We start from the raw sequence: 108,414 nt of genomic DNA, 5'->3' as shown, positions 1-108,414 counted from the left end.
TGTTCAAGTAGGCCACCAGAGAAAGGTTCTTACTGAAGGATAGAATGAGGTTTGGCTGCTGTTTCCTTTTTTGTTTTTTTGCGGTCAGGGGCTGTAAGCTAAACAAGACGAGGAGGCTATTCCTGTGTCCGGCAATCACAATCACCTCACTGCGGCCGTATGAGCACACTGACAGTAAAGCTCAGCAGCTGGTCACATGTTGTTTTTATTCCTCTGAGAAACGAGGATGTCTGAGGGTGTTTGAGGGAATTTCAATTTGCCCACACACCCGCTCCTCTGAGGACATAAGGGAAGGCCCGTAACGAGGAGGCTGCCGGTCTTTATGAGCGGTAATAATGTCCCTCCGCTTGGGTTACCCTGAGCTTTGATTGCCCCATAATGAGGGATGTGGATGATGTATGTAGATTTTATTGTGTGTGAAGATATTGGATTTGGTTTAATGGTCATTACGGATGACTGCATTTATGAAGGGAATCCAAATCAGAATTTTGCCTCACAGGAGGGGAATAGATGTAGCGCTATTTAGTCAGAAGGGCCCAAGATGGAGTGATGAAACTTGGTGCAAGCCACCTGCACTGGTTAGATTACAGAGATTATGGCTGCTTCCTCATTCTATCTATAGGTAAAGCACTGTTTTAAACAGAAATATCCACTGAACCTACATTGGCACTGAACTATGGTCACAATGGGCCTGCTAATCTACATCAAATCTACAAAAGTTATCTTGCTCCTGACCATATGTGCAGAGTGGGTAAATCTCATTTGTTCGGAGTTGTAGGACCAACAGGGAGCAGTCTGTGTTTGTCTGGTCTGCTCCGAGGCGTGCCGAGCGGCCCCTGCTCAGGAGGGCTGCTTTAATAATGTGGATAACAGATGCTGATGACAGCAGCCCTGACAGAACATTCCGCTGTCTCCCTGGAGACGCCCAGGAGTGTATCGACATGCTGTTGACACAGAGACGCATTTGAGCCAGGATCAGAGCTCGCGAGTGATCCATAACATTGTGCAGTCTACATCACTAGAGGCTGCTGGGAAGGGGTGGGGTGCGGGTGGGGGACTACGGGTAACAAGAGCGCTGAGATGAAATGAACGAGACAGATCAACCTTTCATGAAATGCATTAATGTGGAGGAATTGCAAACAGCTGTAATGAGAGAACGTCGATTTGGCAGTTACTCTGAAACTTAAAAATCAATCTCTATGCCCTTTGGAGGTTTAAGGCTGATTTGCCCTTAATTCAGTCAATTTATTCTCGGATAATTTATTCATATGAGGGTTGTGGGCTGGGTAGTGGCTATAGTCCAAATGAGTTATCCTCTCTCCAGCCTGTGTGCATTTATATCAACATTATTGAGATGAATTTATGGGCTACCTAACTAGTAAAAGCAATTTTTCACACCAGCTACCAAAAAGCCCATCTTACCATTTACATCATCACATTTCTCAAGGGGCACCAAAGAAGAACTGCTGCCTGAATGGCACAAGGGCAAATAGAAAAGTCTGCTGAGGGGGAGGCACAGAAACACAAGTAAAGTGCAAGGGAAATAAACTCAACAAATTTTCAAAGTTAGGAAATTAAAGGCTTGGTGACACGGGAGGATACAGTTTTATGATACACTGCAGTATTTCCTGACATGTTATCTCAGCCTGTGACACAGCCAAGGTTTTAGTGTCAGTGTGGGCCCTGTGCCACAGCCATCAGAAAAACTTCCAAATAATCATTATTCAGCGACTCAAAAACTAGTTATACCCGTATTTACAGTAATGAGAGACTTAGAGCAGCACACATTTAATCATTCAGATCGCATAATAAGCATGCCAGTGAGTATTGGAGGGCATGTGGACATCCATATTTTTCTCCAGATGAGACTTAATTAGCCGGTTTGATTGATAGGTTTCATATGGCGCAATCACTCATGCATACACTATAGCTGAAACCTGATATCAACAACACAGCCTTCTGGATATTATTAGGCTACGAAACCACTGAAAAACATCAGCTATATACAGCCTATACTTTTCTAAATTGAGCGCAAATTAAATGTACATGGAGGGAGACTGAATAAATGTAATTAAAGACAACGAGGTGACCTAATTAATAGAGAGGACTACACCAGTTCTAGCACTTGAGCTTGGTCAAAATAACTGTGCTAATTTGGGCCTTTGCCGCATTAAGGGCTCCAGTGTATTTTGGTTGGTTTTGGTCAGGTAATTTTTCACCGCGCTCTAGTTGTGATCTGGTCGACCTCAGCTCACTCTGCCTTGCCCGAGGAGATGGATCAGTCATGGAGAGAGAAACAGGCCAGAGTGTGTTGACCAACTCCCAATTTCTCATCCGAACTGCATAGTCTCATCTACAGCAATGCACCTGTGTGGTGTCATGTTGACGAAGCTGAAACGCATCTCTTCTGAATGCACAGACCTGTATGCTTACCAAGGTTCCCACAGTTGAGCGGTGTAAACCCTGCGATTTAGCTTTGGGAAAGCAAACAGACACATTTAGGTTGACTATGTGCCACCAGTTAATAACACTGGGTTTACACGATCCAGGTGTTTACACGATCCAGGTTGATGGTATGCAAGCACAGTAGTGCTGATGGAAGTTGCAGTGTATCTAAGTTTGTTGTGTGAAAATCCCATGGTGTTTAGGCCTACCTGCTTTCTCTGCTACCTACAATACATTGTGGCTGTGGACTTCATATAGAGAAAGGCTACTACAAAATACACAGATACTAAGGCTATACTGTCATACTGTACTTCCTTGCTATAAACTGACAAGGACGTTCCTTCAATTTCACGTCTCATTTTTTTCTTCTACTCTCTTTGGCAGATTATTATTGTTCTACCAAACAGGATGATGCAAAGGTCACAACCACTACTCAGAGAATTAGCGAACTCCAGCTTTTCTTAACAGATATTCTGTTCCAAACACAGGCTTGACTGTAAAAATCCTTACAGAAGGCCTACTACAGCATGTTTTTAATCGTCTCTCTAGCTATCGGACAAACTTATACATGTCGCCTCGTTTTCAGGATTTGTAGTGATATAACATAATAACATTATTAAAATTCTAAGTATTAACCTGAGTAGTAACATTACTTTGCTATTAAGATTGGGGAATGGGAAATTATTATTAATTAGGTTATACAATCTCCACAAAATGGCAGTATGCATTGTTTTTCAGGTTCAATTGAAGTTGTAATGCACAAAACATTGAAGCAAACAGTTGAGAGGTTTCCATTATTTTTGTGTACTCTCAGTAAACTCTGAAATCTACACAGTGTGTACATATATACATATCTACAGCTTTAACACTGTTTGAAAACGTCTTGCTTTTAAATGTGAAGCTTAAGCTTATATCCACAGCTAAAATCTTCATTTCCTGATTCCAGACACCATCATCTGTCTAAAAGATGTAGGCTTTTGGTCGGAATCTGACACAGAGTGACTAGACACCGGGGATAAATCTCCCTTCCAGCGAGAAGGCGGTCTTGAACCCAGTCTTAAATATTTCATTGGCCACGTGGCATAGGGCACCAATATTATGACTTATGGCTTTTCAGCTCTAAGTATCCTGCCCTGAGTATCATGAGCTGTCCTGATACTACTATCTGGAAGACTCACCAGTCCCATTAGTCACAGTGTTGTGTAATAACTCTGTGATAATATCTTACTTTTCATTAGAAAGCTTCAGGCTGTTCCATGGGAAGAGTTTTGTTATTCTTCATGACACTTTTATACTTTTAATATTTATCTATGAGTCACAAACCAAATGAAGAATAGTCTATGATAGGACCTTGTAACAGCTTTATTACATTTGTCAGAAAAGTGACTGATCTAGTCTTTATTTCAGTTTTTTTATGATTTTTTTTAAGATGTTTTCAAAACATAGCCCTCTAATTTAGACCTGCTACTCTCAGAGCTTACCAACAGGGGGTGATAGCAGTCTTGTTGCTTCACTGACTTTTGAAATTATGCTGTTTGATTTTCCCATTCTGTGAACCAGCATAATCTCCCACAACCCTCACCAGTGGCAAGCCCACACCATGCAACATCAAGGCTCTCTCTCTCTTTTATGGAGAGTCTAGTTACATTTCGCCTTTTCTAATCGGGTCTCGCCGTGAAGCCAACACGCTAGCTGAAGTGGGTTTTAATAGTTGATTCAAGCAGAATATGGCATTAAGTCGCTAAGTCTGTGCTTTTGTTCCAACATTATAATGAACGGTGGACTTATTCTCATTTCGACAATCAGGCTGACAAGGAGGAAGAGGACACAGCTGGCCCAGTCACTGCTAAGTGGAGGTAATGACTGAGAGAGTGTTAATGGGACTGACATCTCCTCTGCAGGACTCTTAAAGGCCTTGGCACTTGAAAATGTGATGTACACACACACACACACACATCCAGACACACACACACACACACACACACACACACACACACACAGACACAGACACACACACAAACACAGACACCCACCCACACACACACACACACACACAAAAGAGAGAGAGGGAAAAAAGAAAGAATGAACAAATTCACAGACCATGTATGTACAACTCAACCTTAAAAGTCCACAAGAAAACAAATTTGCACACAGACACACACACATATATTATACAAATCTCCATATACATGCATACAATAAGGGTAATAAGTGTGTCACATATTTCAGAATCGTTCAAATCCATTTATTGTATGTATATGCAGACGGCATAGTGCTTGCAGAACTGAGACTAAAGCAGTATCTGCAAGGCTCAGCTGCAGTTCTCCAAAAAGCTTTTATGCCTTTTCAAGACATGAAGGTTTGTTGTCCATTTCAAACATGTTGTTTAGTTCTCTCTTCATTTTCTTTTCTTCTCTTGCTGATTTAGTCATACGCAGCAGAGTGATTGAAAAGAAGTTCATTTTAATTGTTTCACCCCAAGTACTCAAAAAATCCAAGTGAGCTGTGTGAAAAGACTCTTCAAAATAATGGACGTGAAAAGCAGTGCTTTTATGCCATTTTACTCTGTGGTGACAGATGTACTTTTTTGGAGTATTGGCCTGTCAGCAAGCATTTCGAGTTGTTAGAGCCAGACAATAGGGACTCCTGCTGCTTGTGTTTCGTGCACACTGTCAAATCCTGCTTTCTCACCCATGGATTAAGAGATAAACACAAACTTGAAAAAGTTCCATTTCCACCCGAAAATGTAATCAGGATTATATTTCAGTGTTTGGAGCCAGTAGAATGTAAATCAACTTTTTAAATAAATAATCATTCAGGTGGTGTCCATAACCCTTTCAGAAGAAAAGCCCCTTTATGCTAACAGTGAGACTACATTGATTTAGGATAGTGCTTTATAGCAACGCTTCGATTTCAGTGCCCTCCAGCCTCAACTGAAGTTTATAGGCTTTGGTGAGGAATTAAGCTTATGAAGTTTCAAAAGGTTAGTTTTGGATTGGATTATGATTGGACTGAAAGAGACAGGGGGGACAGATTAATATGACCTCAATTTGAAACGTGACTAGAATGTAGGAGTGAGCTTCTGAGTGTAGAAGTAGAGGTAGCAGGCCATTAGGGAGCCTTGTTGCTTGCTCTGTGAATTACACCATACACCACCTAAAAAAAGAAGACGATTCGTGTCATGTCTGCAGTTCCTGGTATTGTAATGAAGCAGTGCTACACTGCAAACTATGTGTCAGGGCAGTGTCACACACAGCTGCAGAACTGCAATATTTCCCAAGCAGTTGGAAAAGCATGGATAGGGCTGGTAATTGTCAGGTCTATAGGGAGTGGTGTCTCTGTAAGCTTCAGTTGGAATATGGTAATGAGTGTCACTTTTGCAAATGTCATGCATTACAATGTGGTATTGGCACATAAGCTATTCAGATTGTAGGAAGGGTATGGTTTCTCCACATACCGCCATACTGTATATCCATGAAAATCCATCCATAGGCCCAGGGTGCGCTTATGTATTCATGAGAGCCACACATTTAACATCCGGTTTTCCTGAACAACCAAGTTATCTCTTCCTTTTATTGTGTCAGCGAGCGATAGTGTGTCGTGTGTGGTAATGCACATTCTTTGCATGAGCACATGTCATTTTGTGTAGAGTAAATAACCAAACTGTGGATGAAAAAAAAGATACACTTGCTCGCCCACCGCCTTATCACCACAATTAAGCAGATGTAGATAAACCCACTCAAGAAGCCACGAGCCTTTGATCTCCCCCAATCGTTCCCCGACATGCGCGCCATATGGTTCCTGTTACTGGCAATCGACATCCAGAGGAACAATAACAAAGTCTCTTGGGTGGCTTGTTATGATGATAAGCAAGTGCCGTTGGTCTGTGGGTATTTCATAACCTTTGACCTTCACATACTAGCGCGTCTTAGGCAAAGTTGAGACCAATTTCTCATCAGGCCATGGCACTTGAAGTTCTCCTCTTTTACTGGCAAACAGTCAGCATTCCTCTGTTTGAAAGGGCTGCTGGGAAGCCGAGGGGTATTGTGTTGGGAGAGAGGGACGACAGCCAGGTTTTATTGAAACCATAAACCTGTTGACGTCACTTCTGGTAAGCCAACCATTCAGGGGAAGTCTTTTTTTTATGAATCAAAGAGGGGCTGTAACTCTTCTTGGGGTCAGGCTTCACAGTTGAGCTAATGTGCATTTTATTATTCTATAAACCTGTTTCGGCTTGCCCATTACCTGCTGGTCCCCTGTTAATAGGATCCCTGAAGCATCCAGCCTTTCATATTTTTTCACACTAGTAATGGCTTAAAATGGACATCAATGACTCTTGTAGAAATTCGAACCACATGCTTAGATAGAGGTTGTTTGTCCATACCATGCTTGCGCAAGCTGTTTATGAAACAGACGGAGTGTCCTCTAAACATTTACCAGCAGGAGAGGAATGGCATTCACAAAGGGGCAAAAACGTGTCACTTCATAAGTGCCTCGACTATGAAGCCTCTTGAGCAGAACAGAGCTTAGCTCCGTTGTCCAGAACATATGTTACTCATTTTTTTTTTTTTACAAAGCCTTGTTATGAACATTTAACCACAGTGGTTGAAATCACAAAGGACTTGGTGAGTGTCATGTGACTTGGCAGCCAGGCCTGCACCATAACCATCTCTTTGTACTATTCATTCATTTTTATATAAAGCGGACAAGATCAGCTCACAGTGATAACTGCTTTCAGCATTAGTAAATGTATGCTGCACAATAAACATATATAGTCAAACCTAATTTTAAACATCAGTCATAGCAGTAAGTTTACAGACATTTCAATCAATGTGTTTATAACTGTTGGTCCTATTTCTCAACTGTGCAGTTGTTGTACTGTGTTTTGTGTGTGTTTGTGTATGTGTGTGTGTGTGTGTGTAATGGACTTTCCTATGAGAGGAAAAACAAGGCAGCCGCTGGTGAGAAATTCAAGGCTGAGGTCCTTGTGCACAATGCCCTTAACTACTGGTGCTACCCGAGTCATATTTCCCTGAGCCTGCTTTACAGGATTCGTTCTGTGAGTGAGAAAGAGCTTTAAGCAGCAATTTCACAAGGCTGAAATCCTCCCTGAGTGATGTGGAGGTTAGGCTCCAATATCCAACCTGCATTTAATGTCACCATAAAGAAGCCTCAAGGATGTCTGGGATTCCTGTAAAAATAACATGTGGTGTTGCACAGCTCAAACAATCACAAATCTGGAAAATGGCTTACAAGGACACTATTGCAGTTTTTTTTTTTCACGGTGAAAACAGAAACTGATTTAATCTGTAAGAAAATGTCTGACAGAGGTTCTTCTATATTTCTATGTCTGTCTCTCTCTCTCCTCTCTCTCTTCTCTCTCTCTCTCACTCTTTAACTTTCTGTGTCCAGTCCTTTGAAAAGGCAAGCAGGACAGGCTAGGGCAGTGTGACCCAGATTTCAGGCAGCTGTTTTTCCGCTCAGGATACGGGACACACCCGATAAAGCTAAACTGTAAAATAGATGGCCACCTGGGAACAAGCACAAAAGAGCAAAGACTGAAATAAACTGTGATGGGATTTAACACAACAAAAAAGGGTGATTGTCCATGGTCAAGGGACAGTTGTAGCATGCGCTAATGTGCAGTGTGGGTAAACAGTCAGCGGAGGCACTGGGCAGTCAACGTGTGACCTCTAATGGGTTAGGCCTGTTGTTTGTCAGAATGACCCTGGGGGAATTTGCCCTGCTGGAGAGTAAAAAAACATCTGCCTCTCCCCACCAACAGAGCACTTCAGAGCTTGTGTCTCACACTCATCAAGGACAGTTGTTCTTCCCCATGAATAGCAACCAGAAATAGGCCAGAGAGGAGACACTGGCAAAAGGAGCCATGGGCAATTTAACAGTCTGTGTACAGGGAAAGTTAAGGAACAAATAATATGAATAAACAGCTGCAATAACTGCTCTTCTATTCAGGTTACAGTAATATACTTGCTACTACTATTACTACTACTACTACTACTGCTACTACTACTACTACTACTACTAATAATAATAATAATAACCATACATTGTTTACATGTATTTCTTTCAACAGAGGCTGCTTTACAAAACATGCACGGAGGTTGAGTAGAAGTAGAGAGCAATAACATTTGCACAAGAAGTATTTGGACATGACAAGTACGTTCTTTGTTTCTGTGGGGGGTTTTGTCATGTGTGTAACAGCAGGGCCCTACACAGAGAGCACACAGCCTGAGCCGAGGTGATGCACTACATTAGTTAAGACGTGGCGGCTGTACAGTCTTTTCTTTTCTGGCCAGCGAAGCCTGTCTGTGATTCTCGTGACTAATTATCACGCTTGCATTTTGATTTCGGGAATCAGGGGGAAAAAAATCAAGAGGTGTTTAGAACTTCCAGTTCAATCCAGATCTCAAGAATGGTAAAAAGAAGTCAGTGTTGAAACAGACCTAATGAGGTTTTTTTATTTTCTTTTCTTTTCCGAGGGAAACTGAGAGAGTAATTACATAGGAGCTGGCACAGGGGCGGCCGGGACCGAGAGGAGGATCTAAAAATACGCCGTCTAGCAGGCACTAGTGACAGGAGCTGAGCAGAGGAGCTCATCACCAGTGCGCCTGGGCCACATGCGGGTCGGAAGGCAGATGGGTAAACAGAGCCCTTTTTGTTTTCTCTCTGGCAAATGTGCGTCCCCTTGATGCCTGGACGCCTCTGAGGCAGGAGGAGGGTGGATGTCTGGCTGAAGCTGGACTCGTTCTTCCTGGGGGCTTTTGCACATTTGCCTCGCAGACTGACAATGGCAGCTGAATTTTGGGCTGGCCCTCACCATGTGGGAAATCTGATGCCCTGTGATGTGATGACTCAAAAAGTACACATGAGAGGGGAAAAAATGGTATGTAGTTGTATGGAAAGGGGGGGGGGGCATTATTTAGTCCCTGGTTGGCCATGACTTCCCGCGGAGAGCTGTGGTTTTTGTGCCCACAAATGACATGTGTGTGTCACGGATGAAAGCGGGAGACCAGCGTGAGAGCTTCCCCTGTGGGCCCCAGAGAGATATGGCTATGGGCATAACAAAACCACAGGCATGGAAGTTAGTGGTGAGCATTGCACAGAGAGAAAAAGAGAGAGAGAGAGAGGAGGAGAGAGAGATACAGAGAAAGAAAGAGAGAGAGAGAGAGAGAGAGGAGGGGGGGGGTTCACATCAAAATGGCCTGTCTTCACTTGACAGTGTCTCTTCTTTTGTCTTGCAAGATATCTCATGCAGATTTCTTTTTTGGGAGGAGGGAGGAAGGGGGCATTGTTTAAGTGACCATACATCAATCACGCAGTCATTAAAGGCTCATAATGTGATATGATGGTAATGTGATTCAGCCCATCATCGAATTAGGAAGAGCCACAACAAAAAGTAAATCATCTACAAAAATGAATGGGAAGGAATTCAGTTCTGCTGCTTGATCCATCTCATTTTAAATTATGCTTTAATTATAATCAATTCAATTATATTTCCTTTTCAATTATTATCCCATGGCTTACTAAATGCGTTGCATTATGCAGTGGCACAAGCTGTGCATAAAATTACAATGCCAATGGCGTAATATATTTTTATCGTTTTATATCTAACCTTTAAAAATGTTTAACAGAGGAATGATATCATACATATTTATCAGTATATTTTTGGGATGAATTATGTTGGTTGTTAACCATTTTATAAGCTGAAGAACAACCTCAACATTGTTGTGAACAAAAATAAAATATTGCTCCTGAATTATGATGTATTGCACATGGAGCTGGGATTTCCCCCCCAAAGCTTGAAGCATTTACCCTGCTCTGAGCATCTCTGTCCCTGCTTGAGAAAGATCAATAATGCAAAATGACACTTTTGATATTTGGACCTTAAACCTAAAGCCCTCCATTTTCTGTGTGATTTATTTTTGCAGCAAGCTGTCATCTTCCATCACTGTAGCCTTTATCACTAAATAAAAACCTGGCAAATAAATCTGTTGCATCGTGGGTCATGCTATCCCCGCACACTTGTATTTGTGCCGTGCGAAAGCAATCCTACTCTTCATCTGGCCAATTTATTCAAAGCACTGGACCATTATTTAACACACGTGAGGTCAGGTGACCTTTGTGGTGCAGGTGTCTAGGAGTTAATAGTCGGTAGTTGAGGCACCTCACATCATTTTCCCCAGAATTCAGGATCAGTCTCTTCATACCATCTTGCCAAGAAATTGTCCTGATGTTCCAGAACAATCTGTTCCTCTTGCCGTACAGTCACAGGACTTATTTTCCACTTGGCTTCTCTTGGGATTGATCTTTGATTGATATTCAATACTCAGCCTTCTTTTGTGAAAATTAGAATTCCCACATGAAGACTGAAGAGGAGTCGCGGGATGATGGGGGGATAACATGGAGGCCATTGCGCTGTGTGAGGTGGGCATGTTGTGACACCTCTCTGCAACCTCTCAGTGTTTACAGTGGCTTAAGGGAGAGATCCTCTGTCTAAAACCAGACAAAAGATTAGCAAGGGATTCATCAAGATGATTCGACTGTGTATTTGTCTGGAACTCATCCTGCAAAATCAATGCTAGTTGTGAGCCGCATCAGTCGTTGTTTTTTAAACCAAGTGGAGTAACTGTGTGCTGTTGTGAAGTAACAGTGCATAACATTTCTTATGTCTGCTTCTCAGAATCACACTTTTTTTTGTAGGAGACCAGTTTGCTCTCCATGAGAGGGAGAGAGGAAACAGATGTTAAGAGCTTACATTTTATTTTTTTCACTTCTCCATTTTTGCTGTCCAGCCAACCATGCAGTGGGCATTTTACTTAGCACAAGGAACATGAAAGTGACAACGAAGCAATTTGTTGTGAAAATGTGATGAGTTCAGCTATCCAGTGGCTTACATTCCACTGGTTTTTACACACGTGGCAAATATGCATCTCTACTAAATGACAGATCAAATTACACCAGAAAACACATGCATATCCATAAATGCTGATGAAGGTAAAATGCATACACTTGTTTTCTGAAATCAGCTGAATCGCTTACCAAGCTCCAGTGGTTCAACTAACAAACAGAACCTTCAGGGAATCCTTGATTTATTTCTATGTGTTGTGGTTCAGTGGGAGCACAGAACCGATGCATTAGTGCCCTGTGAAACTCCCAGGCATCCTGTTGAATAAAGAGTTAAAGAGTCATTCAAGAGAGATTATGCTCATGCAAGTTTGAGGATTTGTGGATCCAAACCATGCAACCGTGAACCCACATCAAGTAGCATAGTAGACCACAGTAGAACAAAACATAAAGTCAAAGAAAAAGAATAGATACAAACAGAATGGAATAGCATAGAATCAAATAGAATAAAGCAGGACAGAGAGGAACAGCTTTGGTCTGTGTAGAACTATTTATTATTATAAATACGTCAATGTCATCACAATGTTTGACTTTGACATTTAGAGAAAATAGACTTTACAACTTCACAAGACTCTTCACAGCTCTTGTGTACATTGAGGTTTCTAAGTGCCTTGACACACACAGATATCACAGATCTGCACCCCCACCATTACTGATAAGATACCCTCAGGTTTATGAAACCAAGGAGATAGATTGATAACAAGGCTGCCTGATCATGTTTGCCTCAGCGTGCCACTTGGAAAACCACATTATCCGGTCCTTGATTCATTCCACATTGCGAAATAGATAAAAACATTATCATTATGTATGAAATGACTCTTCACTTGACTAGAAATCATTATACAAAAAATGCAATCAATTTCAAAGAGAATCATATGTCTAGTGGTTCAACTCTAAGGTGCAATAAAGGCAATTGGTGGGTCGTCGATGTTCTGATAGTGAAGGGAACAAAATCAAATCATCTCCCTAACCCCTTCTGTCTGCTCACACCTTTGGTAAGGAAGGCTGTTTGATCTCAGTGGGAGATGCACTGGAGATGACAAATGAACAGCAAGCAATGAGCAGGCCTGTCAGATCTGTCATTTCTCAACAGTGAGAAATCTTTGCTTTGGCCCAAATAGCATTTCTATTTACTCACCGAACACATGTTATTATACAAAACAATCAACGCGCATAGGTGTGTTATGCCCATACATCATGCGCCCTGTGATTTTAACCACGACTCGAGCTTTACTCATGCATGTTGTGCACTTCTGTAACGTCTGCTGTAGGCTCAATGAATTTATAAATAATCTAAAATTGCCTGTCACTTTTTGTGCCTTCTAGCATTCTGAATCTCAGAGGTGTGAGGGGTTTATGCTCTCCCAAGAATCCCTTCTTGATGTGCATCTTCACCTCCCCACTGCATGCAGGGACCGCAGCTAATGTAACACAGTTACAACTCGGCTTCTTCCCCCTGGAAGGATCCCACTAATTGCCGCACCTGTGTGTTTCCTAGAGAACACTGTCAGGGAAATTTCTGACTTTTTGAACCAGACATGTGTGGCATACAGACGGGGGCTCTGCACCGATGCTCTCCATACATCGGTAGCATACCCTCCATACAAGGGTGCTTGGCACGGAAAAAGGCCCATCACCTCTGTGTTGCAGGTCACGTCTGCTGCTGATCAACAACGCAGTGGTTCATCTTTCTCCCCGCTAGCACTGCGGAGCTGGTAGAAACTTTACCTGGGCTCCATGGAGTCTCTGCCCACACTGCTCTTGCATGGATCTTGTGTCAAGAAATGACTACATCAAACAAAACCGCCCCTATTGTGCACGATGGACGACAAAAGGGACAGTGAGACAAGATTGATGGCGTCGAACAATAAAACCCCAATGACTGTCATTTGTCCTTTTCCAAAATGAAACACAATGGACCTTTGAGAACGAAATTATTTTGTCTAGAATGTCACAGAGCACTTTTGTACTTTGGGGAGGGAAGAAGAAGAAAGGTAAAGAAAGGGTTGGTGACCTTCAGCTTGATTTGAAAGAGAAAAGGTGTTGACATTATAAAATACGCTGTTATAAATCTGCTGAAAACAAAACAAGGTTCTCATATGTATGTGCAAATCTGACAGAGCACTGTAAACACTCTGCAAGCAGTGCTCAGGCTGAAATAATTGACAGACACATTACTGTTTTATGGGAATGACATTTCAAATGTTTTTATATCCATATCCATAAGAGAAAGGGATTCTTTTAAAAAAAAAATTGTATGTGTCTCCAGTATTAATGTCACCATGTCATCACCATATCAACCACAAACATGTTTGGTGTTGGATCACGGGGCAAAGTATAGATTGGAAGGCTGCAATTAGATTCCATCATTATCATACCTTAATCATATTTGCCGTCTAGAAAACCCCTTATTAGATTCCAGCGATAGCGTGCTGTGTAGATTTAATTTTGCTGGCAGCCATTCTGCACTATTCTCGAACACTTTACTTCATCACGCTGTCAAATCGATAGACTTAAACACCTCAACAACAGAATTAACTTGCATAATGTCATGTTTTCAGACATGATAATGAAGAAAATAATTCAGACATACCATATTCTATGCACATGTTTGTTCCCCAGAACAAGCATGCAAAAATATAAAATGAGAGAGATCCTACCCATGTCTTTGTCAGGGGGTGTTATGTGTCCTTATGTCCTTAGGTCAAGCTGTGGAGTTCTAATGTTTGTGTATGTTCCCTTACATTTCCACTGAAAGCAGTATATGTAGACTATAGGATCCCATTCAGACAGACCTTGAAAACTATTTACTGGATGTTTAATGCACTGTGTAGGTGTTCTATCTAAATGAGAGCCTGAACTTTAAGCTGAACAAGCTTAAAGTTTGCAGCCTGCCATAGTTGTGGCCGTGCCGTCAGAGCCGTGGTGGTGGTGGTGGTGGTGGTGGTGGTGGGCATGTAGAGCTGCAGTGATGCTGGGCTGTAGTCTGGAGGGGGCTGGATGACAGGACTGAGCTGATGAGCTTTGTGGCTCTGCCTCTCGCTGAGCCGCCATGGTGTTGGGAGACTGAATCTGCTCAGTCTCCTCCTGACCCCTTCCACTCGCACGCACGCACACCCCCAACCCCCCATCTCACCCCTCGAGGGGGCGACTGACTGGGCTAATCTGTGGATGTGGTGCTGTAAATCCCAGTCTTGCTGAAGTTGTTTTTGCCCACATTCGAACTCACTTTATGCCATTGACACGGTACAAGGAAATCTCGTGCATTAGGACTTCTGTTAAGGCTGCAGCTGACCAAACTTTCCGGCGCCTAGAATTCAGTTACAAACCATAAAAGCTCTCTTAAATAATTGGTGTGATGCCTTTTTTCTGGAGGGTGGGGGTGGGGGCAGGCAGAATGGGAGACCACACAGCAAATTAAACTGAATCTTTTTTCAGTTTCAGCAATTTGGAAATTCATGTGGCCCATTGAAAAAACTCTTTCATTTCTATTACAAATACATTAAAACACAGAAATCAGAAATGGGCCAAGAAATCCTTTTTCCCAGGGTAAAAAAAGGAGTGTATAATTAACTTTCCCCACTAGATAAATTGTTTAGTTCAGGAACCCAGTGGCATTTAGCATTTGAAATAATCCCCCCCCCCCCCACACACACTTTGCTGTTGCACTGTACAAATGCCATTTGAGGAACTGGATCTCAATTAACGTTTTTTCTCAAGCCCTGTCTGGCTTCCCAGGAGGGAGGGTGACCCTTTCCCTTAGCTACAGAAGCACTGTCACCATGCATTGAGAAAACCTCTCATTATTCCAGCCGAACACATCAAAACCCGCCAAATTGTACATTGAGATTTCTCTAGGTCATAGCGACGCCTAAAACTTCACATCTCTCAGCTCCATCAGTGGTGGCCTAATTATCAAATCCCTTTGTGCACAGTGCTCACAAAGTGATGCCTGTCCCGCTTTTCCAGCTCAACAGCTTGTGATTCCTTTGAAGACGTCGAAGATTTTTGGTGGGAAGGGGCCTAGTGCATTGGACTGTGCAGTCCTCCACATGTTGTGCTTTTGTCCCTGCAGAACATATCAAACACAGACAAAGCTAGCATGTTAAACCACTGACTCCTTAGGAAGTTTTTGAAAAACATTCTCAGCTTTTTGCAGTTGTCTTTGAAATGTCTGGTGTTAGCCAGATGATGTTAGACCACTTACTCTTTAAGAAGTAAAGAAAACTTAAAAGATCTCCTGGACCCTTTCTTTCTGTGATAATGCTCCATGTGTCCACACGTTTCAATATCTGTAACAGCAAGAGGCCCCTTAATGAAGCCAGCGGTCCATCTACCCAGAATAGGCGTAACCCTGTGAGGCCTGGTCTCTCACCCTGACCGGGCAGGGAGGGTGGGGGGTAGGCGGGTGGCTGTGGAGGTGGATATGGCTTCTTAACACCTTCTCATATGGCCCGGCTGGAAGCCGATGGAGCCTCAACACCCCCACCCTACCCCCAGCGGCTCTTCAATGACACAGGGATAGGATGTAGACTTGAATTCTGCTGCGCTTGTGCTCCCACTCTTTCTCTCTCTCTCCCCCCTTTCTCTCTCTGTCTCTCTCTCCCTGAAATATATTCCTGCCACCGAGCATCCACGGAGCACACAGGCACGCCGCTGGAGGTCAGCCAGGCGGACCTTCAACATGGGAGGGCAGCTTAAATGGCCGCGCTGTGGAGGATGAAGCCAAGCCCCGAGGCCTGTTTATGTGCTGCGGTGCTGTGGTGTGGCTACGACCAAAATACTAAATAAAAGGCAATGACTGAGGCAGCTCAACATCATGTCTTTCTCTTTGAAAGGGCTGACATGGTGGATTTAAGGGTTCAGGAAGGATGAAGAATCCTTATTAATGGATGCTTATGAAAAGTGTCTTTTTTCCCCCTTCGTAAGTATTTCAGTAAGAAATTTGGGAATGCGGAAAGTTAAATAAAAAAGGGTGCATCAAAAAGCCAGTTAGGCTTTCCATTACACGTCTTATGAGAGAATTCGTGTTCCTTACCTCTGAACCATAGAAACAGGGGAGATTGATCGAACAACTGTGGTTTTAATCATCGAGCCTTTGTACAGTGATGTACTGCTCTAAAACAAACTACCTCTTCAGTTCAGAGCACAGTGAATTTCATCGCTGTGCCATAAATTTCATGCACACAATCAATCACATTTTACTAAATAGTGCCATAGGTAGTAATCTGTGCCTGGGTAAATCTGTCCAACCTAAACAGCTCCCTGAGCATTCATGTGAAGGAGCCCAGACTGAGGCCCGCGAATACAGAAAGCAGAAGTGTTGTTCGCCAGCAAGATTTTTCTGCAGAAGAAGAGGAAGACGTGTAGCTATGGATTCAAACTCACATGCTGGCTGAAGCACTGCCCTTTAATAGTCAAGAGCTCTGGCTCCTCACCTCTGAGAGAAGGTTGCCACAAAGCCGGAGTTAATTAAAAAAATGTTAAACCTACCACCCCCCCCCCCCCCACACACACACACACACCAGCCACCTTACCAGCTCCACTCATTGGCAGCTCTTTCAATAGCCCTCTCAGTTTAGCGTATGTTTATTTTTTTTCATTGAAATCAGTTTCATTTCCTGTCAGCGCTCTCTTTCTCGTTGCTTTTTTTTTTTTTTTTTAGCATAGCTCGCTTTGTGTTCTCTCCCTGTGATTGAGTTCCACTGGAAAACGTTGAAGCCAAAACAACATTCTTATTCATTCGATTCCAGACCAGAGACGGCTTAGGGATTTTACTGACGGATTTAGCATTGTCCTTCTATTAAAAACTGGATTAACTGAAAGAAATGGGGAAAAGAAACTGGTTTTATTACATCCCAGAGTATATTGTGAATGTGCTTAATGAATATTTTATAGCATGCTGTCAGGAATTGTATCATAAATGCTTTTGACAGACCAGTCCTTGTAGAGTCGTGAATAATAAAAATCAGCGTGAGTAGTATATTCAGAAGCATGTTTTGAGCTATATTTAGATTTGGTTACTCATGTAGTGTCTGATGTAGTGTAGAGATCTATCCATCTATCCATATCTCCCCCTTGCATTAAAGCCTCAAATTATTAGCTGAGGGGCTTAGTTATGGAGGGGTGATGAAACAACCAGAGCACAACAAAAGGCAAACAAACTCATGAATGAGAAATCCATGAATATATGCGATGGCGTTGAAGTACGCAGCCCGGAACGTTTTGGCCACGATGCTGGATATGTCCCACAGCACATTTTATTAAAGGCCCGTGACGGACAGCCCATGATGAATTGTGCCCTGAGAGAAATAAAGTCTGTCATGAGACCTGGCCTCCTCCTATCCCCCCATCCTCCTCTCTCGGAGATTAAACCCTCAGCAGGCAACGTTTTCCTGGGTGGGGCCTTGGTGCCAGCAAGAGGCTCATGGCAACTCGTCCTGGCCCGTCTGTCAAGTGTGGGGAGGCTGTCAGCTGCTGCCACATAACTGAATTCATATGGTGGTGGTGGTGGTGGAGGAGGGGTTGGGGGTGGTGGGGGCACCAGATCACACTCCCAAGAGATCTCTACCAAGGACCCCTCCAAAAGGGACAAGGGGTGGGGGTGGAATGTGAATGTTGAAGGGGAGGGGGGGTGCAGAGTTCCATAAATTTTGCATCTCACTGCTGCTACTTCACTTAAGTGGCTCAAATAAAAAAAAAGGTGGACTGAATTTGGCATGAGGCAGGCCCTGGATGATTTGTATCACCATTTGGAAAACGGAGAAAAGGGACCTGCCTCTACAAAAGGGGCTCTCCAGGTATGTAATCTTGGCATAAATATACAAAGGGATTTTTTTTTACAGGTATTGCTGTCAGGGAGAGACATGGTTATCTTGATTCTATTCTACCTATGGGAATGGTGTAATGCACTGCTGTGATTACATTAGCAGGCATGGGATAGAATGAACGAGGTTCATGCTAAATGTTAGAAGGCTAAACCGGAAAAAAATGGTTTAATCACATCCTCTTGTTGAGTGATAACATTGATTCTGATCCAGGATGTGGCTAGGATGGTATCCAGGATGTTGCTGGGAAACGGTATCTAGGATGTTTCTAGGATGGTATCAGAATCTTAAGTTGATGACATCTCACCAGAGAGGGTTGAAACAGCAGTAATCAAGGATTTTTGATTTCACCATGTGATGGGTTTTCACAGATCCCATCACAAATCTTAAAGAGGCATCCAACCTGTGTGACCCATGTGACAGTCACTACATTTTATACTTTCCCATTATCTGCATACATCTACATTGAGAACCTTAAAGGACAACTGCGGTCTAAAAACCTAGGAGAAGTCCAAGTCGATTGCTGAATGGACGCAAAAGGAGAAGAGTTTGGTAATTGAGTTGTACTGTCTTTATACTCACAAGATGGCGACGACCGGAATAATGGGAAGATAATTCCCTGACTGGCCGAATAGTCTTTTTAATACCCTTTCTGTACACTGTGTCAATAGGGACCCTCTCCACAGTATCACAGAATTGCAATTATATTTTCAGCCTTGTCAGTGCCTTAAAGTGTCACTCTGGGGTTTAAACAACCTAGGGTCTATTTTAACAAGTTCAAACTTTTGATTGAGAGCGAAATTATGTGAATTGTTGGAGTTTTGAGCAAGACCGTTCTTTGCATTATCACTTAATGGGATCTGACTGCATCTTACAATACAAACATGCCTTACGTTCAGCCATATCTGCGCAGCGCTGCAAGATTGAACGCGCCCGCTGATTTGACACTAGGATCTGAAAGCCAGCCAAATTTTCTATGATACAGGTCTTGTTATAACCTCTCTGTACACTTTTTTTTAAAGTTTACAATACTTTGGTTTGTCTGTATAAACCCTCACAACACAGAAGTGTAACTATATTATATTCATTTATATTGTTAGTGGTTTGTTTATTGACGTGCTAGTTGCCCCCTTAGCTTTCACTATAAGTCCATTCAGTGATAATGCAAAAAATGGTCAAAAAATGGTCAAAATTCCACCAATTCACGTAATTTTGCTCTTAAACTAAAGTTTGAACTTGTTAACTAACCTTAAATAGATCCTAGGTTGTTTTTACTCCAGAGTTACGCTTTAAATTAGTGATTCACTTTGACATAGTGGTAGCGAGTTTGCCCCCAAGGCTTTTGTTATATGCTATTTCATTGTAAATGCATATTCTGGTAACTCAAAACTACTCTGGTTAATGTTTTGGTCCCCAATGAAAGTTTACACTTGTTATCATCCAAAAATGTTCTTAGCCTGGAGCTGTACTTTAAGGTCAGTCTTGTGTAGGCTAGTTAAAAATCTGTTTCTTGGATTGGATATCTAGCATTTGTACTTCTATTCTCATCTTTCATAGAACATAGAAAACAACCTTTTGTTCGTTCCTGATAAGGTTTTATTTTACAATTCATTTAGACTTTCAAACCTAGTAGGTGGGATGGCTTTGAATGTGGATATCTAACTTAGTATATATAGCCACAGGAAGGTAGCCTGGAATATCCAGACCCTGGTAATCTAGAAAGATTAAGGGTCTGGCCACGAACAATGTAATGGCCCAACTCGAGGGGCGGCACCAAGCATGCATTTGAAAATCTCACTGCACGCAATTGGATAACACTAGACCAATGTTTACTCGGAATGATTCTGGACTTCGACGCAATTGGATAACACTACGACTAATGTTTACTGACCTCCAACGTTGCAGCGCTGTCATCATCAGTTTAACTCGCCTCTGGCCCGCCTATATCAGATACGCCGATTTGATTGGTTCCCCGGGATGAAGGGGTAAAAGTAACGTGCATCATTGCTCATTGCCAGAGCGTCTCGCAGAGACAATTCCATTGTTCTCTCGCGAGAACTCTGGATTTCCAGGGTAACAGGAAGGTGGGCTAGAGATAAATATCACTGATCTTCCTGAGGCACGTTCAGCAGTAGGGACACATTCTCATAGTTACCATTCACACCTGCAGGTTGTCTGTAAAGTTATGTTAGATCAATTGTGGTTTTGCAATCCTCGTCTCTCTGTTTCCTTTTTTGCTAGTTTTCACAAGTCACCTTGCAGAACATGTGCACAAGTGAGGTATGAGAACTTAAACGGGCCTGAAAACCATTGGATTAAGGTACTTTAGAGAAATGTAACGAGACTTGGTGTAACAAAACCTAATGATTGGTCGTTTTTAATCCATGAAAATATTTGATCTGATGACATTATTTTTAAAAATCAAATATGGATTGAGCCACCCTCCAGCAGGGTATGCTGTTTTCTCAATATAGATCTCAATTCAATACAGGGATACGTGCTAACAACAATAATAATAATACATTTTTAAAAAGTATTTTCTCCATTGCTAACATTCTGCCCTTGTGAATCGTAGGTCTGCATCACTGAGGGAAAATGGAACAACAGTAGCGTTCACTGCCCCTTGTCGCCATCTAGCTTGTTGCCATATACCATTTTGTATGTCATGCAGTCATACAAGTACATTGCTGTAGACATGTAATGGGCAAGAATATGTAATGGGCAACAGCAGGTGTATTACATTTTAAACATGTTATGCCTTTTAGATACATTGCCAAAAGGTCTGCATTATGGAGATCCTAATTTTGACAAGCTTACTAGTACAGCTCACTAGCTCACTCCAGGGTCAGCTGCAAAGATAGACCCCAGCTGACTCTGATAGGGGTTTGACCCTCATCTGATCTGTTGTTGATCCGGCAGATCTGAGCCAAAAACTGCTTGAGAAATGCTATCGAATGCTATCTGATGCTGTCTAAACTTGACTGACAGACTGAATTGTGAAAGACCTAGTTCCCCCTACCTGCCTGTGTGTGGTTTGTCAGACCCGAGAGTATCACCCCCACCCCCGATTCTGACATCCTTTACGCTACGCCACAAGCAGTTCTAAATTTTCTCAGAAATCCATTACATCACAGCTCTTCCTTCCTGCCTTTTACATGTAAAACCGCAGCAAAGTGCCTCGATCCTGCAAAGCAGCAGCTTGGTACAGATACATCTCTAATCAAACGTTACGTCCTTGCAGGGGTGATGGTTTTGAGGGCTGATTGTTTAATTCTGCAATGTTTGAACTTGTGGACTTTCATTATTATCACATATTACGATGTAATAACCTCTCAAATAATCATGCCATCATTGTTGTTGGCTTTACTACTCAGTTAAAGTTTGTTGTTTGTTGCAGTCCAAACAGTGTGGTAATTCACTTGTTATCGGTTTGAGACACTGTCCTACTACCACACAGGCCTATCAAATTTCACTTCCTTGGGACATCTGACAGTGGATAAATAAAACACGGCTCCAATGCACAATGCCTCTCATGTATGATCCTACACACTCTGCTATTTCAACTGGAACGTCTCCAACCATTTTTCTTTACCCATATTAGGGGTCTAAAGCCAGACCCTTAGATCAGTTAAATGTTCTCCTGCCAAAGAGATCTGTACAGGAATGCCGTAGTAGGTTGCCATTTCACGGACTGATCGCTGGTGTAATGAGAACCGAGAGCCAAGTGTCCCCTGTCTTATTTCGACATGGTGGGCTTATCTGTGCGTCAGCTGTGGCTTGCTCTTTTGAACACCAACTCCTCTCTGACTCACTCTAAACTGTGAGTGGTCTGTTAGGTTTGGTGGAGGAGAACAAGCCATTTCCTCTCATTAAGGGTTATGTATGCTTGTGCCATTCATCATTGTAATTGAAGGGGATTACAACAAATAAGTTTACAGTCTGAATTTTCTTGGACGGTAAACTGCATCATGTGGTACGAGTTTGACTTTTCCTTCCCGCGTTATGTACATGTTTCATATCTGGTCAAAGAGTAGGACTAGATAGTGCAGACAAGATCCACACCCTTGTCCTCTGCACTGACTGTACCTGATTCGAAATGCATGTGAATATACAAGAGACTATGGTGAGTCCTGGTGATTGTGGTCTGCGCTCCAGAGGACTCGTGATTCACCCTTTCTGTTGAATTTTGTGTCTGCTATGGCTCAAACTGGAGAGCGTCCCCAGGATCTGAAGCCCTGCTTGGCTCTCCACATGTTGGCCTATGCCCTTGCTGGGCATTCAGGAGTGAAATGGAGAGATCAAGGTTTTACCTGCATCGTCTGATGGATGATGAGGTCTGTGGAGTTTTTACAGCTGTACTGTCCTTGCAAATAAGTCTCTTTCTGCGAACCTGACTGGTAAGCAGCACACTGAGGCATGTTAGAATTTGGTTGCTGAAGCGTAGGCCCACAGTGCATTCAACTATTCAGCTGTATGTGGGAGGCAGGCACCTTGATCTCTCTATGCACTTCCTTGCCACAAGGGAGAAGAACGGGAAATGTTGTTGGCATGACAACAACTTTCAGTTTAACACATCCTGAATCACACAATGCTTATGTGTAAAACTTCAAACCAGGTTTTTGATTTAACTTCATGTATATCTAGATGTGAAAGGGGTGCCATATATCTTATATTGTATTGCTTATGCATTAAATACATTAGACTGAAACAATAAAAGGATCAAACTCGGAGGATGGGGGCAGAGAGGGGGCGACTGGTAGTGCCCTCATGGTTCAAAATGCATTGCTAAAGTGCCCTCAAAACTAAGTGTCCTACTGGCTGGCCTTCACATGAGAAAAATGCTTCAGTGTCCTGTCCTCTGGAGTGCCCCATACGTTGTGAGGATGTGCCTCTGAAGTCAGAAAGTTCAACAATGTGTCTTAATCATGTGTGCCCCTTAAAATGGTCTACACTTGGCATTCTCTATGTGCACCCTTCCATTGGAAATGGGTGCCATTATGTTTTGCCCTCTATGCTCCCGTGTTACGATACAGAATGCAGTGTTGTATAGTGTACTACAGGTTAGAAAGCATACAGAAGTGCCAAAGCAGGTGCTCCTCTAGTGGATAAAATGTGATGCCGTGAAGTAAAGTGTCCCTACTTGCATCAATTTAGGGAAGTTTCATACTGGATTCCCCTGTGGTAGAAAAAATGTGATTGGTGCCCTTACAAGGGGATAAACTGGTTCCCTATACGGTGCTTTTCTGATGAAAAAAAAATCATGAAGTGTCATGATTTAGTCAACACTGGAACATGCCATTGCAATGGGAAAAAAAAGTGAAAATAAGATGTAGTGCCTTTATGTTAATATGTTTTCCTTACCACATGCCCTCTAGTGAAGGTTTTCCCAAAGTCAGTGCCATGATCATGGTCTAGCGTGCTACCAAATACTTTTTTAGTACGTTAATGGAAGGGTCAGATAAGTTAGGCTAATATCTAGCTGCCATATCCAAATGTTAATGTCTGAGATTGAGATATGGTGGCCCTGTACCTTGTCTGAAAGTCTGAAGTGAACCGAACCAGTAGTGTATGTTATGTAAGCGGACACACACACACACACAGAGAGAGAGAGAGAGAGAGAGAGAGAGAGAGAGAGAGGACAGAACATATTACAATACCCTTCCCTTCATGTTATGGGCAAGAGTGCAAATAATGGAGTTATCCTGTTCCTAACCATTTGGCAAGATCAAGGTAAAAGGGAATAAAAACGATTAGACCCATTTAGCCTTCATTTCAGTTTCTCTTGCAAGTCATGGGCTGTCTTTAGCCTTGCAGTTTGTTTCAAACTACGCAAAAATGATTAATTTAGCTGCCAGAATCTCAAACATTTTCATGGGGAGGTCCCCTGAATGCCCCTGCACTTCCAACAGCCTGGGTCCACCACTGTCTCAACGGTGTCTAGGAAGCTGCTATGGCTTGACAAAGCAACTCCATTTCATTGAATGGTTGGCAACGCCACACATTAATCACCATTATTTAATATTGAATGAAAATATTGTTTGTCCACATTTGGCTTTAGTTCATTTGTGATTCATCTCATTTGTTTTTCTCAAGTTTTGTTTTCTTTTTGGCCCATTCAACTAGGTCAGTATAAACATTAGTAGACAGATCTTTGCCATGTGCAGTGTGATATAACCCATACATGCTTAAGCTTATAGTCGACAAGTGCCACAATTGAAGGGTGTGTGATAGCTAGAAAAAAACAGGCTGTGAAGTGATCATGCAGTCAATTGTGTTTAAGTGGAATATTGAATAATACAATTTACAATGATCTGCTGTTATGTTTTAGCCGATTTTGCTATAGATCCACCTCCTCTTGCACCCTACAGAGGAAACTGTGATAGTTGGATGTTGTTGGGGGGGAAAAGATACAGTGATCGAATTTCATTTGAATATACATGCAACATAAACCTCTCACCTTTAGACCTAACACTTATTGCTTATTGTCTTAATAAGACTTATTGTCTTAATTTTCATGTAGATCATACAGTCATTGAGGACAGTTATAACCTGTCAGGGACAGTTGTAACATACCGGTATAGAGGGCAATTGTACAGAGTTTGTAATGGTAGGGCCTAAAGTAAAATCTACAACACCAATGCATTATTCACCCCAAATGGTGATGGATAAGGTATAAGTTGTGGTCAATACATTTGTTTTCAAAATTCCAGTGAGATAAATGCTCACAAACCATGAATATCATTTATGCAAAAGTGGCTAGCCTGTGCCATTGGGTAGCTGTGCTTGTTGCAATTAAGCCTTGCATTACTTTTGTCCCAGCTTCCAAATAAGGCTATTGGGACTAGGACTGCACAATTAATCGATTATAATTTAAATGTGGACCTTGCAACTCTGTCTCAATCTTCTCACATCTGATTTTTATATTAATGTCATCATCCTTGTGTGACATACAGTCAAGCTCACTTAACAGGAGTGTGCGATGTGTGCTTCTCATACTAGGCATGATCAGAAGTGGCCCAACTTTGGACATTTTGGAATATTGAACTGGAGCTTGGCTCAGTCATATCTGTCAGAAAAATCGCAATTAATATATTTTTTCCTGCAGCCTTAATTAGAACATGTATGCAGCTAATATAGGCCTACTATAATCTAGATGGAAAGCACGCAATTGATAATCAACGGTTAGGCCTTGTGAAGCCTAGCCTATAGCTTACTTGTGTGCCACACCAAACGCACCAATTGTGCCATCAAAATCGTGCGCAAAACTTAAAGGTTTGAATTTGCCCCGCAATTCTGCTTAAATATCTATGACTTTGACACAACTGAGAGACAAACAGATAAGTTTCACTCGTATTATTCAGATTCTAGAATGTCCTGTCTCAATACTTTGAATTACTAGCAGATGCTGGATTTGAGAACATGCTACTGGCACCCATGTTGTTCTTTGCTTGTCTAATATCCATCCATTTCAGGTAGACTTATTTTATATTCCGTTTTACAGCTATCAGAATACAATGAAATGACAATCATATACATAGGTTAATCTATAAAATGGACAAGCTACAGTAAATGTGGGTTATGGATTTAATTTTCATCTTAATTTCATCTCACAAATATTTCATCTTCAGTGAAAAAGATGGCAATTCTAGGAATAAAAAAATCAAACGAATGAAAATAAGTGTTAACTTGTATTGTAAACTTCCACAAGTCTCAAACTGCCTAAGTGAGTGAAGTGAATGGGTAACGCCGAATTGCACTCACTGTGCATCTACTACTGCATGTTTAAGAGATGCCACATGACTGAAATCAAATGAAATAGCACCATCTGAACACCTCCCTCAGATATATTTAATGATATTAATCAACAGTCGTACACTTTAACTGTTAAGGGACTGATTCATGAATAATATTGTGGAGAATATATGGTGCAAGCGCGATCTTTCTTTTGAGTAAACCCGACGCTACATAGGCAACTTCAATGTGCATGCTGAGCGCACACCCCAGCCTTGTGGTTATGATAGAGGGATGTTGCATTGGTAGGCGTAGGCCTCAGTTACTGAACGTCTCGGTATTTGGTCTAAATGTACAATGTTCTGTACATGCTCTGTTCACCGCTGGAATAATTGTGAAATTACATACACCGACTGCCCAAGGCCTACTACATGAAGTATACGCCGTATTTTAGGACAGGCCTTAACGACCAAAGTGGTCGACCATAAAATATTGCTAGTGCCATAGTTCAGTTGGTTAAATCACAATGACATAGTTACGTCATATGCATCAGAGAGATAATTTTCAAATGGAAGGTTAAGTGCTTTGATGTCCCTTAAGGAAATTAAGGAGTGGGAACTTTTAAATGTGCGGACATACTTGTTGAGAGAACACACTGTGGTATACACTCAAGCAGCCCTGTAAACACACAATGTGAAAGAAATGTTCGCACTGTGGTGAAATGGTCTTCACCAAAAATTCTAAATCTGTCCTTAAAAAACAATCCTATATCATAATTGCTAGGGAAATCATACTGACTTTACTGGCCCCCCAAAACGGTGCCCAAATGATCACAGTTGTCCATTTATTTTTTATTAATTTAAAAGGGGGAAAACAACAATGTTTTTTTATTCAATTTGTAATCAATTTAAGCAATGCAAAGGTAGGGTAAATTAAGGCATAGGCTATAGGCCTAGTCTATTAGTATACCACGGAATTATCCGTGGTTTAATGCAGGCTAATAAATAATAGACTATACCATACCGAGTTAAGTGATACTAAACATCTACATTTAGATGAACAGTAAATTACAAACGCTAAAGACTGGTGGCTATGTATTTAGGCCATTAGGCAAACCCACTTAAACTCATACAAATATGAAATCACAGCACGCAAAACGCATAGCCTATGATATAGGCAGTTTGTTGAAACATGAAACAAAGAACAAGCAGGCCTGTAATAATGTGTTCATTTGTCAATTTATTCATAAGCATGTTACACAAACCCACCTCTAAAGACAATCGTCAGAAAGTGCATGGCTGTCGACATAGTGCTGGAAACAAAAATATATAAAATCCAGTATTAGGAAACGCTACGCAATTCCTGTTCATTGGACGGTTGAAAACAACAGACGGCGAAACGTCTCAGATAGCACATGCATAAATCTGTCCGAACGTTTCGACGAAACAAAGGCAAGTAAACAAAGTAGTATGAGGAGGCCGTCATTCACTGCTGATCCACCGGACACGGAATGCCTCGCTCTGCCACCTCTGCTCATGTCGCCATGAACCTTTCTTTTAGCCTACATTCTTGCTTAAACACCAAATTCCCGATGCAAATATTTGTTATCGTCCCAGCTGATCCTCAAAGAGGGGATATTCCAGAGTCGATGTTTTCCCATCAGAGACGATGCTCTCTGAAACCTAACGTTACCCAGAGCATCTGTAAATTCTAGAAAGGTTACCTTGAACAAGAATATTCAAAGATAGTCTTTCCCTTCGCACCATTGCTATTTCAGTCTCTCCCCTCCGGTTCCTTTAAAGGATGCCTTGAAACAGCCTCTTCGGTGTGCTACGAGGGTATTTTGAAACCGCTCGAATTTTTTTCTGAAGAAATTGTGCAACATAAGAGACGCATCAGGCCCTTGGTTTGAAATCCAACCTAATAAGTTGTAAAAGTAACTTACCTATGACCTAGACGTCCCATTTTCATTTTAAATCGTTTAAAGTTATCCATCGAAGCTCCAATAGTTCACAGAAGTATTTCAATCAGATATCGCCAGTTATAAAGCTACTCAGTTATGCTATAGCATTCTGAAGCCGACACATGACATTTTTATGCGACATCAAACAATTTACCAGTAAGAAGGTAGCCTATGGTGACCAGAAGTTACGGAATAGACTTGCTATAGACAGACAGACATAATTTGAATAGACAGCTACGACCAAACCATCAATTTGCCTATGTGAAATGCCTCCTTTCCAAATTAGTCCATCGTGTCTCAGCCACTAGCCTATGTAGGCTACAATTAAAAGTAGGTCTGCGATTAATCTATGATTTGCCAGGAAGTCATCTATTGCCAAATCACTCACTGCGGCTCGATAACCAAAAGTCCGATGTTCAAAAGTAGACAATGCATGGTAACCCAATGTTTCACTGAGTTACACTGTCTCAATCATCCGCTAGGAAGTTAGTAAATTACAGGCGATTCCCTTAGAATGTCACAGTTGGTTAAATCGAAAGCTGCGCACTATTTTGTAGAACTAACGCCAAATACGGGGACGAGAGCGCACGGATGGCTATACAATAAATACAATAAACCGTTTTGTGCAGTTTGGATGGATCAACATTTACGGAGGAAAAACCAAGCCCTGCTATATCAGAACTCTTCTGCTCGAATAACCTTAAGAAAGCCTCTCCATTTAGCTATAAAATTGGCAGGACGATGCTGTGTGCGTAACGAAGACCGTTTTCGCCCATTTTAAATCAACGAAGCTTGAGCAGCCTTGAAACTGCCCTCAAAAAATTCTCACTGCTTGTTTTGATCATTCAGCCTTGAAGTAATGGGGGACTTGAAACAGTCCAACCTCCTTGGTCCATAATTGGTTTTATAGAGCTGGCGAGCAGCCAGCTGTTTACATCGGCATAATGGACACCTCCATCCGCCAATAGCAGACGTCTCTGTAGAATTTGTCAGGTTTTGGTCTACTGTAGGCGGGTCTTGTAAACAATGATTGTTTCATTGCTGAAGAGTTTATCGAGACTTACCCAGGTTGTTGTAAGGGGCCTTCCTCCCCAAATGTTGTCCCGTAGAGCACCTTTGGATAGTTTCTGAATGGAGTTAGCGCAATTTTCCTTTAATCGGCCGGATCTTGTGGGAGATTTGGATTTTTAACTTTAAGATTCGCCATTTCAAGTAAGAATCGTTGCAGAATATTTGCGATTTTAAATGCGGTTAGGGAGGCTAAAAGTGTTTCATCAGAACAAACAGTATCGTTAGCCTAATGTCATTTACTAACTGTGAAAAGGCGCGTAACATTTCGTGTAGACTACATTTTATTCGGAATATTTACGCTGCAGTCTTTTTTCGAGTAGCGTTACGCATAAATTCACTTGCACATAGACTCGGAAAAAGTTTAGCAACTCTTGTTCGGAACAATTTGGGTAGTGTAATGTCGAAACGTGGCCGAGGACTCCAGTTAACATTACATACCAAAAGCAGCCTAACTCATGACCACTAATTTTCAAACTTTAATCTTGCTAAAGTTAAATTCGCCTTTCCTTACACAATTAAACAAATAGGGCCATGAAAACACAGCCTATGGCTGAACATGGAATGGAGGGCAAACAGGCTTTGTGGAATCAGGGTGAAAACACGAGCATTTGAGCAACATCTTTTCTTTTCCCCCATCAAGCTTAAATAATTTTAGCTGTTTTCCCCCCAACAAATTACACAAAGATGGCATAAGGAGAGCGGAATCCATTCCCCGACAACAACATCGTCGTGTTATAGGCTAGGCTACGTTTACCAAGACTCATGACCGATTTAGGACAGCATACAGTTGTTAAAATACTTGGTTTCCACAGGACGGAATTAGCGTTGGTGCATTATTGTAGTGACTAGTTTACTCTTGATGGGGAATGAAACAAAACAAAGTAAGTTGGACATCTACGTACGTGACTGCTGTAGGCTTTCTGCTCACCCAAATTGTAGAACAGACAACCCTTTCGACGAGACCAAGGGATCTAAACTAAACAGCCACACTCGTAAACTTATGTTTCGTGCGCTTTGTGGTGCCCTCATTTGCACTTCCACGTATTGCTTTGTGTTAAGGTTATAAAATGTTTTCCACACACCGGTTCCAAAAATGCGTTTGCTTTTAGGTCGCATTAACCCATTTCACTGTATCAATCAAAAGGAGGCTATTGATCACTTTATTTTCTATTGCAGTGCAACCAAAGTCAGTCATTTGAACGTGTCAACAAAATGTTTAAACTGAACGCAGATGGTTTCAAAACATAAAAAAGCTTTTTCAATACAGGCTGCGATAATTTTCCTTTAAAACCACGAAGCCTAGTAGACGTCGCTTACGCACTTTGATCGGACGCATCTTTGGATTACGACGTTAACTGCGAAGTAATCGTATTTTTAAGTGCATTACGCGTGCAAATTGAAAACACATTTACCCGTTTAGAACGGATATATTTGTCAGTAAAGCCTCCCACTTGGGTGTGTATCATTTGGATAAACCAGTCGAAGTTCTAACATAGCTGCAAACGGAGGATACTATTTATATTGTGGGCAGAGCATATAGCACAAGAACGGCAACTTACGACTTCCAATCGCAAGCGAATCTCCAGTAAAACGGCTGGTGTTTGTAGCCTAGACTGTTGGTATAACTTGCATCTGATCTGTTAAAACGTACTTAAAATACTATGTTTGCGTGGGTAACAAACACTTGAGCTATTTTTGATAGTTAGGATATATTTTAATATAAAACTGCGTCATTCTACTACGGGCCGCATCTTAACGTCGAACACAGATTTTCCTTTAAATCCAATAAAACGTTGTTAATTGAGATGTTTCGAGCTGAATTTCCCCTTGTTTTTTTAGGTCGGCAGAATGCCGGATAAGGACACGGATATGCCTGGAACCTTAAGGACAGTATAGCCAGGACTGGCTTATTCGGAATTTCCGATCGAACAATTTCTTTTATCAAGTTTACCTATTGTGGATGATGGATGGCCGTGATTTTGGACACCCCAGATCTGTTCACGTCCCCCCTCCTTTACTGTCGGGATTGTCAATGGAGCAACACCGACTTGGAGCAGCCGCTGCAGCCGGGAGAATACCCTCTTCCCCCGGTCACTTGGGCGCGGGGCACCCGGCGTCAATTCACTCTGGAAAATTCTTATCGTCTGCCATTAACCTACATTCTCATCACAGTGAGTAGCCTATCTGTATTACATTAATTGGGAAAATGTATAGTTTATATTTTTTAATACATGACTAGATTTGCATTGTGTAAACTCCGTATCGCAGATAAACCAGGAATTGTAATGTTGTAAGCAGTTTTCTCCCCGGACCCGCTGCTGACAGTGTATTTTTCTAAACTAAATTTACGCATAAAACACTCTTGTAGTTTGAAAATATAAATTATATCTATAGGGCCGTGGCACACAATGGCAAGTTAGTGCTATTCATGCTTACAGTTTATTCGCCCTGTTTCTATGGTTTACAACTACACTATTTTGCTGTAGTTAAGAGAAGGCTACCCAACAGGAGGCTAGTCTACTGGCTCTGTATGGAGCATAGAAAGTAATGTTTGGCCCTCTTTCACATTTGACGTGATGTGTAATTTGCTGGTTAGTTTTCTCCTTAGAAAAACAACAAAAACGTCAGTATAACAAGCTAAAAAAACTCATTTTCTTTATTACTGTGAACATCAACATTTAGCTTATAATGTATGTTAGACCCTATAACTTCAGGGCGATAAAATATTTTCCCTGTTTCCCCTTCTCTATTTGCATTTTTGCTAAGATCACAGTCTACATTACTAATTCACATAGCTATTAAAGAGGAGGTGGTGATATCGACGAAAAAGGGGGAGCGATTAGGGAGCGATGTTATTTAGCGACCGAAGTGTGCTTTAGTTGATAGAATGTGCCTGATTGTGGGTGTAGCAGCTTTGTATCCAGAGTGTTTCCAACCTGTCAGTTACACTGTAGCCTAATGTAATTCTGTTGAAATGCTACTGCTCTATCTTCGAATTGAAATTTTTACAAAAGACCTACTAAGTAAAGGGCAGTTGTTCCTTTTTGAAATCAATGCACCCTAACAAACTGTGAGAACAGTCGTTGGGTCGGTTTCCCTAAGGTTAATTTGGGAAATATTTTTGTGATGGGCTACCCCAAAATGCAAATCCCATGTAGTAAAATGGCAGTCTTTATAGTTAAGTACTTGAGTAGGTCTGGGCTACCTTGCAACTGCAAGTACAAGTGTATTCGAACATGAACGGTATAAAATGTACCCTGTAATAATCACGGAGGTTTACTCTTTGCTTAGAATGGCTGTATTTGCTGACAGGGTTGTTATTAAGGAAATGAATGAACAGCTGCCTGCTGCCATTACATTGTTTAGTTGTGACCGGTGAGGAATTACTCTGGGAAATACATTTAAAAGCAGATTAAAATATTCACAGAGGGGTAAAGAGGATAAGCTTGTTGAAGGGGGGGGGGGGGGGGGGCGCAAACTCAAAATAGATTCTTGTGCAACATCATGTTGGACAGTCTGTTACTATGTCAAATGGGATATGCTGAGATGAGCTGTGTTGAACACTTCTGAGAACACTGGTCATATTTTTGGTGAATGGTCTACAATAATCTGATTTGTAAAATAAGTTTTCATATGTATAGTTACCTGGATGGGCTTACAATGAGCTTTACATTAAGTATGAACAGAGGGGAGGATTGTAAGCATAGGATATATATATATATATAATATTTGTGATTGATTGCAACTCTATAATGCTGATGCCTCCACTAATTAAATTGTGGTCACAAAACATTTTCATTCACCCTTGCACCCCGACTGTGTGGTGAGAATAATCAATAGTGGCATGTGGATCCTAACACCTGATGTCCCTTTTCAACCATCTGTAATGAAAAACATAATATTAGAATATAAAACCTGCCAATTTTGATTGGACATGGTATGTAATAACAACAACACCAAGCCGAGAGTCTGTTTTTATGAAGAAATGCATCTACTCTGTTTAACCACAGTTAATAGAGAAGAAAAATATTTTTTGTGTTGAAGCCGTGTTAATCTGGGATGCAGTGTTTGGCCTTTATGCTCTGTTTCCATCACCATATGTCCCCTGTGGTGTGCTGGACTGCACCATCAGTGACAGATTGGCCTCAGTGCAGGTGAGCTAGCTCAGTTACAATGGTCCTGACAACGACAACAACCAGAGACCAGAGATCCCAGAGCGTTCTTGCCTCTGTAGCATAAATATGCCTGAATTGGTGCTCAGGGCTTTCTAGGCCAATCCGTTCGACATTGCAAAGATGTATTGTTGTCTTAATTCAAAGCAAAGAGGCACATGCAGTCTTTTCTTCTCTGTGGATTTCTTGTGCCCTTGAAAGCGTAGCTAGAGCTGACGTTTGACTTTTAATTTAATTAAGCCGTGGAAGACGAGGTACATTCACATAATGGGTCTTATGATATGTACATATTTCCTAACGTCTCAATAAAGACCACTTACTTTAATTGCTGTGTGACTGGCAATTACGCTGCAGTGTATGTTCACGGTGTTTGGTTTACATTGCTGTAGATAAGTTCAACGGTGAAATATAAGATCGTTGTTTCGAGTATTCCCTAAACCAGTGTTTCTCAAAGTGTGGTCCGGGGACCACTGGTGGTCCGCAAGCTATCCCAAGTGGTCCGCAAGCAGACGTGGTAAAATATAATATAGATGAGTTGTTTGCAATATTGAACCAACTTGTATGTAAATCCAAACAGTTCTGCAACACTGTCTATGTACGATATGCCAGTTTAAATCATATAGAGTAAAATGAAGGACCCCCCATATTTTTGGTTGGCCAAAGTGTCCAAGATTGTTCAATTATTTCAGAAAGCTGAAATCACTTTCTGAATTCCACTTGCTGCATGCAAGAAGCATGTAATTTGTTTGGTCAAAGGTGCATTTTGGAGAGGAACTTCAGTTTTTGTTTGTGTACAATTTTCATTCCTTATCCTTTGCCAGACATTTTCTGACTGGTTTGTGCTGATGCACTCAGAACTGAGAGGTACACTAACCCATTGTGGAAAAAAGCAAAAAAAACATGTACGGCTAGAAAACTGCAATTTTATCCGTCCAAAGAGGTGGAAATCACAGCAAACCCCAAATCATCTCAGTGCTCACTTTAAAAAGGCTTCCACATATAGTCTAGCCTACTACAGCAGTGGAAAGCTGGGATTGGAACATCTTTTTTTTCAAAGCTTGGCTTGTCAAGTGTCTCCTAAAATCCTCACAGAAAACAGGCAGCAGGAACATAAACATATGAAAAACTCCCGCCACAAACAATGTTAGGCATGCAGTGCACATTAGTCAGTTTCCTTTTGTGTGTTGAAGGGTCTTGCAAAAACGAGAGCTCGACTACCTTGAGGATTTAGACGGACGTTATTGATTGATGTTTTTAATGATTAGTCACTTAGCAGGTGGACAAATGGCATGTGCCTTAATGCAGTATATCTGCCCCCCCACACCCATTACTAGCTAGATGATTAACTTAGCCGGAGAATGATGCAATGCCGCTTTGATGTATCTCTGTGATTTCTATGTAGAGTGATGAAAAAGGGCCCTTATTATATCCAGGAGGTTTGGAAAAGGCCTTGGATATGTTACTCGCTCTGATCAGATGATGTGGGAGAAAAGTACAGTGTTTCTGAATGGTGCATTGAGGTGAAAGGAGGGGTATCAATCGAATGGTTATCAGGGACTCCAGCAGAGTAATGTGTTGGGCTAGTTACTAAATTTGCAGTGGATTGCTATCTCCCTGTCGTTCTTGTCGCTAAGTGTGGGTTTTCAGTTTTGGTTACACTGTATGCATGTAGATGCCAGATGAAATAACCACCTCGTGTACATAGTGCAAACTGGTGGTTTCACCAATGCCAGCGTTACTTGGCAAAGGCAAGATATCTATCTGTGTTTGAATCTGTGATGAATTTTCATTCATATTTTGTATTTCATTCAGGGTTGCAGTAATTGCCATAATCTCTCAAGCCTGTGATTGTCCAGTTAGTCTGGGAGCAGCAGGTGTGGGAATTACTGAAAACAAATACAGTGCCAAATTATCTGACCTTCACATAGCTCTTCACAGATGTAGATGGAAAGTTACTGTTTGTGCAAGACTGGAAGTTGGATGTCCGTGGCATTTGGTTACAGGAATAAATAGGCTTGGAATATTTTAACGTGCCATGACATGCACTCTCATGGAGACGCATTTAAGATCCTGCTTTGTTTGACAGCTATAGCTGTAGGTTTTGAAATGTCCACAGCTTTATCCCTCAGCCGCAAAGACAAATATCTGTCCAATTATCACTTTTTTTACGCATTGTTCTATTCTGAAATTACGTCATGTAGTTGGATGCCACCCCTTTTTCCCCCTTGGATACATTTTGTGTGTGCCATATTCATTCTCCATGAAATGGCTACTTCGCTCCACAGTTGCACCCCAATAAGTGAGTAAACTGATCACAATCTCCATTAGAAGAGACATGCAGCTTGTCCTTCACGCTCCAGTCTGTAGCAAATTAACTTAAATTCAACTAAAATGGTCTCCATGCAAGCAGTCAGTCAGCTGAAAACGCATCATGTGTTTATGGAATGAGTCAGTTTCCTGACTGCACAAACACTACAGTGGTTGCTCCAATAATAACTGTTGAATAGCCAAACCCTCCACCCCCTAAAAACCAACTGAACAAGAGAGCAGGCTTCGTTTATCGTTTTGCCGTTCTCCTTTCTGTAAAACATGTGGTGTTGATTTTATAAAATGTATGGTGTAATCACTGAGTTTGGCAGAAGCAAATGGTCTCTTATCCTTTATGACTATCTTTTGAAGGGCGGCTTAATTAAAAAAATGGATGTTGTTTAGCTATTCCTTATCCTAGTATCTCAGGTTATCTGTAGGGAAAGTGGTTTTAAATCATGCACTGTGTTTTCCAAAGTGGACCAAAGAAATTGAGGAAACATAAGTTTAAAACATTTGGATTGCTGTCAGAAGAAACTGGTCTGTAATTTTTACAGCTCTCCCTATATTTTTGTCAGGTTGGAAATGCCTTTTTTTGTTTGTATTTTGCTTTATTTTGCTGGCTTTATTAGTCTTACATACTATGCTTTATTTTGCTGGCTTTATTAGTCTTACATACTATGCTTTATTTTGCTGGCTTTATTAGTCTTACATACTATGCTTTATTTTGCTGGCTTTATTAGTCTTACATACTATGCTGATTTTCCAGTCACTTTATTATTTACTGTCATGTAATTGCACGTCTCTCCTGCATCCCACAGCCCGCATTCCTTTTTGTCCTGTAGAATTATCTATAGGTTACATCAACGACCACCACATGTACAGGACCTTGTAGTTCAAAGTGTTTGGTATCTTATGCTTATATTTTGTTTAGCTTATGTCATATGTATAGTGCAGCTAGTTTATACAGACACATTTTTGCTATTAAGTTACTCAATGCCTGAATTACCATTGGGATCAATACAGTATTTATCTCTGTAATAGAATAATGGACAAAATAAGACATTGTTGTACGCTGGATTATGAGAGAATAACTGTAATGTCTGTAACTGTCTGTAATGATGAGAAACGTTAGACACATTCACACTGCTTTTTACTCTCTGGAGTAGAATATTTTGTTTGTGCCCTCAAACATGTATAATGTAACAACCCAATATCCATGAATTTACTCCACAACAGTTTTTGCACTGTTTTTAGTCATGAAAACTAGATTTACAGTTTGTTGTGGGGACTAGGGCATGATTTGGAATGAGTCACACTGGGCACCCAAAACATGAAATATGCTGCAGTTATTTAATTTGGCAACCCTTATAATTGGATATACACTGGAGCTAGCGATGCAGAATCTTATTTAATGGTCTCGGTATCTCTCTCTCTTTCTTTCTCTCTCTCTCTCTCTCTCTCTCTCTCTCTCTCGCTCTCTCTACTTAAAAGCACACCTCAGTATGGTCTTTTCTTTCTATTAACAGAAAGCTTTATAATTGTTTTGAAGTTTGAGTCAGTTAAACATGTAAATTGTGTGTGTGTGAGTGTATGCATGGAACCAAAGACTCAAACCTGAATTTTTGAGGAAAAGCTCTTAGCAAATGGAGCAAAATGGACAGATGGATGTTATTCTTGGATTTGGAAACGCAAACATTCTTTTCCTGCTCTCCTACTCGTTAATGGCTGCTTGGTACCCTCTCTTACTCAAGCCAGCCTGTGTTTCCTGCAGAAGGGATTTAGCCTTTGAATGTCTGCAGTGCATTTGCGCAACATACCCCTTCTGGGAAAGTATGGGCATTTTAAAATGCTTTGGCAAGTACAACAGACCTCTGATTGATTGTTGTGTTTGTTAGAAGAAGCAGTCAAACACAGGAGATGTCACCGTAGACTGCTGTTATGCTAGCTGGGTCAGTAGCCTGGCCTTTTCAGCAGACTTGAGCCTCTGTGTGCCTGTATTGTGTAGATACATACTTTCAAAACTGGAAAAAAGGAGGTCTATCAAAGTGGTGAATATTTTGGTAATGTGTATGACCCACCTTTAACATGGCTTTTTTAAGGGCCGGTTCAGTATTGATGAATTGGCTGTCAGGTGGTTGATTCATAATGGAGAGTGGTAAATGTGATCAGAAGGTACAGTAAGCAATGACTTTGAGTTGTGTGATATTGTGTGCCTCACCAATGGCTTATGTGCTCCAAATCTGTCCTGTAAGTATATAGCTCTTTGATCCCTAGAAAAGAATTGCCTAAACCTTATGCAAACCACCAGTTAATGAACTTTTCAGACCATTGTTCAGCCTTGCCAAGCTTGAGTGGGTTGCTATGCTGTAATTGAATAAACACCAGTTAAACATGGAAAGGAATGGTAGTTAAGAGTGCGCCACTTGTAAGGCATGAAATGTGCCTTGCAGCCCCCACCACCAGGTCCTATGTGTTGGTGTAACTGGAGTACAAATGAAATATGGAGCATGCAAGGGATCATGGGAAAATGTGAATGGTGGTTTGATGCGAAGCATGTTTGAAGTGAGGTGTCCCTGGGAGTGTGTGATTGATCAGCGCTCGCATGGAGCATCAGGCGTTCCAGGCCTGCCTTTGGTTTATGGGTGTATTGGAACGCACAGGCCCCGCCGGTTGGCCTGGAGACCAGAGGAGATTGCTGACACATTTCGCTCTCATTATTTTTTCCTTCCATTTTTTATATGTATATGTTTTGCCCCAAAACCTTTCCCATATTGATTTGTTAAGGCTCTCTCTCTCCCTCTCTTGCTCTTGTAAATGCCCCAGAATCCATTTGCAACTCCCAGCCCCCTCAAAATCTATGTGCACTCTAGGGCTGGGCGATATGGCTGAAAACTGTATCACGATATAAGTATTTCATATCAGTCGATATCGATAATTATTGATTTAAAAAAAAAAATCTATTTCAGATAAGGACCAGAAGAAAAAAAGTTCAATTTAAACACTTTTATTTTAAACTTAACCTTCCTCTGATTTGAATCACCTCAGTTATCAATCAAAGCAAACAGGGAAAAGAAATAGAAACACAATCATGAAAAACACTCAAATAAATAAGTCTGAATGAAATGCAGCACTGGTTGAAGCCTGGAAATATTGTAAACAAAGTAGCTTATCATAGTCTACTGGTTAGACTGTTCAGTTTAACCACGTGTGTTTAAGTTTCAAATGAATACTTTTTCTCCTTGGGACAGGCCCGTTTGAGTCTTGGAAAATACTTTTCCATTTGCATCTTGATTGAGATGATTAGAACTTAGCAGTCAATTTGAATGCAACAGTTTTGAAAAAAATTGTGCAGCGTGCTAATGATGCTAACCCGATTTAATAGCAATTTAGCCAGTCGTCTTGCACGATTGTGAATGTTTGGATGTGCATGCTGAGGAGGGATGCGCCTGTTGAGAGAGAGAGAGGGAGGGAGAGAGAGAGAGAGAGAGAGAGTGCACGGGGCAAGGACTCAAGTCTGTTTTATCGCCTACTCTGATAGAGTTGCACATACTAGCTACAATGTAAGATATATTTAGCCTATTTATTTATGGACAACGTAAGGCGGGAGGTGTGTGTTGCTTTTAATTATCGAATGTTCTATCTATTGTTGCTGTGATGTCTTTGACATAGGCTGTATAACCTCCACTGGCATAAGGGGCGCACTCACCCAAGGGCACTTGGAACAGATTGGCATTGGCCTTTTTTTATTTCCTACTGCCATCCAGAATCTGTGCGTACCTCTATCGCCACAGATGTGCTTGCATAGATCATGGGTTTGCAACTTGTCTTCAGCGTGTTATTATCCAAAGATCCAGACCATCAAGTGGCTGGAAGTGTAGCTGGGGGCACACATATAAAAGCAGACCTCTGTTTGAGGCACAGCCCTGTCATTTGAAGCCCACCCCCCTCTTTTTCACTCACACACACACACACACACACACAGTCCTTTTTAATTTATGATTTATTCATTCTGCTGTTTGAAGGCAGCTACAAGCAGGGCTGTGTTGCCCGGACCTGCTTCACTATAGAGCAAAGGAACAACATCTCTTGAATCAGAAGGCCCAAAAGGGATTTAGAGAGTGGGGGTGTGGGGTGGGGGGGGTCACTTGTGAAGGCAGACACGGCCTTGATAGTCCAGGTGTTCTCATTCTCCCCCTTTGCTCTGTACAGTGCTGTTCTATGTTGTGCTGCACTTTCAAGGTGAAGGGGAACGCTGGTGCTGGAGAGGCTGGCGGGGATTTAGCTGGTCGGCCCGCTCGGCTCGGCACGGCTCGGCAATGATTTGTTGGTGTTTATTTAGCGGCGGGGGGAAAGTGGTGAGCGCTGAATTAATTGTCGGCGGTGCCTCTACTCCGGAGCTCCTCGTCCTGTGACTCTCTCTCGTCTTGGTCCGGTGCCAAGCAGCGGCCATATGAAGCATGTCTCTCATTGTGTAACCCCCCTCCCCCTCTTTCCACACACACACACACACGGTGGCTGAAGCCCTTCAGCTGAAAGGTCGGGGGAGGGGGGTTGAGCAGTGATCTCAGCCGTGGTGCGACTGACGGAAACAGAGGGAGTCTTAGAAGAAGAGAGAGTGAGAGACGTGGATAGAGGACAAGTATAAGTAGTCAGGGTGGAGAAGTGGAAGAGGAGGAGGAGGAGGAGGAGAAGGAGGGAGTGGGCAAAAAAGGGGAGGGCGTTGGTTGAGAATGTACACTCTCCCTGCAGCCTTGACTTCCCTCTGAATTAAACATAAAGTGTTTAGTGTCCTGGTGTACAGCCGACCCCCCTCTCTCTGCGGGATAGGCACCGTGGGCCTGGAATAAAACGCTTTGGCTGTTTGGCATGCTCATGTCAACGCGCTTCATAGCTTCTCTGATGCTATCTCTGCAAGGCATGTGCAATGCCATGTTGTTTTTTCCTTTTCCTTTTTTCAGCTGCATGACTGGGGTTTCCCAGCTATTGCAGAAGGGACGTGAGAGAATGCCAGTTGATGTTGAATGTGTTTCGTGTAATGGTGGGGCTCATTTTGCTAATCTCAAAATGTATTTCATCTCTGTTTTCCTCTTTGTGTAACGTTCTCTGGAATCCAAGTGATGCCATCAGAATACTGCTCAATGTGTTCTAGAACGTTTCTCGTTACAAGAGAAGCAAATGGTAAATGGGGCGCTTTGCTTTGATACATCCCTCATTTAACATCTGCCAGAGATGGCAGGAAAAAAAGGCTTATTAAATTGTAATTTGACGGTTAGTGATTTGAAGGCTGATGAGATCAGGTTTCTGTGCAGCGTAGCCCTGTGGCATAGAAAGCCTACACTCATGTCAATGCAGTTTAATTTCAAGTCAGTGGTCTAGTCGTGTGTGTGTGTGTGTGTGTAGCTATACATGGTCATGGGCACATCACTGAAGTCTCGATGTTAGCTTTTTTGCTCAGGGGCTCCATGTCATGATTTTTGGGACAAATAATTTTATTTTCTTGTGAGGATTATTCTTAGTCTGGCTTTCACCAGACCAAGCTCAACCTTTTCGAAAAAGAAATCGCCGATCGCAGATCAGGCTGGGTTCACCCAGCCTAGATTATTCTGTCATATTCTCCAGAAATGCCAACATCATCCTCTATCCACATTGTAATACTTCAATTCCTTACAGTTCAACTGTGCTTTCCCCCCAATTATTGAAATAGATAAAAACCTATGTACTTGAGTTTGATTACATTTATGGATTAATGTATTTCTGTTAGTGTATATTTGGCTGCCTTTCTGTCCTCTTGGGCCTGTTTATTTATTTCTAGTGATAACGATCTCCCCTCATGTATACAGGGCTGATCTTTTAGATAAGACCGACCGGATCTTCCTACTCGTCCTTGCAGTCCTTTGCATCGGTGTGTTATTTTTTGTAAATAGAATAAAAGGCAGGGTGATGTGGCGCTGTGGTCAGGTGTGTAGTGGAGCGCACGCACGCGCGCACACATACACACACACACACGCACACACGCACACACACACACACACACAACAGCGTGAGCGACCGGGTACGGCGTGCTGGCCTGGATTAAGCCGAGCCTCTGAAAAGCCAACAAAGGATGAGAAATGAAACCCAGCTCTCATGTCGGCCGCGGCCTCCTGTTTCAGTCGGAGTGCTGAAGAGGCCCAAACTATTTTTACACCCTCAGTTGTGGCGAAAGTGCCGCCATCCCGCCCTCGCGGTAAGACATTCTTTGTGCTCCGTTTGGTTTGGTTTATCAGGGAGCGAAATCTTGCATGTCACTGTTGGTTCAGTGAGTAAGCACTCACTCATTGCTAGATGAATATGCAGGGCTTTGGCAATCAGATAGTTTAGTCTGGTCCTGGACGATAATGCTACCACTCTTATTAATGATTGATTTTTAACAACGTAAGCTATGCTCTATATATATGGGCCTGATATGTTTCTGAAGAGCAGTGCTTAAAGAGAAAAGGGAAGAGAGAAGGAAGAATGCCCCCAAGTGCTAATCAGTTTTTAATGGATTTTCTTATGCTGTTTCAAGGAGCTATTAGTCAGACATCACGTTGTACAACAACTATGTTTATAAATTATCCATGTGATGAAACCTAAATTGAGTGTTATTTTTGCAACTCTTATAATAACAATCATATGAAACAATTATAGAACTATTACAGTATTTTAAAAACCTTTTCTAATTAAGGCAGTATTACATTTGTGACATTAGTCTAAACAATGCTATCTCACAGGAATAAAGGGCTTTATTTCTCATGTTTGTTTTATGCTGTTGGAATGGAAAAGTTTTAGACAAAAAGATGATGAAACTAGCGAGATGTCTTTCTGTGGAGTGGAGTCTTATCGTTGCAGTAGCAGGTTGCTCTGGAAAAGAAGCAGAAGGGTGTTATGATTTGGGTGATCATTTTGGGTGATGTCCAGCTCTATTTTTTGGCAGATGAAAGCGCCATTTCCAAGCAGTGTTGGTGTGAGCACTTTTATTTTAGTTTCTTCGTCTCCAACCACCCACCTCTCTCTTCTGCTTTGTACATGCTTGGGCTTGCCCTTGAATGTGGAACCAAAACCATATTATCTTTATTGCAATCATTTTTGTAAAAGTCCTTTCACATTGACCAAATAAACAATGCTATTTTAGATTTGTGGTTATTTTTGGTTTCCCCTTGGTAAAAAAAAAAGAAAAGAAAAAAAAAGATTGACCTAGAACGTGAAATTTTCCTTATTGCAGAATGTGTGAAATGTGTGTTTTTTAAAGTCCACACAAGGCTTAAAAAGTGGTGTAGAGTTACCCTCTCTCACTTTCAGCCCTTTTCCCAGGTGCATTTCCCCGCTCATGCGAGAGAGAAAGCAGAACCGTTCATATTGAGTTCACAGTCACATGCGCTAGGCATTACGTTATATTTTCCCCCTTCCCCGCCATCTGGCTGTGGAGTCTGTTTCAATACATCTGATTGAGCCAAGACCATCACTTCCAGGCCAGTGCCCTCCACTGTGGGCGCTCTGTTGTCGTTGGTCCATGTTAGCAGGGCTTCACACTGGTGAGGGTATGTATGTGGGCACATGATGTTGCACATGCCCAGAGAACATTCTAGTGTGTGTGGTCATGTGAGAGGGAAAAGTGTGTGTGTGTGTCGTGTGTGTGTGTGTGTGTGTGTGTGTGTGTGTGTGTGGAGAGGTGGAGAGAAACCGAGTGAGGCCAGCTCTCTTAAGTAACACTAAGCACTAAGCGTGGGAAAGTCCCCCCCCTCCCCCCAACACACACATATACATACTCTCTCCATTTTGGACTATGCACTGCTCTACAAATGCTTATGTTTTTTTCTAATTAAATCACCGGCTTATCTGCACTTGTAGAAATGACTTTCGGGGTGAGTGGGGCAAGGGAGTGGGAGGAGGGTATAGGAAGCACAGCTGCCTCATGAAATATTTGTGTGACCAAACATTCAGGCTGTAGTGTAAATATACACTGCACCGCCTGTGCATCTCTCCCTCTCTCTCTCTTTTTCTCTCTTTCTCTCTCTCTCCCAGTCGTGTGTGTCAGTGTCCATGTTAGTGTGTTTCTCCCCCTGTACACCATTAAGCTCGTTCACGTAATTGCAATCCAGTGCAGAAAAATTCAGTGCTGTTGCCCCCTCAACAGACCACGGATCACTGGTATTATTTAAGCACTGGCTTGTGGCTTATAAAACAGTACGACCAGCACAAATCCAGAGGCCCTGGCTTTGAACAGGCAGCTAACAAATGTTACGTGTTTAATGTCCACGGCAGCATTCTGGACCCTCAAAGGGAAACTGTATGCTGATGACTGCACTCTTGTGCTCTCTTTGAGAGTCTCAGCATCACACAGACACACACACACACATATACACACACAAACATATACACGCTTTTTTTCTCCCACACATGCAGCTCCTCCTCATAATCTTCAATAAGCTCTGTCAGCAAGCTGAAACATTTTACCATTTACATTCGGTTGTTAAAAAAAAAAACAATGCAGAGTTGTATTAAATCTTTTTTGCTCAGTGCTTCATAATTGGTTGCGAGTTGTTTCTCTTAATATTGATGTGTACTTGGCCTGATGGGCAAACTCCAGCTTCACAAAGTGCCGTTCAAGCTTTGGGGAGTGATTCTAGTTGCGCACAAACAAAAAAGACTATTTATTGAATGCGGTTTCGGGCTCATTCTAAATGAGAACTCCCACACTTGAAGCATAGGTGCACATCTATCAGACAGAGATTACCTCAGTAGACACTAGACCAACCAATGTAGCCTGCAATCATTTTGTCACTCTTCTGACAGGGCCACTGGGGGAGAGGGGGAGAGAGAGGGTGGATGTTTGAACTGAAGGCCCAAAAGAGTGCAGGAATTCAGCTGATTATATAACGGCAAGATGGACGTGTCTGGACGGGCAGATCCTCCTGACGGGATTTGGCCGATCATAGGTGCCATGTTTGATCCATGGAAAGAATCCCAGATGACTTGTTTTGTTGGGAGGTCATTGAACTTTTCTGTCGACTTTCAGGCAAAGCTATTCCCCCTGATTTAGTGATTGTGTGTGTGAGAGAGTATGCTATTTATTTGGTTAGAGTGCAGCTATGAAGGGGAAGGTGATCAGGGTGTTTTGTGGCATAACCTCAATTACAGTGCTGTGTGGACCTCAGTCATTTCCTGCTATTGTCATGTGGTCAGCCAGGGCTGAGCTGAAAATCATAGGGGTATCAAACCCCAGCCGTGCGTCAGGCCTGAGTCACAGCGAAAGCACTTCCCTGTTTCAGGCAGACTAGGACAGAGGGCAACAGTCATTTTAAAGGCTCCTGTCCTGCTGTTTGTTTTTAGAGAGATGGAGGAGAAACGGAAAAGAATGTTCTGGACTGTGCTCCCTGTTAACTTCTGATTCGTCCACTCTTGGCGGGTTTTGCTTCAGCGCTCTTCTGATGCTGATGACGACGCAGATGACCTCATGCATGTCTCCATGCCTGTCTGGATGGGCATGATCAAAGAGCTTTAGTAGATTTGCTGTTTGGCAAGATTTTAATTAAATGGGTGTTGTCCAAATTCAGTTTTGGCATCCGCATGCACTTAATAAGTATGGTGGTGTAGCAAAGCCCACACTAATATCCCTGATATTCCACTGTGTATATATGGGAAGCTCTCTCGGTGGCTTCAAATCAAACCATGTGAGGCCGTTTTGATCTTAACTCTGTTTGCTAGACTCTTAACTTTTTATTTCCGTTGCCATTACAGATTTTAATAGGTTACTTGTGATGCATTTATTTTGCGTCCCTGTTGTACCTGATCTGCATTGTAATTCCCTTGCATCTTTTGCGCTCTTCTCTGTACTGTGAGCAGCCCTCTAATCGGCTGTTTGGTGGAGGTAGTGCAACCACTTAAAACTCTGTGAATTTTAATGGTCCCCCCCCCCCCCACACACACACACACACACACACACACACACACCATTCTCTTTCTTTGCTTTGGTTTAAGGCCTTGAATCCTAATTAGTGTCCCTCTTTTTCTCTAATTTACAACTTTTTCATGCCGGATTGTCTTTAAGGGCCGGTGTTAATTGTGGGGGGTATTGGTACGGGGTTTTGTGAAAGTGCTATGCACTGCCTGTGGGTTGCTGGCGGGGTGAGCAGCAGCAGCAGCGTGAGCAATTAGGAAATTCCTCCATCCCATTCAGGCCGTCTGTGGCTGTGGCCCTCCGTAAGGGGGAGACGGGGACGGCTGGGGGGGCCGTAGGGTGGGGAGCGGGGATGGGAAGAAAACCTCGTCAGGCCCCTTGAAGAAAAGCACTCTGGCGTTTGAGGAAGTTGAACTGCTCCTGACCTGCTGAACTCTCCTCCTGGCTTTCTCATGCTCGCAGGCAGGCAGGCTGGCTTGCTGCTCACTGTGTCTCCGCGTCTGTTTAAAAAGACGAGCGTTTCCGAGTGACACGGACCAGAACTCGGGTGCTGGATCGCCACTGTTTTCAGCAGTGAGAAAGACGATCGTGGATGGACCACATGAATATTTAAAAAGATAATGTTGAACAAATGACTTTTCTCAAATTTCTTGCACAGTCCCCTCTAGGCCATACCTCTTTTGGGTATGCATCTTGTCTAATTGAATCAAAGGAGCAGCTTAGTGTTTCTGTTGGTAGTTAGTTGACTCGTGCTGCCTGTCTCCTCTCTCTCTCTCTCTCTCTCTCTCTCTCTCTCTCTCTCTCTCTCTCTCTCTCTCTCTCTCTCTCTCTCTCTCTCTCTTGCTTTTTTTCCTTTCAATCTATTTTCTCGCTGAGCACAAGGCACCGCCAACAGCAGCGAAGTGTCTGCTTGGAGGCTTTGTTTTATTTATTAGACAGGTGCTACCATTTACATTGTAGCTGGTGGAGCGGACAGCGTGGCGTGTGCCTTTGAGCGTACAACTCGCCCTGAAGCACTGCACTAAAGGATCCCGCCGTCAAAACAGCTCCGCCAGGAGCACTGGCACACAGGTATTGAATTCAGCACGGTGCTCGCTGGAGGAGCCCTTCAAAAAGAAGTAGGGCATCACTGTGTGTGTGTGTGTGAGAGAGAGAGAGAGAGATGGAGAGAGAGCAGTGGAGGGGTTGATTTGGAAGTCCTCCGTGAGTGTTTCTTGTGGTCTGGAACTGGGGGAGCTTCACCTACTCATTTAATATTGCAGGACTGTGGATGGGGAGGCTGGGGGGGGGGGGGAGGCTGGAGGGGTGGGGTTCTGGGCTGGGGCTCTAGGGTGTGATGTCTGTACAGAGTTGATGTGAGCGAAGTTTAGCATAATGTAGGACAGGGCGTGTTGGGCAGAGCTCCGCCAATTAGGTGATGATCACACAGGAAACGGGAAGGGTATTCAGACCTCTGCCAGTGGCAAATGCCCCCTTCTCACAATGTTCTTGAAAAGGAAACTAACTTTGTGAATCTGGCCTGTGAATGAGATTCACTTGTAAAATGTACCTGGTTCCTCATCGGCCTGTACTGCACGCTTTCAAGTTTCATGACTGATTTGTGGTTTTTTTCCCCATAGTCCTGCGGTCAAACAGACAAACAAACAAAACCACACAAAAACATGAGCTATTTGGCAGCGGTAACAACGGTCGTAATGATAAAGCAGAACCAAAACGTTTATATCTGACTGCTAATTGCTAATTCATACATTTCGGCCAAACAGAACCTAACTCCTCTGATGTCCAAAGTGGTTAAAGATACCTGAAATGTTACCAGGGTTAATGTTACATCGCAGAGGAAAACTGAACCAGGTTCAGCTTGAATCATCTTTGTTCTCTTACGGCACGACTGTAACACTAGCGTTATCCCCATTCCGCTGCCAAAACACAGCCGATGATCCAGAATTAGAGACTTCTGCTTCTGCTGCTGCCACTACTGCTGATCTGTACTGATCTGTGTCATTGCTTGTACCAGGGTTCTACCTTTGGTTAATACCTTACCAGTGTTACTCTGATAACTTTAGATATGGGCCTGTATACAATGATTGAGCATTTTCACTGGGCAGTTGGTTATCAGAGCTTATAAAAGTCACTCCACCCTCTCTTAGATTAGGTTACCTGTTGTTTTTCAATCCAGTAAAAATACATTTAGGAAATTGATTTTAAACAACATTCAACAGTCGCCCCTTGAAGTGGTTCTTTTGTTGTTTTTATCTGTGGCTTCTCAGCCTCTACACCTTGGCTTGCCCATCCCCCACCTCTCCCTTGTACTACCTTCTGGTTAGTGTTTAGATGCAACGCAGATGCAAAGGTTCGCGTCTGGTGACAAATAAATGATCTTGGGCAGCCGTGCCGTGCAGGACCCCCTGGCCTGTACTCTGCCGCTCCATGGCTCTCCTCCCTCCCCCAGGTTAATTGTATGCTGACCTCTGCCACAAAGGCCCCATGTTGCCGTTTATGCCTTGTTGTTCCTCCTCTGGTTGTCATGCTAATTCACTGTTTACACATGCAAAGAAAGGCCATTGTGCCACTGTTGAGGAAGTGTGTGTGTGTGTGTGTGTGTGTGTGTGTGTGTGTGTATTTGTGTGAGAAGAGCAAGAGGGAACAGGAGAGAGACAAAGTAGAGTAGGAGTGACAGAGAGAGCCAGGGAGAGTTGGAGGGAAAGAGAGAGAAAGTCAACGAGTGTATCGAAATCCATCTTTGGTTTGTATAATGGGTGTGAGGGGTTCCACCCACATTGGCTGGCTCGAGGGAATATGTGGGAAAGGACAGAGTCTCTTTGGGCCCAGCCGGGAGGAGGCGGGGCCTCATCACTGATGGACTCGCGCCTGTGTCCATGTGTCATGCATGACTGACTGGTGTGCTTTGCCCACACCGCAGGGTTTTTAATTCACTGATTTAAATGCTAAAAAACACTCTTCATAGCATTGCCACGACTTGTCTTGTTGCTGATATTTTTTCAAATACAACAGAGGGAGAGAGCGCACTTTCTCACCATAAAAGCATGCTCTTTCCAAGCCTAAGGCGTTTGTACCCTTCCTTTTTTGGCACTGGCTGTTTTAAATGGTTCAGCAGATCTCTGTGGAGTAGTCCGGCTAACACAAAAACGGCAATTTTTATCAGAGGGGTGGACGGGGGACATAATTGTGGTGTGAGAACTTAATACTGTATAATGTACCAGCGTCGTCCTTTCTTTCCAGTCATGGACAGGGGGGGGGGGCAAGTTTTTTTTTTTTTTTAAATGAGACATTCCACATTCTGTTGTGGTACATGTGGTGGCTATTGTAATGATGGCTACCATAACAATTTGGCTTTACTCATAATTATTCATGACATTTGTTTATAAGCAAAAGCAATTTGGCATTTGTTGTCTCTCTAAGCGCTTTCAGATATAACCTCCGGAGTACATGAGGAGGTTTGTCAAACGGAGGTCCTACCCTTCGGATGATTCAGATATGATGCTAACCTGCAGACCTAATACTGACCTTATACGGACGTATGTGTGAACGACATACACGCACATTACAGAATCTCTGTGTGGTTGTCGAGTGAGGGGTGGGGGCTTGTGGAGTTCACAAGATGCGAGATATGACGCAGAATATATGCGCCCGCTGCCTGTCACAGCTGCTTTTTGTTTACAACCTGTAGCCTATGCATTATGTAGGCTAAAGAAGACAAATCTATTGTGCGTAGGCTAATAGTAGGCTAGTCAAGTAAGCAAACAGTATTTGTATGTGTGCTTCGAATAAACACATTTATCTGTTTTCAACGTTATGTACCAGAATTACTTGGCTATAGAACCCCACATCTGGTTTGCGTTGAAGAGAGAGCATGCACAAACTTTATGGTAGGCTACCAGCCAATTCAGTAGGCTAACTCAAGACTGCAAGGCCATCATACAAATTTTTTAAGCAATAAACAAAATACTAACATAACAGTGAAGTTTTTCGTTTTTTCATGGTTTATTTTTTCCAAAAGCATCCTCTCCCCATGCTTTTACGTAAGGAGTTTGTAACAAAGTTGGCTTTTCTTCGTTTTCATTTTCTCTAGGCATATATGCTCAACAAATATCAGCGAGCTCAGCCAGGTATCAATGAACAGAAAACCGTGTTGGCTAACAATTTATTAAATACTCCTGTTATTGTCGTCAACGACGTCGCTGTAGGCTAGCCTACTGCCTTTTCAGCGCCTTCTGCTTGGTGATTCAGTCTTTTGAATTCGTTTGGCCTTGCCATGCAGTTGTAGGCTACAACGTCTCTTGCCGTTCCCTTCATGTGTTCTATCAAAATGTTGTATGCCCTCATGGACAGTAGCTCCTTGATGTCTGCATCTTTCCAGGTCGGAGATTTTCTGGACAGCAGTATGCCACTCCATCATAACACTGGCATTTAAGTCAGATCTAACCACATGGACGCACGAAAGAAACGTCACCAACACGCCCTCTCACTAGGTGTGATCTTAACCGCATGTTCTACACTTCATTCAGACACAGCACATTTACATAATGTCCGGAGGAAATACTAGGGGGGGGGGGAGTAGTATAAACACCGGGTGAATTCGGACTTCCACATGACCGGTTATGTCGTTCAGATATACGGCCCCACCGTTTAACATCGGCAGAACCTCCGGTCTTACCCGTATATCTGAAAGCGCTTCTCTCTCTCTCTCTCTCTCTCTCTCTCTCTCTCTCTCTCTCTCTCTCTCTCTCTCTGTGTCTATGTGTGTCTTGTTCTGTCTCTTTGTTCTTGGGCCTGATGGCTGATTCAGACAGATAAACAACAAACTGATCGTTAAGTTAAATGGCTCCACAACCACAAACCTGTTTTTTACTATTGGGCAATGTTGATATAGGGAAGACAGCAAAAAGCCCTGTTGCGTAATTGTCTTTGTGAGAAGACAGCATTGTACTGTAAGAGCCTCCTGTCACTTTGTTGCATTCCATCTGCCATTCAGTGACTGACTAACTTTTTTCCCTCCTCTCCGCCCTCAGGTGATGCCTTCCCAGGTGCCTCCAGTGGCTTCCTCAGCAGCTATGTGAGCGGTTCCAACCCTCACACCACCCCCAGTGGCCTCTCCTCCGAGCCCTCCTTCAGGCCCCCCAACCCCTCCGCCATTCCCATGGCCCAGCTGTGGGCGTCCCATGAAGGTAAGAGCTCCCTCCTCACCATATTTCTCTCTTTTTGTGCTCTCGTGGTTCATCGTGTGCCTCTCTGATTGTCTACACTTGTTTGTAAGGCAGCCTCCAGTAAAGGAAAAATCTATATTATATAGTCTTTTCTTTTCAGTCCGTCAAATGCAGAAAGAAATGCAGTAGTAAGCCTCATTCACTGACACAATACGTGTACGAAAAATCGAGTTCCAAAAACTTAGTTTCAGAATCGGTGAAACTGATCGAGGTAACATGAGATTGTAGTTATCTTTAGTCATGCAACAGTTTTGGAAGAGAAATAGGACTGTGCAATGGCCTTAAGGGAGGGGCGGGGGGGTTTGACATGGCACACGATCTGTTGGTGTGGAGCAGGGCTTCGGCTTGATGGAGAGGGAATGAATGTATTGAATTTAACCATCAGATTTGTTGATGCTTCAGTGGACTGAAGCAAAGGCCAGATGCATAAATGCTGGAGCTGGGGAGAGGCAATGGGATGGAGCTGGGGAGAGGCAATGGGATGGTGGAGTTGATTTGGGGAAAGAAGGCAAAAAGGGAAACAAAACTGTGCAAGCTGACACGCTCTGTCAAAATAGTCAAGGGATTTCTGTCTTCTCTTTGTATGGGGGAGTTAATAGGAATCGACTTGGGAATTGGGGCAGTTGGAATATTGTGCAGGCGGATAAAGGCTGGGGTTTGTGTGCTCAATAAGTGAACTGACTCTAAGGGTCTAGCAATGTGTAATATCACTTTGTGTCCAACACTTGATCATTCTCTGGCTCTCTCTCTCTTTCGTTCTCTCTCTCTCTCTCCTACTCTCCCTCCTACTCTCACTCTCACTCTTACTCTCTCATACTCTCCCATCTCTCACACATACACACTACAAACACACACCTCCCTCTCTGCCATTTTGAAGTCAATAAGCTACATTTGTATGAGCCTTCTGTCAGGGCTGTACAGAGAGCAATAAAAATGGTCAATTTTAGCCCAGCAATTTCATTGCCAGACAGACCACATCTGTCATACAGGCCATTTGTAATAAATTTCGCTCTTAAAAATGGCTTTTGTTCATTATTAGACAGAGAGTGCTGAAGTTGTAACTACATGTCGCAGTAATGTTGAAATGGTAAAAATAAAGTTTGGCAGGTATGTGTTTTTAAAGAAGATACAGATAATTGCTAATATGGGTTGACTTACATTTGCACAAAATGTAAGGTAAAATCTGACACCAATATTTTCAGTCAGACCCAATATTACCCTTAAGTGTACATTTGATTGGAAAATTTTGGTCCATTTTTAATGCCAGTATGTTTTAATAGGTTTTTCTAATAGTTTGCACTTAGTGTAGTGCTCCTTTTTGATTTTAAAAAGCGATTTTCTGTTATAAGATGCTGTTCGTAACGATGTGGTATCTTAAAAGCCATTATTTTTGAATGGTTGTAACTCATTTACTTCCGTAGTGTACCAAATAGGGTAGTTAGGGGAGTACTCAAATGCTTTTAGCGATAGCTGCTGTAAACGTGTCATTTTGTGAAGCAAATTTTTAAAATGTTTTTAGTATTCACCCATCAGAGCAGCCAGCAGTAAAGTGCAGTTCGTTCCAACCAGAGTCTTAGAAATACTGCTTTTATGGTGGGGTTTTACAGCAAAAAATGCCTGTAGGCCATAATGTCAAGGGAAGGAATTTATATGTTGGTGCTTGCTGCATGTCTTGCAATTACAGTGTTGATAGACTATTTACATTCTCATCTCTCTGCCAGTCCTACAGTGTTGTGGCTTAGACGTTGCATCGGGCTAAATTTCCAAAAGGCTAGCCTCCAGTCAAACAGCTCATTCTGATAACAGGGAAAATGTAGAATAAGAGCTGATCACTGATCCAGCAGATCTGTTATCATTTGACCTGATGCCTATGATTTTATAATATGCATCTATTCTGAGCTCCACTTACAGCCCCACAAATGAAGTAGTAGTGTGTGCTCATGTCAACCAAACTCCCTCTCCATTCAGTATCAAGCGCCTTTGTCTCTCTAGTATTGAACGAGTAGCCAGTTTTTTTTTTTTAAATGTAGTTATTTATTTTTTTCAAATGTAATCTTTGTGTTCAAACTCTGAATAATGCCCCAGGTCATGAAGGAGTGCACTGCCATTTTGAGCCGCCTCTGATTCTGAGCGCAACAAAACTGGTTTGTGCGCAAGATAGCAAGAGAACGGCAAGGGGGTGGGGGAGAAAAGACCCCAAGAAAAGAGAAGAAGGAGCAGAGGAGCCACGACAGGACTGTGGGTGGATTATTAACTAGGCTTTCTGAAGGGCCTTGTACCCACGGCGCTTTGTTTTGCGTCCCCGCAGAGGGAAAGTGCCGATGAATTGTGTCTAAAGCCTTGGCACGGCTCACGCGGCGTCTGTGTTGCTCTGCCTACATAGAAGTGTGATGAATAGCTGACATTGAAGTGTACTCTGTCTCTCTGCGGCCTGCGAAAATATTTGAACATGCGTGTTTATTCTAAAGGGTGCACCTGCCCCCTATTAACTACAGAGAACGAGAAGTGGCAGCTGTGGAATTCTGCTATTTTTGCAGGAGAAGGGAGAAACAATTCTTGTGTGTCCTTTGTTGCGTACCCTTGTGTGTGTGTGTGTGTGTGTGTGTGTGTGTGTGTGTGTTGTTTTTTGCGGGGTTTTTTTTTTTCAACCCCCGTCTCTGCTGCGTAAGGAGATTGTCAAGTACGGTGGAAATAAAAGAGGATGCAGCCTCAAAAGATTTATCTTTTGAAAGTTTAATTAATAAACATGAATTGTTACCCCCAGCGCATGATTGAGTTTGTTGGCGCTTCAGTCCCTCTCTTGTGGAGCGCCTCTGTGTGCATGATAACCCCAGAAGATGCATTTGACTTTAAAAAGAGGCAATCTCCATGAGTGTGTTTGATAATGCTTTGCTCTGCAAAACAGGCACATGCTAGCCTGGTCACAGATCAAGCAGACCAAGGCTAGAGTCTTTAACTGCAGTCTAACTCTGTGCTCCAGGATATGTTATTAGTCTTTTTGATCTTTTATACTCCACACCAGTGCCAAACATTTAAAGATTATTTTTGCATGTGGGTGTGTGACTTTTTATGGTTCCAATGATTTTATATCACAACCACAGTGTTGGTTTTTCCCCTCTTCAGTCAGAGTCAGTTGTTGGCTATTAAATGACTGTAAGCAGATCTACTAATGGCCCTAAGTGTTCACCTTTGGACTGTGCCGTCAGCCAATGGCATAGGCCATGTGGGCTTGTGTCCCCGGCCTGTGATTGATTGATTGGCTGGTGTCGGTGCCTGCTGCCCGTTCCTGTCATGCATTGGCCCCCAGTGAAAGGCTAGCACTCTGGCTGGACTGTCCTGATGGATGTGTTGGTTCAGATAGACCCTGTTGATACTGAAGTGGATGCGTGGCTCTGGTTTCAAGCACTGGCTGTGAATGAAAGTGTGTGTGTGTGTCTGTGTGTTTTAGTGGTAAGATTTGGTTGATTTAGACTTGGTGTGTGTATGTGTAAAAATGGACTTGGATAGTTTGTGTCTGTGGAAAAAAAAAGCCTCAGTTTAGTGTGTCTGTGTGTGTGTGTGAGAAAGCGAGAGAGAGAGAGAGAGAAAGAGTGAGACAAAAGGCTTTGGTTTCCAGGTTGAATGCAGACGAGAGGCATGTGTTGTGTTGTGTGGGACGTGGCCTTTCTCCCTGTGTCTGTGCAGCGCGTCCCAGTCCCAGTGCTGCTGCTGCAGAGTGAAGGTGAGGTCTGACTGATGAAGTGTGACGTGTCAAAGTTCATTCGGCCCACCCCCCACCCCCGCACCCACCCCCTCAGCTATCCTCCCTCCACACGACCCCTTGACCTTTATCATGTCGTGAGCATGCACCTCTGAATCCCTACCGCCACCCACCCCTGCTCACCCCTCAGCTGCCGAGCTCATTCCATCCCTCTGTCAGTTTTCGTTTTCTTTTTTTCCTTTTCCCTCTACTTTTTTTTTGCGCAAAGTGGAGTTTTTAGAGGAGCCTTCGAGGTCCTTGGTAATATCCAGGCAGGGGATGGTGTGTTGAATTCCCAGATACAGGGCCCTCCCCAATTGAATGCTAATGGCGTCTCTTTTTTTCCCCCTGGATTGTTCCACTTTGAGCAAAAATTCTACACTACCATGCCCCACTTAAGCGTAACCTTCTTCCGTCCTCAGTAATAGATCCCTTGAGAAACGGCCAAGTTAAATCATTCTTATGCTTGAAAAGACACTGTATGTCTGCCCTTCTTTTCACAATCACACCGGGTTTAAGCCCCTTAATCTGTTCTCTGGATTATGTTCTTTTTCCCTCGTTCCACTATTCAGCCCGGAGGTTTTCTTATCAGTCTGGGTGGACTCTGACACTCTCTCGCTGTGTGGATGCGGAAAGGCGCATAGTCAGAAACTAAGGCCAGTTATTCCTCAGGGAAGTGAGTATGTGGCTGGTATTTACATCAGAACAAACAAATATGGGGATGACCCTAAAGCGAAGGCGCAATCCTGGTCTATCTTTTCTTTGGTTTTGATTACTGCAATTATCTTTGACACTCTCGCCTATGTTTGTCCTCCCTAAAAGAAGCTGAAATGGACGGCACCTTTGTACCCTCTCCATAAACACTGGCAGGATGTCCTCAGTTCTCTGTCGGAATGGTGTCAGAATGCCATCAACCGCGTAGTGCGATCGTATCGCCTTAGATGTTCTATATTAAGGCCGCTCCAATGAACCACCGGAGTTGGCTCCAGGCGTCTATTAGTGGCTCGACCAGAACTTGCTTAGCAACTGGTGTACCTTTCCCCAACCGTATCTTTTATCAGCAGAGTACTATATTTCAAAAAAAGCCCACAGTGGCAGTTGATGTAACTATCTGGGTGGAAGGTTGTGCGCCAAAAATGGCTACTTTGCGAGACCGTGTGCTGGCAACAACGGCTGTTGCCTTCCCAGCTCGATCCCTGGCTTGTAGATTTCCCGGCTGCTAGCGTAAATTATCATGCCAAAGCCCATGTGTGGGCAAAGCCACTATGGCCCATGTTCCTGTTATTGCCACACCGCCAAGGTTTGCTTTTTCATCAGTGCGGGGGGGGGGGGTCACTGACACAGCCTCTTATAAGTAATCCTCCGGAATGGCACTGTGAGAATAGCATGGCAAAGTAATGTGACTGTGCTGCTCTTTGTCTGCTTTTAGTCAAGGCCAAGGTCTCTCTTTCTCTCGTACCGGCTCTGTACGTATGAGGAACGCTGCCTTAAAGATGGAATGGGCTTTTTTTATTTTATTTTGTCTGCCCAGTCTCCCTGCCCCCAAAAGTGCCTGAGGGCAATTCTTTTTTCAGTGCTCATGCTGCGGCAGTCATTAAGATCATGTGACCCTTGACCCCTGACCTTTGATACCCCGCAGCACCTTGGCTGTATTATCTTTCTAAACACCGGTGTGCTTCCCTTTCATTGACAGCCCCGTGACTCCAGCTCTAATCTATATTGGCTGATGCGACTCACATTTTAATTGCCTGTGCTGTCAGAAGCTAATCCCTCATGTTGTTTTGAGGCGCTCTCTCTATGCACTCAAATAAGAAGATCGCCTTCAGCGCGGTATAAAGAAAAAGATTAAAGATGCCTGTTCAATTGCAGCTTAAAATATTCATGTTAAAATGTTATCCATGGAATTTTACTATGGTGTTTCCCCCCCCCCCCCCCACTTGTATTTTGTTTGTCGATGTGAATTATTTATTTGCTACAAGCAGTAAAATACAGTGGGTTGCAAATGCAGCGGGTTGCTCGGAATTAATCACCATTTTCACATTTAGAAAATATATTTAAACATATTTGCACAATCAGCATTGTTGTGAACATTTATATTTATGATTTTCAAAAATATTTTGGATATTCAACCCATAGTGATTTTGGGTTCAGTAATTCACAAATACTACAAAGGTACCCCTTATTTGAGCATAGCTGTTTATACTGTAATAAGGTGCTACCAGTTAATATTATAAGAACAAAATCTCTCTCAGGACATAATAATCACTCCGTCCAAGGGTCATCTGGCAGGCAGAAGACTGAGGTGACAAAGTGATTCAGATGATTGTGAGGAAAATACAGGAATATATTCCTGAAACTACAGGAAAACATTCCAAGTGATTTTTATGTTTATGTCCAATTGAGCAGCACTGGACCAACTCAAACAAAGTTGCATCACAACACCCAGATGCAAGATGCAACACAGTCCAGCTATTACCCTGCATTGTTAAGTAGGATATTTTAGTTTTTAATGCTTTTATTTCTAATGTCAACAGACAAGCAACTTATTTAGCATCTAGAAATGCGCTAAAAGATAAAAGGTTTACAATGCAAACACTGATTGAGAAAATGCTATGTCGAGATATCTTTTTTAAACAAGAAAGCTGTTATTATTTGAAGGGTTGAATTATTTTGCAAACCACTCAAATTAACCTCTGTCCTGGCCTGATCTGGCCATGGCAGGGGTTGAATGGAAGCCTTAAGGAGTGGCGCAGCACTTGAGCCCATTATCATGGCAGTCAGGGGGATGCGATGGCTGTTTGACCTTTCCCATTTATTATGCCCTCAGCCCTGGGGCTGAATTGGCTCTTGGACTCCAGGCTCATTAAATGCGTTTTGTAAGCCTGCTAAGGTCCTTCATCGGAACAAACAAAGGCAGCCACGCACACCTGTCCTATTGATGGTGTGTTGTTGCAGTATATTTGTGTTGTTTTTGTGGGAGATGTTTGTGGCGCCGAAATACTCTTGTGTCTCTTTAAAGGGGAGGATTCACTAGCTGAGTCGTGACCATCATCTTGTGACCTTTTTGCTAAAACCGCTAAACTCGTCTGACACGCCTGCGAGTGTTCTGAATAATTGCATGCTTGGGATGGCGGTGGCTTTGAAAACAAACATTTCATTTGTCAGTCGTCGCCTCGCTCGGAGGGAAGAGTCACGGGGGTTCAGCCCATCGCCTCAGGCCTGAGTGACTGCTCCCCCTGTTTCCCTCCCCTCCCCTTCACCAATGTTTCTCAATCCATACGCCAACAGGTCAGGCCGGCTCTCTCTTCCCTTTCGGCCCCAATCTCTCTTTCCTTTTTTTCCTTCTTTCTTTTCTATTCCTGTCTGGTTCTCTGTCTTCCTCTGTGTGCTGTTTCTGTTTATCGCTTGCTCTCCCTCATCCATTTCCCTCCAGTGTGCCACTATAAGAACAGTCATAGCCCCACCCTACCCCACCCTCTGGGTGCACAGACTTGGCTTCAGCTGGATGGCTGCTGAACCTTCTACCCAATTAGAGCCTGGGGGTTATGTCAGGGAAGCCATAGGTCACCTGCAGGGCGACAGATTCCACTGAAACATACACACATAAGAAAGAAGGAACTAAAGAAGACGATGTCAATTATTTCCATGTTTGGGGGACTGAGAATAAGAAACTCAGAAATGTTAAAGTTGACTGGTATTAAGCAGACGCTCTTATGTAAAGTCATAGAGATTCGCAATGGCGTGTTCGGGAATCCAACCCAGCCGGCTGATAGTCAGGCGGTGACATTATCGTTGCCCCATCACGGCCGCAACTTTAAGTGCCTCCAATGATTTGTGGTACTTGTTAAAATTAATATTTAGAGGGAATGTTTCTGACTGAGCGAGTATGAGCATGCATGTGTGCTTGAGCTGGCTGTGTTTCATTGTCATTGGTGAAATCTTTGATAAAATTCATGACTTTGAGTATGTTAGGGTGGACACTCCCTGGTGACCAGCTGTCATGTGAGAGAAAAATATATCTCCCCCCCCCCCCCCTTCCTGAGTTGCTACAACATAATTCAGTTTTATGATTCCAGCAGCACACGACGCAGTCTGCTGGCCCAAAGGCGATTCATGAACCGATACCAGATTACATTTTTTGAAGTCTGTTGTTTTGATGTGTGTGAGAGTGTTTTGTTAAAAAAAAAAAAAAGCTGACCAAAGACAAGAGCAGAAATAATCTGTATAAAAATCACAGTTAAACATGGAGTTGAAGAGTACAATATGGTGATTTAAATAAAAAAAAAATAAAAAAATCAAAATGGCTGACAAAATGTTGCGTTCTACCCCTCAGGTTACTCACATCTGCCTGGCAGTTTGTACTCCAGCCCCTACATTCCCGTCGGCCATATGGAACACCCACAGCTGGGCCAGCATGCACTCTTCGACTCACAAAAAGGTTTGCCATCTTTTTCCTCCGAAGCATTCATGTGCACCGTGATTTCCATAAAGGGTCAGGTGCTCTATTGATTATAACTGAAGGCTTGATCTGCCAGTCTGTGCAGGTAGCACCCACACTGATATGTAACGCTAAGCTTTTGTTTATACTGAGTGCTTAGAGACAAAACCACCACTTTGTGTTTAACAGTCCATGTGAAGAGCATGTGTAGGCAGTTGTCTTGGTTTTGTGTGTGTGGGAGTTGTTTTTTTTTCCTTTCCTTTTTTGTTTGATAAATGAAGTATTTCTAGTAGGTTTTATTTCTCTGTTAGCTGATTATAAAGGTCCTAGCATTACCTCCTACACAGTAGACAGACACAGTTGACTTCAGGTTGTTGCTGTTGTTCCTTCTGCACAGTCTAACAGCAATGACATCTAGCTTTTCAATCAAAAATTGACTGGGTATTTTTTTTGCTTAGTTACTGGGCAACTCCTTAACTGAGAAAACATTGGAGAACCCTTTTGCAATTATGTAAGGACATAATGTAATCTGAAAACTGCTGCCCTGATCAAAAAAACAATGCAACTGCTTTCAGCCGGTATTCTGTCTATAATGGAGTGGAATGGAAATGGTGACCCAAACTTTTGAACGGCAGTGTATGTTTTCCTTTCCAAGATGCTGCAAATGACTGAGCTGTTGCCCAATGACTTAGCTTTGATCATGCTGTCTTGTTCTCTTGCAGAAGGCTTCTACCTGCCCAGTCCCGTGGGGCAACAGTCTTTGCACTCCCAGTCCAGCCTCTCCCGCAGCCCTGGTGCCCACATGCCCAGCGCCCTGTCCAGGGAGAAGGAGCCTCTGCCTGCCCACAAAAGCCTGAGGGACCCTGTGAGGGAGCGGGAAATGGGGAAGGAAAAGGCCTTCAAGATTGAGTTGGGAACCCCGCTGCATAGGCGGGAACGGGAGAGGGAACGGGAGAGGGAACGGGAGCGTGACCGGTCCAGGGAGGAGCAGCGCCCCCACAGCGTAGTGGACCTGACGCAAGATGTCAAGACCGAGGACGAGCGGGAGCGGCACCCTCTCTCCGGGTCAGAGCGGCTAGGAAAGGGCGGCATGGAGCACGCGTGGCCGGCCTTCCACCAGCACCCATTTGGGCCGAGCGCGCCCGACGCCAAGCCCAAGCATCCGCTGCAGACATCGTCGCTCAGCAACTGCAGGAGCGGGGGAAGCGGCAGTGGGCAGTGCGGTTCTTCGGCCCGGTGTGGCAGCGGAGAACCCGACCGCGACCGGGGTCCCCGTGACGACGAGAACGCTCGACCCAGCGTCGCCAGCCACCACCTCGGGAGCCACGTGGACCGACAGAAGCGGTGCGACTCGGTGTCGGGCTCTCCCGGAGGTCCCCTGCACATGTCTTACGCCGTCCCCCCCTCCCTGCAGAGCCCGCTGTCCCACCTGCCTCCCCGGCTGGTGTCTTCTGGCACCTACCCTCCCCCTCACCACATGCCGCCTGGCCTGTACCCCTTCTACTCGGCCGCCAAGGAGCCAGGAAAGGAACACCGAGTGATCGCTCCCACGTATGTGCCTTCTGTCGAGGTTTACGACGAGAGGAAAGGGCCGATCCAGATTGCCTCGCAAGCTCGAGACAATAAAAACGACAAAAGCAGGGAGAGGGAGAGAGAGCGAGAAAGAGAAAGAGAGAAAGACAGGGAAAGAGAGCGGGAAAGAGAACGTGATAGAGAACGAGAGGGGGACCGGGAAGCCTACAGATCAGTGCCACTGGTTGACAGGACTCACGTTGACCACGGGCGGCCCTTGGTTAGAAATGAGTCCCCCCCTCACTCAGACTACAAAAGAGACCTCTTGAGGGAGGAAGGCTCCGTCATAAGGTCAAACGGTTTAGCCATAAAACGACCCCCACCCTTCGACATGTGCACGAGCAAATCCAGGCACAGCCCCGACATCCGGGACTACTCCAGACACCCCATTAAAATGGACCTGGAGGCAGAGAGCCGCATCCAGGAGCGGGAACGAGAGCGGGAGCGGGAGCAGACTGCCCGGCCTGCGCACCCCTTTGCGGGGATGGACCCAGCTGCAATGCACACAGATCCACATCCCCTGAAGGGCTTTGCGACTGCCGAGCCCAAATGGAAACCTTTTGACATGGGCAACTACGCCACCAGCCACATGGCTGCTCTGGCTGCCCACCACGGACACGTGGGCCGCGGAGGGGACGAGGACGGGGGCAAGCGAATGTACCTCGACCCCTCCGGCCTCCAGCACAGGCCCTCCGGCAGCAGGAACAGCCCCGAGGGCCTCCAGCCGGACCCTCACCCCGCGGGCGAGGTGTCGGCCATGCAGAGTCTCATCAAGTACAGCGGAAACTTCCCTGGCGAGCCCGGCGCCAGGCACCCCTCTTCCTCCTCCTCCTCCTCCGCCTCCTCTGGCGGTGGCAGGAGCCCGTTCGGTGGGCTCGGGAGCATGAAGCTAGAGGCTGGCCACAGCCACAACCACGGGCACGGGCACGGGCATGGGCATGGACACGGCCCTGGACCCGGCGGCGTGTCCAAGGTACAGCACCTTCCCCCGCAGCAGCCCGGTAAGCAGCTGAAGAGGGACCCGGAGAGACCCGACAGCGCCAAGTCCTTCGGCAGAGACGCGGGCGGCGGCGGCGGCAGCACTCAGGGGGAGGTGGAGGTCCGGCATCCGCCTGTGGGCATCGCTGTGGCTGTGGCGCGTCAGCGAGACAACAACAGCAAACCCAGCTCAGGACCAGGGGACCGTGAGAGGACCATCCCTGGAGGAGGCATCAAAAGTAAGAATGAATTTAGTCGTTTTACATTTCCAGCTCAAGTCAATACATGGATTTCTATGCAACGTCATGAAAACATGCGTGTGCAACCAAGAGGCAGAAAGCACCATAGAACAGCATAGAGCAAAAGAACAAAAGAATAAAATGAGATTTTGTGCTGAAAACTGCACCAATTTGAAATCACGATGGTTTGAGAATGTTAAATATGTTCAATATCCCTAACGGAATGCATGTCGCCAAAAATGACAAAATATGATGTTATATTAATAATGCAAATGAATAGCCTAGAAATCTAGACGCACCCTAGCGGCGGCAAATTAATTTGCTCAGCTTGTACGTCTAGTATCGAACCATAGGAATTTCTATTGGCTTAACACCGTGGATGACGGCCAATCACAGCGCTCTATTTCGTTAGAGCGTCTTAAGGCGGGCTTAACAGGATAACGACATCCTGCGACGGTGAACAACAAGACAGGTGGCTATGGCAAACGAAGAGCGGTTGTTTGAATCGGCGTTGGCGTCAACTTTGGAGGAGTTGGACTTGTGCTTTTCTTTGAAAGTAGATCAACACAATGCACTTAAGTCATTCCTTTCGAAGAAGGATGTATTTGCCGTTTTGCCGACCGGATACGGATATGGTCGTAGCGCTGGCCTATTGCATGCCTAGGCAGTTTGAAAGACAATTCTCTGCCCGCCCCTTGGATTAAGCGAGGTGAATGATTCGATGCCAGACTATACATCTCAATGATATAGGATGGCCCGCCAGGCTAGCAAATGAACGGCAAACTTTGAAATATAGTCTGAAATGAGATGTTATTATCATTGAGACAACAGGGGTATACAAAAAAATCCGATTGTAGCTTACAGCAGCCGACTATTTAGGTTAAGTTTATAACGTTGTGGACGGCCACCAAGCGTCTTCTGCCCCATGGCAGTGCGCGCATCTAGTTTTGTTGGTAAACGGGAAACACGTGTATATGGCTTTGCGTAATATTTCAACAGTAGACTTCTCACTAGGAATAAAAAAAAGTTCTCTTCATATCTTAACAATTCACCTGTTTGAGTGCTTTTTTTTTGGACCTTTTTTCCTTTGATTGTGTTGCGGAGAGAAACCCCAAGCCTAAGAGCCTCCCCTCCTGTTTACTACCAAGCCATTTCAGGGACCTTATGTAAAAGAGATGGCTGAGGTCTTGTCAGTGTGCTTTTCTTACAGTAGGGCCTGCCAGTGTAGGGAGGTGTGTGTGTGTGTGTGTGTGTGTGTGTGAGTATACTAAGCCTTTTCTCTGACTAAGACGCTGCCTGCCTGCCTGCCTGCCTTCCTGCCTGCATTATAAATGTAATTTACAGAGCAGAACTAAAAGCTCCAAACAAGAGCTGAATTCTAATAGGACTTTAGGTTTGTTGCTAAGCAATAGAATCAGCCTTGACTGAGCGAGGGGGCGAGGCATTAATTTATTTCCTTCTGTGTGCGCAGGGATTGTAGTAATAACACCAGCTCCCCTTTTGAACCGCGGGCACGTTCTGAAATCATAAATGTGTCCGAAGAGAAAAAAAAATGGAGAACGGTGCCTTTTTTTGTGTGGGTTCTGATCATGTTTGTTTTGGGTGTTCTCCTTTTATGCCCCTCCCTTTCCTCCTCCGCCGATGGCTGACGGATAGCGTTTTGCGGGACTAGATTTCAGTAACCTTGGAAACGAGTGGGAAAAACCTCTGGCTCGGGAGCATGACCGCGATCGGAGTGCTCCTCTCGTGTGGCCCTCTGAGGTTTGCCAAGAGCGTATTCCTCCTCCAGTCTCGGCCTGCTGTCAATACTGAAGGGTTCAATACACTCGTAAAAATGACTGAGGGGACCTGGGTGCATCTCTCCAGCCACCCGGAGCCTGCACTCACTGTGACATTTATTTCAGGCTATTTTGAAATGCTGGCATGGAACCCTCCTGGCTTTAAACAGAATATTGACCATTGTTGTTCAAGTCGCATCATTTTTATTTTTATTTTTTCACATATCGTATCGACAACAGCTGCTGGATGTGCATTTGATTTTAAAGTGGATTAGAGTGAGCTATAGTGTTATTGCAGACTGCTGTTTGAGTCGTATTTTACTAGATTTTGCTTTGTACTGACCATAGCCCTCCAGCAACGAAACCGTACAGTCAATTTGATGTGCCCGTCATCGGCTTTTGTTGAGGGGTGGTAATGTCCATGTTGTGTTAACTCATCCCACTTGACTTGTGCAAACTGAATCAGCCCATTGACTGATAAGCTCTGTCACTAAGAGCTGTGGCTATCTTTAGACTCGTCCATGCCCACGGAGAAATGCAAACACATTCTGACACCCAGGCACAGTCCAGACCCCTTTTGAAGTCCTGTTGAGAGTGGAGTGAACACAGAACGCACCAGAGATGGAATAACACACTACAGTGGCCTGCTATGTGTTAGATAATTCTGGAACATAGGTGCTCGCTGTAATATACGCATAGTTATCTTGTTGTCTGAGGTTATTGAGCTTAAAATGCAGGTTGAGTCTGCCGAAACGACATTCCTTTGAATGGCTCTCCCAAATGAATTTGATTTATGGGTCTGCGAATTCCAGAGTTCACAATTGAGGCTTCATGCAAACCACCTGTGCCTTTCCAACATAAACCCTACCCCCCCCCCACCAGCCCCCATCTGAAATCTGACCCCTCACCTCTTTTATCTGTGCCCCCTCACAGACTCGGGTCACGCTGAGGACGATCGAGGAGATGAACGCACACGTCACCGTGACGACCGGCTCCTAACTGGCCGCCTCGAGCGAGAACAGGAGAAGGTTTTGAGGTGAGACGTTTAACATGCTCAATTAACATCAACAACGCAGTTATCAACAAGCGCAATAATATATAACAAGTGCAATAACATTTCAAATGGGCAACAGATGCAGTCTTATCCTTCTTTTATTTTATTTATCTTAACATCACCTGTACTTATTTAGACATTCTTATTTATCTGTTTTTTATTGTTTTTATCCTAAGTACACCCTCAGTTGTAGCAAACCAAGTTTTGTTGTATTGGTGTCTGTACAATGGCAGTATATATATAATTCAAGTCTGTCTACCTAACACTGTAAGACCAAGTATGCATTATGTCTAATTTTTATGAAATTCTACCACTCAGTTACTGAATGTTACTTTTTGACATTGTAACCATTAACATGTAGCTAGATGAAGGCCATAAAATGTAATACAGCATAATTTATTCTGCGTTCTTGTATTCATTAATGTAATCTCGTACTGGAAGCCTTTGAAGTCTTTTGTGTCTGCTGTTGCATTTTGGATTTTTGTCTTGCACTGGGTGAAATTTGGGTAAAATGGAACCGAAAGTCTATACCCAATCTTCTCACAGAGACATGGGGAGGAGCAGCACCACACAGTTCTGTGGCCAAGATTGATTTTTCTCCCCCCGCAGTTATGTGTAAACTGGCGATAAGAGCCGTTAAAGGATAGGATGTTTGTCCTTTGAAGGTTACTCATTAAAGTAACTCACAGTTCTCATAAGCTACCAGTGAAGGCGCTCCGAAAGAGGATCCAAACGAGATATATACAGTGCCTTGTGAGGCCTGTATCCGAGCAGCAGCAGCAGCAGTAGTGGTTCTTGCCAAAAACGGAGATAATTTTTGCCCCGAAATGAATTTAAGTATGTCGTCTTGCCTTCAGAGGTAGCCAAGAGTAAAAATGGCGGAGAGCGCACGTAATTAATTGCACCTCGTTATGAAAATGTTTTTAGTTTACTGCCGAAGGCTGTGAGCACTTCCGCTCTGCTTCAGAAAAGCCGCTCGACTCCTTCTGATGGCTCCTCATTGGCTTAACAGGGCATGTTTTTATTGGTCTCCCTCGCAGCGTGGGTTTCTTTAAGGAGCAGATGGATTTATGGGTACTTTCCCCATGCTCATGGGAGTCTATTTTCAAAGTGTTGCACTCATTTAGAGTGGCAGAAAAAGCCTTGCCTTCCCCACTGTGGAAATTGCTGCTTATAAAAGAGACTGGCTCTCCCAGCAGGGGATCGGCCTCCAGTTTTTGCTCCCACTGCCTAACCCTGGATGGATGAATGGCCGGGTGAACGAGAGTTAGTGCCCCATGTCTTGGTAATGCCTTTATATGCCACAGTCGCTTAAAAAGCAATGCTACTACAGCGTGGGTCCAGATGCTAGTTGTTCTAAAAAAATTCAAATATGAAATAAAGTACCAGGGTGACCGTTAATGAAGGACCTGCGTAATTAGCAGTGGTCAGCTGGCAAAAGGGAGCATGAGATTTTTTCCCATTGCTTGAGTAGCAATTACACAGACAGCTACACGGTACTGCGAACTTTGGCCTTGTTCCCAGGCCGAAGCATGCTTACATTATGCAAAAAAAAAAAAATCTATTTACTTTGAGTTTTTCAGACTTTGAATCCTGGGCTGTGGTGTCTGTGTCTAATTTGTCCTGGAAAAAAAGGGAACAAATGACAGAAAGCCTCATTATTCTGTGTAACCACTTTTTAAATTGCTCTCTCTGTCTCTCCCTCTCCCTCTCTCTCTTGGTTTTCCATCGGCAGGGAGAGTAAGGAGCTGGCTGAGTACACTCAGATGCACCCCCCAATGGTGTCGGCCAGTGGACTCAACCCTAACCTGGTGGTGACCGGTGGGCCGGCCCTGGCTGGAACGGGGCGTTGGCCCGGCGACCCGGGCTCCCACCTGGCCTCGCACCCCTGGCTGCCGCGCTCCGCCACTCCCTCCGTCTGGCTGCAGGGGTCACCTTACGGTAAGACCACGGACTCTTCTCAATGTGTCGCCGTGCTGGCGAAGTCGTGATTAAAAGTTTAGTGTTTCTGTACTGGGGCACTTCAAGGTTATTTTATTTCCAAAGAATGTTGTGGTGTTTTGCAGTCTGATTGTTTGTTTGTTTGTTTGTTTGTTTTTGTTTTGCTTGGTTTGGTTTCCTTTTGCCTCACCGTTTTCACTGTGCTGTAATTCCCCACTCCTTGAGATTGGGATGGGCGCTGCGGTGGTTCTGCCGTGTTTGCAGTGTCACACGGCTGCTTCATTTCCTCTGATTCGTCTCTGTGGGCCTGTCTGGTGTGTTTCTGCCAGTTTTGTTCCAACTCTGCTTCTAAGAATGTCCTAACTGTCTGCCCCAGACAGAAAAAAAAAACCTAAAAAAAAAAAAGTCATGGTCTGTACATGTTCCTCATCCAAAAATAACAGCACAAACCAATGTGCTCCCTTTGCGATTCCCTGACACTGAGATTGCAGTCTAGACAGCACTCCCAAAACAAGAATGCCCCTAGCCTAGCACAAGTTCAAAAGGGCTTCCATTCCTGGCATAGATGAAGAAAAAGCTGTTCAAGTTAAGTGCAGAGTTGGCATTATGGCGTTACAAAGGGAGCTATGAGCAGTTGCCAAAACCACTTCAGTTGCGATGCAAATGGACCATCAACTCCAGGCTTTGCGTAGGAGTCCTGTGCTGGTAATCTAACAGTAGTTTTCATTTTTGTTTGTTTGATCCATGCAGGCCTGCCACCCCCCTCAATGCACCAGGGCCTGTCCCCTGGCTACCCTCCTGCCATGCCGGGCTCCATCCCAGCACCGTACCAGTTTGCCCGCGATCCCCAGTCTGGCCAGCTGATTGTCATTCCTGCGGAGCATCTCTCCCATTATGGTAGGTTCCCCACAGGCCTTTAGAGAGACATTTTTGACATGTCTGTTTTTCTCTACAAGTGTGTGGGTAAGGGCTGGAAATGGAATGTTATGTTATCTTGTGGTTTATATACATTCGTATATCTGAGTCTCAGATGAATGTCTTGTCAAAATATGTATACTTTCTTTAACCTCCATATATGGATTAGTATTTGCATTCTTCATATCCATATGTACGCTACTCGTAACTTGCACTACCCCTGTTTTTTTCTGTATATTGGCTTTTCTGATATAGGCAAATATGGGCTGTGTAGTTGTCCTGCCCATGTATAACTTGTATTTGTATGTCTTGTACGTATGTTTCTATCATTGTGGACATTCCATACGATTATGTGTGAAAATGCAAATACTAGCCAGAGAAACAATCTTTTCCATACTGTGAAACATGTAAATAATGGACATTTATTTAAGATCTACTACACCCATGCAGAAACTCCCCACCATACTGAACATACCTGAGCCTCACCTCCTCCTCCTGTTGTTACCCCTCCCCCCCCCAGCTGCGGCGGAGTTGATGGAGCGCGCGCCCCCTCTGTGGCCTGCGCTGTACCCTCCGGCGGGCAGCTCCCTGCAGCACGCTCACCAGCTCCAGCTGCTCTCCCACCAGCAGCTCGTGCGCCAGCAGGAGCTCTACATGATCCAGCAGCAGGCCGCCCAGGTCATGGAGATGCAGAGGAACGCACAGTTCGTGGTGAGCAATCGCACAGCACATCTTTTATTTAGCACTTATTTCATTTTACTCACTACTACTTGACTGACTTCTAATTACGGTTATGTACAGTAACTACTAGTCAAATATTTGCCACAATACACGGTATCAGACCGGAGGTTTTTGGTGTATGTGCAGTCATTAAATATTTGCCGTGTCCCTGTATGCATTCAAACCACTGTGCATACAGACTGTGCGACAGACAAACACACAATTTCTGCTGAGTTTGCAGTGTTTGCAATATGCATGTTTGTGCAAAGTGACAGGACGAAACTCCGCAAACATGAGCATTTACTGTACATCTAAATGCAGAGAAGACGAAGGAAAAATTGCGTTCATTCTGAGTCTGGATGGCTCAGTCCTCCTTCCATTCAGTGCACACACACACACACACACACACACACACACACACACACACACACACACACACTCGCACTACTTTCCATACCCTGTGCCAGACGTCTGTTAAAATGCTCTCTGTAGGGGGTTCATAGAGATGTTGAAGGTGGCACCCTGCTGCTAGCTGTGTCTTTGATGGGCTTTTGCCATTTGGAGTGAAAATCGGAAGCTTGTGAGAAGCAGTCGGGACGAACCGTGCGTTTGTTGTCATATGCCTTTTTGTTGTCGTTGCCTAAATCTGTGTGAATAATGGCACCTGCTAGTTTCTCGGCTGGTTGTGTTCGGGACCATCTCCAGTGGGTGTCTGTGCTCGTGGTGCCTCTCTCAGCATGCACGTCCTGACCACAGCTTTCTCTCCGCTCACAGGAGAGGCTAAAGGCCAGCGAACAAAGGGCCGACATGGAGGACAAAGTGGACAAGAGAGGCAGCGAGGGGACCCATAAGACGGGCCTCTCGGCCGTCTCCGCCCCGCCACTGCACCCTCGCAAGCCGCCGCACCGCTCGCCGACGCCGTCCACCTCGTCCTACACCAAGGCCCTCACGCCGCTGCCCATTGCCCCGCTGCCGTCCCCGTCCGTCACGACGCTCAAGTCCGAGGAGCAGCAGCACCTCAAGGCCGAGAAGCCGTTCCCGCCGCAGTCCTACTCGCACCCGTCCACCCCAGCCCCGCACCCCCCCAGCCCGGTCTCGGCCTCCCCACCGCCCCCCTCGCCCATCCGGCCCAAAGAGGAGTCTGTGGAGGTGGCTGAGAAGGAAGGACTGGAGCTACAGAAGCAGGCTTCAGCCCCCTTTCAGTCCATGTATCAAGGTCAGCCTCACACACACACACACACACACACACACACACTCACTCTTTCTCTCTCTCTTTATCTCTCTCTCATATGCCTGAGCTTGGCTTTCATTTGGTATGTATAATGAATACTGTATATGTATAGAATGTACAGTATGTATGTTGTATAAATGTAATGTAATGTACTGTATGTGTATATTGCAACCTTAAATAGTACTAAAGGTGGTAAGAGCCTATATGTTAATTTCCCTATAGGTGGTTGTTAATTCTGTAAATGTCTTATGGACCCCTGAAAGAGTAGCTAATGCTTTGCAGTTTGCACCAGTTCATCAGGATCCTCATAACATCATAGGCCCACAAGAGTGGAAAGTGGATTTTGGGAGCTAAAACAGCTGCTAATGTGTGTGTATTTACTGGGCTTAGGAGAAGAGAAGTTTTAAAAAATCTCTCCATCAGACCATTGTTGTTGTTATTGTGACGTTCCAGGCGATGTTTGTGTAAGTAGTCTGTTATTAATAGTCGATAGTGTAATGTAAATATGCTGATGACCTGGTCATGTTTTGTAGTCACTGTTACTGGAATAACTTTTGGGAGTCTAACAGAAAGCCAGAGTTATTGTACTTGAATTATTATTATTACATCAAAGTCCATGATTGATGCATATGTTTTGCATGCATGTAGCTTTTTAATTAACGATGGTATGAATCTGCATATAGCTTGTAATTAAAACTACAGAGCACATCAGAAGCAGTCATTGTTGCAGCCCTGGCTATTGATCTTCCGGTAACAAATTTGAAGAGCATGTTGGGCAGGGGCCTGGGGATCTGGGCAGGACAGCAGGCGCGGAGGCTTAGATGCCCATTCTTCATGTCAAAGCGTGCTGGGCTGGGCTGGGCTGCCTTAATGAGGAGGCTGCAAATAGTCCCACACATCTGGGATTACCAGCTGCCACTTTGCTTGCTTGCGATAGAGACTTCTTACCAAAGCAGCAGTTTTTGCCACTAGTCCCCTGACAGTTCTCGCTCTCTTGCACTCTCTGGCTCTTTCTCTCTTTTTCTCTCTTTCTTTCTTTCTTTCTTTCTTTCTCTCTCTCTCTCTCTCTCTCTCTCTCTCTCTCTCTCTGTGTGAGTGATTTGTGAATGGTAAAAAAATGTATAAATGGTACTGTGTCAGAATAGAGATGAATAACTTTATATCTGTGATCTTGTTTATGTTGCTTCTCTTAGTGTGTGTGGAAGGACTCTTGAGCGAGTGTGTGTGTGTGTGTGTGTTTTCTTGGGCATTTGGGATGCCATCACTGAGGCCACTTGGCTCATGAAACTTTCATAAAGCCTCAGTCCTGAAGTGCACATGGGCGATTAATCACTTTGTCACTCTGTCACAGGGAACTAAGCTCTCTGTTGTCTGCCGCTCTACATAAGCACTCCGAGCCCCTTAGTCTCTCTCTCTATCTCTCTCTCTCTCTCTCACATTCTCTCATTCATTTAACCCTCTCTTCTTCCTTCCTCTCTTCCCAGAACTTCCTCCCGGCTATCCGTACCAGCCCCTAGCCGCTCCGTTCGCCAGCCACTACCCCTACCTCCTCCAGCCGGCAGCAGCCGCGGACGCCGATGGCCTGGCCCCAGACGTGCCTCTACCAACCGAGCCCTTGGAGCGCCTGGCATCCTCCGCCGCCGCCGCGGCTGTGGCCTCGGCCGACGTCAAACCCCGGCACCTGTGCTCTCCGGTGGTGGTGGAGCCGCTGCAGGCCTCCCGAGAGCCGGAGACGCCGGAGAGGAAGAGCGGCGCCCCCTCCCCCAAGCAGGAGCCCCAGCTGGAGGACTGCAAGGAGGGCCTGAGCCAGGAGGGCCTGGGGGCCCTGCGCCACTCCAGGGACGCAGCAGAGGCCGCAGCAGCCGTCTGCATGGAGGACGCCATCGGCCCGGCGCGCCTGGAGGTCCAGGATCGACCCAGACTGGACGAGCGCATGGAAGGCAGCAAGGAAGCATCTGGCGGAGGCATTAAAGTGGAAGTGGCGGCGTCCTCGTCGTATGGTTGCACCCAACCGTATTCCATCCCAGAGGCCCCGCTCCCAGATGGCAGGCCTAAGGTGGAGGTTTCGGAGAGGTACATCAGGCTGGCGGACTCGTCCTTCCAGCCCTCTGTGGGCCCACCTGAGGCCCGTCCTCAGGAGACCGAGCCGGTCCGTCCGTCCGAACAGGCCGCCCCCACACCAGAGCAGCTCAGTGCGTGCCGTGAGCCACAGGAGCCCGTGTCTGCGTCCGCTTCCTCCGCGTCAGCGTGTCCAGACGACGAGGCCCCGCAATCCGACAATCTGTTCCCCACGTACCCCTCTCCCGTGCCCCTGCATCCAGCCCTCCCCCTCCCGGCCAGTGCCCCTGTCCTCACCATCCTGCCCGAGGACCCCATGGCGGGCATGATCGCCCTGCTGGCCGCCAGCGAGTTGCCGCAGGCCGGCTCCCTGTCCGTCCTGGCAGCTGACCGCAGTGCTGGCATCTCCTCTCTGGAGTCGTCAGCCCTGGAGGGCATGACCCTGCTCAGCCAGCTGGCCGAGTTAGAGATGGAACGGCGGCAGGACGACGCAGCGCAGCGTAAGTTTCCCACCGCCAGCACCCCCAGCAGCACCATGGCCTCAATGGCTACTCTTATTATTATTATTATTATTATTATTATTATTATTATTATATTGTCATGTACCATTTACTCTCTAGGGGACAAATGGTTTTGAATAAATAGTGTTGGATGAAGAGTACTGGATGAGTAGAGTAGCACTAGTGCACTCTGTGTATATAAATATTGTAAGACTCATATGATACTGTAGCCACATGTAGAATAAATAGTCAGTTTTTATGAATAAACTACATAGCATTCTATATACATAGCAATCTAGTATTCTATATGCATAGCCCTGTGTGGAGTGTCTATGCAGTAGTTAGTATATATTGGTAACTAGATTAGGGACTCCTAATACAGATCACTTTGGCTCCTGTAGTGTTTGAAGTGTGCAGGTTGTTGAAAAGAAAAATATAGAGAGTTGTCACACTGAGACTTTACTCACCATGTAGTGAGAGAGAGAGAGAGATCCTCCACGCAGTGATGAACAGCATGCGGGTGACGTGCCCTCATTGTGCGTACAGCACCCTTCATGTAGCTCTTAGAGAAATAAGGAGATTTAAAGAGAAGGCAACTGTGCTGCCACACATCTCTCTCTCTCTCTCTCTCTCTCTCTCTCTCTCTCTCTCTCTCTCTCTCTCTCTCTCTCTCCCTTTCTCCCCTTTCCTCCTCTACATTCTTAATCTATTTAAGTGTCTGAGGCGCAGCACAGGCCTGTATTTATGGCAGTGTCACTCCACAGGAGAGCCTTTAGATACGCCTATGGCCCCCGCGTCTTTGGCTGCCTGGCTGCAATTAGTGTTGCGTATTGATCGTCTGGTTCTTTGTGTTGCAGCAGGCCTGGACTTCTGCGGCCTGGACAGTCTCCTCGAGGCCAGCAGGCAGATTCTTCTGGAGGCCATCGAGAGCCAGTCTCACATCCAACTGCCCCGAGAACTCGACCCAAACAAGCAGTACAGCTGGAGGCAAAAGAAGGATGAGCCAGTAATGACTCCCTCTTTCGTACACACACACACACACACACACACACACACACACACACACACACACACACACACACACACACACACACATACACACACACACCCTCCACCCTTGTCGAAAATCTCCTGTCATTGTTATCGTTATCCTAATGTTTGTTGATGTGTTTTAAATGCTGTCCTTTTGAGGTTGTTTTTTCCTTCAAAGAGAGACTATAGAGCTCTTTAAAATGCACAGAGGGGTTCTGTTGTCTCTGCAAGCGTGTCTAAGTACATGGCTGTGCGTATGGGTGTGTGTCTTAAAAAGGGCACTCACAGAGGAGACGGGTGACCCCCCTGCCGAATGGAGTCATTGCGCACATTTGTGAAAATGGCTGGAACAGGCAATTTGAGGCTCTTTCGGGTGCCCCTGTTGACTGCTCCACCAGCGGCTGAAAGGATGATTTTCTTTTTTCTTTTTTGAAAATAAAGCTAGAATGGTGCCTTGCCGGTCAGATTTGAAATCTCTCGCATTCCTCGCCTCTTGTTAGTGAGAAAATGGCTTGTCATCCCTGCCTTGGTGTGTTGAGAAAATGCTGAGAAAACAGTGCCTGTAATGAACAAGACGCTACTCTTAACAGTGTTCCTAACTCTCTCTCTCTCTCTCTCTCTCTCTCTCTCTCTCTCTCTCTCTCTCTCTCTCCTGTAGATGTTCTCCAAGGCCTCGCTGGAGGCGATTGATGCCATGGAGGTGGAGTACCGCATCCGGCTGGCTGAGCTGCAGAAGAGGTACAAGGACAAGCAGCGGGAGCTGGGCAAGCTGCAGAGGTGGAAGGACAGCCAGTGAGTTACCCCTGACCTCTCCTGCATTGCCCAGCAGTCTTTGGGCCACTTGAATTTCACATTTACCCTCATGTTCAGCCATCAAAGAGCATTTGAAGGAAACACTACCTATTTGACCACATTGCAGAATTTGACCATAACTAATCACATAACTAATAGATGGGTTTCCAAACAATCTCTCTATGATACCCCCCAAAGCTGAACTAAAGCATGTGTGCAGCTGAACACACATAAGCCAACTGTGTTTTGTGGTATGTGTAAACTGATCTGGACTGTGCGTTGTGTTTTGTGGTATGTGTAAACTGATCTGGACTGTGCGTTGTGTTTTGTGGTATGTGTAAACTGATCTGGATTGTGCGTTGTGTGTTGTGGGGTTTTTAGGGAGAAGCACCAGCAGCAGCAGCAGCTGCTCCAGCAGCAGCAGCAGGAGGAGGCCAACAGGAGCCTGGGCAGACGGGGGCCGGGGCGGCCACGCAAGCGCAAACACGGCCTCTGTGCGCTCTCGCCTCAGAGGACTACCAGCAAACCGGACGCCAAGTGCGCAAAGTGAGTGTGTCCTCTTGACCTCTGGACTGCCTGTGGCATTTATTACCACTGTCCATGTCTGTTGTACCCCCTCAGCTCGTGCATACTAAGCATACTGATGTATGCCTGTGCTATAAGTTGCTTTGGATGAAAGTGTCTGCTAGATGAATAAACGATCTACTTTGGGCATTTGGCAAATGGCAACATACACAGAGACAGATCTCCCGCAGAGTGAGTATTGGAAAGAGATAAGCTCTTGACTCTCCAGTGCGCCTGCTACCACCAGGCTCTTGGAGATGGAATCCAATGAGCTTTTGCACTGCTAGCAATATTAGGCTGCGCTTGTTGAGCTGTGCAAGATGGAACATCAAAGAGCACATTCATACCTTGCGGTTCCTAACTGCAAAAGTCAATCTCTAAATCTGGGGCGGGAAAAAAAACCTCTCAGTGCAGTGCCTACAAGTGCTATTTAAGCAACCTTATCCATGTCTGGTTTTATCATTTACATCAAACCACGCCTGATAGTGCTTGGCTGGGTCTATGTTGGGATTTGTGGGAAGTGGAAAGGCATTTCTGCCTAGTTGTATTTCTCATTGCCTGTATATGTTTTTTTTGAATATTTTGTGGGGATTTTATGCCTTTAATGCGATAGGATGAGTGACAGGAAGGGAATGACAGATAGATGGATGGATGGATGGATGGATGGATGGATGGGATGGGATCGGGAAATGACCCGGGTCGGCCACAAGAGGGTTGTGGAAACATGAGAGTGTAGCCCAAACCGCTAAGTTGTTTTGTTTTTTTTGCCATCACAGGACGGGCAGGGGCCTGCACTACTCTGAGGACTCTGAAAGCGGGGAAGTTCTGAGGAAGCGGTTTCGTGCGTCCAGTCGGGATGAAGACGAGGAGCTGGACAGCGGAGGCATGCGGGGGAAGAGGAAGCAGAAGCGGTGGAATGACCCGGAAGCCTCGTCCAGTTACTCCCATGAGGTCAGTGTGCGGAAGAAAAACTCTTTTAAAAAGATTTTAACATTTGTAGATGGTCATAATGTCCAACCATGGACATGCAAGAGTTCAAGAGAAGGTCTTCTCCTCAACCTCCAACACCTCCATCTCTTTCTCTCTCTCTATTGTTCCCTACTTCACTTCTCTTCCGTTCTCCTCTTATAGGAATGAAATGCAGCACATGTTCCCATTTTGATTTCTATAAATAACATTGTGTCTGTATTCTATGTCTTCTTTTGTGAACAGGTGCCTAAAAAGGCCCATAAAAAGGGCCGAGTGAGTGAGCAGGAGCAGCTGGCCACCAAGCTGGACAAGGCCTTGTCGCTCACTAAACTGGGTAAATTCAACAAGTCCTCCTGTAGGTTTACAGACACCCCCTCAGGGAAGTCTAGGGCTAGCGGGGCCAGCGGAAGTGGCGGCAGCGCTAGCAAACGGCCCACTCTCTCGGACGCCGACTCCCGGGCAGGCCGGCCGAGCAAGTCGGGCCTGTCCAAAGACCTTGGCGCCTTCGTGCACAAGTCCTTGTCCAAAGGAGGTAAAAGCAAAATGGCCGGCAAAACAAAAAACCCTGACGCGAGCCTCAAGGGAAGATCACAGCGGAAGGTGACTTACTCCCCGGCAAGATCCGAAGCCAGCAGCTACTCCAACAGTAAGTATGCCGACCGCTGGACACAAAACCTGCCGGGCCGGTTCTTGGAGATGAGTCCTCATGTCCAGATCTTAGCCAGCAGTGACTAGCTTGAAATCAGCCATCTTGTGCAGGCCCTGGTTTACTCTCTCAGTGAGTGCTCTGCATTCAAATGACATGTGAGTCATTATAGTTTTATGTGGACACTGTAGTGCAGTAATAAGAATGGCTGGTTCTTAGGAGGTGCCATTGATTACCATATCGGCTGTGCTAATTGGACTCCTGGATGTTGTGTGATAATGAAGGTTGTGGGATGGGTTAGGCATGGCATGATGTCAATTTTAATTGAGATGGGGTCGGAAGACTCATTCCGCCAAATACAACCTTCAGTGGAGAGTTGACTTGAGAATTCTAGTAATTAGCACTGGTTCTATTAACAGTTTTCCACATTGTAACATTTTTTTATTTTATTTTTGGGGAGAAACTCCTGGATAGTTGACTGTTGGTCTCTGAGCATTGCTATTGACTATGGAGCCCTCTGGGTCTGCAGTTCCTAAGTTTCTTTCCGTGTTGCTTTTCGGCGCAGACACTGACTCTGAGGACGACGACTCGCTGAAGGATGGGTGGCTCCCACGCTCCATGCTTAGCCGACCCAGTAGCTCGCGCCACCCCATGCCGGGCATGTCCAGAACTCCGTCCAAGAAGAAACGTTCGGCGTCGAAAAGGGCCTGCGCCTCGCCGGCAACCCTCAAAGCCAAGCAGGCGGCCAAAGACCGGAAACACAAGCACTTTGCAATGCTGCTGCAGGAGGCAGGCGTCAGCTCCTCAGAGGACTCGTTCGACCAAGGTTACTGAATGAAAACGCTAAAATAAAACAAACAAATACAATTTTTAAAATCCTACACTATGCAAAGAATTAGAGAGGTGGCAGCTATTCTCATAACTCTCTAAATTTTATTGCTTTATATTTTTGTTTTGTTTATGTTTTTGTTTTCCACATCCATCACTGCTGGCTTTGCTGTTATGTTTCTAGAGGAGGCTTCTTTAGATTCAGGCAGTGCAGTCTTCCAAAAGCCCTGTTTTATGCTTGTATATAATATTATTGGCTCTTTCTGGAGTCCTTGCTATTTTTAAAACTTGCGTTCTTTTTAAATCACTTTTTTTATAATTATGTCTGGCTTTCTAAGACATAATTGCCATTGTAACTGGAAAAAATGTGTGGCTTTGTGGAAAATTTGTTTGATCAATTGTATTGCAGTTTGGTACCCAAGCTTTATTAAACATGCTGATTTCTTTTTTATTGAAAGAGAAAAACTGTGGTCTTTGTCTCTCTTGCTTACATCTCTATCTAGATGTTTAGACTGCAGCACTTAGCACATTGCTACAACACTGCTCTGTTATTCAAATATCCACATAGCAAAAACTGCTCTGCCTATTTGTGATTTGGAATAAATGGCTTGTGTGATTTATTAGGCTCCAGAATGACCGCAGAGATTTCACATTTCTGTTATTCAATGACAACATTATGAGACGAGGCAAGCCTAGACACATCTCCAAACCAATTATTCACTCTTGGCTTTATGGAAAACAACTGAATACATCTTAGCATTGGGCCTTCCAATATACTTAATGATATGTACATCTCATTCAGCATCCACTGTTTAATGACAAATCTGTAAAAGGGAGAGGCTTCCCTTAAAGCTGCAGGGTGCTAGTCTTTGACTTTCCCTCACTCAGCCATTGTTACAGTCCAGACGATTTGGAATATATGGTATGTGTGAAACATGAGCCACATATCAGGGAACCTGCTGGGATATTTGGAAAACAGGGCTGCTTACTAAACGAACCACACCAATAATGAATAACCTAGCTTCTCTAGACTGCTCGCTTTCTCCCCTCTCTGCCCCCGCAGCTGCTTGGCCATTCCCCCACCCTTGCCCTTTGACCCCCCAACCCCGACCCTGCCCTTCTCCTACCCATGATGCTTTTGAATGTCTCTTGGTCTGTGCATTTGCTTGTCCTGCTGCAACCTCTCAAACAGACGCCTAAGCTTGGCATGGCTGGGACTATTGCAGCCAGCCAGCCATCCGCACAACGTGAGCTCAGTCTCCCATGTCACCTGAGCCATGGGCATTGTTCTGTAAGTAGGACACCACCCTCCTTTTCTATTTGATTTTGTTGTGACTTCTTAATTAATCTGCTACTGATTTTGTTTGTCTACCAATTTTGATTAAAAAAAAAAACAATTTGTTCTGATGCTCTCCTACATAAACTAAACTTCAATAACAACAAATACATTTGGGAATGGATTTTTTTGCAATATTTTTTTGTTATTATTAATTCTGTTTTGGTTGGTTCTTGCTAATTGAATGCCATTTTGAGGCAATGTAGTGCCTGAAAAGCCATGGTTATGTCACCGCTTGGTATGTAGAGCTCTGGTATACTCCTGAGGCTAGTTTTATTTTTATGATTTTACTGAACGTTTTCTTCAATTTTAATGCATAGTTGTCTGTTGACAGAACCCAGTTCACGACAATTCCACTTGAGATTCTTTGCAGTCCATATACATGCACATGACATTTACAGTCTTTGGCAGATAGTTTTTGTAGGATGGAACATATTTTGTGTAACTGTCAGTTAATGTCTGGAAGATGGCATTTAATGTTTAATCACATCGATTTTAGAAGCAGATGCAGATGTTTCCCTTGTGCTAGGCCCATATGGTTATTTGGCATTGGCTAGTCTGTTCCTATAAAGGTGGCATAAGAAGACTGCAAACCCCCTAGCACATGTGGCTGCTGGCTTTCCTCTGATGATGAGAATTGAATTCAGTGAATAGAGATATGGCTGTCTCCGATATTGCTGTCATCTTGGCTGTGTGATTCTAGCATTAGTTTTGGAGTGGTTGTCCGCACAATAGAGCATTGGTGGCTTTATACCAGAGTCTTGTGGAGTGGTTAACAGTAGAACAGCACTGATGGTAGTGGTGGCATTATACCAGAGTCTTGTGTAATGTGTTGGCAGGTGTACATAGAGGTTGAGGGAGGCCGATGATATAACCATGGCTGAGGAATGCCGAGGCTGCCCCTGCCCCGGAGTCAGTGGCCTGACAGAGTGCACCATGGGGCATTGGAGGTGTCCCGCTGAGCCCGCTTTGTGTGCTACCCTTTTGCTTGCTTCCACCCCTTCACCTGTCTGTGGTTGATTTGATGTGTTTTTATTTTTGTTTGTTGTTTTTCTTTCCTTAGTCACAATGACTTGGGAGTGTCGAGTCAGATCTGAAAAGGGAATCTCTAACTTGAGCGTGCGCAATGCCGACACGAGCTGAGCTCCTCTTATGTGTCTGCTTCAAAGCCTCCTAACGTCATTTGTGTTAACCAGCTCAACCCTAACTGCACCGCTAACATCCTGTCTCTGTCCTCTGTCCTTGTCTGTTAACTGTGTGCCTCAGCTTTTTTGATGAAAGCAAATGAAAAGAGGAGTGAATTTATTATTATTATTTTTTTTTAATGATTATTATTACATTTGCTTTTCATATGGGTACCTGCTGTCTTACATTTAGTCCTTGAAAGTCCGCTGTTCTGTTTTATCAATTGTATCAGTCGGACAAGCTCTTCACTGAATGATGCGTTAATAATTGATGACCGTCTTAGTCAGGGATATGCGCTCACTTTGCATGCTAGTCAGGCGTTTTCCGTGGTGCTGTGGGCTTTTTCGTCTTTCCACATCTTTTTTTAGCCACCTCTTTTCACCAGCACCACCACCGTCCCGCTCGTTCAGCAGAATCGGGATGGGGCAGCTCCCTCCTGAGCCACTCATGTTTAGTCTGGCTTAAAGGGGAAATCGTGTACATCCAACCCCTTTTCCTCTACCTCCCATCCTCTCATTTTTGCGAGGAAAGGGGGAAAACGCAAGAGGACATGCTGAATAAAATCAGGCCCAACCGCCACCCGACCAACACCACCACCACCTCCGCCCGTCGCCCCTTCTCCCCTGCAAGGGAAAAAAAAGCTCCTTAAGTTTAAAAAGCTGTATTGATGAGCTACTGCCCACCCTGCCTACAGTATCACTGCTGCATGAAGCCAGGCTTTGTCCCCCTTCCAGTAATCTTGTGTAGCTGTGGGTGGGCGCCCACGTATTTGCACTGGAACCCTCCCTAATCCAGGCGGACTTGGCCCCCGTGCTGCTAGATTAGAGTGGCCCGACGGAAGGGAAACGGTGCAGCCGCACGGCCACCTCTCCTGGCGGTGTCAGGATGATGAATGACAGACCGGTTTTGGTATTCACGACGGCTGCGGAGCTGGTTTTTAGTTTTCCCTTAAGCAGTCCAGTACCTTTTTCGGGTGAAGGAAATCCTTAAAAAGAAGTGCCAAAGGGCTGCATTCATTATGGATTTTTTTTTTTTTTTTTTTTTTTAAAGCATGCATTTGGTTCAGCTTGAGAATGCATTTAGTACGAGGAGATACAATGCCTCGTTTGCTAACCACAACCAAAAACTGGTAGAACACTAATACCCAAAAGTGCTTAAGGCAACAACACTTGTGTCTTGCACAAAACATATTCATATGGTTGCATTTGCAATCTCTTCAAATCTTTTAAATAGTCATGTTTGCAATATTAACACACCTCCGTTTTCCTTTGTCCCACACAGAGTATCTCACAGATAATGAGTATGACGAGGATGACTACAAGGAAGACGAGTACGAGTACGATCTGGATGAGAGCGATGGGCTGTGCTCTTCCTCCTTCGAGGAGAGCGGGCTCGGGATGCTGGCCCGCTTCGCTGCCAGCGCCATCCCAAGTCCAGTTGTCAGCAACCCCTTGTCCCTCATCCAGCTGGAGGCCAAGGAGAAGGCCAAGAAGAAACAGGAGAGGCAAAGCATTCTGGGTAAAAAGAACATTACACACTCATTCGTTTGAATTGTGTTGAGAGTGTGTGTGTGTGTGTGTGTGGGTGTGTGTGTGTGTGTGTGTGTGTTCATGAGTTCATAAGTGGTGGCTATGTGACTGCCACGTCATTCTATGTCATGTTTTATCTGGCTGTGATTGTATCCTCTTGTGTTGGTATGATGTGTTGGCATCACTTATACACACAGTAAAATAATATGTTGGATCTTTGATAGTATGGGCCGTTGTGCATAAGCTGCATAATGTCAGTGAGTCTAGCGGGAGCGGAGTAGTCCCGGTCATTGGCCGGGTCGTGGGCGCACCTTCACAGGGCCGCCCCGAGCTTGTGCGTGCGTGACTGACTGTGTGACTGAGAGGCGGCGAGAGCGAGCGAGAGAGCGCACCAAGATGGATCTGGAGAGACAGAGGTTAGGGAGGGAGGGAGGAGGGGAGAAAATTGAAAAGGTGCTTGGCGGATGAAAACACATTGTGCTCTGAATGGGCACTCGGCGGGAGCGTTATTGAATGTAGGCACACATCAGTTTCGCACCACCTGGAGACTGGAGTGTCATTACCCACTCAGCACATCTGTTTCCTGTGTGTGTGCGTGTGTGTCCTCCACGAGGCGACCAAGGGCCTGCTGTTCTGCTCTGCTCCAACCAGCAGCCCTTAACACACACACACACACACACACACACACACACACACACACACACACACACACACACACACACACACACACACACACACACACACACACACACCCCTCCCATCTCTCCTCTAGGGTGGTGATGGAACAGTGTGGTGAGTGTGTGATCCAGGCCTGTGCACCCTGCAGCGACCAGCCCGTGTCCTGTGGCAGTGCCAGACCCGCCAGGAGAGAGAGAGAGGGAGAGTGAGAGCGAGTCTCAGCCAGAGTCAGAACGGGCCTCAGCCAGAGACAGAACGGGCCACAGCCAGAGCCAGAACGACTCAGACTCTGAGCCAGAGCAGACGGAGAGCGAGCAAGCCCTCCCAATTAAAGGCACTCCAGACCCCGCGGTTCAAAGTGCATCCAAATAGCATCAGTGGAGAATTCCACTCTTCCATCTGGCTCCACTTATGGTTTTAAGTGCACATTACGGCGTCAGGCGTTTCGGATTCGCCAGGGGGGCGGGCCGCCACAGAGAGTCACGGGGGTCGGTCCCTGGTGAGCTGTCATGTCTGTTGTGCTGGGGGGAATGAACAGGTATGCAAAAGGAGCATGTGTAAATCTCCTGGGTTTGTGTTGTGGTTACATGTGTCGGTGGGTGTTTCTGTGTGTGTGTGTGTCTGTGTCTGTCTGTCTGTCTGTCTGTCTGTCTGTCTCGGGGCAGATGTTGTACTGTGTGAGGTTGGTGTTCACTGTGTTTGAAGATGTGTGAAGATATTTTTGGTCGAGCTGTTGGTGAGCTGGGTGTTTGTTTGTAATGCTCCCTCCCCAGGCCCTGACTTTGATTTCACCGACTCGGAGAGTGACGGAAAAATCCGGAAAAAGTTCCCCTCCCTGCTCCAGGGCAAGCGCTCTGCTCCAGAGCTCCCTCTGCTGCCCCCGGCCAGCGTGGTGCGCGAGGAGTCTAGTCCCAGCAAGCGCGGACGGAAGCCCAAGAAAGTCAAATCCCCCAGGGAGTTCAGCTTGGACTTTGGGGCCGACGGCAGCGACGATGACCGCTGGACGCGGCGGCGCAGCGAGCGCATCTTCCTCCACGACGCCGCCGTGGCCAATCCCGTCTCGCCCACCAACAAGCCCCCGCCTCCCCGCCCCCCCAAATCCAACCCTCAGAGCCCCAAGGAACTCAACAAGCCCAAGGAGATGAAGGACCTGAACAAGGTATGCATGTAAACACATCTCATTTTATATGTGAACAAGACCATCTATGAGTTTGGAACATCCACTCATTCATTACATAAAGCCCTATATAGTGAACCTTTACTGCCTACTATATATAGAGCTCTATTTAGTGAATGATTGGATGTTACGAACACAAGGGGTGCCAGTTGGTTTGTTGCAGTTGGAGTTTTCTAATTAAAAGGATGGTGGTGGTTCATGAAACACTGTTACAGTGCACTGCTAAGAATTAGTTTATTCTTCACTACAGTTTTTCCAAACTTTTGGCGCCTGATAAAGACTTGGGAGGAGTTGACGTGTTCACCATGTCACACCCTTGATTCTTTCTCCGTGAAGGCATGATAGACAAGACCCCCCCACGCCCGATCCTTTTATCGACGGCATCTATGTGAGTCGCTGTTTGCCAAGTGCGGGGGAGCCAGGCTGAGTGCTTTTCCAGCAGCAGGTGTCTCGGTACATTTGTAGGACAAGGAGGCCCCCCGCTGAGTATGTCATGTTGTTGGACACAAAAGGATGATTGGAGCTCGCCAGGCTTCAATTAACTGGAGTTTGCCTTTCCTCTTCCCCTTCCCGCCTCCCCACACCGAGCACCTTTTTATAGTGCTCCCTACATGAATACCCATTAATGTCCATTTCCTCATATCACACCGTGGAAAACATCCGGCAGCGGTGAGTGAGAGAGAGAGAGAGAGGGAGAAAAAGAAAAACGCTCGTCTCTCTGTTCACAGGTGGCTTCAGTAGCCACAGTTCCTCTCCTCTTGTCAGTCGCGGGTGGGACAGAGCCGTGACATCATGGTTTTGTACCAGTGTAGAGAACGTTTGGTTTATAGTTTGTTTTTGTTGACGTTGTTGTGGATGTTGTTTTTGTCTGTCATAGAAAAAGAAGGGTAAGGAGAGCCCGACATGTGTGGCACCCCCTCAGCTGTCCAGTTCGCACATAGAGAACACCCCTGTTGTGCCCGCCAGCCCCGGACGCAAGGCCAAGGTCAAGCCCAAAGCCAGAGAGGTAACCACGGCAACCCGCATTAACCTCGGTGGCTGTAGTGTTGCCGGCATTAAACCACTTATTTATCTCCGTTTAGCTTCTGCCTGCACTAACACTGGCTGCCTGAAGTGCATAAATTGCAATTTCATAAGGGAGGGTGGCGTTTCCCAGTCATGTTTTTATGGCGCCACAGAGCCACTGCCTTGCCCAGGCGATAAATATTTTAAAGGCTGCACCTAGCTGCCATTTTGTGAGGCTATTCATTTAGGGGCGTGTGGGATCTAAAGAATGTGTGTGTGTGTGTGTGTGTGTGGGTGGGGGGATGGGGTAGGGTGGGGGGTTGCACTTGTGAGAGGAAGGGAGCGTCTGAGAAGGCATTAGAATAATGTTACCTGGCAGTCCTAGGACTCCCTCTCTTTGCCTCCCCTCCCCATCACACCCTGTTGGGAATAGCCGTGCATTAGAATCAGCCATCCGTTAAGTACACCCACCCCCAAGCCAACCCCCGCCCACCTCCCCTCCCAGCCCCGTCCTGTGCATCGCAGGTCCGCTCGGAATACCACACGCCCCTTATTGAGGAAACGGAGGTCGGGGTGGGAGGTGGGGGGCGTCAGCAGTGGGGTGTGAGCGAGGGGTGGCTGCCTAATTAGTCACCAGGACACAGTGGGAGGGGGAGCTCAATTAACTAAAGGACATTTCACTCCATCCATTTTCTGCCTTTCTCTATCCTCACACAGGGTGCATTATTTTATTTATTTATTTATTTTTATTTATTTATCTATTTATTTATTCGTTTCTTTCTTTCTTTATTGGCCTCCGCATTTATTATTCATGGCAGAATGAAGCCAGCCCATTTTCATTTTAGTGCAGGGATCACATGTTCTAATGATCCACACACAGAAAAAACAGTAACGGTAGTGTGTGCGCGGTTTATTATGCTCCCCTGGGTCCTGTGGCATTTCATAGATGGATCCTGCTTTTGCACAGCGGCCCAGCTTGTCACTCATCTAAATGGGTTTCGCCCCGAATCAATTCTTGCAGCGTAAGCACACCCGTGATTCATCCTGAGAATCACACAAGGAAGCCACATCGGTGTTTGGTATCTTGTGTGTGTGCGTGTGCGTGTGCGTGTGCGTGTGCGCGTGCGCGTGCGCGTGCGTGTGCGTGCGCTCTTTTTAGGATGGTGGTGGTGGGGTGTAACGTGCTCTCGTATCCCCCCAGCAGGTGCGCTCAGGAAAGGGTGGTGCCGTCAGCAGGCTGATGGAAAGCATGGCGGCCGACGAGGACTTTGAGCCCAACCAGGACAGCAGCTTCTCCGAGGACGAGAACGTATCTGTCAACGCGTCCCAGCCCGAGAGGCCCTGCACACCTGGTGAGGGTCACACACACACACACACACACACACACACACTCACTCACTCACTCACTCACTCACACACACTCATACACACCCAAAGCCCAATTCATCTCATCAACACCTACAAATGTACACCTTACAAATCAGACACACACAGGCACATATGAGTTCAAATGCAAAAGCCTCTAAACGCCATCAAAAATGAGATATCGATGGTGAGGGAATGCTGATTATACGTTAAACAAATAATATTGATTTGTAGGAAAAAACCTATAGGAGCCTGATAAAAATTGCTCATTTAAAAGAAGAGTGGTCAGATGGATTCAGAGGGATTTGCATCTGAACTCTTCATATAGATACACAGCCTGTAACAAGGAAATAAACATACAAGCACATGCTGCAGTACACAAATATGACTCGACACTTGAATAAAACTATACAACTTATAAAATGCTCATGTATAGCCAAGCTCATAGCTCATAACTAAACAGTTCAGCTTGTATTGATACACAAATGCATAACTCCTGCACACAGACATTCATAAAGCGTACACATGGCTCATAAAATCCACACTCCCCTCTCTCACACATACCCAGTGCTGTCAGCCAGATATTGCAGCTGCTTTGTAATTCTCCTCTCCTTGTCTGGACTCATAATGCCTTTTGATGGCTAAATTAGTCGCCATTTTCCCCCTCACTCATGCCAATAAAACACATTCTTCTTGAGTGACGCAGGAAGCGCGGGCGCTCTCACCCCTGCGGCTTATCTTAATCTCGCACTTTTTAAAATATGTGGAGATTTGTTTGACACGGCCTGATTGCATCCATATGCCGGGGGTGAACGGCAGGGTTGCTCTATAAAGCTTGCCTCCACAATCGGCCATTTTACTGAACTTCGTTCACTATGATTAGAGAGCTCAGTGTGCTGGGTTCTACTCCTGGCAAAGCTTCCAGAGACGCTAGAACTAGGCATTCTGCTCAGCTTTTTACAACCCAGACAGTTTTCTTCTGTCTTTTTACAGTTTGTGATGGCAACAGTAGAATCCGTAGCATCTGGACCTTGTCACAGACATAGACACAGATGTAACACAGACAGGCTAGGTAGAGTTCGTGTTTCTATACATCTGTGGTCAAAATCACATTGTTCTTGCAGCTCCGCGCAACTGCGTCATTGACAAGGACGAGCTGCAGGATGGCCTCCGGGTCCTCATCCCCATGGACGATAAGCTGCTCTATGCCGGCCACGTCAACACCGTCCACTCCCCTGACATGTAAGCCTCCTCTTCCCTTCTCTTCTTTCTCTCTCTCTCGCTCTCTCTGAGCTCCTCCTGTGTTCACGGTTGTGTCCGTTTATCCACCCCCCTCCTCTCTCTCTCTCTTTCTTTCTCTCTCTTACTCTCTCTTATCTCTCCTCTCTCTCGCTCTCTCTCTCTCTCTCTCTCTCTCTCTCTCTCTCTCCTGATGAGATCGGAGGCCCAGCTGCCTAGCTGCCGCCGGTGCAACACTACTGGGGTTTTTTGTGTTGTGATGAATGCGGGTTCAATCAAGAGATCAAGCAGATAAAGTCTCTCAAACTGGTTACGTTGGCTGTCTATTGGATGGGGGAAAAAAAGGAATGCTCGCTGACTTGCTTTCTCTCCTGGTCCAAAACACTTGGAGTTCATCACTGGAAACGGCAAACGGCAGATTTATTGATGTAAAACTTATTTTAATGCTCCCTCTCTCTCCCTCGAGCTGAGGCTTGCCTGTGCTTCATACATATGGATTAGCCATGTTTGCAGTTTATTAAGGAGCACTGGGCTTGTATGTCTTGCTCAGTTCTTTCGACAGAACCTAATCTCATTTCAGTTGCTAAAAGCTGTGAGACAAACTATCAAACTGCAGACTCATCTCACTAGGAAGGCTTTAATGGGAGTGTGTCTGATGCCCCCCCACCCCACAAGAAGACGACGTGTCCTCCATTTTAACTCTATTAGAAAAGCAGCACCTTCAGCGACTACAGGCAGACTTGTGTTTAGCATGCAGTGCAGAAAACCCTATCTGCTGCACTGATCAATTTTCGCTCGAGTATTAGCCTTGATTGAAGCTCTCCGTTGCAATTCATTTATCCTCCCACCAGCCTCACATGCCACACACCCCCCCTCCCACCTACCTCACCACCCTCCAACTCTCTTCCCCCCTAACCTACCTCACCACCCTCCAACCCCCCACCCCCCACCTACCTCACCACCCTCCAATTATTATTATCCTCCTCCACTCCACTCCTGCAAGGGCTTGAGCTGCCAAAGCTGGGAAATCAGGAAATACATGTACACACACACACACACACACACACACACACACACACACACACACACACACACACACACACACACACACACACACACACACACACACACACACACACACACACACACACACACACACACACACACACACACACACACACACACACACACACACACACACACACACACACACACACACACACACACACACACACACACACACACACACTTGTTCTTCTGGAATAGTTTTTTGTGTGCAGGGCAGAGTCACGGTGAAGTACTTCACTCTTAAGTGACACACTCGTGGCATAGGGTGTTGTTTATGAGCTATTCCTGCTTCCTTCCCCTCTCAGTCCATCCCTGGTTTGCTGTGTGAAATGAGTTAGCTGGCTATTTGTTCTCTCATATTTCATTCTCCTCCCCTCTCTCTCTCCGTCTGTAATGGACTAAAAATATTCTCCCCTTTGCCTGCTGAGGAAGGTGCCTTTGTGCGGAGTGTTTGATTCCCAGGCCTTTACTCCCGTGCTTCAAGGCACGAGGTTTAGTATGACAGCAAGAACTGCTGGGGAGGAGATTTAATATCCCTGCTGACGGCAGAGAGAGGGAAAGAGAGAGAGAGAGAGAGAGGGAAGGAAGGAAGGAGAGACGTGGACAGGGAGCGAAGGAGAGAGGGGGGGGGGGAGAGCGAACGAGAAGAGTCAAAGAGAGCGAACGAGGGAAGGGAGGAAAAAAAGGAAAGGGAGAGATGGGGGAAAAAGGTAGATTGTGAAGGAGTGGGGCAGAAAGAAAGAGTGAGCGAGGGAGCGAGCGAATGAGTGGGAGAGACGGAGCGTTAACATGAAGAGGTTGACTGGAACAGCGCTTGTTGTCTGCCGCGCCCCTCTCCGAAAATCTAATTCCGCGGCAGCTTGTGCTACACGACATTTTAAATACATCCCGAGATTGAAAATCCATTCGGGGGCACTCAGTTGTGTATACTGTGCTGCTGTTTATGTCTCTGTGCCTGTCTTCATTACACTGCCATCGTGTCTGCGTGGGAGTTAGCTGCCTGGGCACTCCCCCTCAAACACGCACCACGCGTGCCCTCTCTCGCTGTCTTTGACATACATGCGCAATGCATACACACACACTCTCTCTGGCTTACAGAATCTCTCTCCCTCCAAAACACACACACACACACACACACACACACACGTCGCACACATACAGCCCTGCGCACAAAAACATGTACACACGAACACTGGTATAGTGGGCTAGTATGGTGTGTCAGCATAGCTTTTACAAATTTCCCCATCTCTGAAGGCCAGTGATTTAAAGCAGCCAGTGGGCCAAAATGAAAGCAAGTGGAATCCTGGGAACGGTTGAGGAAGTCCTCATTCTCCCGGCCAGTGAAGAGCCCCCCCTCTCCCAGTGTTTGTGTGGAAGGCTAAGAAAAGGGACCTCTGGCTAAGGCCCATTGTCATGTGTGATACGTGAAGGGCATACTAATGGAGGGGGCCCATTATTTATGGGTAATGGGAAAATCATTTGAAGCTTTTTCTCTTCTCCCCTCAGTGCACTTCCATTTTTTATTTATGTAGTCCCTTCTTAATTGAGTTTGGGAGCACAGTTTTTTTTTTTCCTTCCCTTCCCTTCTTCTTGTGAAAGCACCTAATTTCTCCTCCTCTTTCTCTCTTGTGCCCCTCTCACTTTCTCTCTCTCTCACTCACTCACTCACTCACACTCACTAACTCTCTTTTCTCTTTCTTTTCTCCCTCCCTCTCTTTCTCTCTTTTTACAAATGTACCTCAATTTTGTGTGTAATCAAAGATTCTTTTGTGTTGGCGAAACTGCTGTGCATTGCAGAAGCAGCACATTCTAATGTTTTTTTTTCTCTCTCTCTCTCTCTCTCTTTCTCTCTCTCTGTCTCTCTCTCTCTCTCTCTCTCTCTCTCTCTCTCTCTCTCTCAAAAGGGCTCAGCATTTGTATCACCAATTTATGCAGCTGCATTTTTTAAAACCAGCAGTCTTATTTCTAAGGTCATTTGAATTGCTAAGTACAGTGAATAACAATGTAGCTACAGCCTTTTTTGGGAGGAGGGGGGTGGGGGTCGCTAGACACAATTTACACTCTGGGTTTTAGTGTGGCAGATGTTTACCACAGCGGATAAAGAACGCGAAACAACCACATTACAGAAGGTGTGTTGGCTTATCTTGCTCTAAAGTTGCTTGGTTAATGTACTCATCCCTTTCAAGTAGCATTAGCTCTGACTGGACTAGCCCAGTGTGTTGAGCTCTGATTGGGCTTCTTGCTGGGGCGTGGTGGATGTGGCTGCTTAAGAACACACGGTTGTGTCTGTTTACCCTCCTGGGAAAAGCTGGTCTGAATTTAACCAGAAGCTGCTGCTCTGGCAAGCGCCCTGCTCCCAGCAGGCATCTGCACCCCCGGGCAAATAAAGGAGGGAGGGGGGTTACTGCTGCTGGTGGTGCTAGATGAGGAAGTGTTAAGGTGTGTGTATGGATAGGGGGGAGGCTTAAATCACACACACACACACACACACAAGCTATGGCCTCAGCAACCAGTATCACAGTAATGGGCCTGCCACTGAGTGACAGACAAGCTTGACAGCTATGCTTGGGTCTGTGCTTTAGCTGCAGCACCCCATTCATGAATCCAGATTAAATGGGTCACACGGCTGCCCTCAGGGGCTTTCTCTGGTAGAGGGCACAGACACACACACACACACACACACACACTCACTCACACACTCACTCACTCACTCACTCACACACTCACTCACTCACACACTCACTCACTCACTCACTCACACACTCACTCACGTTCTCATGTCTCTTTCTCTCGCTCTCTCTCCTCTAACTCACACACTCACTCACTCACACACTCACTCACTCACTCACACACTCACTCACTCACACACTCACTCACTCACACACTCACACACTCACACACTCACTCACTCACACACTCACTCACTCACTCACACACTCACTCACTCACTCACACACTCACTCACTCACTCACACACTCACTCACACACTCACTCACACACTCACACACTCACTCACTCACTCACTCACTCACTCACTCACTCACTCACTCACTCACTCACTCATGTCTCTTTCTCTCGCTCTCTCTCCTCTAACTCACACACTCACTCACTCACTCACTCACTCATGTCTCTTTCTCTCGCTCTCTCTCCTCTAACTCACACACTCACTCACTCACTCACTCACTCACTCATGTCTCTTTCTCTCGCTCTCTCTCCTCTAACTCACACACTCACTCTCTCCTCTAACTCACACACTCACTCACTCACTCACTCACACACTCACTCACTCACTCACTCATGTCTCTTTCTCTCGCTCTCTCTCCTCTAACTCACACACTCACTCACACACTCACTCACTCACTCACTCACTGACGTTCTCATGTCTCTTTCTCTCGCTCTCTCTCCTCTAACTCACACACTCATACTCCCCCTACTGTATACTATTTGCAGGATTAATGTGTGTGTGTGTGTGTGTGTGTGTGTGTGTGTCTCTGTGTGTGATTGGGGATGGGGGTTGAGAGAGCAGGTTGTGTGTTTGCCGCTCCAGGCCCATCCCACACACTCCAGCTCTGAGACACCATTTCCCTTCCCTTTGCCTAAAAAACACATTAACACAGATGTCCGCCTCGGCATAATGACTCAAAGACGGAGCTTATTAATATGCCTGGACACATTACTTTTGGGGAAGAAAAATGGAGGCTCGCCTTAATATAGAACCAACCTCTCTCTCTCTTTTGCTGCTTGGTAACAGCAAAGATATTCCATGGACATGAGAGTGGAAAGGTCAAGCAGAAATCTCCATTCCAGAAAGTTCCAGGTTATTTCCACCATCTCTTCCAAATGAAACAATATTTATTTCAGTGAAGATACTAAAGCGTGGACAAAAAAACACCGACTAGGACCAGTTTCTATGATACGACATGTCATGACCAGAGTAGAGAGCATCTCTTGTCACCGAGCCTCCAGCCTCTCTCCCATGACAATCAAAGCAATAAAGCTGTCATCAGAGCACATGAACTTATCAGCTGGTATGTTTTTTGGAAACAGGAGAGTGCTGCTCCAAATCCGGTTCTCTTGGGGGATGAGCGCATTGTAAGAGCGCAGCTTGCTGCGAGAGCCTGTCTCCTTTGAGCATTCCCCCTCCTAAAGGGCTGTTCAAAGCCATCGCTCCGTCCTCCGAGGGCTTCTGTCCTCCCTCAACTCCTCAGGCCGGCTTAACAGGGCCCAGGTTATCCCTCTCTACCCTTCAAACATGGAGGAGAGAGAGAGTGCTCTCTAAGGCATGCAATTATGCTCCTAACTCCCCTGCCACCTCCGGGTTCTTGGTTCTTATTTTTTTTACTCCAATTTACGCTGGTGGCAGTGGAGTACATCTTTTGTCTGCAGTAGCAGAGACGTATGGTTTAGTTTTGTGTATTATTTATGTGTGTGTGTTTGTGTGTCCCAGATACAGTGTGGTGGTGGAGGGAGAGAGGGGGAACAGGCCTCACATCTACTGCCTGGAACAGCTTCTACAAGAGGCGGTGAGTGTTGCATCCTTGTGCTCATTTGCTCTTAAACACCATCTTGCTTGTTCAGCCACAGACTTTGACCATGCGGACTTGCCCCCCCCTGCCTTTCCTTCCCCTCTCTCCCTTCCTCTCTCCATCTCCCTCTCTCTCTCTCTCTCTCTCTCTCTCTCTCTCTGAAGTCTGCACTGTTGCTCCTCTCTGCTAACAGGCCTTGGGTGCACTTGAACATACTGCCTCTATTGCACTTTAGACTGCTGTGTTGAGTCAAGCATGTTTTTGCTTTGCTAGGTTTTTTTTCCCTTCTTTTGAAAGTTGTTGATTTAGGCAGTTAGCGGTAGTTTGGCCACTCTGTTAATGTGCCGTAGGAAGCCCCAGTCTGCCAAAGTCAACTCTAATTTCCCCGGTCTCTTATGGGTAGATTAAAAGTAAAGAAGTCCCTTGAAAGTTAGTCTCTAGTCAGAAGGGACACAGATGCCAATTTCCTCTATATTTAGCTTTTTAATTCCTTTATATTCAGCCGAACGGATAATTAGACCTTTTTTTGGGCCTAGGACATTAGTTTATAACAATATCCTGTTGACTAACGGAATCTCTGTTGGGGGTTGTCTTCTTTTCCGGGCTCCAGATTATCGACGTGAAGCCCCCATCTGTGCGCTACCTGCCCCCGGGGACCCGGATCGCCGCTCACTGGAGCCAGCAGTACCGCTGCCTGTACCCTGGCACCGTTGTTCAAGGTGAGGCCCATTTCCTCCCGACCCTCAATGCGCCGCTTCAAGCTAAGCACCGCTTCCAAATTATGTATGAGGCTTGGTCCGCGTTTGACCAAGCGAAACCTCTCTTAATGCAAGCCAGTGTGGAATTAAGGCCGTTAAACTTCAATGCTGACTTTCAATGTGGAAGGAACATTTGTTTTCCTCCGGGCAGGGCTTTTAATTTGCCCATAATCTAAAGCTTTTAGCAGACCTAGAAGTATTGCCAAGTAAAGAGTGAGCCCAGTGGCCTATGATGATGATGATCATGATGATGATGATGTGGTTAGTTTCATGCGGGACTCGCTTTTTTTATTTTTATTTATTTTCCCTCCCTCCGACGCAGGGGAGTCGGTTGGAGCCCTGTCAAAAGCTCTCTTAGTGGGGGGAAGGCCACCGCTAGCAGCTTCCCCACTCTTGTCTTGCCAGGGTGGATAAAGAGTCCCTATGTCTAAACTCCGTGGTCCTCAGTCATCCATCCCCAGCCGCAGAAAAAGCCATTACTTTCCTTCGGCGTCTCGCAGATTTACCTTCCTGCCCATGAAGGCGGTTTCTGTTTCGCGCGGGAGCACCTCCGCAGAGATGCACATACATGCTCTGGACGTTGCTTGTACATCAATCGCGCTCCCATTATCTGCCTCCAGGGACTTCTGACATGGACGAAGCAGACGACCTGATAACGGTGGAGTTTGATGACGGAGACACAGGCCGAATTCCCCTGTCACACATCCGGCTGCTTCCCCCCGATTACAAGATCCAGTGTAAGTATCCTGGACGGCATGCTGTCAAGGACAAACTTAATGACCCTACAAAGGATGGGCGGGGGGACAAATATGAATGCTGAATAGCTAAAAATTAAACATTACTGAAGATTAATGGCTGTAACCTCACCAAGGATGGCAAAGTAAAAGCGGTTTGTACTTTGCACATGTGCTTTATTTGGATGTACTTCAATGTACTTTTTGCCCTCCTTTTTTGATTACTGAAGCTTAGGGATGGATTCAGTGGAGGGAATTTTTCTACAGTGGAGTACAGTTCTAAGATTTGTGGCTTGCTAATTTAAACACGAATACTTGTTCCTCTGTGCCTGTATTTATGGGAATTTGCTGTGATTTGTGACTTCAACCACAGATATTATAATGCCAGCACTTGTGTGGTTAGTTTTTCCACAACCAAATATGGTGTGTTTTAGGTTTGACATTGAAGATAATTTTGTTCACTTCAATACCTTGTTCTATTTTTACATTTGTATCCGAAAATAAGTTGCATTAAAGTACTTTTCTACATATAACAGATTTGTATTAGGCTTTGGGAAAGAGTGTGTTTTTTTTACTGGAGTGGGTAGCATTACTACTATGTCAGGGCTATGGATTCTAGCTTTGCCAAGTGAGATTTTGGCTTAAATGCTTTTACAGTGAGCAGTATTCCATCTCAGTGTGGTTAGGCCCTCTGTGTCTGATGGCGTTACTCTCTCCTCAGGTGCGGAGCCGTCCCCAGCTTTACTAGTGGCCTGCACTAAGCGACGTGGTCGGAAGATGAGCAAGGACATTCCGGAAAGTGAAGAAACTGGCCTCAAGCCCTCGGAGGAAACGGTCCCGAAGAGCCGCGGCCGAGGGAGAAAGCCCAAGCCCAAGCCTGGTAATTCAGATTCTGTTTCAACAGCAGCGCCTTACTGGAGCAGTACTAGAGCAGTTCAATTGAAATTGATACTAGAATCAAGATGTTCAGAGCTCTCCATGATGCTGGAAAAACCAACAGCTGTACATGCTGACATTCTTGTAGCTGCCCTGGGAAGCCAAATGTGAATTGGTTTTATAGATATTAAATAATTTTCCATTTGGTGGTTTGGGGAGTGAAACATTGTCTGCCAGAGGAAGAGGGATGGTTGCCTTTTAGTGCATTTCATTTAGGCCCCTTTTTTTCCACTGCGTCGTATTAAAGAAAGAAATAAAAAGCTTAAACGCTATCTGTGTGTTCCGTTTCCAGATCCTGAAGTGGCTCCAAAGGAGCATGAAAAGCCTGCTGACGTACCAGCCCCTCCGCCGGCCAAGGAGAAGGTTCTGGCGGCCCCGCGTCCTGGACCCGGTCCCCGGCCCGGTAGGAAGAGCCAGCCAGGAAGCGGAAGTGTGACCAGCACGGCGTCCGCCATCTCGGCACAGCCAGGCGAGAGCCAGAAGAAGCCGGCAGGAGTCAAGCCCCTGGCCAAGGCGCGTCCGCCACATTCGGTCTACAACACGCCGATCTACGGGAAAGTCCTCTCCGTTGACCTCTACAACGACCCGTCCACTTCCCTGGCCGTGTTCATGTCCGGGAAAGAGGCTGGCGCCGTGGGTGGCGGCAGCATCGGGAAGGCGAAGCCGGCGAAGCGTCTGAGGAAGAGTGAGGAGCTGGCAGAGCCGGCACCTTTCGGCACCAAGGCCCAGAGGAAGCAGCCACAGGCCGAGATCCTCATCAAGCTGGACCACGAGGGGGTCATGTCACCCAAGACCAAGAAGACCAAGGCGCTGATGTTGATGGAGGAGCAGAATCTCTCCAAAAGGGAGAACAAGGCTGTTCTCGGGGTGGGCTACACCACAGTCACCAGCGCCACAAGCAACAACAATAACAACAACAACATCCCAAACAACACATCCACCACCTCCTCCCCAGCTCTCTCCACTACCGTTAACACCGGTGAGAAAAACAACAGCAAGCCCAAGACCACACCTGAAGCAGAAGCGCCAAAGGTAGAGGGTGGGTCCAGCTACGGAGTCCGAAAAGTGAGCTGTGGCAGCGATGGCCTGGTTAAAGTCAAGGGCTCTGGAGAGGTGGCGAAAGCAGGCGTGGACGAAGAGGAGTCCGCCAGCAGTAGCAGCAGCAGCAGCAGCAGCAGCTCGGAGTCTGAGCCCGAAGACGAGCGGTCCCCAGCCACCACCGCCGCTGCCGCCGTCGCCACTGCTGCCACCAAGAAGGATAAGGTGGTGTCGAAGGTGACCGCCACCGCTGCTGCGAAGCAGGACACCAGCTCCAACAGCTCAAGGGCCTCCAGCCCCATCTCGTCCAACACCTCTAACTCGTCCAGTTCGTCCAGCAGCAGCTCCTCGTCCTCCGCCGGCTCCAACTCTTCCTCCTCGTCCTCCACCTCGTCCACCACCGATGATGAAGAGGAGGAGGAGGAGGAAGAAGAGGAGGAGTCATGCAGCTCTGACGAGGAAGCAGCGGCCATCCCTCAGGCCTCCCCGACCACGGCCATGGAAGTGGCCCCGCAGGAGGAGGAGGACGAAGAGGAGGAGGAGGAGGAGGAGGAGAAGCAGGAGGTGCCGGCCGAGGAGGCCCAGGCCCAGACCACCAAGGTCCGGAAACAGGAGCAGAGGGGTCAGGCCCAGTTGCCTCAGCAGCAGCAGCAGCAGAAACAGAAGGAGCCAAAGTCCCAGAAGCTCAAGCAGCAGGGGAGCGGCCGGCCCAAGAGGCGGGAGGGCATCCACCTGCCCACCACCAAGGAGCTGGCCAAGCGCCAGAGGCTGCCCTCGGTGGAGAACCGGCCCAAGATCTCCGCCTTCCTGCCGGCCCGCCAGCTCTGGAAGTGGTTTGGGAAGCCTACTCAGGTGAGAGGCCATTCACATATCTTTATCCCACCATCAACTGAGTGGAAAGAACTTTTAGGTAAAGGTGAAGGGGAACATTATAATATACCTGCACCCACAGCTAGCATTTATTAGAGAATACGTTTAGAGTAAAAAGGAAATGGGAAATATTTTATGTCTGTATCTACATTAAGGGTCTCAAACTCCCAGCCTGCGGGCAACTTCCGGGCCGGGTCCGCCCCAATTCCGGCCCGTGACTTGATGTCAAAATAATAATGTAATTCGGCCGGGTATTTTTAATTGTGATTTACATGAAGTATACGCTCCTACACTACATCACGAGACAAATAGGTTCATCCCAGTACAGGAGAGGCTTTGGCCACTAATTGGAATGATGGGCAAAGTGCAGTCATTGTGAATACGCAAGTAATTAGGGATTTTTTGTTTTTGTTGGCTCACTTTTACTCACGACATGCTATCTGGCGACGAGAGATTCCACTCATTATGCTAAGCTAAGCTAGCGGGGGCGCTGCCGGACTAAGACAATGCATGCACGCAAAAAGACAAAAATGTTTTTGCTCACTTATCTTACGCTAGGGGAGACTGTGAATAACCCAATTTCATAAAACGGTGCCTAGGGCTAATTTAATAACAATTTGTTAATGTAACACCATGAGAAGGACCTATAGGACCTATATTTGTGAAGAAGAACATATTCATATTTGAACATATCGGCATATTGAATATTGGCAAAGAAAATCCGATGAGATGCATCCCTATAGAGTTGTCATAGGCCTCAGTGCTCATGGTTGTCTTTGTCTCTGCAGAGGCGTGGAATGAAGGGGAAAGCAAAGAAGCTGTTCTACAAGGCGATAGTGCGCGGCAAGGAAATGATCCGCATCGGTGACTGTGCCGTGTTCCTCTCGGCCGGCAGGCCCAACCTGCCCTTCATCGGACACATCCAGAGCATGTGGGAGTCCTGGGGCAACAACATGGTGGTCCGCGTCAAATGGTTCTACCACCCCGAAGAGACCAACCCTGGCAAGAAGCTCAACGACAAGAAGGTTAGCTTTTGATTAATTTATTTTTTGTCATATTTTTGACATATCTTTTGTGTGTGTGTGTGTTTAGAATTCAGTGTGAGTAAGGAGTGAGGTCTCACTGTATGGGTTCAGACTCTGAGTTATTCAGTGCATGTCCTCGGAGCATGCCGATTCCCCTGTCACTGTTTCCCAGTAGCCTGTGTGCACTGCGCATCTGTCGTTGCCTGCTCAGGCCCCTGTTAACTTCTCTTGACAGAACTGGGATCAGATGTCTGGAAGGAGCCTTCCCCCAGCCCTGCAGGTATCCAACCAAAGGAAAGACTTCATGGAGGTGAGAATTCTGCCCTTGTAGTGTCCATCTCGCACTTGCAAAATAGCACATATACACACACTCGCTCTCACAAGCATGCACTCTTGGGCTCACACACTCTCCCACAAACATGTTTCTTTGTACTATAGAGAGATCTCTAACCCTACGTTGTTGTTTTTTCTCTCCCTCACAGCGAGCACTCTACCAGTCCTCACACATTGATGAGAACGACGTGCAGACCATCTCCCACAAGTGTCTGGTGGTCAGCCTGGAGCAGTACGAGCAGATGATCAAGACCAAGAAATACCAGGACAGTGAGGACCTGTATTACCTGGCGGGCACCTACGAGCCTACCACCGGCATGATCTTCAACACGGACGGCGTGCCCGTCATCTGCTGAGCCTTGGCTATTGATCTGTCTCTCTATCTCTCTCTGTCTCTCTCTGACGTGACTCTTTCGTTCTGTCTGACCCGGGCCACTCACTCACTCTCTCTCTCTCTCTCTCTCTCAGTGCTCAAACCCCCGTGCAGCTCACAGCAGCAGCGAGGAACGGGCGGGAAATGTACACAGATCTTTTACAAGGGCTGAGCAGGTGCTTTAACCGACACATTACTTTTCAATCCCCCTCCCTGATCTGCGTAGAGCTTGGTGAGCAATAGTGTGTGTGAACGACATCGACGAGAGAGACAATAGAAAGGTGTTCGTGTACCGCCTTCTGTGGAGCGTTGAGCGAGGACACCGGAAATTATTTCACTGGATTTGACTGGTGGCTTTCGCCCAAATTGGATGCCTTCAGACTTTATTTTTTATGTTTTCAAAAAGACTTCCATTACACTTCGTTTTGGAGTCAGTGGCAGCTCACAATGTGTCTGTATTGAACCCAGGCCCAGGGAGGGGCTCGGGAGAACTAATTGGGAGGATATTTTTAACCCTGTTTAATGGAGCACAATCCGTTTCTGTTCAGACTTGGAGTATCTAACAAGGACAATGAAAGAAAGAAAAGCCGTTCAGCCTTTGGGAGAGTCTTTTCCGTTTGTAATTTTGGGGAAGGGAAGAAGAAAAAGTGTGAGTGTGTGTGCACATAGACGTGTCGTTGACATCGAGATAGAGAGAGTGCGTGGGGAACGACATCTTCAAGGTCAACTGCATCTGCACAGCTGAGTCCTCCTATGTCTCCAAACATCACCAGCATGACTCAAAATGGAGGTGACACTACTCCCATGGGACACGCTCTCCAGGGCCATGGGTAGCACAGACAGACATGTGGACGGCGGCGGTGATGCTGGTGGAGGGGTGTTTGGCCGCCCAGACACATCCGGGTGCTCGGGGAGCAGCCTGAAGAGAGCGTGATCCAAGCTGACAAGCCTCATCACGCGCGGTTCTCCGGTCAGCCATCGGAAGACAGACATGACAACTTTACCCAGGCCTCCATGTTGTCCGGTGACCTCTCTGTGACGCCATGGCGGAAATTCCCGAGGAGGCAGGGTGTGTGTGTGTGTGTGTGTGTGTGTGTGTGACATAATGAGACTGGACAGACACACCGCTGTCCTTAGTCAGACGAGAGACTACAGGCTACAGCGACTTGGATCTGTGCTAACGCTCCAGATTGTCCAATGAGATGGCAACGCCATTTTGAAAGGAGACAGGAGAAAAAAGAAAGGAGGGGAATGGAGGAGGAATTAAGATAGATACCCCTCTCTCTCCCTTCCATCACGCTCTCTCTATGTCTTTCCTCCCAACATAAGACCCACGCACAGGACCTTGAGGTTCAAGCCGTCCGCTCGAGATTTGGCTGGTGCTCCTCGCCACGCTGTTTATTCACTGGAAAGTGTGAGTCAATTTTCCTACGAGCTGCCCAAGAGATCTATACACAACATTTACACAAGCGTTTCCTGGAGTCCGCAAGACAGAACGCTTCTCTTGGATGAGTCCGCATCGTGCTGTTCAGAAGCAGAAGGGATCTCAGCGAAGCTTGTATAAATTTTGTCTGTAAATACTCACATACACACACTGCTATATATAGTATAAAATATATATATATATGTAGACAAAACACGTTTTATTTTCATGTACCATAGATTTATGTGAAATTAAATTTTTAAAAAAAGTAAAAGATGAAAAAAGCTTTAATAAACTGTGAACAAAATTCTAAAATGAGAGCGAAATAAAAGAAATCAGGAACTCTGAGTTTTAGGGTAAGATGTTACTGTAGCTAAACTCAGCTGCCCACTACAGGACTTTGGACATGTTGTAGTATTGCTTACGTGTAACTTTATGGCTACAACTGAAACACAATGGGTTTGTAGAGTCAGTATTCAGCACCTACTCTAGTTGACAGTACTGCAGTTTTACAACAGAAAACACTTAAGCTCTTCCCTTGGCCTTGTGTAAGACAGCCTTCCCTTGACAATCCCCCCCCCCCCCCCCCCCCAGTGCAGATGTGATGCGATAGGATATTGGATGTCGCAGCTGATGTACATCGTGGACTCAAGTCAGGGAGGCTTTTTCACCCAGAGAGACACCAGATTAGGCACCTACGTACAGTATGTAATGTTCTTGTTACCGAGGCCTCCTGGCCCCAGCTGAAGGGTTGTACATAATTTCTAATTTCCTCTGGCTTCTCTTTGCTTGTTTGGTTGAGTTTTTTTTTACCCTTTGTTCCCTTCTTTGTTCCTTCTCAAGCAAACAAAAGAAAGCAATTACGTTGTATTCATAGAAGCACTTTGCTATAACTGACATGGCTCTTATGGCATGAGCAAAGAACAGAAAAAAAAAATCAGTGGCACGATAGTGGCTGTGTGAGTGTAAGTCTAGAAGCTTCTGGCGTTTTTCTTTTTTTCTTTCACCTGTGCACATTCAACAGCACTTCTATCCATTTTCACCACGGCAACTAAGCTTATTCTGGTCTGTGCGTTTGTGTGGTGCTCTTACTAGCCTTAACCTTGGTCCCTGTTGGCGACTGTGCAGTGTTTTTAAAATATGTTGTTGAATGTTGCTCATTGTGAATAGTGCCCATCGATTTTAATATTGTATTCCAAAGAACTGGCCATCCATCACCAGAGGCCCTTGAATGCTGTAAGGACCAGGCTATTTATTTGCTGCTTAACTAGTCAAGACCAATCAAATGTATTTGATTTTTTTTTTTTTTTGGGGGGGGTCCGATGTCAAATACTTTTTCTCAGCATGGAGAGCTCTTTATTTTCTGAACTATGTTGATTGTTCTGGTTTATTTCCTAAGTAATCCATTGCATATTTGTGCCTAATGTTCTAGTAGTGGAAAAGAGGAAGTTGAATGTTGATTTTTCTTTTGTAATACTATATGTCCATTTAAACTGCGTATGTTTCATGTAAATGTGCCTGGTGAATGGTGAATAATGATTTTTTTTGTTTCTGAAATGTACAAAGCCCAATAGCACGATGGTTTTCCAAAAATAATAAGATGGCTGCCATTTTCTCAAAGATGATGTGCAGAACTGGTTCTAGCTTAATTAAGAGGCTACATTTTGTTTTTATATCTGTTTGTTTACCTTTTGTTTGTAAACATCAGCCATAGTCATAGGTTAGCATGACTTTCTGTAGCCAAACATCTCCAATGCCACATTCTTTGCTACCTCCCTGTAAAATTGAGCATTTCACACTTCCCATTGATCACGTCTGGTCCGTCTGAATTCCCCCATACTGCTTTCACTGTTTTTGTAAGCATGGAGGCCACATATTCTCTTTCATCATCACTGAATGTTGTGCTTTGAATGTCAACCCTGCCCTTAAAACTGTTGCCATACATATCCAATTGATTTTTCACATTTTTCCTTTTTCTTTTTTTTATTATTATTATTTGTTTAGAGTTTGTTTGGAGAGAAGGCAAAAAGGGAATTGACACTAGTTACATGCAGTCCAGTAACTGGAGCTGGTGTCATCATCCTCAGTATTTCTGAACTTTATATTGTAGAAATAGGTTGACACTATATGTATGTAGAGTGTGTAGGTAGATATGAGTTAAGGAGTCTGAAATATCTTTTACACTTGTTTCACATGCTGGTTGCCCAGTCTCTCTTAAAGAGATGATTCCTTGTTGATATTCAATAGGTTTTAACATGTTTCTTGAACATGTTAAGCGTTATATGTTGTTTTGATGTAGAGTATATAGTATACACATTCTTTCTGTACAACTGGCTTGGTACATTTTTAAGTGTTGTGAAATGGACCCAAAGCCGCCTTGAATGGTGCCAAATAACCCATCAATTCAGAATCTAATGCCACGGCAATCAAATTCCCATTATCTAACACCATTTAAACTTTGTTTCCAAGTTGGGTTTTCACAAGGTATTTGTGTATATTGAACTGTTTGATGTATAGTATGTTCCCCTCCGGAAAAAAAGTTTACTGAGTTGAGTTGACGAAAAGCACTTTTTGACACATTTTTGTATGCACATGTGTAAGCTAAAGCAATGATGAGCAGAACAATCAAAGCAATCACAAATATGTATTTTGCCTGTTTTGCCCCTTCACAGTTGTAGTCACTTTGGTGATAAACACTTATCTGGGCCACTAATTTTCCCTAGACCCTCACCCAGGCCCAATATAACCTTTACCATGAGTGTGAAACAGCGACCTCTGCTGGTCATTAGGCTTATGGGCATGACATAATGGCCCCCCTCAGACTGGCCTTGACTGATAACACTGAATCCCCCTGAAACAAGAACACATATCGAATGAACAGAGTCTAGCTGGTGGACGATACACTAAATGTCACGATCATGGTAACATTCTCATGCCGGTCCTGTGTCATGCCCAGACCTGTGTGTGTGTATGTATATATATATATATATATATATATATATATATATATATAGTAAACTCCCATATAAAGGCAGAGTGCAGGTTTAATATTATAGTCAATGGATGGCAGCGTTAATGTTTATGCACTGGCTTATGAGAGACACTCACCGGTATTGCTAGTGGAGAACTCGTTTGTCACTCTCTGAATGGTGTTTTATTTATATTGGGATTCAAGTCCGCTCTGTTTCTCTTACTTCCTTATGTTCTTTTCCTTTTTTTATTGAGGTCCTGTTAATTTTTTATTTTTTTGGTGATAATATCTCTCCCCCCCCCCTCTCAGAACAATTGTCCTACATGCTTTATGTGCAATACTGCTGAAATTGGTTTCTGTGAGGTAGCTGCTAGTGATGGATAGAAAGTGTTAATGTGTGTGGGAGGAGAAGAGCGAGTGTGAGCGAGGAGGATGCAGTCTGGAGGCTGGTCCTTCACTGGTCTTTGCTAGTCCCTCTGCATCAGTTAGGTCCTGTTACAAATTTAAAAGAAAAAAAAGATTATTTTGACATTTTAAAAAGCATCAAGGTTTTGTAAATGGTCCTTAATGTGAGAGGGGGAGACAACTATGAATATACTTTGTACACACATTTAATCTTGTAAAAAAAAGGAAAGAATAATTTTTTTAAAAATCTGAAAACATACATAAACTATGGCTGTTTTACCTGTGTGTAGTTCACATAATTGTTTTTTAACAGCTGCATCCAGTTTTATCTGTGTTTTCTTTTAGATTCTTTTCAATATTTTCTAGTTCAACAATAAACCGATAAAACACTATATCTGTCTGATGGTTTCACATTTTTCTCTTTACTGTTATCATGAATCTGTCTTAAATGGTTCACCCCAATCACAGTTTAATCTAAGGTTTTTTCTTACAAATAACATTGTGTCATCAGTTTGTACAACAACCCCTTCATTCATTCCACAAAGACTCAACGTAAGTCACATGTTGTGTTGCCGGACTATTGAAGGGTTCATGGTTTCCTTCGAGACGGCTATGCAAAGCTCTAATGCTGCTCTAGGCACAATCTAACTAGTAATTTCCAAGAGAACACACCACCTCCCAATTCAGGGAAATAGAAGGGGCTGTTTCTCTCTGGTGATGACCCATGACGCACAAAAAGAGCTGTGTGTAGATAGCTGGTGTACCCTTGCAGGTAAACTCTACAAGCCTGTAGGGACGGGTGTTATTACAACTGATGAGGTTTTTATAGCACCTGTCATTGGCCATGTAACTACCCTCTCACAACACATTAAAGAGAGTGAAGAGGAATGCCCTGGGTCCTAGTGCTCCACAGGTAATGAGTATTGAAGTAGTGGTGCAAGTCAGCCAGCCTGAGAGGCAGAACCAAAATGGAAGGGAGAGACGTACACGTGTTTGAGCAGTAGGCCGAGGAAGCATCTTTGAACACATCCATCATTACTTCAGAATGCCAGTGAAGTCACATAATATGATAGAACAACATTATGTCGTTGGTGTTAGGACCATAATTTCTCCAAATGCAATCTGTCTAAGATGAATGAAAAGTGGTGTTCCATTTGCTTTTATATTGTTTTGGGTCTATACATCAGGCGGATGGACTAATATAAATGACTTTTTGTGTTCTAAAGAGAATTTAGAGTACAATAACAGACAGACCAAGGCCATTTGTTCCATAAGCGTTATTAATTCTGGTCTGCTCTATGCTCTGTATTAGCTGTTATACAACCATTCAGATGGATGGCGATACACACACACACACACATACACAAATCATGGTCATATTTTTGCCTGTAGGTTGCCAAGCAGCCAGGGGTGGAGGTTAGGAAGGACATTCTTGCAGATGTGAATCATGGGAAATGATGAGGTCAGACTTAGGTTTCATCGAATATTAATAGTTTCAGGGACAACATTTTATCTGTTATGATGTTTTAAAAAGAAACAACAAAGCTATTCATACTGAACTGTGTGCAATTATTTTTTGGACCCTCTCTAGGTCACAGAAGCTGTACTTATTTCTTGATTAGAATGTTGAGTGATTGGTCTGAGTTTCTTTGGGATTTTGTGTAGCTTTCCTCAAAAACCTAATTTGGCCAGCTTATTAAGGATGAGGGGAAATTCATTCTGCTATTCGGCTGACCACAGAAATCATGTTTGCCATCATGACCCCCCTCCCCCTCCTTCCCCATTAATTGCACCTTGAGGTGAAAATCAATCATCCCCCTGCCAAATGGTTGCCAAACAAGCTTCTTGTGTCAATGTACACAATTTAATACACCCCACCAGACTTACCCCAGGCACAAATAGAGAGAGAGAGAGAGAGAGTGCAGAAGTGTTTACAAAATGACCAGGCCTTTGTGTGACTAGCTTGACAGAACAGTCCTTGTCAAAAAGTGCCCAATTGCTGAATGTGAAAGAGCATATTTGTTCGCTCACTTCAGACTAGTAACCGTTTGATTACAGATTCAGGTTCTCAAGCAAATGTCTCTCTCGCTCTCTCTCTCCATTGTCGGCTGAATCAACTTTTTAAATGCATATAAAACCAATGAGATTAGATTTGATATAGTCTCTCTCTCTTTCTCTTTTTGATGGAATAGCATTTGCATAAATTAATCTAATGGCAGCACCTCTTAATTTTATTACTGACATAATGTATCCTGCCTATTCAGCTCAACTTCATCCATCATAAAATTCACGTATTAGAAATGAGTACTAAGGAACATTTGAGATTAATATATAGGATCAGTAATAAGATAACAATGCCTTTAAAATAGATTCACACAGCTGTTTCACTGTGAGGTTCTCAGCGATGAATTGGGTGTCTATTTTTGAGATTCAGTTTGTGCAGGGCTACATTGAACCATTTGTCCTCAAAGGCATCTTTTGTTTGCAATGAACTAAAACAGGCTGAAAATATTTCATTTGGGTGGAATGCACAGTTTCTTCTTGGCGAAGGTTGTGCAGCACATTTTGAAGACATGTTGCAATCCATTTTGCACCACCACAGATATGTTTGACTTGCGTGCTTTGATGTTATTCTCTGACTCAGAAGAGGTTCAAACGCACCAACACTCCTGGGCATGAAGAGCTTTCATGTCACTGCCAATCATTAATACCAAAGGGCCACAGCACAAGGAGCTGCTGGTTTTGAACACCCCATTCTCTCATGCAGGGACCCACAGTCACCTATAACATGCTCATCCCCGGAGAAAAACCCTGTACAGTTGCCCAATTACATCTCCCCTTAAGCGACTCACTCCTTGTGTGGATGCACACTAAAATATAGGCTAATCCTTGGAAAATGCCTTTGAATTTTTCATGCTTGTGCTTTGGTCGGGAAGCATTCCCAATAAAGAAGTAAATATTCATGGTCGCCATACAATTTGGAAATGATTCCGGATGTGTCATCTCTAAATGATCCTGGAATTACATTTGAATGCAAAATGAGGTGGGAGCTGTGCTGTGCGGCAGAAGCCTTTTGAGCTGGGTAATGTGCCCCTGGTAATCAAAAGCACCCACTGAGTAGCAAAACGACATCAGCCAACAAGATGTATTTGCTCAGGGGAAGCACATATTTATACATGCTGCACCTACTCACATTAGATGGAGCGAGAGAAAGAGTGTGTGTGTGAGACTTTTTTTTTCAGGGGCTGTTTTGAAGAGTGATGCTGTTTTGTCTAAAAGGGAGTGGCATAGTACCGTCAATGTTCATGAAAGCAATTAATACCTCCGGTAAACACTCTCTTGTAACCATGTTCAGATGACTGTTTCGCTTCTCCCCCTTCGCTCCCCTGTGCTATCTTAGCGTAGCTGCCCTCGCACTACGGCCCGCTGCATCATTATGCTAATGATACAGAAATAGAAGGGGAGCCATGTAATATTCATGGACGTCCATCTTGACAAATGATGCAGGAGTTATACAGGTGGAAATGCACGTTTAACGAAATGGAGCGCAGAACAATTAAATTCTGCGCTCTGATAGGATGTGGAGGAAGGGGGTGGAATTCTTCTACTTCCCATAGACTGGGTTTTTTTCTCTCTCTTTGGTAGTTTGACTCTAATGGGTCTCATTCTTTCTCTGACTCCCTCTCATTCTCTCTGGATCTTATTAAGCCGAAGGCCTTTTTAGACACTCATATAGTTCTGTGTAACAGATGTGGATGTGCTCGTCTTCTCCTTGGGTATCTCTACAGTGCTGCTTTAGCTATTCAGATCTTGCAGATGGACATCAGGACCTGTGAATATTTGAGGCAAATGTATTGCACCAATGTTATGACTAAACTTGCAGCTTATTGTATTTTATCTTATGACCAAAACAGGAACCCATTTTATGTCCTAGTTTACCATGACACCATCATCCCCATTTTGAAATGCTCTCTTTGGGCTTGTTACATTGCACAGTGTCCTTCTATTTCACACCTGTGCATACTTCACTGATTTTTATGGGCCATGAAAATGATTGCTGATCAAAACAAGCGTTCTCTGGCAGGCATACATCTCATCAAAGCGAGATTGAAAATGCTCTAACGCTGAAATGATGGCCTGCGTGGCGGAGAGGGACTTGTTTTCCCGACGACACCATTATTTGACCCTCTGGGCTCCTCCTAAACATGAGATGTTTTCCTTAAGCAATCGCAGGAAGATGGAGTGAGTGGCCCACCCACTCTCTCTCACTCTCTCTCTCTCTCTCTCTCTCTCTCTCTCTCTCTCTCCCTCCATCCCTCCCATGGTCCTTGCTTGCTTTCTGGCATTCTTTCAGGTCCACTTTTCGTCCTTCCGTCCTTTATTGCTTCCCCATGAGGGCAGCCGGGGCTGCACCGCGCCGCCGCGGGGCCTCCCTGTCATGACTTCGAGGGGTCCCCCAAAGCCTGGACTCTGTCACAGCCCATATTCCTCGGCCTGTCAGGAACCCCCAGGATTTATTGGCTGGGGCCTCGGCACTGACCACAGCAGGCACGAGGCACAGTGCCTCTGCCTTGTGTTGTGACTGACCACATCCACCGCTCCTCTCATCACGTCTCTCGTGCAGCACTGCCGAGCCCTGGAGAGCCCAACGGGGAGAGGTCCCAATTTACATGGCGACCTCGGGGGAAAGTTCAATCAGCACCCTGTCATTAAGGCAATCTGAAGGTGTGAAACCGCACTGGGAGAAGACGTGAAAAGGACAGAGAATGATAGAAATAGACAGACACAGAGAGAGAGAGAGAGAGAGAGAGAGAGAGGGAGAGACAGAGAGTGTAAAGAAAGACAGAGTATACTGTATATGCGTGTGTAATGGCCCCTTACTTCTCACTGGAGACCCATTTACCTTGTTGTTCCAATATCCTACATCGTTTGGTACATTAGCAGCCATCCTCCTCTCCTTTCCTCTCCCTCACAGCTGTCGTAGCGTCTCAAAGAACTCACTGCGGGAGAAACCAGACACCTGGCTGCATCGCTAACACTTGCAGTGTGTCATCTCAAGTATATTGGCAGTCAGAATGAAAAATGCTGTGGCATCGCTTGAAAGCCATAAAGGACCTCTTCTATGGGCCGTTTAGGCGGTTAAGAAATGATGTGAGGATCCTGTGATGAAATGAATATGGCTTTTACTGTCAGACTTTCAAAAAGAGTGGCCTCGGTTTGAGGGGAGGCAGCCACGGTGGATTTCAGTCGACACGGAATCAGTAAAATTTACTCTCAATAATTGACCTTATCTCTGGACTTCATAATGAAATCTGCAGTGAAGCGGCAGCGGTTTTCTTCTCTCTCTCTTCCTCACAGCAGACCAGGGAATTCATATTTGCTTTGCATTCTCCTCTGCCATCGATATACAGACAATTTGTCTATGGTGATAACCTCACCTTATTCATCTCTTTGTGACACATAAGGACATTTGTTCCACAGTGATTTAACCAGGGCTATGTGAGATCTCAGCACCCAGCGCTGTGCGCAAGATGACACTGGTCTGCCTTGAAGTGATAAGCGCATCTCACACTACCCCCCACCCCCCCCCCCACACACACACACACACATCCGTCACTGCTGTTTTAGCTGCATATAATCGTATTAATGTCATGCACTGCACACTAAACTAATTTCCCAGCATTAATATGTATTAGGCATCTGGACGAGCTCTTGTGTTGAATTTGAATAGCGAGATGACAAAAACAAGGCAGCGTGCCAGCCAGGGGTGACGTATGGAGGAGAAAGGAGGAAGAGAAAAGCCAGAGGTACCGCTCAGCACTTTTCTTCCAGGTGTGTGGGCGTATGCGTGTGCCTC

At 45.0% G+C, this 108,414-nt stretch overlaps 1 protein-coding gene across 8 annotated transcripts; it reads left to right on the top strand.

Moving 5' to 3' along the window:
- The first annotated feature begins 28,604 nt into the window (after positions 1-28,604).
- On the top strand, positions 28,605-102,943 carry tnrc18 (trinucleotide repeat containing 18). Of its 8 annotated transcripts, none has more exons than XM_076266100.1 (30): positions 28,605-29,103; positions 30,802-31,133; positions 50,394-50,549; positions 58,661-58,765; positions 59,488-61,554; positions 64,266-64,368; positions 66,122-66,327; positions 67,078-67,224; positions 67,763-67,953; positions 68,737-69,178; positions 70,678-71,751; positions 72,612-72,757; positions 73,442-73,575; positions 73,957-74,121; positions 74,916-75,090; positions 75,352-75,754; positions 76,320-76,580; positions 80,385-80,621; positions 82,084-82,469; positions 83,365-83,493; positions 84,694-84,844; positions 85,982-86,099; positions 91,613-91,688; positions 92,302-92,410; positions 93,070-93,186; positions 93,905-94,063; positions 94,412-96,009; positions 96,816-97,052; positions 97,288-97,362; positions 97,535-102,943. In XM_076266100.1, exons 2-30 carry the CDS (start codon positions 30,923-30,925, stop codon positions 97,739-97,741), a joined length of 9,585 nt encoding a protein of 3,194 aa, XP_076122215.1. In that variant the 5' UTR covers positions 28,605-29,103; positions 30,802-30,922; the 3' UTR covers positions 97,742-102,943. The 8 variants fall into 8 exon arrangements, with proteins under 8 accessions (XP_076122215.1, XP_076122216.1, XP_076122212.1 ...); XM_076266101.1 differs by having other exon boundaries at positions 72,609-72,757; positions 84,697-84,844; XM_076266097.1 differs by having other exon boundaries at positions 72,609-72,757.
- The last annotated feature ends 5,471 nt before the right edge of the window (positions 102,944-108,414 follow it).

The sequence above is a fragment of the Alosa pseudoharengus genome, unplaced genomic scaffold (assembly GCF_046254945.1).
Source record: "Alosa pseudoharengus isolate Yale_2024_CS ecotype anadromous, Long Island Sound unplaced genomic scaffold, YU_APseudo_1.1 YU_APseudo_1.1_scf_4, whole genome shotgun sequence".
In the NCBI taxonomy this organism is placed as follows: domain Eukaryota; kingdom Metazoa; phylum Chordata; class Actinopteri; order Clupeiformes; family Clupeidae; genus Alosa; species Alosa pseudoharengus.
Note: the sequence above shows the minus strand (reverse complement) of the source record. Positions and strands in the feature narration are given on the sequence as shown.

Coding starts and splice junctions, on each gene's coding strand:
- tnrc18 (XM_076266097.1), top strand. CDS start 30,923: ATGATGGATGGCCGTGATTTTGGACACCCCAGATCTGTTCACGTCCCC. Junction 31,134..50,393: donor TAACCTACATTCTCATCACA/GTGAGTAGCCTA, acceptor CTCCGCCCTCAG/GTGATGCCTTCCCAGGTGCC. Junction 91,689..92,301: donor AACAGCTTCTACAAGAGGCG/GTGAGTGTTGCA, acceptor TCCGGGCTCCAG/ATTATCGACGTGAAGCCCCC.